Below are 127,353 nucleotides of genomic sequence, written 5' to 3'. Positions count from 1 at the left end.
GTGTGTGTGTGTGTGTGTGTGTCCACCCATGCATCAATCTTAGGGTTTGGACTCAGGGCCTTGGCACTGTCTCTGAGTTTTTTTGCTCAAGGCTGGTACTCTACCACTTGAAGCCATGGCTTCACTTCCAGCTTGGGGATAAGAATCTCATGGACTCCTGGGCATGCCTATAATCCTAGCTACTCAGGAGGCTAAGATCTGAGGATTGTGGTTTGAAGCTAGCTGGGTTAGAAACTGTGAGACGCTTGATCTCCAATTAATCACCAGAACTGGAAGTGGAGCTGTGGCTCAAAGTGGTAGAGTGCCACCCTTGAGCAAAAATGCTTGAACCCTGCCATGGGTTCATGTTCCATAATTAAAACCCTAACCCTTTACCCCCACCCCACTCCCCAAAAAAATCTCATGGACTTTCCTGCCTGGGATAGCTTTCAAGCTGCAGTCCTCCTGAGTAGCTAGGATTATAGGCATGAGCTACCAGCACCCAGCTATATATTTATTTATTGGTTTTTGTTGTTGTTGTTATTGTTTTGGGCAGCCCTGGGCTTGAACATAGGGTCTGAGCATTGTTCCTGAGCTTCTTTGGCTCAAGACTAACACTCTACCACTTGTGTAACAGCTCTGCTTTCAATGTTTTTTTTTTTTTTTTTGTTGTTGGTTGTGGGGCTTGAACTCAGGGCCTGGACACTGTCTCTGAGGTTTTTCGCTCAAGGCTACCATTCTACCACTTCTAGTTTTCTGGTGTTTAATTGGAAATGAGTCTCACAGCTTGGCACCGGTGGCTCATGCCTGTAATCCTAGCTACTCAAGAGGCTGAGATCTGAGAATCGTGGTTCAAAGTCAGCCCAGGCAGAAAAATCTATGAGACTCTTACTTCCCATTAACCACCAGAAAACTGGAAATAGTGCTGTGGCTCAAGTGGTAGAGCACTAGTCTTGAGCTGAAGAGCTCAGGGATAGCACCCAGGCCCAGAGTTCAAGCCCTATGACCAACAACAACAACAAAAAGTCTCACAGACTTTTCTGCCTGGGCTGCTTTTGAATCTCTATCCTCAGATCTCAGCCTCCTGAGTGGTGAGGATTATAGGCATGAGCCACCAGCACCAGGCAACAATTATTTTTTTTTTGAATTTTTTTTTTTGGGGTGGTCTGGTCGTGGGGCCTGAACTCTGGCCTGGGCGCTGTCCCTCAGCTCTTCAGCTCAAGGCTAGCGCTCTACCACTTGTGAGCCCATTGCCACTTCTGGCTTTTTTTTTTTCCCTGCTTATGTGGTGCTGAGGAATCGAACTCAGGGCCTCATACATGCAAGGCAAGCACTCTACCACTGAGCTACCTTCCCAGCCTGACAATTTATTTTTAATAGAATAAAATTTGTGCATCTCTGTAAATACATCCAAAATTATAAAGGGCGTAACAATATTTGGGAAACCGGAATGGGGTGAGGGATAAATAAGGGACATTTTAGGCTTATATGTTCAGAATGAATTCTGAACAGTTGTGTGGGGGAGGGGGTGCGCGTGCATGCACATTGGTGGAGGTATATCTGGTTATTCACATGCACTCATTTTCAGTGTGAATTTGTAATGACTACATTTTCTTTTGCTTACTTTCCTTTGTAACAGGCAGCCTTGGGAATTAGCACTCTGCTGATGTACGTTCCAACTCCTTTGGCTGCCACTCATCAGTCAGGCTCCCTGGCTTTGCTTAGTGGTGCCCTTTGGCTCATGAACGAACTCAGAAGAGTCCCGAAATAATTCTCAGAAGATCAGCTTCCCAAGACTGAAACTGCTTCAAGACACTTAAGAGAGCTCAAGTACTTGGCCTTTTCTACGATGGCCTTGGCATGCCAAGTGGTTTCCAAATTGGTCAACTTATTTAGAACTCTTTGCCTGTTTTGGTCACTGGATCAAGAATGTTATTAAGTATGGTTACACTGAAGGTTCCTTTCTAAATTTTTCATGTTGACAATCAGGTTTCATGTGTAAAAAGAAATGTTTGGTATTTGCTGCTGCTTAATAGGCTGTGCTTTGGTGTTTTTAATATTAGTAAGATCTTGGCTATATGTATGACTTCTGTGTCCTTGTGTTCCTAAGTACTGTCCACTGATTAGCTGTGGACAATGACAGACTAGAGAGCAGTTGCCCCAGCTAAGGAGCCAAACCAGCCTACTGGCTTACTAGCCGACTGAGTGCTGGCCTCTTGCTAACTTCTAGCATCCTCAGATCTAGATTTTTAAAAATCTAGATTAACTGTTGGCAACTCAGTTTTTTTCATGTTCGGCACACTTAGCATGTACAGTAGGCATATATGATCTGAGGTTTCCCATTAGCCATTTTTAAGCTAGATGGTATCATTTCCCTTTCCACTCCAATATAGTGTGCCCTCTATTATACCATTTTCAGATGTTCTTAGCAACACAAAGGTAGCTACTTTTCTTTGATTTTCCAGAAATTCCAGACCCTGGTAGGTAGGTTGAAGCCTAGAAGCAGGTTCCAATTTGTCTCATACTAGGATCTTTTTTTTTTTTAAATCATATTTTCTAGTTCAGCACTAGTAGCCACTGTAATCCTAGCTACTTAGGAGACTGAGCTTTGAGGATCACAGTTCAGTCTGAAACCGTCTTTAGCAGACAAATCTCCAATTAACCAGCAAAATGTTAAAAGTGGAGGTATGGCTGAAGTGGTAGAACGCTAGCCTTGAGAGAAAAAAACCAAGGGAGATTTCAAGGCCTGCATTAAAGTTCCATTACCAGCACAGGGGAAAACAAAACCTAGAGGCCCCACACCAATGAAATCCCAAACTCTGGGAGCAGTGGTATGCTAGTTTGGCTAGTTTTTACATTCCCCACGTGATTCCAGTGGGCATATAATTTCTGGCCAAGCTTATTCTCATTCCTTTCAAACTTCTTCACACCCTCCCTATCTCATTTAATATGCTATGTGATCTTGTTTGTATGACAACAGGATATTATCTCCTTTAGCTAGTAGAATTCTTCAAAGGAAAGGAATTGCAGTCATCTGACAGGTTCCAACACTGTCATCTCCAGATTCTCATATGTAGTCAATCCTTAGCTAAAAACAGACAGCAGAGGGCAGTATAAGCTAACCACAAACAGTTTACCCAGAAAATAGCAACTCATGAGTAAGTTCACATTTCAGATGTTTTACTTCATTTTTATTTATTACAGCTGATTAATGTTTGATCATACATCTCATATTTAGCTATATAACTGCATTATGCTTCCCATGAGTCCCTGGTGAATAGCAACCACCTTATTTTTGTATTTGTGTTTTCTCAGTGTAACCAGACACATACTAACTACTGAATGGAGTGGATGAACTAATGGAAAATGGAAGATTATTCAATAATGTCCCAAAGGCCTCTTTTAAAAGTCATCACAGTTCTAAAGGATTAACTGAATTGCCTTTGAATTTTCAAGTTCTCTCAATTCTGTGAAGTTTTTAAACTTGAAGGAAATTAAAACACAATTATATCAGTCCACTTAGACATTTTTGTCTTTACCCCACACTGACTTTCGCTGTTCACTGTCAGAGATAAAGATTAAAAACTGCCTGAAGTGATAGTAGTTGCCAACACTAACCATTTTTGGCTAACCAGGTTACTTGCAGATCTCCTTTCTGGTCCTGGAGTGAATGGTGGATAGTTTGTGGCCATGTCTCTGCATAAGGGCTACTGCATCACCTCTCTAACATACTTTGCACGTTTTCCTCAATATTGACTCGGTGTTTATCAGTGAGAATTTTGAGTATTCTACAAAATTGTTCTTATTTAATGTGAAGCATCTGAAAAACAGTCTTCACAGCCACCCAGAGCGATGCAACAGTCAGACTTTGGCTTTTTAAGTATAGAGTATCTATTGTTGTGGGTTATAATAAAAAGTTGCCTTTCAGTGTACTCTGAGCAAGGTAGAAACATGATGTATACCTTGGAGCTTCTGCTAGTAGGGAAATGTGAAATGAGAATTTCAAGCACAGCATAATAAATAGAGGGTTTGTCTGGGATCTATGGTAGCAAAGAAAGACTTTTATGAGCCTAATAAGGGGCATATCCTTCACCACCAGTGGGACGAAACTCTGGCAGGTGCTCCACAGGAGCAGTTGCTTGGGAAAATACCATGATACCTTACTTGGATTATGCAAGTTTGGATTTAGAATGTTCCCAGAAGGTCAAAGTGTTAAAACCTTGGTCCTGAGGATGACACTACTGGGAAGTGCTAGGACCTTTACAGGGTACGTTTTTGCAGGAGATCTATACGTCATTGGAGTCTGCCCCTAAAGGGAATTGTGGGACTCTAGATACGCCCTCTCTTATTCAGCTTCTTGGTCATGAGGCAAACAGTTTAAATCTATTACACATTCCTACCACAATAAAGCAAAAGGGGGCACTGGATCATGGAATCCACAGAAGTAAGTTAAACTTTTGCTCTTAATTGTCTCAAGTCCTTAGAGTGCTGGAAAGCTGACTGATGGAAGTGGAGAGGAGTGGTAAGGGGGTGGGGAGGGCAGCTGCCCTACTTTTGACGGGTAGCTCAGGAACAGACTTGTCATCAGACTTGACTGACATCATGCATGCATGGCTATAAACATCCTATGATTCAGAAGAGTTTTCAACTTTGGTCTTTGTAAAAATGGTGAAGAAATAATTTTATTACATTAAAAATGAAAACCATTACACTACCAGTGATTGCTCAGTCTTATAGATAAAAATACTTCCTTATTGCTCAGATTTTCAAGAAATAAAACAAAAAGTCAACTGCTGTATTTTTCATTCTCTCTCCCTCTAATTATGGAACTGGCAGAGTAGGCAATAATAAAATACTTGGGCATAACAAAAATGTTAACATATAGTCTATTAGGTTACTTCAAAAAAAGAAAGACATAGCAAAGTCAAATGAAGCTTTAACAAGCCACCTGCCAAAACAACCACAAGGATCACCACACACTCAAACACAGTGCTACAACAGTTCAACGTAGATCAGATACAAGTCAGAACAGAGAAAACCGGGGACAAGCACAAGAAACACAGATCAGGGGCTGGGAAGGTGGCTCGGTGGTAGAGCGCTTACCTTGCATGCATGAGGCCCTGGGTTCAATTCCCCAGTACCACATAAGCAAAAAGAAAAAAGCCGGAAGTGGCGCTGTGGCTCAAGAGGTAGAGCACTAGCCTTGAGCTGAAGAGCTGAGGGACAGTGCTCAGGCCCAGAGTTCAGGCCCCACAACCAGACCCCCCCCTTAAAAAAAAAAAAGGAAACACAGAACATTACCCAACAGTATTTGATTTCAGATATATTTACTGTTTGTAAAAATGCTTGATATTGTCAATCAAAGGAGCTAAGATGTTGTTTTCAGTCCTTATTTTTTTAACAGTATTTTTTTTTAATAGAACACCAACAAAATCCTCACAAGCTTGACATAAGTGTACTGTTCCAATGGCAAGATCTGAGGCTAGTCTAATCCAAGAGGCCAGTTTGGGAGAATCGGAAATAGCCATTACTAGTAACTTAATTTCTTAATCCCAATGGAAGTGAAGTCACACCACTGCAAAAAGGGAAATTAGATACTAGTTTTGAACTATTAAAAAAAAAAGTAAAGACAGCAAAAATCCCAGCACTGTTTCTATAAGAAATCTGGAAACTGCCCAAGAATTACAACCAAGTTCTTCAATGAGGTAGTTAGTCCTTTTTAACCTTCATTTCAGCTGTAACCTTTGTTTAGACTGTAATTCACCATATTAATGGCTTGGAGGCTGTCATTAAGAAAATTGTACAAAATTTAGAGACATCCAAAATTTTAAAGTATTGGAAGGAAAACAAAACTTAAAATGGTTACAGTGTATTTCTAAGTGTGAACAACACAACTACAAATGAGGATCAGAAGCTATTTCAATTACTGGGCACAATTGGTTGCAGTCAGCTGTACTAAAAAGAACGGATTCTACAGAAATAACACTTGTGGAAAGATTGTGTTAAGGAACATACCATTGTAGCTGTCAAATCAGTTGGGAGAGTATATGTGCATTACAGAGAAACCTAGAGTCTAGGAGGCCATTCATTGTGATCTGCACAAATTACAACTACTCTGGACTTCAACTTAGAAAACCAAGGAGAGTTGACCAGAAGACCTCTAAAATCCTAGCTTTAAAAAAAAGTTTCAGCCAGGTGCTGGTGGCTCATGCCTGTAATCCTAGCTACTCAAGAGTCTAAGATCTAAGGATCACAGTTCAAAGCCAGCCCAGGCAGGAAAGTCCATGAGACTCTATCTCCAATAAACTACTCAGGAAAAGCCAGAAGTGGCTCTGTGGCCCAAGTAGTAGAGCACTAGTCTTGAGTACAAAGAGGCTCAGTGCCCAGACCTTGAGTTCAAACCCCAGGACTAAAAAAAATTTTAAAGCCTCATCCTGAATTGTCATGGATGCCTCTGCCATAGTAAGATACTACAAGATTTACAAATTGCCAAGCAGATGCTAATATATGTTCTTGAACTTTCCAGCTTCCAGACCCTGAACTAAATCAATCTCTATCCTTCATAAATTAAAGTTAAAATAAACTCTCTCATATTCTCAAGTTTATTTATAGTGATGGCTCTTTTAAACTCCATTCCCATCTAACTTGGGTCAGGGGCTAAGGGTAAAATAGGATGCTCTTTAAAGTAGCATTGGTCTTGGAAGCCAAAGGCTAATATTCTCTTCTTGAATCCACATGACTTTTTTTTTTTATTTAACCTTGTCCCCTCTGGCAGTCCCTTATCTTGTGCAGAAGACAACTGACCCACCTGGATAGCAAAGCTTACAAAGTCAAGACTAGAGTGGAAGCTGACTAGCCACTGAGAACAGTGCTCCCTCCCTTAAATCATGCCACCCACTTGCCTTTTACCTAAGAAAACACAAAACTATGACACTGGGCGTGGGAGGAAAGCATCTGTTTGGATAATACCAGTGAGAAGTATGTTATTTTATTTCAAAAATGTAAATATAGATGTGACAGTAAATGTTAATGCCTAAAAAGCCTGGCTTAGTGAGTGCATGGCAGGCTTCCAGTCTACAGCACTTCAATAATCACCACCCAAGGCCTTGAAGTTAAAGGAAGGTTGGAGAGGAGAGAATACTTTAGATTGCATTGTTGAATAAATACAACATTGGCAGAAAGTGATTAAAATTTCTCAGACCAAGGAAATCCAGTTCAAGGAGATAGGGAACAGAAAGCAAGATGGTATAATTTGGATTAGAGTTAACTGCAACTTAAGTGAATGTAATACCATCTAAGTGGGTATTATACATATTTTCATTATGTTCTAGAGACAAGAATTCTGGGGGAAAATGATGGTTTGTACCATTACAAGACAAAGCATCACTATGATAAACCACTGATTCCATTTTTGACATTTGTGACCCATCTTAGTAATAACAAGTACTAAAGAGTGCAGGTTCATTATTGCTATTATCCAAAGTGGTTGGTAAGATTGAAAGGAAGCAGTGGAATATCAATTTTATGATACTATAATTATCTTCCAGAGGAAGCACAGCATGCAGAATACAAACAAATCTTTAGAAGCTAAAAGAAGATAAAAGGTATGACAAGATTGATTTCTGCTCCTATAAGCAAGAGGAAATAATACATGCATGCAGACATGCATGTACAGGCATGTGTGCATATATATGTCCACATACATATATGTGTGTAATTGGCCTTCAATAAAGAGTAAATGGATTGCTTCTGTTGCTAGCTAATGAGACCTCATTTAGTATCTGCTCATTGGAAGCAATAGAAGAAGCCTAGGGACCTATATCAAAAGCAAATACTGGGGCTTGGAAGGTAGCTCAGTGATAGAGTGCTTACCTTATATACATGAGGCCCTGGGTTTGATTTCTCAGCATCACATAAACAGAAAAAGCCAGAAGTGGCACTGTGGCTCAAGTGGTAGGGCGCTAGCCTTGAGCTGAAGAGCTGAGGGACAAGTGCCCAGGCCCAGTTAAGGTACCACAACCAACACACACACACAAGAAAAAGCAAATACTCAGTTCTTCTGAAGGTTAAAATAATTTTTCTTTCTTTTCAAACTATGTAACTTCAGGAAGTCTTACAGTAAGAAAAAGAAGCCTAGATTCCAAATATTAAAATAATGAACAGGATATAACACAAAAACTCAGGCTAATTAAAATAAATTCAGAAATACAATTTATATTGAAAAATAATACGTGTATGCATCCTGAGATTCTGAGCTAATCAAAGAACATAGTATTATTGATCTGAAAGAGTGTAATGCTTAAATAATATTCATAAAATTCTTAACTGTCTAGTCATAGTGAATGCTTAACAAATGGTAGCTATTACTACAAGGATGAAGACTAGCCTTATTAATAACAGCCTTACCGACAGACTAGTCACTGCCTTCCTGCTTCAATTTCATTTTGAACATATAAATACTATCTCTGTTAGATCATTGACTAGATATCTTGAGAGAACCAAAGATGGTATTTGGAAATCAAGGTAAAGTGAAAAGAAAGTACCTGAGTAGGCAATGGCTAGAAAAGAAAACATTCTGACATTATTTATAAGCAGCATCCATAAGGCAAGGGCTCACTTACAGAACATAAAAATAATAAGGAAAGAAAGTGAAAGCAAACCAGGTGAGCGTGGCTCACACCTGTAAACCTAGCTAATGAGAAAGCAGAGATCTGGAGGATTGTAGTTCTAAGTCAGTCTGGGCAGACAAAACTCTGACTCCATCTCCAATAAGCTAGCAAAATTCTGGACTAGAGGTGTATCTCAAGTGGTAGAGCACCATCAATGAGCAAGCAAGCTGAGCAAGCAAGACAAATGAGAGCACAAGACCCTGAGTTCAAGCCATGGTACCAGCACACACACATGTGTGTGAGCTCACACACACACACACACACACACACACACACACACACACACACACACACAGAATTGGGAAATCTTAAAATTTAAAGGAAATTGCTATGACAATAGCCCTAATGAAATAGTAAAAGATCTCTCAAAAAAAAAAACAACAAAAAACTGCAGGGCTGGGAAGGTGGCTCAGTGGTAGAGTGCTTGTCTTGCATGCATGAGGCCCTGGGTTTGATTTCTCAGTACCACATAAGCAAAAAGAAAAAAGCCAGAAGTGGCACTGTGGTTCAAGTGGTAGAGCGCTAGCCTTGAGCTGAAGAGCTGAGGGATAGTGCCCAGGCTGAGTTCAGGCCCCACGACCGGACCCAAAAAATAAAAAAATAAAACAAAAAAAAACCTGCAAGGGTCTTTACTAGATCCATTCCTACCTAATTTGAAAATAATTCCAAGTGGGGCAGTATGGTGCACACCTATAATCCCAGCACTAGGAAGGCTGAGACAAAAGGATTCCAGGCCAGCCTGCACCACAATAGTGAGAAACTGTCCAAAAAATGAGAAAGAAGTAGGGATGGGTGGGCAGAATAATTCAAGATTTATTACCCTTTTGTCAAGAATCAATATATTTAAAGAAAAAGAATCAGGGCTGGGAATGTGGCTCAGTGGTAGAGTGCTTGCCCAGTAGGCATAAAGCCCTGGGTTTGATTCCTCAGTACCCACATAAACAGAAAAGGCTGGAAGTGGCTGAATGCTAGTCTTGAGCAAAAGAAGCTCAGGGACAGTGCCCGGGCCCTGAGTTCAAGCTTCAGAACTGGGAAAAAAAGAAAAAAGAAAAGAATTAATATACTTAATTTTAATTCCAGTTTATCCATAGGAGGGTCTTAATTTATTTTTCTCTGATACAGCAATCAGTTCCATTGTGTTCCTAGTGTGGAATTTATTTTTGCAGAGTCCTACTTTTACCCTTTCACAGACTTTTTTTCTCTATTCATCTAATCCTAGTAATCAAAACACTTTTGACAAAAAGAAAGTGACTTCAATTCTATGAGCATTTTTGTGTGCACACACAGAATTGAGCATTTCTCACACACAGAAGAAAAACAGTAAAAGAAGACACCATGGACAAGGGGAAGTTGGTGAAAAAGTAAAATTCTCATACAATTGAAAGGCTCACTGTAGAGAAGCAAAGCTCCTGAAGGGCAGTGGATGAAGGTGTAATTATGGCTTTTTCTCTCTTCTCGTCAATGGAATTGCTGTTCATCAAGATCAGTTTCTTAACAGTGGTTCTGAAAGTTATCAAATGACTTCTTAGCAGATTTCCCTATTTATTCCAATGTTTAGACTTTGCTCTCTTTCTGATATTCCAAAAGTCAGAAGTTTGAGAAAATTTCTATTTCCAAAAAAATCATATTAATAAATAAGGAGCTTTTTTATTTGCCTTTGCTCATTTCTTTCTTTCCTTAACAACCCAAATATATCCTTTCTAAAACAACATACTGACCCCAGCAGTGAAATGAAGGAACTCTCCTTGAATCTTCCTGTAGATTAAAAACATGCATAGGGGTCAGTGACCTGAAATCTAGACAAGCTCACATCCCGAATCTCTGTCACAGTTTTCTCATTCTACAAGCACAATTAAGGCTCAATGAAGCAACATTAATACCCACAAAGCATGTGAGGCACATAGACGTGGAAAAATCTGTCTTCTGGTTAGACCAGGTATCAGATAAAATATTGTCAAATTGCCAATAAACCATCTATTTAGAAGAGTCCCTAATCTTTTAAGTCACACACTAACATCAGCAACATTGCCAGGGATCTTGGCTTACACTCACAATGGCTTGTCAAGTAAGCAAGGAAGTTATATCGTTTTGGTTGCGTGGAAATTCATATCTGGTCCACCAAACTGCAAAGATCTTGGATCCCTATTAAAGGTTGTGGATCTCCACATAAATGATATCTCTGTTACAGAGAAAGAAGAGGCTGCTGAACTTGCTAGGATGTCTCTGGCTGTGTATCAGATGCTCCAAGTTTGGTTTCAGGTAAGCTTCCAGTTTGCCCAATGCCAACATCATGCTTCGGCAAGGGGAAAATTGCGGAATCCCACAAACACACCAGATGAGATACGCATAAGAAGTATGCTTCAACTGGACTGCGGTGCCCCAATCTCTCACCATTCAGTTCCTCACAGACTAAATTACAACTTCTCTCTGAGAAGAGGTCCTTGTTGCTCTAAAGGAATTAACCATGGAAATTAAACTAGGAATTTCAAAGCCAAAGCAGCATCTGAGGCCAGTCCAAAAATAAGCAGCAACTCTGGAGTACTGGAGTTTCTCCAATCCTGGTCCAACCTCATGGCCCCACCTGTACCCCAATCATTGGCACCACCTCTTCAATCCACAGCAAGTCTAATGGAGCTGAGGCACGAGTTTGTCGGTGGTGAATTCGGCGGATTCGCAGAAGGTATAGGATGATGGCCAGTAGCACCACCAAGATACAGGCAAAGAAGAGATAGTGGTTGTAGACAAAGGAGAGACGCAGCCAGCTGCCATGGGCTTGTCGGACACCTTCCTGCCGAAGATCCCTGGGAAGAAGGGGGTTTGGAAAGAATGGTGAGTTTCAGAGAGAAACATTTACTCTGATCTTTAGGAGCTCATCTAGTTCCTCCATGAAGACATTCTAACACACCAGCTATGCAGCTGAAGAATGCCTCCATCCCTAAGGATGATGGGCAATTCTTCCCTTTCTCTCCCTGACCCACAGGGGGAGCCTTGCATGCTCAGACACTCCAGAATCTAGCAACAAAATCAAAAGGCTTTTGGAACTAAAGCCAACAAAACAAAACCCAGGAAGACTAATCATTCCCTCACATAAACTTTAAAATGCAGGATGGTCCTTGAATTCAACCAAGAAATCAGAACAGATATTTTTGTTAAGTTGGTATATTTCCTCAATTGTATTACAACCTAGAAAGGGATAAGGATATGATCCAGGGGCCTGGCTAGAACACATGTCACTCATAAGTTATCCAGACACTAGATCCATTATCTTCTTTTATTTTGTTTAAGCTGCAGTGTTTTTCACATATGCAAATCTCCACACTTCATATAAAATACGTATTTCTGGCTTCTCTGGACGAATGAGAATTTTGGAATGTTGGGACAGCACTTGTGCCCTATATTGGCACTCACTCTCAGGTACCCCTCAACCCCACAACAGCCCTCTTCTCACTTCTTTTACCTGCCAGATTTCTGACAGCCATGAGTTTAGAGGAATAGGCAGCAATGACTAAGAAGTTGTCTGAATTTATCTGTATGAATCTAGGGAATGAAGATCTAAAAATTGTCTCATGTATCTTATAGCACATCAAACAAGGTATCAGGCAACAATAACGGATGATAAAATGATGGAAGTGCTCTCCACACCAAAAATATCTCTTTTGTCTTTTGTTCTAATTCTGGACCACCAAAAACCATCTCACATCAATAGCAGTTTCTGGAGTGACTCTACCCATTAGAAAAGCTTAATTTATCCAGAGAGCCTACATATCCATCCTCTCTAGTCAAATATATTTTCCAGAGTAAATGAAGGATATTTTAGTTCATCAGTCAGCATCTTAGAAGTGTGTAGTATGAGCCCAATCCTAAAGATTGACTAGTGATAGGCGAACAAATAAAGCTGACTTTATGAAATGGTAAAGCTGATGAACAGACCCCAAACCGTAATTGTCAACCTTCTGGTTTATCATGCCTCATTCAAGTAATGTTTCACATGGAAATAATAATGGGAGTCTGTTTGCTTTGGGGGGCGTGTAAAGGTGTTACTTCAAAAATGTTTGGGGGCATCCTCTGAGCTCAAGGTACCAGCTTAGTCTCACTTTACCTGAGTGGTAAGAAACGAGTTTTATACAGAATGGCTCCCAGTGTCCACTGAACCTCTCGGTCGTATACCAGCTGGGCTGTGCGCAGGTTTGGGTAGTCGTAGGGAAAGTGGAATCCTTCATGTAGCACTTGGTACATCCAAGCTGACTTGAAACACTGATATCTGTATTGTGACAAATTCATTTTTTAAAAAATAAGCAAAAAAAATTCTAGTGCATTCCTTTGCAGTAAGCCACAGATTCACACTGGATGTCAAAAGACCTGTCTCATGCCACTTCACCTCCCTCACCTCTAGATGGAGCCAAACTTGAGCCTACTTTATCTTAACAAAAATAAAGACTATCTTTTAGCAATAATGATATTGTGACTATGGTGGGGGGGGGGGGTTCTTTTCTTTTTTCCTTCCCTCCCTCCCTTTTTTTTCCCCAATAGTACCTGTCTTTAGAGAATACCCTGAGAGTATGTATCTACAACTGTAACTACATGATATCTGGGATATAATTCAACATAACCCAGTTGTGTGTGTGGTGGGCAATTAAGTGCCCAGCATTTAACACCTGTTAGTAAAGAAGCTAGGTGATAGGTACACAAGAGTTCATTATACTATTCTATCTTTTGCATATGCTCAAAATAGGAAAATTGATTGCTTACTGGCAAAGAAAGTAGTGGAAGTTTGGAAATAGATATATTTTACTCTTCTATTTTTCTGCATGCTAGATATGTTTGAAAATGTAAAAAAGAACATCATTTTTTTAAACATGAAATCACTTGGAAAGAACTTTCTTAAGTAACCACTGGTTTGCCTTGGCTTCACTAAAATTGGCTCACTGTTTGGTCCTGATTCCTTGGAAGCTCAAAATCTGAATAATCAAATTCTCCTTCAACATAAAATCTAGTCTGCACTACTGCTCCAACATTTTCCAGTAGAATTTGCTATCCACATATTATGGTCATGTAGGATAGCAAGGGAAATTACTTACTTCAGTCGATGCTCATCTGCATGTGAAGAAAAGAGTCCATTTTTGAATCTCTGAGTTAGAACTGACCAAGCCATGCCACAGTAATCCTGGAACAACAAGAGGGCAGTGCAACATAAAACTCTAACTTTCCTACAGTCACAAAATAGATTTCATGCCACTTGTGGGCTACTAGGTGACCAAGGAAATAGAAATGACACATTCAGGGCTAGGAAGGTGGCTCAGTGGTAGAGTGCTTGCCTTGCATGCATGAGGTCCTGGGTTCGATTCCTTAGCACCACATAAGCAAAAAAAGAAAAAAGCCAGAAGTGGCGCTGTGGCTCAAGTGGTAGAGCGCTAGCCTTGAGCTGAAGAGCTGAGGGACAGCACCCAGGCCCACAGTTCAGGCCCCACGACTGGACCCCCCCCCCAGAAATGACACATTTATTCAGTAAACACTGTCCCATATACCTCTTTATTTTTTATTTATTATGCTGGTCTTGGACTTAAACTCAGGACCTGAGCACTATCTCTGAGCTTTTGTGCTCAATGCTAGCCCACTACCACTTTGAGCCACAGCACCATTTCTGGCCTTCCAGTAGTTAATTGGAGATAAGAATTCTCATGAACTTTCCTGCCCAGGCTACCTTTGAACTGTGATCTTCAGATCTCAACCTCCTCAGTAGCTAAGATTACATGCTTGAACCATGGATACCCTTATCCAAAATTACAACCCTTCCCATATTAAATACTGCCTTTTCCTGCTTTATTTTTCCATTGAGCACTTATGTTATTGTACTCATTGTGTATACATATGTGTTGTGTTTATTGCCTATAACAAAAGTTGACTAACAGACTCTAAAGGCAAGGAGATACAGAAAGGTGGCTAAATTTTTACCTGTTGAAGTAACTAAACATGTTAACTATGTGTTAAGTCCAATATAAAGTGAATTTTTACTCCTCCATTTTAAATTTTAAAAATATTTCTATCACAACTGTTTTCTATAACATGTTTCTAATATTCTGGCCTCTTAATACCTAAGAGAAGGAAAATGAACTTGCCCACCTACATGCCATCTCCAAGAACACATTACATCTAAAACATCCAGCAAAGAAAAAAAAAAACCAAGATGACACTTTTGAGCCATAAACATTAAACAAGACTACTAGAAAGTCAAAGGCAAAACCACTTGCCATCACTAATTTACACCTGGGTGATATAACAACCCATGGAAGTCTAATTTAATTATAAGGCAGTCTGGCAAATCAGGTTCCTTAACTTGTCTAAATCTGCTTTCTTGTCTGTAAAATGTTGGCTCATAGAGCCCTTGCAAAGAATTGAGTGAGATCATGCGTGCAAAGCCTTCTGCCCAGTGCCTAGCACAAAGCTAGGCATCTAAGAAGTAGCTGCTGCCAGCATGCGTCATCTTTGTATTAATGAGTTACCTGAGCAGCCTTAGCAAATGTTGGCCCGTGGTAGCGGCCTCCAATGCGCAGCACATCCTCTGTGCAGTAAAAGAACTCAGAGAAGCCATAGAACTCGCTATTATTAAAGTCAATTGGTGACTGATAAATGCCATTCAATGAGGCCTGGCTGGTGTTGGAGCGAGCCAGCAGGGGGCTCAGCATGGCCCCACAAGTGGTCCAGTCTCCCTTTCCTCGGACATGCAGGACCTGGCTGTTCCTCTCTACCACATCTGTGAGTCCCACAGGCAGACAGGGATCCAGAAATGGATTGTCGGGACTCAGGCCTGTCTTCTGGCCCAGCAATCTGTCACAAAACAAACAAAACATGAGACAATGAACTGAACCTCATCTAGTAACTCTAATGCTCTGCACAGATATCTTGTTTCTATTTTTCATGGCAACTCTAGAAACAGTGATATCATATGCACATTTAACTTAAACAAATCATATTTGGAAAGAAAAGGACTGGGGCATAGTTCAACTTGGTAGAATACCTGACTAGCAAGTGCAAAGTTTTGAGCTCAGACCCCCAAAAGAAAAAAGAGAAGAATACAAAGGCATTGGTGATAACTATGTGCATCAAAATGAACTCCAAGAAATGGAAACGAGGATTTTACTTCATTGCTGTTTTTGTTTTCTTTTCTTTTTGTCTTGTTTGTTCATTTGTCTTTGGGAAGGTAAGGAGGGCACAGAAATGGAGGGACAAAAGGTGAACAAACGCAGCAATGGTATTCACTAGAAACTTTTGGGTGGGGATAAGAGGGAAAAACTGGGAGATAGTGAGAGAATGTCCAAAAAGAAATGTACTTTTTACCTGACTTATGTAACTATAACCCTTCTGTACCTTGCCTTTTTAATAATAATAAAATTTTTTAAAGAAAAAAAGAAGAGAACTATGTCAATGATCTATTGTACTTAACCCTATAGTCAACACCTCTAGCATAGCAGTAATGCCAGGCTTTGAATGAACAGTGCCTGTTACAATACATGGAGCACCTGCTCTAGGGAGTTATGACCTTGGAGGCTCTGAGTGGGCAGGAGACAGAGAGAAACTGATTCCCTCCATGGCCATCACACAGTTCTGGTTCTTCAGTCTACACTTGTCAAGTACTCATAGTCTCATTACTAAAGAGATTAATCTGCAGATCTGGTTAAGAACGGAAATTAAATGGAGAACAAATAAATCTGTAACAGTAGTTGATTATTTGTAAGTTCTGAAACAGATGTGAAAGACTGGGCTTCCTAGAATGAAGATACACCTGTAAGCAGAGAAAATAATAAGATAGCAACTTAACAGAATTCTTTGGGACAACTAGAATCTGAATGTTTTAAAGCATGTCATGAACTACAAGGAAAATTCAGAAAATCCTTTTAAGAGAGAACCACGCCTGGAAATAAGGGTTTCTCTAGTCAATTGGCAGCTACACAAGCGTTACCGTTTACCCCTCAATCTCCTGAAGTAGGCGAATTAGACACTTAGCCAGAAAATACCAGTGCATGAGAAGATGATGCAGGCTGGCATGAAGCCTGGAGGCAACACAAAATATCAAGCAGAAAAAGAACAGTAGAACAACAAAAGAAGAAAATAGAAAAGGAAGCACAGTGGCTAGGGAGAAAGCAACAAACTAAATCGCCTGTGAAACTCATATCAAATGCCCTTCAGCCATCATAGTCTGGCAGAAGCAATGTGAGCACCACAGCTCAAGCCACAGTTGTATGGACTTAGCAGGACTTTGAGAACATAAATACACTGCTTGACATAGTCATCCATCTTCTAAAACACCAGGATTTTCCCAAAGCACCTGGAACTGTTAGTGATAGAGACTTAAAAAAATTAAAGAGAGTAATGGGGAAGTATTTTCTTCAATATGCTTTCAATGTAGGACAACTGATAATTAAGGAGAAAATATTACAAAGGGGGTTCACCAAAATACCAGCTAAATGTATGAGTATAGATAATATTATGGTAGAACAGGATGCTAGGCTTTCCTTCAATACACATAGCAACAATTTTATTGTTTTCTGGTTTTTGTTTTTTTTGTTTTTGTCGGTCATGGGACCTGAATTCTAGGCCTGGGTGCTGTCCCTCAGCTCTTCAGCTCAAGGCTAGCACTCTACCATTTGAGCAAAGCACCACTTCCAGCTTTTTCTGCTTATGTGGTACTGAGGAATTGAACCCAGGGCCTCATGCATGCAAGGCAAGCACTCTACCACTGAGACACCTTCCCAGCCCAAGTAACAATTTTAAATACTCAAACAAAAACATTCACAACTATATATGATGGCCTAACCACTTCATCTGGTACTCAAATAAAGAATCTGTGCTCTGAGCAACCCTGGAGGAAAAACTGGCTATTCTGGACCTGATGAGAGATCTTTTAAAAGCTTTTGTTGTTTGTAGTTTCTTTTAACAATACTGCAGTTTTGAACTATTCAGGGCCTCATGCTTGCTAGGCAAGTCTCTACTCACTTATTTTTGAATAGAATCTCACAATTTTACCTGGGACTGGCTTTATACCATGATCCTCCTATCTACTTATGCATCTAGCATATCTTAGGTGACCACCATACCCAGCTTGTTACTTAAGATGAGATGGGGGTCTCTTCATCATTTTGCCCAGGCTGGCCTCAAATTATGATCATAGTGATCTCCACCCCAGAGTACCTGGGATTACAATTGCACATCACCATGCCTAGCCCATCAAAGGTAAATTACAGATTTACAGATACTCTCCACTTTTTTTGGAGGTAGGGGGGGAAACTGGAGACTGACCCCAAGGTCTTGAGCATGATAAGCAAGTGCTCTTGATTTCTGAGAGCAATACTATGTTTTGAACTCAATGTTTCAGGCTTTCTGCATAAGTGCTTTACAATTGAACACACCTCCAGCTCTGTATTGTTTTAACATAACTCATGTCTAAGATGACTTACTCTGCTACAAATCATCAGACATGTTTTGAGCCCTATTGTCAAGAAGAACTGCTAGGTGTGGCATTATACTGCATATTTTAAATCAGATATGATTTATGCCGTGTCTGGGTGGAGGACCCACAAGAGATCACAATAAGCTGCTACATGTTTTACAAGTCCTAATAATGAAGAGCAGGATACACTCCTGCCCAGTCACATCTTGACAGAAGGTCTCTAAGAAGGAGATGCTAGCCCACTGGCATGAAGGTTGTCAGAAACAAAGTGAAAGAAAGGAGGGCTGGGAAGGTGGCTTAGTGGTAGAGTGCTTGCCTTGCATGCATGAGGCCCTGGGTTCAATTCCTCAGCACCACATAAGCAGAAAAAGCCAGAAGTAGCACTGTGGCCCAAGTGGTAGAGCACTAGACTTGAGCTGAAGAGTTGAGGGACAGCGCCCAGATCTGAGTTCAGGCCTCACAACCGACCAAAAGAAAAAGTGAAAGAAAGGACTTATCTGACTTCATACCTGCAGTATGATGGCATTCAATTTTAGAAACTTAGATCCCATGTTAAATATACCTGTTTTTGTGTAGAGTTTCATTCAACATGAGGTCTTCATAGCGCTGCCGGGCAAAGTTGCCACCAAAACCCAAAAAGGTTGTGACATAAACCCTGTAAACATGTTCAGTGTGCTGCACATCACAGCCCAGGTTGAACTCAGCTAGCAAGATCTTGGCAGCTTCTTCCTGTTGTGTAATGTCAAGGCAAAAAAGGAATTTAAAAAAAAAAGCTGTAAGTGAAGCTGTGACTCTGTTGATAAGAGTGCTAGCCTGGGACAATGCCCAGGCCCTAAGTTCAAGCTCTAGGACAGGCAAGAAAAAAAACTACAAGATTAAAGAAATTTTAGTTTTCACTTATGTCTACAAAGCTATGGCATTCTAACACACCCTCATTTCCCGACTCTTCTTTAAAATATTTAGGAGTTTCCTTTTATCTTCATAGCTTTACTTTACAAGGCATATAATAAGACTGAACCAAAAGTACAAATAAGAGGCCAAGTTGGAGACCAAACACCAAATTAGGAGCTCAACCATTATCTATAGTTATAGGAGGTAGAATTATTACAGTTGATGTCATTTTCTGGCATGTACTTCTCTATATTTTCCAGTTCTCTACAATGGGAATGTGTTATTTTCATAATTATAGGAAAAATTCCCTTAATAAAAAAGCAATTTGAAGCATTATTATGAGATGTATTCTATGGTCTTTTCTCAAACTATTCAAATTCCAAAACTATTTTAAAGGTTTCAATATTCATTATGACAGGTTTGGGCAGTGGGAAAGTTTAAGTTGTTTGGTTGCTTATTCCTGTTTATCCTCATACCCATTCCCATTTGTGCACTGTGCAGCTTTGGTCTATATTTACTGAAAAATTATTGTTTGTTTGATTTTTTTAGCTATTCATTTTTTTTTTTAAGTAGTTGTGTGGCTTGAACTCAGGGCCTGGATGCTGTCCCTGAGCTCTTTTTTGCTCAAGACTAGTGTTCTACCACTTTGAGTGACATTTCTACTTCCAGTTTTGGATTGGTTAATTGGAAATAAGTCTCATAGAGACTTTTTCTGCCCAGTTGGCTTCTAACCACAATCCTTAGATCTTAGCCTCCTTTGAGAAGCTAGGATAACAGGAGTGAGCCACCAGCACCTGGCTACTATTTATTTCTAATTTGTAAAACTGTAATTGTACATAGCACCATTATTCTTAGGCATCTACCCAAGAGATCTGAAAATGTATGTATCTATACAAAAATTTGTTCATCTCGGGCTGGGAAGGTGGCTCAGTGGTAGAGTGCTTGCCATGCATGCATGAGGTCCTGGGTTCGATTCCTCAGCACCACATAAGCAAAAAGCCAGAAGTGGCACTGTGGCTCCAGTAGTAGAGTGTTAGCCTTGAGCTGAAGAGCTGAGGGACAGTGCCCAGGCCCAGAGTTCAGGCCCCACAACCAGACAAAAAAAAAAAATTTGTTCATCTCAGTATTATCCATAATAGCCAAAAAATGGAAGCTGCTTAATTGTCTATCAACTGACGAATGTACAGGAGAAACATAGCATGGTCATAAACTGGAATGCAATTTAGCCATCAAGAGCAATAAAGTATTGATATATGCTCACCATAAACAAATCTTGGAATTATTTTGCTAAATAAGAGGCAGACATAAATGGCCACATTGTATGATTTCATTGATAAGAAAGACTTAGTGTAGGCATATCCATGGAGGTAAAACATAGACTCATGGTCAGGGATGGAGCTGGTAATAACTGCTAAGGAATATGGACTTTTGTTGAGGGGCGAAAATGTTCTGGAATTCAGAAGTGATGGTTATACAACTGTGAATGGCACAAAAATATCTTAGGTATTCCAGAATTTAGAATGCTTTTTTAAATATCAAGAATTCCTTTCCTCTTTTACTAAGCATTAAAATGCATCTTTGTGTGTGTGTGTGTGTGTGTGTGTGTGTGTGTGTTTGTGTGTGTGTGTGTGTATTAGTACTGACTTGAACTTAGGCCTTTTGCTCTCTGCTTTTTTGCTTAAGCTGGCACTATTCCACTTGAGCCATATTTACACTTCCTGCTTTTTGCTGTTTAATTGGTGATAACAGTTTCATAAATTTGTCTGTCAAGGTCGGCATCAATCCTCAGATTTTTGTCTAGTAATTAGCAAGGATTATGGGCATGAGTCACCAGTGGCCAGCTCCTTCTATCATCTTAAGCCCAGTAAACGTCCCACCTTGCATAAAAGGTAGACATTTTGGTGGGCAGGGTAGGAATTGTTCTGGTTAGACAGACTTTTGAATGTTGCAAATGGAGGGAGTGGGGTCATTTGGTAAAGCCCAGGAATGCTAATAAGCATAATGAAATAAACAGCCACACACAATAAAGAATTATTTGGCTCCTGGCCAAGCATGATGACCCCATGCCTACAATCCAAGGTAATTGTAGAGGTTAAGAGTATGGCAATTGATGGCCAACAGAGGCAAAACATTAGCAAGACCTCACCTTGACCCACAGGTCAGGAGTGGTGGTTCACATCAATAATCCCAACTATATGGGAGGCTGTGTGGTTAGAAGCCAGTCTGGATAAATAGTTAGGAGGCTCTACCCAAAAAATAGCTGAAGCAAAAGGGGGCATAAGTGGTAGAGTATCTGTAAACAAAAAAACAAAATTATCAAGCCTCAAATACCAGTGGTGGTAAGGTTGAAAAGTTCTGGTTTGGCTCAAATTATAGCTCCATTATGGACTGACTGCCTGAGGTCATGGGCTATGTCCATTGGCAGATTACAAGCTTTGAGAGACAATAAAACTAAGAGGTCTTATTTCTTGTAATACTAGATATTCAAATACCTCTTTTCTCTCCACAATGATACTTTTTTTTTTTTTTTGGTCAGTCATGGGGCTTGAACTCTGGGCTTAGGCGCTATCCCTCAGCTCTTCAGCTCAAGGCGAGTGCTTACCGCTTGAGCCACAGCGCCACTTCCAGTTTTCTAGTAGTTTATTGGTGATAAGAGTCTCACAGACTTTCCTGCCAGGGCTGGCTTTGAACCATGATCCTTAGCTCTCAGCCTCCTGGGTAGCTAGGATTACATGCGTGAGCCAATGGCACCTGGCTTACTTCTTTCTTGAAATACATTTTTCATGTTTTAATAGGTAAAGAGATTAGAAGCCCAGGGAAGGAAGATTGCAGGAAAAGGCAATACCATTTGCTAAACAGTAAGTATGTATCAAATAGTGTGCTCCAGGATTTACAGTATTAAATTTACTCTCCAGGCACCCCAAGGAGATACATAGTATTGACTGTGACTGCTAAAATGTATCAAATACTTGGTATGAACTGGCAAGTGGGTAAGTGGGTGCTCTAGACTCCATGGTATTATTTCATTCTTCAATGTTACGAGGTAAATATTACTACGCCTTTTTTTACACTATATAACACTGAAGCTCAGAAAGAAAACATATTCAAGATAATCTACCCTAGCAAATACCTGAACAAATATTTGGACGCTGCCAGATTTGTCTAATGTAATTTTTTAATGAATTTTTTCCCTCAAATTTTAAACTGAATTTTTGTAAATGGCAAAATACCTGTTTTGGAGGCAGGAGAGAGGCAGAGGTGGGAACTTCATAAGCAATCTGGAGAGAGGCTCCTCCCATATCCAGGATCCCTACTGTCCTTCTTCGTCCTGCTGCTGATTCCTGAGAAGTCTCAACATCTGATTCTGAAATGATAAGGGAACAAGAAGACTCTAGGAATGAAAAACCAAAATTAACTCCAACAAAACCCCAAAATCTACAGTATTGCCTTAAAAATCAGAAAACAAGTGGAGTGCTAGTGGCCCACAGCTATAATCCTAGCTACTCAAGAGGCTGAGATCTGAGGAATGTCTTTCAAAGCCAGCGTGGGCAGGAAAGTCTGAGACTTAGGTACCAGTGTCAGGTGTGGCTCAGTGGTAGAGTGCTAGCCTTGAGCAAAAAAGCTCAGAGACAGTGCCAAGGCCCTGAATTCAAGCTCTAGTCCACCAAAACAACAACAACAATAAATTTCAAGTGATTTAAACATGATATGTCAATATATACATAGTGGGAAATATTCAAAGACAAAAATAGCCAATACTTTAAATTCTAATAGCCGGTAGAGCGCTCACCTTGAGCTGAAGAGCTGAGGGACAGTGCCCAAGCCCAGAGTTCCAGCCCCATGACTGCCAAAAAAAAAATCCTTTAAATTCTAATAGTCATATTGTTAATATCATTGGTATTATTCTCAAATTATTTAAAGTAGTATGTCAATACATTTAGGAACAAAGGTTGAGCATAAAAGAGGATACAAAATACACAAACATTTTATGTAAAATAAACTTACCTTTATCATCTTAAATATGAGATACAAATATCACTATAAACTCAGTTTTTTTTTCTCTTCCTTAAAAAAAAGTACATATTTCCTAGCTTTGTTCATTGAAAAACTTAGAAGCAATGCTAACAAGGAGGCAAAGAACACCGCTGGCATCTAAGCCAAGATGTTTTCCATGAAAAGAAAATAGGTTTCCTTTTTAAAATGGCCAGTGCTAGGCTTAGGGTAGAAAGTATGTGAGATGAGATGGAACACCTTGGTATGTCACCAGCAAGAGAACTACAAGAATGCTATAATTGTATCAAAGGGTACAGGAGCAGACTGGAAGGTATTCTTTTTTTTTTTTTCTTTTTGTCATGGGGCTTGAACTCAGAGCCTGGGCACTGTCCCTGAACTTTTTTGTTCAAAGCTAGCATTCTACCACTTTGAGCCACAGCTCTTCTTCTTTTTTTTTTTTTTTTTTTTTTGCTGGTTAACTGGAAATAAGTCTCATGGACTTTCCTGCTCAGGCTGGCATTGAACTGTGATCCTCAGAAGCTAGGATTATGGGTGTGAGTCACCAGCCCCTGACTTAGAGGTATTCTTAAAGACAATGAGACCTAGGAGTATGGCTCAGTAGCAGAGTGTTTGCCTAACATGTGAGAAGCCCAGGGTTCAATTTCCAATACAGAAGGGAGGAAAGAAGGAAGGAAGAGAGGGAGGGAGGGAGAGAGGGAGGGAAGAATATGACTAGCTTTTTGTGCTAATCCTGGTGCTTGAATTCAGGGTCTGGGCACTGTCCTTGAGCTTTTTTTTTTAACCCGAGGCTAGCATCCTACCACTTGAGCCACACTCTACTTCTGGCTTTCTGGTGGTTAAGAGATAAGAATCTCAGGGACTCTTACCTGCCCAGGTTGACTTTGAACTTCAATCCTCAGATCTTAGCCTAAGTAGCTAGGAATAAAGGTATAAGCCATTTTGTTATGTTTTTAAATAGCACTGTGGATTTTTGTTTTGAAATTCTGGGAATGCTGGCACACTTCTGCAATCCAGTAATGTCCAGGCTGTGGCAGGGAATTTCAAGTTCTAAGGCCAACATGGGCTACATTGTGAAACAAGAAAGGAAGGAAAGAAAGAAGATGGGAGGGAAGAAAAAAGAAAAATAGAAGGAAAAAGGAAGGAAGGTAAGTAGGTAGGTCTGACTAACACAATTGGGGGATAGCAGGGAAATGTGTAGTGCAGATTTTTAAAAAAGGCAAATGTTAATAATTGTTGAATCTGGGTAATGAATCCATACAGTTCATTTTACTATTTACTTTTATAAATGTGTGGAACTTTCCATATTAAAAAAAACATTAAAAACAAAATGCTAAAAGAAATAACAAATTGGAACCGGAAATGAAGAAATATAAGTTTTAAAAAAGAAAAAAATAAAAGCATCCTCAAACTAGCACTTAAACTACTGCTAGATCCTGACTTAAACCTTCAATCTTTAAGGAATTACAACAGTGTTACTCACCATCTTCATGGTCAAATCTTCCCAAAACAAAGTTGATTCCAATCCATGCATAAACCCCTAAGGAAAGAGTAAGAAAAGGTCTCTCTTAATTATTGACTGCTGTATCATATTTACATCTTTCTCCCAGGTCAATTTTTTTCTCTTTTCTCCTAGGAAAAAAAAAAGAAATTACAGTATTCTATACTCTCAGGGTTTGGATTTTAAACTGTGTTGGGCTGAAAAATGTGGCTTTGTGGTACAGTGTTTGCCTAGCATGACTGTGGCTCAAGTGGTAGAGTGCTAGCTTTGAGCAAAAGAAGCTTAGAGACAGTACCCAGGCTCTGAGTTCAAGCCCCAGGACTGGCAAAGAAAAAAAAAATAATAAGTTTCTTTCATTCCTTCCTTTCTTTCTTGCTTTCTTTTTTTCCTTCTTCCTTCCTTCTTTTCTTCGTTCCTTTCTTCCTTCCTTCCTTTCTCTTTCTTTCTTGCTTTCTTTCTTTGCAATAAACTAGGTCCTGGTGCACTGAGCTGTATCCTCAACCCCTTAAATATTTTAATCTTGTGATTCCCTCCTCACACTCTAAAAATTATTTCCATTTTCCAAATTTCCTGCAATGAATAGAAACTAACTATAAAAATAAATATTAAAAAATGTGTTCAGGGCTGGGCATGTAGAACATAGCAGAAGCTTGCCTAGCGGGCACAGGGCCATGTGTTCAATTACTGGCAATACAAAAGAAAGAAAAAAAAATAAAAAGAGTTAATCTCGGCGTTCTCAGAGGTACAATGAAAACTCTAGATGGAATACAGAGACCAGCTCTTTGAGAATTCTGGAAATGAAAGAAAGATAGTGGGCATACTTAGAAAGAGACCAGAATTTCAAATACCTCCAAGCCTTTAAGTGAGAACCCTATTTTTCCTCTTGCTTGGCCTGTACTCAAAAGCTGTTTGAAACATGACCACATGCATTAGGTGTGGACAAAGAAAACTTTTTTTTTTTTTTTTGTCACTCGTGGAGCTTGCGTGCTGGGCTTGCATGCTGCCCCTGTGCTCTTCAGCTCAAGGTGAGTGCTCTACCAGTTGAGCCACAGTGCCACTTCTGGTTTTCTAGTGGTTTATTGGAGATAAGAGCCTCACAAACTTTCCTGCCAGGGCTGGCTTTGAACCGTGATCCTCAGATCTCAGCCTCCTGAGTAGCTAGGATTACAGGCACAAGCCACCAGCACCTGGCTAAGAAAACTTTTAAGACCTTTCCTTTTGGCTTAAGGAGTTAAAAAAAGGAGACTTCAAAGAGAAAGGATTGAAAACCCCTCTCTGACCCTTTACTGTGTTCTCTCCTACTCAGGCAGTCCTATGGCAGGCCAGAGGGGTAGCCTGGTCAGGTACCTAAACCTCTAAAGGATGCTAATTCTTCCCTCTGCTCACAGAAGCTATAGCCTCAAGTGTGGAGAGCCAACTCATGCTGCCTGCTTTCTTCTTTCTGTCATCCTGCCTCTTGGCCCTGGATACAGAAGCAACCACAGGAAGCACTTGGTAGAATGAGAAGAAATACAACTTGAAGAAGAAAACGGAGCTGGCCACTGGTAGCTTATATCTTAATCCTAGCTGCTCACAAGGCTGAAATCTGGAGGACCTCAGTTTGAGGCCAGCAGAAAAGCTCACTAGACTTTATCTCCAAAATAGCCAAAAAAGGGCCAGAAGCATAGTTCAGGAGTGCCAGACTAGAAAACACAATACCCTCAATACCACCAAAACAAAAAAACAAAACAAAAAAAAAAAAAAGAAGAAAAAGAAGAAGAAGAGGAGGAGGAGGAGGAATACAGAATTTTAGGACTGAAATTTAAAGAGATAAATCTTTTCCTTTTGATAGACTACAAGTAGAAGACATATACAATCTCTCCCTTCTAAAGAAATGGAGAAATTCATCATAATGGCCACAGCTGAGCCACAAGGGAACACATATTCAACTCCACGCCAAAGCATAAACCCAACAGTGCCAATATTTAGGGAAGCATCAAAGCTTCATAGGAATTACAATAAAGTGAGAGCCCAGGACATGACAAAGTCCTAATCATTACCTGAAATTAGTTTCCCTTAGTTTAATAATTTGCTTCACACTTGAATTTGGTAAATCTGATCCAATTCCTAGAACTTTTTAAGTTTATAAAAGTACAATTAGCTAACCAAAAATCTATTTGAAATTGTCATTAAATACTAATATATTCTAACTATGGTGTGTAGTATAGTTAAAAATCCTAAAGCAGCAGTCTTTTTGACTGATTTGACAGTTACCAATACAAAATATACAAAGAAAGTGTAAAGCAGGATCAAGAAAATTCCCTGGAGAAAAACCAAAAATTACACACACACACACACACACACACACACACACACACTCCATTAATGAAACACACACACACACACACTCCATTAATGAAACACACACACACACTCCATTAATGAAACACACACACACACACACACACACACTCCAACACTCCATTAATGAAGCTAGGCTGTGCTGGCTCAAAGGTGATCCAGCTCCCCCTCTCCAGGCCCAGTACCTTCCTGCTTCCCAGAGATCACTTCAGCCTGAGACTGTGAAAAGAGGAAGTCAAACTCCAGTGGTAAATCTTTCACTAGATCAGCCAAGATAGCCAACTGCTTCCTGAAAAAAAAAAATCCAAAAGTAAATCATTAATTATTTTCTCACCAAGTATTTTTTTTAATTTTATTTTATTTGTGAACATGCTGTACAGAGGAGTTACAATTACATGGGCAGGATAATGCGTACATTTCTTACCAAGCATTGCAGCCTCCTCCTTTGTTTACCCTTCACATCCCTTCCCTGTACTTCTCATTGTTGCAACAGGTCCACCTGTATCCTTAAACAACTGGTTTTTCCCCATCTCCTCCACAAGTTATACTGACATCAAATATAGTGAAAGCAGGGGTTATACTGTGGGGGAGGGACATACAAAGCAACAAAGAGATAATCTTATAAATGCGTTAGAAACACATGCATGAAAGAAAAAAACATTAAAATACACATCTAACGGTTCATTTTCCTGACATCACATTATCTGACCTTTTCCGCTTGACTCATACATATACTAGATATTACAAATAAGGGAAACCATGGGACCTATGTTTCTTTGGGCCTGGCTTACTTCACTTAATATAATTTTTTTTAGCCTGTAGTCCGAGCTACTCAGGAGGCTGAGGCAATAAGTCTGTTTAAACATATGTAACACAGGGAGAGAGACCCCCATCTCATAAAGTAAAAGATGAAGAAACAGTTCTCTTTTCAAAAATTGCCTCACTTCAAATCGTTTAAATAGGGATACAGGTGGACCCATTGCAACAATGAGATGTACAAGTCGTTATGTCGAAAACGAATTTTACAACTTTGGTGGGGGGGGGAGGGCAAGGAGGATTGGGTTGGGGGGCCGGGGGAGGATGAGAAGGGATGGGAAGGGGAAACAAAGGAGGAGGCTACAGTGCTTGATAAGAAATGTACTCATTATCTTGTCCATGCAATTGTATCTGTACAGTATTTTCACAATAAAAAAAATTGCCTCACTTGTCTTTCTTCTTATTCTTATTGTATCCTTGTTCATCTATCTCATCTACTTGTCCAGCTCTGCTACTGTTTGGTGAATCTCCTCTGCTTTCAAAGGTTTAAACTGCCTTCAAAGTATAGTCTCCAATTTAAAGAGTAATATGGTAATAGTAGTATACTTTCCCCTTATACAAACTTAAAATCTGAGATGGTTCCATGCCTCTCAGAGGGTATGAATAAACTATAGGAAATTACAGCACAGATTAGTAATCTACAAAACACATGTAACTGCCTTAATTCTAATTACTGCAAAAGAAAGATGTAAGCTGAAGAACACACCCTCAGATTTTTCATAGTGCACAAACATTGCTTTATATGGGCTGGGGAAGTGGCTCAGTGGTAGAGTGCTTGCCTTGCATGCATAAGGCCCTGGGTTCAATTCCTCAGTACCACATAAGCAGAAAAAGCCGGAAGTGGTAATGTGGCTCAAGTGGTAGAGCGCTAGCCTTGAGCTGAGGAGCTGAGGGACAGTGTTCAGGCCCTACGACTGACAAAAAAATAAAATAAAATAAATAGAAAAAGAAAAACATAAAAAAACCACAATGCCTTGCATCACAAGGCATAGTTCTCTTAGTTCCATAAGCTTTTATGCAATCCTTTACATAAGCTAACAATTAACTTCTTAATCTCTGTATTTCAAGGTGTTTCTTTTTCCTTAATAAAAATCTTATCATGAAAAAAACCCACCTCAGATCAGGTTCAAAATCCAAAGTGTATCACAACATTTCCAATTCAGAGATGACATGTAAAATGTAATATCTGAGGTGGTTTTTCTCTTAATGTCTTAAGTATGTCAACAGTATTATCAAAGAAAAACCAAAACAAAGCTGCGCGTTATTAGTATGAATCTAGGCAAAATGGTGGTTGAAAATGTGCTGGTGATGGTAGCTCGTGCCTATTGTAATCCCAGCACTTTGGGGAAGCTAAGGCAAAATTGTGAGATCTAGGCCAGTCTAACTTCATAATAAGACCTTGATTCTAAATGAATGCATTAATTAGTTTAGCTAGTCAAATAAGAAATCAAACAAGAAATAAATTTCCTTCTTTTCTTCCTCCCATCCAGGTACCAGTGGCTCATGTCTGTAATCCGACCTACTCAGAAGCTTGAGATCTGAGGATCATAATTTGAAGCCAGCCTGGGCATTTAAGTCTTTGAAACTCTTATTTCCAATTAACCAGAAAAAAAGCCAAAAGTGGCAGTGTGGCTCAAGTGATAGAATACTAGTTTTGAGTGAAAAAGCTAAGGGACAGTGCTCAGGTCCTGAGAGAGCCATTTTCTTGTATTTTTTAAATTATTCATTATAAAAATATTCTATAGAAGCCAGTCACTAGTGACACATGCTAATAATCCTAGCTACTGAGAAGGCTGAGATGTGAAGATTATAGTTTGAGGCAGGAAAGCCCAAAAGTCTGTCTCCAACTAACCAGCAAAAAAGCTGGACTACAGGCATGGCTCAAGTGGTAGAGTGCCAGCCATGTGTGAGCAAGAACAAGAGGGTTCAAGTCTTGGTATTGGAAAAAAAAATAAGCTACTGACTCAGACAGTGGTGACTATGACTTAGTAAAGTATATTGTTAGCACATATAAGTAGAGAGTTATACTTGAGGTAATAATTTCCCAATATGTCATGTATAGTGTCTAGAAGAGTTCACTGTTACACAGACTAAAGTCTTATAAAAAGTTCATAGAAAACAAGAGCATGTGTTATCTCCTGATAAGGTGTACTTCTAAGCTACCTGTAGGGGAGACCTTGTTTACTCTAATGATGACAGGGAAGAATGGTCACCAACCTTCATTACTGTTCACAATGTAAATTACCAATACCACTTTTCTAAAGAGCAATAATCCAGGATTGCTCCAAAAATTTAAATGTGCTTATTGATCTTTGACCTGGCTATTACACTTTCAGAAATTATTCCAAGGAATGAAGAGAGGAATACGACAAAATTTTTTATTATAATATTGGAAAACCAGAAATAATATAAAAGAAATGAGGTCAATTTATACCTACATGTATGAGTTAAAAAGATGTTCAATATACTTTGTTGAATTCTACGAGGTTACAAAAATAGTATGTGTAATATGATTACATCATGTAAAAACAAAACAAAACTTCATGTACTTCATATTGAATTTTTAAAATTCAATGAGATTTATTCTTAAAATTTTTCATGACAAAATATTGGTAACTACTGAAGTTAATATAAAAAATTGGGAGGGTGAAATATTATTCTGTGAATATCTTTGTAATTTTTCAAGGGTGTTTCTATTACAAAATTAAAGAGTAGGAAAATCCTATTTGGCTGTTGGCAGAGAAAACAGACTAAGTTCTAATAAATTCAAAATACAATCTGGGTGACTCAACCACATATTAAATATTATTCACAAATGCTAACAAGGTAGTAAATCATTAATCATACAAAACAGGCGCTTGCAATGATAGTCACACTTACATCAACAACTAACTTGTCCTGAGAGGCAGCAATAATCTCATAAAACCCAGAATAGGGGTATGCGTTATTGAGAGATGATCAGAAGACAAGTAAAAAGTATGACACATTTCTTTAAAAATTCTCAATAAGATAAAAATTAGTATTCAGAGCTTCCACACTGACAGCTAACATCCTAGACAAATGGAGTGGAGTTATGCAGTGGATTTTGTTTTGGTGGAAACTTCTTTGACAGCAACAATGCTGGGTCATGCTGGGCCATGCCAGATGAGGCAATAGTCTCTCTTGCTCCAGACACATAAAGGTAACCAAATCACCAATCAGATGCCTCTAGATAACCCTGCGAGTGACTCTGCCTCTCTGGCCTCTGGATCATCTTTTTCCTGGCCCTCCTCTTGGAAGACTTGGGGCCATTCAGACACTTTGAAATGACATCTCCATCTTGTGTCAACTATTCTCTTCCCAGACTTTCTAAAAAAAAATTTTTTTTTTTACAGTGTGAATACTATTTACGTCAGAAACAAAAATTCTAAATTGTATGTGCAGTATTATGGTAACTTTGTGGAGATCAGATACAGATTATACAGAGAGAAGAAAGTGAAACAAAATGAAACAGTTTTGACTGAGGAATAGGAATGTAAAATTTGATCTAGTTTACCTTTAAGGTTTCCTTAAGTGGGCTGGGAAGGTGGCTCAGTGGTAGAGTGCTTGCCTTGCATGCTCAAGGCCCTGGGTTCGATTCCTCAGCACCACATAAGCAAGAAGAAAAAAGCCGGAAGTTGCGCTGTGGCTCAAGTGGTAGAGCACTAGCCTTGAGCTGAAGAGCTTAGGGACAGTGCTCAAGCCCAGAGTTCAGGCCCCATGACCGGACCAAAAAAAAAAAAAAAAAAAAGATTTCCTTAAGTGATGTAGTGAGGTTGAAATCATACTACTTAAGGTTTGGTTTTAAAAATAAGTAAAAACAAATTGAGATTTTGTAAAGGACCCAGATGTATGAGGAAATAAGCAAGGACCTCATGGTGACAAGTGGCTGCATAAATAATCTGCTTTTCAACCGTAAGATACTAGCTGTGAGTTTAAACAGGAAGAAAGACTGGTGGGTGTCATAGATCACAAAACAAAAAAGAAAAAAACTATTTAAATGAAAGAAAAGAAGTCTACTGAAAGCAGCACTGTTGAATGGTATCTCGTCTGACATGAAGTCTTATATATATGAACGGGATTTTTGTTACTGTTTTTTAAAGAGGCCAAATATAGATATGAAAATTTGTGGAAAAGGGAACTATTATTTACCAAAGGAAAATATTTAAGGTAATAAAAAGTACTCAATGCCTATGAGACTGTGATTGTTCTTGGAAGCAGGATTCTAAAATTAATGTTGTCAATGATTTCATTAATTTAACATCAAAAGCACAGACAAGAGCTGGGATGTAGCTCAGTGGCAAAGTACTTGCCTAGCAGGTGCAACATCCTGGGTTTGGTCCCAAGTACCAAAAAAGAAAAGACAAAAAAACACAGTTAAGAAAACAAACAAACAGCACTGAACTAAAAAGTGGGACAATATCACACTGCAAAGCTTCTGAACAACAAAAAAATGATCAACAGAGCAAAAAGACAAGTCAAAGAATAAATGAAAACAACAAACCACATTTCCAATTAGAGGTTAATCTTCAAAACCTAAAAGAAACTTACAACTCTATAGCAGTAGTAATAGTAGTAATAATAATAATCGATTTAAAAATAGGTTAAAGATTTGATCAGCTGGGCACTGGTGGCTCATGCCTGTAATCCTGCTCAGGAGACTGAGATCTCAGGTTCAAAGCTAGCCCAGACAAGAAAGCCCATGAGACTTTTATCTCCAATTAACCCCAGAAAAGAGGAAGTGTCCCTGTGGCTCAAAGTAGTAGAGCACTAGCCTTGAGCAAAAGAGCTGACTCAGGGACAGTGCCCAGGCCCTTAATTCAAGCCCTATGACCCAGGGGGGTAAAATCACAAAAAAACAAAGTTCAGAGAGTTCACTCCTACCCTATGTCCATAGCAAGTATGGTGGGATCAAGGAACTGTCAAATCACAAAGCAGGATTCTGACCTAAATATAACCTTCTCCTCTTTCTTCTGCTCTTCTAAAGCAGGAACAATGATCGGGAGACAAGATGTTAGACTGAATTGCTGAGGTCAAATGGAAAAGACTTGATTGACTGGGGCTGATGGTGATGAAGACAGATTTGTGTAGCTATAAGAGGAAGGACTCACTAGTTATCACTGGGAATCAGGTAGGGTCATAGAGGACATTGTAAAAGGCAGCATTGCTACCTGAGCTCTCCTGCTACCCATCAGCAGTTACCCAGTTCATTGGGTGATCCTCCTACTGCTCTCTAAAAGTCAATGCTTTGTGATTCAACCCTTCAGATATTGGGGACCAATATCTGTCTGATATTGGGGACCAATATCTGTCTGCAAATATCCCCCAATATCTGCAGCAAATAATAGGAAGATGTAAGTGACTGATGAGACAGTAAGTGGGTATAGAGGTGGGTGTGCACTATCTCTGAGCAGGAAGCCCTTAGGTACCCTGTGAATTCTCCATGGCATACCACATCTACCTCCAGAGAAGGAAGCCACAAAAGATGAAGCACAGAACAGGCCCTTCAACCCTATGGCATTCACATCCAACATCGTACCTCTCAGGTAGAAGCCTCATGCCTGCTGTGCAGAGGATGTAAAGCGGGGTCTCCTTGTGCTTCTTCACAGGCACGTGAGCAGCAGCAAAGCTCAGCAGAGGACGAAGGTAATCGCTGGCATGTTCTGGGGTGTCTGCCATTGCAGAGATTCCTTAAGTGAAATACGACACTTGAGAAGCAGATCACGTAAGATGTAAAAAACTAACATCTTATAATGTTCTTATTAAAATCCTAAACATTTATTTGTTTGCTTATTTATTGGTTCAAGATGAGTGGGTGACAAGGAATGAGATATTCCTCCCACTACTCAGACTCCTGCAAAGTCTCTCTCATGCCTATAGTAGGTAAGAAGAGATTAATTACAAGAAGTATTCTGATAAGTACCTGGTTTGATTTTTTTAACCACAGGTTGGCTGTTGCGGTCTCTCATTTGTTTGATGTCCAGCAGGTCGTGAGGGTTCCCATTATGTTTTGGCCAGAAATATACAAAAATCCGGGAGCCACTGCTCCCACAGTCTACCACAAGTCCATAATTGAGATTTGGGTCTTCAGTGTCAGTGGCTTCAAGATCTCCTACCCGAGCCAAATACCTAAGCCAGGTACAAAGAGAAATCAGCCAGGTCTATGAAGGGTATCAGCACATAGTTGGTTTGCTCATGAGTCTTCACCAGATGCCCATATGAGCCAAGGACAAAGAACAGCAAGTCCCTCCAGAAGAAGGAAACAGTGTTGGCCATATGTACTGAAGTGTAGGAAGCAACAGTTGGTTGGCTGACCTATGAGCCACTAATATTAAATACCTAAAAGACTCTCCACATCTGAGGCAGTTCTGAAACTGGCGAGGCTAACATTAAAAGGCTTATAGGCCTAAATTAATTACTGGATTTTGTTGTGATAAGCCACTAGTTTTTTTTTGTTGTTGTTGTTGTTTTTTGGTTGTTTGTGGGGCTTGAACTCTGGCCTTGGGTGCTGTCCCTCAGCTCTTCAGCTCAAGGTCAGTGCTCTACTGCTTGAGCCACAGCGCCACTTCCGGTTTTCTATTGGTTTATTGGAGATAAGAGTTTCACAGACTTTCCTGCAGGGGCTGGCTTTGAACTGTGATCCTCAGATCTCAGCCTCCTAAGTAGCTAGGATTACAGGCATGAGCCACCGACACCCGGCTAAGCCACAATATTTTTTATTGATTTTTATTACCCACACTAGATAACTGCAAAAAATTTATTTTCTACTTATGTATCCTTTTTGTATATAAGCATAAAGAATACCATAGGACAATGATCACTTAACATGGGTATCTGAGTGGTGATTTTTTTTAACTGCATTTTCCTTTTTGTTTTTTGCTTTGTACTTATACTGCCAGAATTGCATTTATTTAAAAAAAAATGTAGGGCTGGGAAGGTGGTTCAGTGGTAGAGCGCTTGCCTTGCATGCATGAGGCCCTGGGTTCGATTCCTCAGCACTACATTAGCAAAAAGAAAAAAGCGGGAAGTGGTGCTGGGGCTCAAGTGGTAGAGTGCTAGCCTTGAGCTGAAGAGCTGAGGGACAGCGCCCAGGCCCAGAGTTCAGGCCCCACAACCGGACCCACCCCCCAAAAAAAATGTATTCATGAGATAAGATAATGTAAAACACAATATAGTTAATATTACAATCTGTGTGTGCTTCTCCAAAGTTCATAGGTTAAAACTTAATCCCTCATGTGGGAATATTAAGAGGGGAGGACTTTAGGAGGTGATTATAAGTCACAGATTTTTTTTTTTTTTTTTTTTGGTCGTGGGGCCTGAATTCTGGGTCTGGGCGCCATCCCTGAGCTCTTCAGCTCAAGGTTAGCGTTCTACCACTTGAGCCACAGCGCCACTTCCGGTTTTCTATTGGTTTATTGGAGATAAGAGTTTCACAGACTTTCCTGCAGGGGCTGGCTTTGAACTGTGATCCTCAGATCTCAGCCTCCTAAGTAGCTAGGATTACAGGCATGAGCCTTGGCCTGAATTCTGGGTCTGGGCGCCATCCCTGAGCTCTTCAGCTCAAGGTTAGCGTTCTACCACTTGAGCCACAGCGCCACTTCCGGCTTTTTCTGCTTATGTGGTGCTGAGGAATTGAGCCCAGGCCTCAGGCATGCAAGGCAAGCATTCTTACCACTGAGCCACCTTCCCAGCCCCGAAGCCACAGATTTTTTTAAAGGTAACTCAAGCCAAAGTAGTGCTCTTCTTTCCCATTACAGAAGAGTTCTTAACTTCACATACTTCACAGATTGTTCTCTGGCCACCATCTGCTCTGCTTCTCTTGGACAAGGTTCTAGATCTCATTGGCAACTTACCTTTTCCTAAATTTTACTTCCAGTGCAAAACTGTTGCTTTCTCCTTCCACAAGCAAGATGAGGAGAAAAAATAGAACATTCTGATTTTGAAACTACAGAGGGAAAACCCACACATGGGCTTCTAACATCCTAGATCATATCACCTGAGAAGTGATAGACAAAATTCCGCCAATAGCTGAAAGTAAATTCAGGTTCAAAATTTTTTTCCAGTAGAAAATAATTAAATTAAATTATATATATATATGAAAAATTAACTAGTTTCATACATATTAAGACACAAGAGCAAGTGCAAGAGAGATCCTCATTTCAAATTAAGTAGTGCCTTGTTTACTGAGACCACAGAAGAATAGGGAAGAATGAATGCAATGGTCCTATGAACACCTTTTCCTGATCAAAGGTTTCCAAACTTGTTCTGTGAAGACAAAAGCATGACACACTCTGAGGAACACCACAAAATACCAACAAAGATATCATGTGAATCAGGAACAATTTACATAGGAATATGACTGTGATATATATTACAACATAAGCACTGTTAAACTAAGATGACCAGTAATTCTGTTAATTTCCAGCTATGTGTTTTACAATTCTAGCATCAGTTAGTGCTCAACCACACTGAAGCACTACCTGTGCCTACAAAAATAACACATTATGGAAGGAAAACTATAAATGGAGGCAATGCTGTCCCTTATCTTCAGGGTATACTTTCAGGGCAGAGATGGGAACCAATGAACAGAAAAATCAAATGATATACTATGAATAACATTTAATTAGTCAGTCAATGTACCAGGAAATCTTAGATATTTTATTCTTAATTCAAATGACAAATAAAAGGCAGACTTTTTTAACTTTAGACATAAAGAAAATTAGATTACCAAACATTAAGAATCCTGTCCAAGATCATCTAGCTGGCAAATGACTATAGCTGATTAACCCTAAAATCAAGCCTCTTTCCCATACAGATCTCCCCATGAAAACATAACTGAGCCTTATAGCAACATTATCAACCCAGGCTGCAAATTAAAATCCTGTCCAGAAGAGATACTATAATTTACATTTGCTGACAGTTCCCAAGTGACTTTGATACACAAAAGCTAAACATCTATTATTTATGGTCATTAATTAGCATAAAATACTAAAGACCATGTAATAAACATTTTAACAAACACATAGAACTGTCTGCCATTATAGAAATTATCTGTAGAAATGTTATTCTCTTTTTTTTGGGGGGGAGGGGGGTCCGGTCATGAGGCCTGAACTCTGGGCCTGGGCTCTGTCCCTCAGCTCTTCAGCTCAAGGCTAGCACTCTACCAATTAAGCCACAGCACCACTTCTGGCTTTCTTTCTTTTTGCTTATGTGGTGCTAAGGAATCGAACCCAGGGCCTCATGCATGCAAGGCAAGCACTCCACCACTGACCCACTTTCCCAGCCCCATTATTCTCTTTTTTAATAAATGTTCTTTCTCTAACATCACTGTCAAACTGCCAGATATTATTGATCATTGTTATCAGGGTTCCTGGATCTATTAACACACCCTACCCACCACCAACCATCTAATTTATTATCTAGTATGTGGTGAAATGAGAGAACCATGCTAATTAAAATAGAAAACAAGTTTTATAGGAGAACCCATCTTATCAGCAAAGTACATGTACTTTTAGGGCATGAACTCAGTGGTATCAAATTTGGTTACTCATGGGTCTTTTCTGATTAATATCTGATTCCTTGTTCCTGATTCTTAACTAAGTACAGTTCTTGATTCTTTGTTGCTGAGCCTACACACTTGTATATAAACTGTTATCTCGCTAGGAAATAATTATCCAAGTCTGCCTTTCTGGTTATGTACTTTATGAGTTCAGGAGCCACGTTTCATTCATCTTTGTACCCCAGGGCCTAACACAATGTCATGTGCACAGCAAGCTGTCAGTGAATATTAGCCTCCTAAATGACTCATGGGAGCTGCCACGAGTAAAGTTAATGACTTATGGTAATTTGTGGCAATATGGACATAAGCTTTCATGAAATAATAATGAGCCCTAAGGTCTGACTGCTTAGCCAGAGCTTTACAAAGTGTTAGGGCTTTGGTAATATCATTGTAGTGGCACAGTCTGGGTGTTCCTCATCCCTACGGCTAACTTGATTCAATTCAATTTACTAACAAATACTTATTGGATCTGGTCATCTGGGATACAGTGGCAGATAAGAGCTATCAGCGAGTTCTGCCTCCCCCATATTGAAAGAATGATCTTACTCTGACTCTTTGGCTTCCAGCTAAGTTCAGGCCACTAAGTTCAGGCCACTTGCTTTATTTTCTGTATTTTCTTCCGATTCATTCTCCACAATGCCATAAAAGTAAGTTTTCTTTTAAAAAGTGAGTTAGGGGCGGGAAGTTGGCTCAGTGGTAGAGCGCTTGCCTTGCATGCCTGAGGCCCTGGGTTCGATTCCTCAGCACTACAAAAGCAAAAAGAAAAAAGCCGGAAGTGGCACTGTGGCTCAAGTGATAGAGTGCTAGCCTTGAGCTGAAGAGCTAAGGGACAGCGCTCAGGCCCAGAGTTCAGGCCCCACGACTGGATACCGCCCCCCCAAAAAAAAAAGTGAGTTAGATCATATCACTCTTTAAAATCTTTCATGGCCTTCTGTTTGCAGTTAGGGTGATATTCAAATCCTATAAAATGACTTAACAGGCCCAGCCTGAACTACTCCTTAAGCCATATAGCTCACTACTCACTCTCTAATAGCCTATGCTAGTGGTATTGACCTACATGGAGTTCCTTTATCAGACTTTACCATCTTCTAGCTGGAAAGCTCAGATCTTTTTTTTTTTTTAAATTCGAACAGCACTGAAGAAACTCAACTTATGAATTTGGTCTGACTGCTATAGTCACCCAAACTGTCTTTCCTCTTCTAGAAAGGAAGATACAAAAACACAAATGAACAGAGCTAGTAACAAAGAAAAGGTTGGAAACTCAAGTTTCTTGAAAAAAGGTACCAAAGTCTCTGTGTCCTGGTACACACTAGCACTTGCACATTGTGGATCCTCAATAACTTCTTGTTTCATTAATGACAAAAATGAATAGGAAAGCTAGGCGCTGGTGGCTCACACCTATAATCCTAGCTACTCAGGAGGCTGAGATCTGAGGATTGTGGTTCAAAGCCAGCCAGGGCAGGAAACTCCATGAGACTCTTATCTCCAATTAACCACCAGCAGACATCTCAGAAAGAATACAAACCAATGTACACTGAAACTTCATCTTAAAGTAACGGGGGGAAATCAACCCATATAGTTTTATATCAAATGAAAAATTCTGGGGGCAGGAGGAGGCTGGGAAGGGATGGGAAGGGGAAACAGAGGAGGCTACAATGCTTGATAAGAAATGTACTCATTATCTTGCCCATGTAATTGTAACCCCTCTGTACAGTATTTTCACAATAAAAAATTTTTTGAAAAGAAAAATTCTTTCAAAGGAAAGCAAAATAAGGACTTTCTCAGTCATACAAAAATTAAATATAAAAGTGGAGTCATGGCTCAAGTGGTAGAGTGACAGGTTTTTTTTTTTTTTTCTTGCTTTTTTTTGCTGGTCCTGGGCCTTTAACTAAGGGCCTGAGTGCTGTCCTTGAGCTTCTTTTGCTCAAGGCTAGTTCTCTACCACTTGAGCCACAGCACCACTTATTGAAGATAAGAGTCTCATGGGCTTTCTGCCTGTGCTGGCTTCAAACCACAATCTTCAGATCTCGAAACAGGAAAGGAAAAAACAGAAAAAAAGAACAAAACAGAAAAGTCCACAAGACTCTTCTTATCTCCAAAAAGCTGAAAATAGAGCTGTGGCTCACGTGGTAGAGGGCTAGCTTTGAGTGAAAAAGCTAAGAGACAGCACTCAGGCCCTGAGTTCAGGCACAAAAAGAAAACTTACATAGTAACCCAGCATGGTGGTACATACCTGTAATCCTAGCACAAGGATGTGGAGGCAGGAAGATCACATTTACTATATAGCCTGTACAAAGTGAGATCTTGCCTCAAAAACAGGTAATTCAACTTTTAAAGAAAGAAAGCTGAAGTAGCTATTTTAAGACAAGATTAGTAGATTTCAGAGCAAAGTATATCATCATGAACCAAAGAAATTTTTTAACAGATCAGCATGTACAACAGCTGGGTGGTAGTGGCTTTCAGAAGGCTGAGATCTGAGGATCAGAGTTTGAAGCCAGCCCAGGTAATTAACCAGGAAAAAGCCTAAGTGAAGGTGGTTTGGCCCAACTGGTTGAGTGCCAGCCTTGAGCAAAAAAACTAAGCAAAAGCTCCAGACTATGAATTCAAGCCCCCACCCATACCAGCACACACACACAGAAAAAAAAAAGTACAACAATTTTAAACATTTAAGCATCCAATAAGTCTCAGCCCACCAAGTAAGAAAATAGAAAGATTCCTTTCATGGTTAAAATGCAGTATCAACATTCCTGAACTAAAATTAAACACAGTCAAAATGGGGCTTAGGATATTAAGCAATAAGTAACATGGAATTTTGATAATAAGAGTATAATATCTCCCTAAAGGGCCAAAGGTTGTACTGCATCCAAAACCTTATCAAAATGTTTATGACATCAGTGCCTTGCTGATCAAAGTGATCTAAAGCTGACTCACCTTTCATATTGTCTATCTCTTGGTAATGAGGCTCCCCAATGTCGTAAGTCCATGATCAGCATAAGTAAAAGGAGACAGGATATGAAGAAGAGTACCAGGAATGCCACCCGCTGACGGAGAAATGGGCTCACTGTGGGCACAGTGAAGTACCAGGAAGGTGGGCAGAGGTAGGAAAAACTGATCCTAAAATGAGACAAATAGTTAAGTGCTTACAAACAATTCAATGCTTAGATTTTTTCTTTTGGTGGCGGTAGGGCTTGTACTCAGAGCCTGGGCTCTGTCCCTGAGTTCTTTTGCTCAGGGCTAGCACTCTACCACATTGAGCCACGGCTCCACTTCCAGTTTTCTGGTGTTTAATTGGAGATAAGAATCTCATGGACTTTCCTGCGGAGGCTGGCTTTACACTGTGATCCTCAGATCTCAGCCTCCTGAGCAGTTAGTATTACAGTCATGAGCCACCAGCTCCTAGCATTAAAAGCATTTCTTAAAGTGGATAACAGACTCCCTAATAAAGTCAAAGCTTTATGCTAACCTAAGTCTAAACATTCTTTTAGTCCTGAATTTTAGAAAAGGACCTACACAGTCCATGCAAATCAGAAAAACCTTATCTTCTCTTTTTCCAAACTTTGGATTCTAAGTATAATTCAAAGAATTAATCTCCTAATAATGAAAAGATTACCAGAGTCCTGAAGTGACTTGGCAATACTGGAGAATCAGATCAACCACAACATTCACAAGGAATGCTAGGGTTGGGAAGGTGGCTCAGTGGTAGAGCGCTTGCCTTGCATGCCTGAGGCCCTGGGTTCAATTCCTCTGCACCACATGAGCAAAAAGAAAAAAGCCGGAAGTGGCGCTGTGGCTCAAGTGGTAGAGCGCTAGCCTTGAGCTGAAGAGCTGAGGAACAGTGCCCAGGCCCAGAGTTCAGGCCCCACAACCGGACCCCCCAAAAAAAAAGTTTCACAAGAAATGCTATCAAGACCCAGGACAGTCAGAAGTTATTGCACTGGTTTTTAAGTGTTCTCATAGGTTATGTATGCACATAACTTTAAAATCAGTTTAAAAGGATAGATCGTGAAAAGTGGACCTTTTATCCTAACACTTTCTATCTCTCAGAGTCAGCTACTGGTAACCAGTTTCTATGTATTTTTCCAGAGATATTCTGTGGACACACAGGTATAATTACAAAACAATACATATGGTAAATTTCCTCTGTGCTTTACCAAGGTAGTAGGTTACTACTGCTCTTCATCTTTCCTAAACTTCACTCTATTTTAAAATGGTCCCATGTTGGGACATGTAGTTTCCACATCAATCCTTTAAAAAAAAACACCCTTCACTCTATTTTAAAATGGTCCCATGTTAGGACATGAAGTTTCCACATCAATCCTTTAAAAAAAAAAAAACCCTTCAGAATCTTGGTGCTGATGGCTCATGCCTGTAATCCTCGCTAGTCAGGAAGAGATCTGAGAATGGCAGTCAGAAGCCAGCCCCAGCTTGAAAGACTGTGAGACTCCTATCTCCAATAAACCACCAAAAAGTGGTAGAGCACTGGCCTTGAGCACAAAAGTTTAGGGACAGCACCTAAGCTCTGAGTTAAAGCCTCAAGACAGGAACCAAAAATAAATCTTCAGAGTATTATAATGTATGGATAAGTGTATTCACTTGTGAAGCTAGCTCACTTTTTCCAGTGATCCAAAACATCCTAAATCTATCTGCATTTTAATTTGTTTGTTGGTCGTAGGGCTTGAACTCAGGGCCTGAATGCTGTTCCTGAGTGAGCTCTTTCGCTAGAGCTCTATCACTTTGAGCCAAAGCTCCACTTGTGATTTTCTGATGGTTAAATGGAGATGAGACTCTCACAGACTTTCTTACCCACGCTGGCTTTGAACCACGATCCTCAGACCTCAACCAGCTGAGTAGCTAAGATTACAAGCATGAGCCACCAGAGCATGGCTTATCTGCTTTTTTAAAAGGTGGGGAGGGAGCCTCTTTGTTAAAATCCATCAGGGGACACCTCGCTTCATTAGGATTAGAACTTTCAAAGAGCATTTTTACAAGGCATCGCTTTGCAGATCTAAACCAGCAGACTTCCTCTACAACCTCATGGTTATGGACTGGAAACTATTACATCTACCATCAAATAAAATGAATAAAATATGCCTTTGGCCTTCTTTGCATATACCTGACCAGGATGCAAAGTCCAGGTGCAGTCCCAGGGCAAGCCCCACCAGTCAGAACTTGCAGATGGGGGCATGGGACAACCTGGCTACCACCCTTCCCAGAGTCCCCTGCTAGAGAGAAAGTATGCAGCCTTACCTAGCCATGGGTTCCCCTCAGTGGTCTCAACGTCTGTCACCTTCTTTTCCTTCTGCCCTGAGAAGGTGGCCTCCTTGTCCCAGGCATCTCCCAAGGCTGCAACCTGGAAAGAGTTGGCTGGGTGTCAGGCTTCTCGCTGGCCCACGAGACAGTACCTCCGGCCAGAATTCCAAGTCGTCCTCGCCCTGGCCTGGCTCTCGTTCCTCAGGCCCCGCGGACCCCAGCCGGCATCCTGGAAGCAGGGCGTTCTCGCGGGCCAGCTCGGCCCTGAAGGACCTGTCCGATGACAGGGATGGAGCGTCCTCGTTTCCTCTCCCTGTCCCTCCCTGTCCCGAAGCTCCTCCGCGCTCCCACTCACGGGATCCAGCGGCCTGCCGGTCCCTCTGCACCGTTCCAGCTCTGCCACCACGGCTCAAGCACCGCAGCCTCCAGACCAGCCGGAAGGAGGGCCCGCGCCGCCGGCGGCGCCACGTCCCCAAGGAAACCGCACCGAACCAATGACTGCCAGGGGACCCGCTAGAGAAGCCCGCCCCTCACGCAACCAGAGCCACGGGCGAATCCACGGCGTCGGCAGCACGTCCGTTCGCCAGAGTAGCCAATCCTCGATAAAGGAAAACCACTAATGCCCGCCCCGAGACTTCGAGCCGCGTCCAATAGGAAAAGTATCGGCCGAGGCTCCGCCTAGAGGGGTGGGTGGTGGGCACACAGGTGAGCTGCGCTGGACCGACATCTCGGCACCAGCTGCTTTCAGTGGCTCTGGTTGTCTCTGCTTCTGCTCCCAGAACCTGGCCCCAGCCGCTCCAGTGGGTGAGTCCGCTACACTGCAGCGTATTCGTTGCAGAAGTGCACCCCCAACCCACAACTAACATATGATGTTCTTAGTCTTCTTTGCTTTCACCAGCCCCATCTTTCATTTGCAGGAAGGGACAGCATAAAGCCTAAACCTTTTCGAACGTGTTACGTCTGTCATCTACCGGCTCAAGGGTAACTTCCCTCACTTCTCTTACTCCAGCGGGATACCCTTGTGTGAATTGCTTGTTCTGTCCCTCCACTTGCTAGACCGATGCCCACTCCTCTTCCCTTTTAACTCAAGGGTCATCTTCCTCCAAAAGCCTTACCTCGCCCCCACCTCCTTTATACATGCTGTCTGTTGCATCTACCACTTTGAATTGCAATTATATTGTCTGTCTGCCCTAGTAACCAGAGTATTCTTGAAGGCAAGACTATCTGCCTCTTATCTCTGTTCCCAGAGCAAGCCCACCCTCAGGGACATCAAAACAATTAATATGTGATAAATGAATGAGTGTGGTGAAAAAACAAAGACCACCTAAATGAGATCAAAGAGGCTTCCTCCCCCTCCCCCCCACAAAAAAGCTGGCTATAACCAGGAAATCAGTCACTGTCACTGGGTTTGGCAGAAGCTCAAAGACTGTCAGTGGAGTGAGGAAGCTTAATAGTAAAAAGGGGAGTGGGTTCATGTACACTCTGACTTGAGTGTATTGGGGAAAGTAAAGGTTGGCTAACTAAAAACATATTAGACAGATTTAAGAGAACATATTCTATCTCAGCTTGGTCCTGAGTTGGAGAAAGAGGGGCAAAAATATCCACATTGACCATAACTGACTGGGTCCTGATCATTCTGCACTGTTTGCCACAGAAGTTGTGGGTCAGACTTCTAATTGACATATAATCTGGCTATTGTCTAGTTTGTACATTCAATATGACTATTGTTTTCTCCTTCTACCACTCCCTTAACCTGGTGGTCTCAACCCATCCTTTCTTCTTCAATTCTCATTTCTCCTCTATCTCCAGTCCTCACACATACCTCACCTGAGCTCAGAAACCACACTGAACAAAACAGACCATGCATCAAGGTTGATAATAAACACAAAATTATATTGACATCAAGTATTAACATCAGAGCTCAGTTCAGTACCTAAACCAAAATAGACAAAGAGCTCAAAAAAACTTTTGATTTCTCTCATATCTATAGACTGTGCGTGCGTGTGTGTGTGTGTGTGTGTGTGTGTGTGTGTGTAATGAATGTGATTGTGGGATTTTTTTGTGGGGATGAGCAGAAGAGAGGAAAGGAAAAGAGAATTATGAGAGGTCAATAATATCAAAATACATTGTATCTGTTATGAAGATGGCCTATTAAACACAAAAGTGTTTAAGAAATAGCAATAGAAGGGGCTAAACTGATCAAATACAATATATGCATGCATGAAAGTACCAGCATAAAAACCCTTTATAACATTAATATACACTAGTAAAAATGTTTTGGATTTTTAAAATTTTATTGAAATTGCCATTGTGACTACTAAGTCTATCTATCTACATCTCTCTCTATATTTTTTTCAAATTCCAGTGTTCCATAAAATGGATGCTTTAAAGGTAAATATAATCCCTGTCTAATTTAAAGCAATATTTAATTCATAGGATTTAAGAACTACATTAGCTTACACTGAAACATCCTCCACAATTAAGATAATGTGAATAACTGCTGTCATAAAAGAAAAGAGGGGCTGGGAAGGTGGCTAAGTGGTAGAGTGCTTGCCTTGCATGCATGAGGCCCTGCGTTCAGTTCCTCAGCACCACATAAAAAGAAAAAGCCAGATATGGCACTTTGGCTCAATTGATAGAGTGCTAGCTTGGAACTAAAGAACTCAGGAACAGTGCCCAGGCTCCACTCCTAAGATTTTATTACTTTTCCTTTTTGCAAAATATTGATGTAAGGTCCGCTCCTGGATGGCTAGCAGACTCCACCCTCCTCACAGCAAAGTCTCCACCCATTACCTGCGTTACCTAGGCAACTGGGACACCTGGAAGAGGTCACATCTGCATCCGCTGAGGTCACATCTGAATTTGATGTGGCCACACTTTTCCCCGCCCATACCCTACATAAGGCCTAGCCCAGGCCCAGATGCTCTCTTGCTCTTGCTCTTCTTTTCTGCTCTCTCTCTGCTCTCTTGCTCTTCTTTTCTGCTCTCTCTCTCTCTGCTCTCTTGCTCTTCTTTTCTAGCTCTCTCTGCTCTAGCTCTTTCCTCTCTCTTTCCTCTCTTTCCCAGCCACGTGGAGTGCCAACCTTGCCTGGTCCCAGCAGGTCTACTGAATAAACCTACGCCTTATCTGAATACCACGTGAGTACTACTGTTCTTACCCCTCTCTCTGCTCTTTTCTAGCTCTTTCCTCTCTCTTTCCTCTCTTTCCCAGCTCTCTCTCATTCCCAGGCTTTTCCCAGCCACGTGGAGTGCCAACCTTGCCTGGTCCCATCAGGTCTACTGAATAAACCTACCCCTTACCTGAATACCACGTGCATGCTGCTGCTGTTCTTACTCGGTTACCTCTTTTAAAAAACCTAACAATTGACAGTTTAGTTTGGACAATAGGATTATCATGTAATGAGTCCATATGCCATCAGGCATTTCTTAAGTGTGAGTCTCTCTAAAACTCTGTAATGCTTATTAGGATGATTATTATTGTATGATTAAAAGCTCACATGGCTGAGTTCTGGGATTTCCACAAAACAGACCAAATAAAAAATGGCTGAGATGATTTCTATTTGTTGTAATTCAGCACTCTGAAACAAATTATAGAAACCCATATTTCCAAACAGGCATAACTTCTCTTTAAAGCTTTTCTACAATTACACTGGTAATTTTGTCAAGATGCTATTGCTGCCCATCATAAGCAAAGTCAGTCAAACCTGTCCTGTGTCAGTCTTCTTAGCTTCATTTACCAGTTCTTTCCTCCATACTTGATCATGCTCTCAGCTCTATAAAGGAGTTTATGTAGCCTTCACTCTAGCGAGTTTGTTCATCATGTATCCTTATAGCACCTCACTGTTTAAAACCAAACTTTTATCTCCCTTCTTTCACCCAAACTTCCTCCATCCATATTCCCATCTTTAACAAAATTCCCTATGACTCACCCAAGCAGGAACCTGTGAGTCATTCTTCTTTCTGTTTTCTCCATTTCCCTCCAACTGGTCATTAAGTGTTCTTAATTCAAATGCCTAAAATCTTTTCTAATGCCGCTTGACAAGGATTGTAGCTAATGGCTGTGCCTCTAGACACAGCTCCTCCTGAGTTCCCAATCTCCAATATGAGAGTATTATAAGATTTAATCATGGTACTTCTACACTTAAATTCCTTCAATCATTCCTTATCCCAACAGGATATCATCTAAATTCCAAAACACGGTGTGGTAGATTTTGCTGACTGGTCCCAAAACTAATACTCTCTCTTCTGCCTTGTTGAGTAACTACATCCCAATGCCTGGCTATGTTTGAAAAGTGCTAGGCTCCTATCCAGCCCTAAGGATTAAAAAGTCTAGCCTGTATGGCTGAACACTTCAGCTCCACTTACTGGTTTACTGTCTCCCTACATCTAGAATAACAACCCATCTTAGCAACAATTTGCTCTAGCATGAAAAAGTAATATTTATACATATGAGAACATTTTTATTTATCAGGTCGTGGGGCCTGAACTTTGGGCCTGGGTGCTGTCCCTCAGCTCTTCAGCTCAAGGCTAGTGTTCTACCACTTGAGCCACAGTGCCACTTCTGGCTTTTTCTGCTTATGTGATGCTGAGGAATTGAACCCAGGGCCTCATGCATGCAAGGTAAGCCCTCTACCACTGAGCCACTTTCCCAGCCCCAAGACAATTTTTTAAAAATTATTTACTGGGTGTGGTAGCATGTGCCTGTAATCCCTTTACTTGGGAGATTGAGGCAGAAGGATTACAAGTTTGAAGCTAGCCTACACTGTTTTTGTGTGTGTGTGTGTGTGTGTGTGTGTGTGTGGTTAAATTTAAAACTGATAGCCAAGACCTAATAAAACATAAAAACTAATATGAAGTTAGTAAGAAAAGATATGATATGGATTTGATAAAGATTTCTTAGATTCTACAGCAAAAGCAAGATCTACCAAAGAAAACTCTAAAAAATAAAGATCTACCCTTCAAAATACAGTACTGGGGAAAATGAAAAGCCACACAGAGGTAAAAAAAAAAATCTTTGTAAGGGGCTGGGAAAGTAGATGAGTGGTAGAGTGCTTGCCTCACATGCATGAGGCCCTGGGTTCTATTCCTCAGCACCACATAAACAGAAAAAGCCGGAGGTGGCGCTGTGACTCAAGTGGCGCACTAGCCTTGAGCTGAAGAGCTGAGGGACAGCACCTAGGCCCAAAGTTCAAGCCCCATGATAGACAAAAAAAAAAAAAAAATCTTTGTAAACTACAATCTGATAAGGGATTTGAATATGAAAATGAATTCTCAAAACAAAAGGGGGAAGCTGAGCACCAGCGGCTCACATCTATAATCTTAGCTATTCAGAAAGCTGAGACCTGAGGATCATGGTTTGAAGGCAGCTTAGGCCAAAAAGTCTATGAGACTCATATTTCCAATAAACTACTCAGAAAAAGCTGGAAATGGCACTGTGGCTCAAGTGGTAGAGGACTATGCTTGAGCATAGAGAAGCTTGGGGCCCTGAGTTCCAGCCCCAGGACTGACAAAAAAAAAAAGTGTGTGTATGTCAGGGTGGGGTGGAAAGGAATAAGTGAACAAAAAATTGGTACTTCATCAAAAAAAGATGATGGCAAATGAGCACAGATGTTCAGTTTCAACCTCATTTGTCATTAGGGAAATGCAAATTAAAACTACAATGAGATACTATATATCCACTAGAGTGGCTATTAAACAAACATGCAATAATTTGCCAAGAACAGGGTGGTACCATGTAATGAGGATCTTTAAGCTGCTCTCTGGAAAGACCCACATGAAGAGGAACAGATGATACCTGCCAATAGCCAGCCACAATTTGTCCCAGCCTAGCAAGATTTCAGATTCTGTAGCCCCAGCCAACTGTAACAGGTTCCTCACCCACAGAAGTAATAACAAATGTTTATTGTTTTAAGCTGCTGATTTCATGGTAATTTGTCATGAAACAATAGATAACTAATATACTACCACACAGGCTTAAAATAAATAAGCTATACTTTGGCTGGCACATAGGAAGCTCTTCACAGTAGCAGTTATTGTTATGCAATGCACACCTGTCTGTTTTTCACCAGAGAGTACGAGTTTCTGAAAAAGGAGAAATGCAGCTCATTTATTTCCTTTCGAGCACTTGCAGCCTCTCCTTACATTTCTCAGCCCCCTCAGAGCAAAGCTGTGCTGGGATTGATTCCTGCATGGACTTGAGCTTCATGAACAAGCTCTCCAAGCTATGCCCTTGCCTACAAAGGTAATTTTTAGCATTTTGTCACTGTGACTTAAAGAATAATTCCCTCTTCATCAAATATTTGCTTAGCACTTTTGTATAGTCGATGAAAAAAAATTTGGGGGGGGGGGAGTCCGGTTGTGGGGCCTAAAGTCTGGGCCTGGGCGCTGTCCCTCAGGTCTTCAGCTCAAGGCTAGCACTCTACCACTTGGGCCACAGCGACACTTCCGGCTTTTTTTCATTTTGCTTATGTGGTGCTGAGGAATCAAACCCAGGGCCTCAGGCATGCAAGGCAAGCGCTCTACCACTGAGCCATCTTCCCAGCCCCAGTCGATGAAAATTCTAGGCTTTTGTTTTATATTTTTTGAGACAGGATCACTCTATTAGTCCATGCCAGCCTGAAAGATGAATTTTCAGCCTCAGCCTTTCCTGTGCTGAGATTATAGACCTGGGCCTCCATGCATGGAATGTCTGGCCTTCCATATATTACTTTGCAATAAGTAGAATTATAAAGGTAAGTTAGTTTAAGGAGAGGGAGGAAAGAGTCGACTGGTAAAAGAAGGCAACAAATAAACACCATGCATTTTGGCACACCCAATTTCATAAAGGAAACATTAAACATAAAAGCTCAAGTAGAGAACAAGGGTGATATTGTACAAAATGAAATGTACTCACTACCTGACTTACATAATTGTAATCCCTCTGTACATCACCTTTATAATAACAATAGAAACAAAGAAAAACTCAGGTGGTGGGGCTGGGAAGATGGCTCAGTGGTAGAGCGCTTGCCTTGCATGCCTGAGACCCTGGGTTCGATTCCTCAGCACCACATAAGCAAAAAGAAAAAAGCTGGAAGTGGCGCTATGGCTCAAGTGATAGAGTGCTAGCCTTGAGCTGAAGAGCTGAAGGACAGCGCCCAGGCCCAGAGTTCAGGCCCTACGACCGGATCCCCCTGCCAAAAAAAAAAAAAAGAAAAGCTCAGGTGGTCAGAGCAACAATAGCGGTGGGTGACTTTAATATCCCATTCCCACTGATAGGTCAGACAAAAAAAAATCAACAAGGATACATCAGAATTGACACAAGATAAAGGGACTTAACAGCCACAGAATACATTATTTTCTCATCAGCCCACAGAGCTCCCTCCCAAACACATATTTTAGGATATAAAGCAACTCTCAACAAACACAAGAAAACTGAAAGAGCTTCCTATATTTTACCAGAGTGTAATGGTATGAAAATAGAAATCAATAACAAGAGAAACCACAGAAAATATCCTAATACATGAGGACTGAGCAATTCACTTTTGAATGCTTAAGTCAATCATTGAAGAAATGAGAGGAAAAATTTTAAATTCCTAGAAACAAAACAGACAGAAGTTCTCAACAAAATACAAACAAAATTCAACAACATGGTAAAAAGATCATCCAACCTTGATCAACTTGGTTTCATCCTAAGGATACAAGAATGATTCCATACATGCAAATCAAAACCCTAATACTGGGGTGGAGGAGAGGGGGAGCAGTACTAGGAAGAGGAGGGAGGGTGAATGAGAATGAGGATGAATATGGTTAAAGTAGTTTATTTGCTAAATGAAATGTGTTGAAATTGTTTTAAGAAGCAGGAGTGGGATAAGAGAGATAGATGAGTGAAGTTGATTGGGATACATTGTATACACGTGTGGAAATGTCACAGTGAAATGCTTGTACCACTAACATGCTAATGAAATAGTTGATAATATCATAATGTGGTACATAAACAAGATAAAGGGGAAAATTACATGAGCACAACATGCTGGTGGCTTATACCTGTAATCCTAGCTACTCAGGAGGCTAAGATCTGAGAGTCCCAGTTTAAAGCCACTCCAGGCAAACAAATCCGAGACTCATCTCCAGTTAACCAGGAAAATAAATTAAATGGAGGTGTGGCTAAGTGGTAGAGTTCCAGGTTTATTGTGGGTTTTTTGTTGTTTGGTTGGTTGTAGGGCTTGAACTCAGAGCCTGGGCACTGTCCCTGAGCTCTTTAGCTCAAGGCTTGCACTCTAACCACTTTAAGCTACAGCACCACTTCCGGTTTTCTGGTGTTAATTGAAGATAAAAATCTCATGGCCTTCCCTGCTAGGGCTGGCTTTGAACCGTGATCCTCAGATCTCAGCCTCCTGAGTAGCTAATATTACAGGCGTGAGCCACCAGCGCCCAACTGTGTTTGAAAATATTAATGAAACCTGTTGAAAAGTTGTTCCAAAAAGGATAATGTTCCTCCCTGGATATGGGAGACTGAGTGGGGATGGGTTTGATTGGAATATACTGTATGCATATATGGAAATATCACAAAAAATCCCTTTGTACAAATAAATGCTAATAAAGATTGAAAAAAATAAAAGAGAAGGCAATGAGGAAGTGAGCACTGGAAAATGCAGAAGTCCAGGTAAAAGAGTCAAGAATAAGCCTTTAACAAAAATGCAGTAACAAAATGGGAATAGGAGTTTGGGGAGAACAGGAATTTGGTAGAATATTTGCTAACATATACATGTCCTAGGTTTGCTCTTCAGCACTAAGAAACAAAATAACACCCCCAATCCTCAAATTCCTCCCCTCCCATCCCCCCTACACACAAAGGAAATGGACCTGAAGAACAGCCAGGAAAGACACAGATAATAGGGGATTCAAGATTTATGGTTTGAGGCCAAATATGCTACCATCATAAGGTTTTGGTTAATGATGTTGTTTTACTATTAATTTTCCTATCTCCCTAACCCTGTTGTTGTTTTGATAATGAGTCCACATTTATGAAGGAGCAGTATCACAAAACATTAAAAATACAACCAACCCAAATCTCCTCCTTGCTGATAGATTCTTTGTATGTCAAGGACAATAGACCATTACATTCTTTGATAACACTCCAGGAAATCAGTTTAATTATAGTCATTTTACTTAAGGGTATATCTAATCTTAATGATAAAAAGTTCATACAATGATTAAGGTCATATATGACGTGGGCCTGGAGTTCATGGATATTGTTAAGGAAAAAGGAGAGTTATTTTAAGATAGTGCCAAATTTGGTACTATAGCAACAAGATGACACCCTATACACAAGCAAAGGACAGTGACTAGATCAGGGATGCTAGGGGTGAGGCACTGTCCACTGACTTCTGTAATGGTAGACAAACATTTCCAAATGAAATAATTACAATAATAGTCATCATTTATTGAGTTTTATGAGTAGGTCTGAAAACATATTAAGCATTGAACATTTTCCCCCCTTGGAAGTACTAGAATTCAAGCTTAACACCTCCAGCATTACTTGTCCTGATTTTTTTTTTGGGGGGGGGGATAGGGGATAGTACTGGTATCTTGAATTCAGGGCCTGCACACTGTCCCTAAGACAACAAAAAGGCCCTAGCCCGGGCACACACACAGACACACACACACAGACACACACACACACAGACACACACACAGAGAGCACTGAATCTTTAGGAATGTTTCACTTTAGGGGCTGGGAAGGTGGCTCAGTGGTAGAGCACTTGCCTTGCATGCTCGAGGCCCTGGGTTCGATTCCTCAGCACCACATAAGAAAAAAAAAGCCGGAAGTGGCGCTGTGGCTCAAGTGGTAGAGCACTAGTCTTGAGCTGAAGAGCTGAGGGACAGTGCCCAGGCCCAGAGATCAGGCCCCACGACTGGACCCCCCCCCAAAAAAAGGAATGTTTCACTTTAACAGCTAGGGAAGTAGGAGATAAAAAATGTAGAACAAAATTGTGGTTCCTGAAAGATCGTATCACTAAATAAATGTGTAGACCGGGTGCGGGTGTCTCATAATCCTAGCTACTCAGAGGCTGAGATCTAAGGATCATGATTCCAGCCTGGGCAGGAAAAGTTCGTGAGACTCTTATCTCCACTTACCCCCTGCCCCACCCCCCCAAAGTTAACTGTAGAACTCAAGGAGCAAAAAATAAAAAAATCGCAGGTATGGATCGTTCCTGGAGCAACTGATTAGTAAATAAATGAGTATGCTAAGAGGACTGGGTTGTTTTTTCTGAGTTCTCTTTATTTCTCAAGGGAAAAGAGCTAGAGCAGAGAGACGCTTGAAAACTCGCTGTTAGAAGTTCCTAGCCTGAGGTTAATGGACCTCTACGGAGTCACCTTCAAGAACTCTGAAACTCAGAAGTTATGTGCAAAATTGTGTGTATGCGTGTATAAGGAGAATGGGGATGGTCTGCAGTTTTATTATTTTCCAAAAGGTCACAATCCAAAGTCCTTAACCACCTGATAGAGAGTACAGATAGAGGAAGAAAGAAGAAGAGGAAGGAAGGAGGTGGGAAGGGAGAGAGCCCTGAAAAAGGCGAAATCTCCACATCTAAGGAGACGCTATACACGGATGTTAAAGTTTACTGTTGCATCATCTCATTAAAACGGTTATTAAAAGCAGAACAGGAAACTGGACTGGGCAAGCCTGTGGAAACAAGCTCCGGCGAGGAAGCGGGGCAGGCGGGGTGGAAAGGATGCCTGGGGTCCTCAGCAGAGTCGGTCCTTGTTGAGTCGCTGCCGTGGCCTCGTTGCCAGGCCCGCCAGTACCGTTCCACCACTACTGATCGCAATGACATGGGCCTGTCCCAAAAGGCGATCATCCCAGGCGAGGACAAGATGCTAGTTTTTCACTCTGGATAAGCTGTACCTCCGAGCTTCCCCATCGTCACCACACACGTTCGGCTGCAACGGCGATGCTGTCGGGATCCACCTCTCCACCTGTCGCCACCTCTGAATCATCCCTTCCCCATTTCAGCATCTGCACTCCTGATGGGCGCCGAGCCCAGCAGAATTCATGGGTTCAACCATTGCGGGGCTCATCAGGCAACTTAAGGAGCGAAGCCCACTGCCGGGCTCGGGGGCCTGAGGCTTATCGGACCCCAGACCCGGCCGCACTCAACTCGGAGGCTGCGGTCCTCACGGAGGTAGAACTCCGCCCGCCAGTTGCAACAGCTTCCCAGACTCGCGGTGCCAGGGAGTCCTGTGCCCGGACGGCCCCGCCCCCGCCCCCGAGATCCCGCGGGAACACCGCGCTCGCGACCCGGGCCGCGCGTCCCGGAGCTGCGCGCCCGGGCACCGGGGGCTTGCACTGGAGCACGAGCTGTAACGGCACTCGAAGCGGTTTGATCTCGGAGGCCCGGCACCGCCCCCCTCCCAGGCGACCCACGCCGTAGGACTCAAAGCCCCACAGGCACCACGCTGGGGCCCAAGAGCCGGTCCCCGTGGTGCCCTGGCGCTTCTTTCCGTAGCCAATCAGAGACCGGTGTGGTACGGGCCAATGGTCACCGCCAAAGTATCTGGAGCGGTTCAGCCTATCCAAGTTAAGCCTGAAGTTTCTCCCGCCCCTGGAAAGTCAAAGGCGGGCTTAGCTTCCAAGTCCGCCAATCGATGGCCAATAAACAAGAAGCTCCCAAGATCAAAGGGGAAAGGGTGGGATCTAGGCGGCAGCAGCGCCTCCGAGCGGAAGAATGACAGGCGAGTTCGCGAATACCGCGGACATATTTCCTCTACCAGAGGAAAGGGGTGGGGCTAAGGCGGCGTCTGCACCAATGGCTGGCTTTGGGGGGCGTGTTCGCGGGGCCAAGCGGGAGCCAGAGGCCCCGGGCTCTCTGGGTTGCGCCTGAGGCGGACGCAACGGGGTTGGGGGGCGGCGGCGGTAGTGGCGGCGGCGGCGGCGGCGGCGGCGCGGCTGGGCGCCGTGGCTGGCCCGGGTGGATGGAATTGGAGGGGCGGAGTGCAGGCGGCGTGGCGGGGGGGCCGGCAGCTGGACCCGGGCGGAGCCCCGGGGAGTCGGCGCTGCTGGACGGGTGGCTGCAGCGGGGCGTGGGCCGGGGGGCCGGCGGCGGGGAAGCCGGGGCCTGCAGGCCCCCGGTACGACAAGATTCGGATTCTGGCCCGGACTATGAAGCGCTGCCGGCTGGAGCCACTGTCACCACGCACATGGTGGCAGGCGCCGTGGCCGGGATCCTGGAGCATTGCGTGATGTACCCGATCGACTGCGTCAAGGTGAGAACCTGCACCCGGCTCCGAACCCTATCTGGGGCTGACCTGACCTGGAGTCCTGTCTAGAGACAGGATCCCGGCTGAGAGCCGGAGCCGCCGGGTTCCTTCCTGGCTCCTACACGATTTGAACCGAAACTCCGTGCAAGCAAGGTACTGGCAGGGAGATGATCCCAGTCAGGAATCAGGACCTATTTCTTCTAACCGTCATTGAGATCTGAATCCGGACTCAGTATCAAAAATCTATTACCAAGAAAGCCTCGGAACCCGCAGGAATAGGGTAGGATGGGGGATTCACGAAGTACGGGTTAAGTGCTAAATTTTGGCGATGCCATCTGGCCTGAATCAGACTGTGAAGTGCATCCTATGGCTTGAGATGTTCGTCCGGTAGGTGCTTTTGGCAAGATACTTCCTGTGTCTTCTCTTAAAAATGACAGGGCAGGAACTGGGATCTCCCAGTTAGATAAAGATCATATTAAATCTTAATCCATGGATGATTGGAAGCCATTGAGCAGTCAGAAGTCAAGAGTATCAACTGGGAGTAATATGGGAAAGGTCATGTTCAGGAAAAGGTTTCAGTTTCTCTGTGAAACAAGCTGGATATTCCACTTTATTTCCTGAACATGAAAATCGAGCTTGAGATTAAGACTAAATGTTCTGGAGCACATTAGTGCACACACACACAATAGGAATGGAACTGACAGTATGTTTTCTGAGGGCACATGAAATTGTGAGATTTTTTTTTTCAGAGGGATAGAGGAACTTGTCTAGAAGGGAAGTGTGACAGAAAGTAGATGTGTGAAGAAAGTAGAACGCAATCAGCAGGATGACATGATTACTGAGAAAGTAAAACTTGATTGCGTCTACAACCAAGCAAGATGACTAATGGATACAGAAGTCAAGTCCTTCTGAAGAAAGCTAGGTGAAGATGAAAATAAATTGTTGGGTTAAAAACAATAGTTCTTTTCCATTAGTAAAGATATCAGCCACTCTAAAGGTGAGGTATAAATTGAGAGGGAAATAAACTCAAAAGGACTGGTATAAGACTATAATAAGGATTGGTGATTACTCATTATCAAATGATAATCCTGGTAGTTCTTCCTTGTGTGTGTGTTCTTAAATTAGGAAGATGTTATATTGAAAAGGATTATCAACTTGGGCATTGCAAAGTAGAGCCCCTCTGCTTGCCCCTGTCTCTAGCACTGTTTCACAATTTCATTAGTAAGGTGGATGAGGGAATGGGAAAAGTTCTTAGGAAGCTTTGTGAATGAGACACTTGACAGGAGAGTTTTATAACATTACAAAGTAACTCCTAACAAGGGCTATATGTACAGAAAATGTAATTAAGTGCTTTTAATTGAGGTGAACATTAGAAGAATTTGGATCTTAGAGTCCTTGTAACTGATGAAAGTGCTTGCTCTGTCTTCCCTGAAACAGTTCCCTTAAAAGAAATAATCGATGAAATGCATGTGAGAGAACTGTTAAATGTAAAATGAATGAATGTAAATAAAAAAAAAGATTTTGACACTTACATAATAGATTTTAGGTTGAATGACTGAGATAATGCTGTATATCCAAAAGTTCATATGGTCTAGCTGCAGAGTGACCTCACTCTACTTCCACTGTGAGTAGAATTTAGGGTTTAAGGGGCTATGTTTCAGGAAGAGCATCTGAAGGATTGACCAAATGGAAAACAGATCCAAGAAAGCAATGAAAATTACTTAACAGCTTGGAAAATACAGTAGGGTAAAGTGACTGGCTTAGAAATGTTACTACAACTTAACAGTTTAACTGTTGTACTGTTACATAATGGGAGGCTGCCCTCTTACTCCATTTATTTGCATTAAAAAAATGACAGGGCAGTTGCTGTAAGCACTTTATAATTCTCCTGTTAGAAATGCCTTCTAGCAAATCCTTAGAGAAAATCTTTGTCCTGTGACAAATACTAGTCAAATGGCAAATCTGATGCGAGATTCCAATGCTTGAGGATCCCAACTGAAGTCAGAGATAACATTTGGAAAGCCTAGAGACTGACTACTCCATAGGCCTGTGCGACCATTTAGGACGCACTTGTGAAAGAGGAGTTCTGGAAATTCCTCCTTTCGGTTTTTGTTTTTTTGTTTTTTTGCATAACCATGGCATTACTGGAATAAGTCACTTTTAGCCTTCCTATTCATTTTTTTTTAATGAGTCATACATTACAGTCCTGCCTGTGAACCCTATATTAAAGAAGTAATTGTTTGACTTGCAGGAAAAATGCTCAGGAGTCTTTGAAAATAACAAAGGGAATATTAGAAGAATCATTTCTAGTTACTAATGCTGAGATTTAAATAATGACAAGGGAGGATAGTATCAGTGTGCTTTAAATATTTTTGTGCGGTCATGAATATAAAACTCAAATCCTTTTCTTTAGATAGGGATTCCCCATCCACTCCTCCCCTGGCGGCTGTTCTTCCTTTACACAAATGCATGGCAGAGAGGAAAAGCAGCCCAGCTAGACCCTAAGACTGGACTAGAAGCAAGTATCGGTGTTAGAGCCTAAAGGGCAACCATGGTGTTTGCACAAGAAAGCTGACGTTGCCTTTTGGCATGCAGGCCTATGTATTCCCAGACACTTATCAGGGTCAAGTTGCCTTAAAATATCCTTGGGAGGGACCATGGGACGTCAATACAGCCTCAGTAGGCCATGGCTATCCAGTTATTTCCATGGTCATAATAGGAGGTTTGGGAACCCAGATAAATCTCAGTTTCCTTTTCTAGGCCTTAGAAACAAGCATCAGACTTTTATCTGTAGGGACAGGCTCTGTGACCCAAAGCAACCGGAACCCTTTACATAGTCAGCTGGCTAAGTACCCATCTGTACAAAGTGCTGTTTGTGATTCTGTGGTGGTGGCACAAGTATTGAGGGAAAAAACAGGAACAGGAGTCTCTAAACTCCCTCATGTAAATGGTTCTCTGTACACATTCACCAGTAAAAGGCAATGGAAGCCTTGGCTTATTTGATCTTGCATCTAATAATGATTGTTAAATATTCAGGTGCCAGTTCTTATGTGCAAGTTCTTTCAAAAGTTTCAATCCCTGAAACAGTTTCAGAAGGTAGATACCTTTCTGGTCATTTTATAGATGAAGACAGGAGGCTTGGACAGGAGTTAGGTAACTTGTCTGAAATCAGAGTTTTAAGTGCAGAGTCATGACTTGAATCTAGTCTGTGCGACTCACGAGCCATATAGCCTCCCCAAAGCAGATTTCAAGAGCCAAGCAAGGCCAAGAATTTCACAGTAAAGTTTGCTGGTGGATGTATGACCTTTAGATTAACAACTAGACATGTAATATAAGTCGTTAAGATCTACAGAGAAACTTTAGAAAAACAATGCAGAATTAAACCTGATTTATTCCTGGAATATGACCAATTAGTTGCATAAGCCTATTTGTGAACTGATTTAGATATGAGACAATGCTGCCATGATCTGTAAATTCTTGGACACGAACAAATGTATCTTTGAATCATTTTAATATAATAAAAAGCCTTGCCTATAATTGCCCACTTATGAATTATCCATGGTTTTTGCATGCCTTATTTGTTTAACGTCCCCCAGCAGCACTATGAACCAGCCATTCTTAGCTTCATTTTTAAAGCTTAACAGAGGTATAAGTGACACAACCCAAAACAACACATCTAGCAAAGCTGGCACTCCAACTCAGGCATTTTAACTTAAATGTGACTTGCCTTTTACCAAACCACTGACCTCATTTGTTTGATTTCTCTTCAAAGCCAATGTGTTTTGTTCATACTGAAGCTTTCATAATTTCTTAGAGTTTTCATCTTCCGGTAAAAGGTACATTTATTGGCCCACACATTTGGGCATCTATATTCACTTTTATATTTGGCACGGCTTATGCCTGGCTCCTCTCTGTAAGGGTGCATTTTTATTGAGTTGGAATTGCTGAATTAGATATAGATGTGTGTGCAAAATGTCCAGACTTACCCACAGTCCAGTTTTCTCTCGGAGGTGTAGCATTCCTGGATGCAGAGACTGGCCTTTCAGGACTGATTACCAAATACATGCCTTTGACTCCAGCAGAGCAAGGGGCCTTCTGAACATCCATCCTGCACAAGATCAGTTTCTAACACATTTTTGGAAACACATTTTTTTTTTGTCGGTCGTGGGGCTTGAACTCTGGGCCTGGGCGCTGTCCCTCAGCTCTTCAGCTCAAGGTGAGTGCTCTACCACTTGAGCTACAGGGCCACTTCCGGTTTTCTGGTGGTTTATTGGAGATAGGAGTCTCACGGTCTCTTCTTCCCCGTGCTGGCTTTGAACCGCGATCCTCAGATCTCAGCCTCCTGAGTAGCTAGGATTACAGGTGTGAGCCACCAGCGCCCGGCTGGAAACACATTGTTAAGTAATATGTATTTGTGATAGAATGTCCAATAATTTATATGCTAAGCATGCAGTTTTGATTCCTAGCAGACAGAAGAAAGTAACTAAAGAATAATGTGGATTGCTTGAGGGTAACCTAGGATTTGTTAATCTGGTTAATTTTTTTTTTCTCATGCTCTTAAAAAAAATGCTCTTGGATTCTACTTGGCCAACTTGAATCAGAGGGTTCAAGTTTTTAAATCCAAACTAAATCCAACGATTAGAAATGAATTAGGCGTTTAAACTGTGATTATCAGTCGCCCCCTATTGGGCTCACCGGTGGCTGCACTTTTTTTTTTTTTTTTCCCTGAACTGCTGCAGAGATGGCTATATGACAAAAGATTCATTCAGCAAACAAACCTTAAATGCCTTCTGTGTGCCAGGCATTAGATAATGATTTTTTTTTGGTGCCAGTCCTGCTTGAACTTAGGACTGAGTGATATCCCTGAGCTGTTTGCTCAAGTCTAATTTCTACTACTAGAGCTGTGGCTCCATTTCTGGCTTTTTCATAGTTTAATGGAGATAAGAGTCTCACAGACTTCCCAGCTATGGCTGGCTTGAGATCTCAGATATCAGCCTCCTGAGTAGCCAGTATTACAGGTGTGAGCTACCAGCGCCTGACTTTGATTTTAAATTGTTAGTTTCCAAACTACTTTTGATTTTGACATAGAAGAGACATGCTCAGGTAAGTTCTGATTTGAGGAAGCGTTTGAAGTGAAAGCCCCCAAAACTCAATAAAACTTTGTCCATGAACACGATACAAGTGTCTACCATGTACTTTATTTTTTCCCTAATCTTTAACTCTTCAAGAGATTCCAAAAATTGTGTTTCACAGAGACTGATTTTATTTGCTGATGCCAATGTTGAGATCCAGTGAATTTAAGATCTCTGAAAAGCCTCTCAGTCAGGAAATTACATCAGCATTAAGAGTGCTAATTATGTCAAGATTCCAACTTACAGATCAGACTGCTAATGCCAAATAGTTTGAAAGAAAGCTGAATAGTTTGAAGATAGCTCAAAAGATGAGCTACCTTCTCATTAGTCAGTGTAATGTGTGGTTGGGAAGCAGGGCCAGGAGCAGTGTTTAGAAATAAAGCACCAAGGACATTGTAGGCAGTAAATGCTCACATTTTAAATCTATCTGCAAAACTCTTAGCTTAAGTTTTTAATTTAATTTTTTATTATTATAAAGGTGATATGCAAACGGGGTTACAGTTAAATGAGTCAGATAAACAGTATTTGTGTGTGTGTGTGTGTTGGTTATGGGGCTTGAACTCAGGGCTTGGGCGCTGACCCTGAGCTCTTTTGCTCAAGGCTAGTGTACATTTCTTTTTGGACAATGTAACTCCTTTCCTTGCTCTCTCCCAGTTTTTCCCTCCCATCCCCACCTACAAGTTGTATAGTTCATTTTTAGCATAGTCTCAATGAGTACCACTGCTGTTAGTCTGAGTTTATTAAAGTAGAAAAGCATCTTGTGAATCACAGACTTGATTGGGGCAATGGATAATTTTGAACTTTCAGAATATTCACAAGTGGCAGTGTTCTCAGAGGGAATAGTAAAGAAAGTCCAAGATTAGAACCAAGAATTGATGGCTGGACACTGGTGGCTCAGACCTGTAATCCTAGCTACTCAGGAGGTTAAGATCTGTGGATTGCAGTTCAAAGCCAGCCAAAGCAGGAAAGTCCAACACACACACACACACACACACGAAGTGGAGCTTTGGTTCAAGTTATAGAGCACTAGGCCTTAAGCAGAAGAAGCTCAGAGTTAGTGGCCAGGACCAGGACCAGCACAAAAAAAACAAAGAACCCCAAGATTTGGAAAGGTAGGCCATAGATTTGGGATGAAGGAAAGCTAGATGCCAGGTGTTATTTCCACAGATGAGTGTGGTTGCGTGTTTTCCCAGTGTCCACAGCTTGAGTGCTGAGGTGGATAAGAAATTGTCAGCACTGACCTTGTACTTCTCCTTGCTGTAATTTCAGACCCGGATGCAGAGTCTACAGCCTGACCCCGCTGCCCGCTATCGCAATGTGTTGGAGGCCCTCTGGAGGATTATAAGAACCGAGGGCCTATGGAGGCCCATGCGGGGGCTGAATGTTACAGCAACAGGCGCAGGGCCTGCCCACGCCCTCTATTTTGCCTGCTACGAAAAGTTAAAAAAGACATTGAGTGATGTAATCCACCCAGGGGGCAATAGCCATATTGCCAATGGTATTAAGCCTTCCTGTGCTGGTTCCCCCACTTTCCCAACTCTTTGGCCTTTGCTGCTGTCAGTGCTTCCCAGTCTCAGCATGGTTTGGCGCTGCAGCTTTGGGCTGGGGTAGGCCAGATTATAGGCGAGGGACTTCCAAACCTGATGTTCTCAGACAACGGGCCGCTTCAACCCCACCCCTCTTTTGGGGCACCTCAACAAAGGGGCACAGTATCCTCCCTTACCTTCCAGCTTGACTTTTTCCTCTCATCTCCCTGGCATCAACTTCAAATGCCTGGTAATGCGGAGGGAAGGACCGGATGGACAAGTGTTAGGATTTGGAGTGGGTTTGGCAGAATGGGGGCAGTAGGACGGAAGGCAGGTTCTGTGGTGGAAATCTGAACCACCAGGTTCTCCCGAATTGGAGGCCATTGCTGCCATCCTCTGTCAGCAGTGTGCCAACTTTCTATGGGGCTGAAGCTGCATTGTTAGAACCATCTGTGCTACTAAAATCTGGGCCGTTCTCTGCCTCTTTGGGGCCTTCCCATCAGATGCAGAATACATGTACAGTGAAGGCCTTACTGAATTGGTGGGAACAAGTATCTCCCTTTCTTGGAGCAGGAATTTAGTAGCAGTTGGGTTCCCTTCCTTTGGACCGGCTTTTAACATTTCCCTTTCCTCACTGGGGCTTACTGTGGCATCACAGCCACTCCCCTTTACTCAGGACCTTCAGGAAGTGCTCACCCACCTGGCCTTACATGTGGCAGTTATTTTCTCATTTGCAGGTGCAGCTGGGTGTGTGGCCACATTACTTCATGATGCAGCCATGAATCCAGCGGAAGGTAATGATTCCTTACCCTACCTTCTTGGCAGTGGCATCTGCATGTCTGGGCTATTTAATTTCTGGCTTGCAGGGTGGGGAGAAAAAGCCAGAGCTTATCAGTCAGTGGAAATCCTCCTGTGTTATTTTATTTTACCAGTAGAGGGTGCTCCCTTCTTATTTTCAGCACTTGGGGGAGAACTCCTTGTTTAGGACCCATTCATTCTTCTGGATATGATTCATCTTAGTTTCTTCTCTAAAAAAAGATAGTCCTAATGGCCTGTTTCTGGGCCTTCCTAGAAGATTTGATCTCCTAAAAGTTTGTCAGATGATTTCATTTTTCTTCAAAGAAAATGGATTTTTTTTTTCTGGTCGTGGGGCTTGAACTCAGCCTGGATGCTGTCACCTCAAGGCTAGTGCTCTGCCACTTGAGCCACAGCACCACTTCCGGTTTTCTGGTAGTTTATTGGAGATAAGAGTCTCAGGGGACTTTCTTTCCCAGGCTTTGAACCATGATCCTCCAATCTCAGCCCCCAAGTAGCTAGGATTACAGGAATGAGCCACCGTTGCCCAGCAGAAGATGGATTTTGACTGTTAAAAAGTATTCTCTTACTAGAATGGAGATCATTGAGATAAAACTAAATGATCACATTGTAGAGTTCAATCCTTGCATTGCTGCCTGGGTGTTGACTTTTCACTTGAAGAAATAATTCTCTGAGAATGAAATTTCCACTGTGAGAATGAAGGGCTGGTCTAGTTGTCACGTTCCTTAGGTCTGGACAGTTCTGTGGGGCAGAAAGAGCCCAAGAAAAGCTGGAGATCCCCAGAACTCACAAGTTCCACTTGAAGGAGTATGAGACATTTGGAAACTGAAGCCAAACCCTTTGATTAAGAATCTTGTATTTGTTTTGGGAGAATCACCATCCTCGTAGTTGAAGTTAGATGTTCCTCCTTGTACCTGAGGACTGGGATTGTTAGGGCTCTGTGTTATTACATTCACTGCCACTCAGTCATCTGTTGTTGGGAGTTGGGAAAGGGTAAGGCAGTTATAACAGATAGGTATTCATTTCAAGGAAATCCCCCCTGAGTCATAGGTGTTCACTAGCTAATTTTAATGAAATCCTGTTGGGAGTTGGGGCTATTATTATTATTACTCTTTTTTGCCTACCCATTCCCCTGAAGAAAGGGAAACATGACCTTCCCAAAGTAATAGGCAGCTCATTCATACTTTTTTTTCTCTCTCCATTCCATTGGCTGATCTGCTGATTGGGACCCTGAATCTGGACACTCTTGGTTACCGGCTGGTTGCCGTCACCATTTCTCTCCATGTTGGTAACACTCCCAAGTGATCAAGCAAAGGATGCAGATGTACAACTCACCATACCACCGAGTGACAGACTGTGTACGGGCAGTGTGGCAAAATGAAGGGGCCGGGGCCTTTTACCGCAGCTACACAACGCAGCTAACCATGAATGTTCCCTTCCAAGCCATTCACTTCATGACCTATGAATTCCTGCAGGAGCACTTTAACCCTCAGAGACGGTACAACCCCAGCTCCCACGTTCTCTCCGGAGCCTGTGCAGGAGCTGTAGCTGCTGCTGCCACAACCCCACTGGACGTTTGCAAAACACTGCTCAACACCCAGGAATCCCTGGCTTTGAACTCAAACATTACAGGACATATTACAGGCATGGCTACTGCCTTCAGGACGGTCTATCAAGTAGGCGGGGTGACTGCCTACTTCCGAGGGGTACAGGCTAGAGTAATTTACCAGATCCCCTCCACAGCCATTGCATGGTCTGTGTATGAGTTCTTCAAATATGTAATCACTAAACGGCAAGAAGAGTGGAGGGCAGGCAAGTGAACGAGTGCTGAATGAAGCCAGGGCCAGACAGCACACCTGTGACCTGCCCCCACGAGCCACGCTCTGTCTCCTGGCATGCTTCAGCCTTGAGTGGAATTGGAAGGAAGGTAGAGAGCTCTCCCTAGGCTCTTGGTATGTTGGCTAACACGAGTTCCTGCCAACCTCCGTTGCTGCCACCGCCTTTCCTTCCAGGCCCTGAGCAAGGGCAGCAGAGCACACCACGGCACCTCTGACAACCTCTCCATTCTGGGCCTGATGACCTGCTCTAGACTGTTATAGAGGAATAAGCAGCACATTTCCCTGGTTCCTAATAAAAGGCCTTTAAATTAAATGACTCTGTGGGGCTTGTCTTGCCACTGGGGAAGTGATGGACTATTGGGCTGTTCGTGACTTAGCTTAAAGCAGAAATCAGAAGACTAAATGGAAGGTTTATTGAGTGTGTCTAGTTTGGTTTTCTGCTGACCTTTCATGATGACTTAAGTCTAGGGCTCTGTTCCCGATGACAGTAGTAGGCTTCAAGGATTCTCCCCAACACCTGGCGTACTGGACCTTTGCCAGTGGTACCTCTGCCAGTGGATCCCACTGGCACCATTTCCTCCAGCAGTGGCAAATAGAGATGAGTAGGCGTTTCTGCTCTAATTCTCGGTTCTGCCTGTGAAGTGACAGTTTACACGTGATACTGTGTTTTCTAACATAGTTCCAGAATTACTCAGTGTTTGCCATAAGTCCTGAAGATAGTGTGATAAGTAACATTTGACTTGATTAAGGTTTTGAGCATATGTGATCGTATCTGGCTGTCAGAAAACAGTGAAACTAGCAGCATGAGTTCCATGTCTGCTTCACAGGCAAGAAAGCTCAGAGAAGCCAGACTTAGCAGAGGCCTCATAGTAACTGGAAAGCCCAGATCTTTGACCCCAGAAGTAAATCTAACTGCCTTGCTGCAGATGAGAGGTGAGCTGAGGGCACATTCCCCAATAAGCTGTTCCCAAAGAAGCTCCCTGGGGCTGTGTCTGGAGACTTTCGGGGATGGTGCTCTCACTGTGTTAGGGGAAGAGGAGACATTGTCTTTCTTTTTTGAATATCACCAGTTATCTGGTACACAGAATAGACATCTACCACCCTGCCAGACACTGGTGGCTGACACCTGTAATCCTAGTTACTCAGGAGGCTGAGATCTGGGGATCACTGTTCAACGCCAGCTGGGCAGGAAAGTCCACAAGACTTACCTCCAATTAACCACCAGAAGACTGGAAGTGGGGCTGTGTCTCAAAGTGGTAGAGCACTAGCCTGGAGCAAAAGAGCTCAGGGACAATGTCTAGGCCCTGAGTTCAAACCCTACAACCAATAAGACAACAACAAAAAACCTACCTCCTACCCCCCCCCAAAAAAAAACCCCATCCATCATCCTTGATGTATCATCTGTCATCTGCTCTCAGAAACTAAATATCAGATACTAGGACTAGAGATACAATGAGAAACTATATCTAGAAGATAAGCTAACTGGAAGAAGAGGAGAAGGGTGACTATCTAGTCAAAGACTTGGACTAAGGAGGAAAAGAAGTGCTTTGTACACCCAAGTGTCTTGGGTATACAAGTGGTTTGGTAGGACTGAAATCATGTAGGCCAGGGGAGCCGTTGGACAGCAGAGTGGGGGCCGAGGCTTAAAGTTTTCAGAGTTTGTCCTGAAGGCAACATAGAAGCATTACAGGATTTTAAGCAGCCGGTGCAGGCTGTGTGATCAGATTTATCACTTAAACAGATCACTTAGGCTCTTTGGAGAAAGGATTAGAGAAGCAAGACCAGACAGGCCAGTTAGAAGGCTGTTGCAGTAATCCAGGCAACTGCATGGTGGTCTGGACCAGAACAGGCAAGGAAACTGTAGCCATGTTATAGTTGGAGGAGCCAAAAGTATTTGGTTACAGTATAAATCTTAGCCTCCTCCCCCCTGACAGTCCTTCAACTATCTATGGCGAATTATGTCTGAATGCACTCAAAAACAACTGTCAAATAACAGCAGGAGTGTCTGTTCTCTGCCTTACTTAAGAAGCTATGCAGCCCCTCTAAGTTAGCAGTGGAGAAGAGAGATGTTGGTTGTATCCAATGGTGGTTACTGGAGTCAGGATAACCTATGGATAACTAGAGAAGTATTTTCCAATGCCTAGTGTGTATATATGTGTCTGTATACATGCCCCTAGTATTGAGGCTTGAACTCAGGACCTAGGTGCTATCCCTTAACACTTTTGCTCAAGATTAGCATTCTACCACTTGAGCCACAGCTCCACTTCTGCTTTTTGGTTACTTAATTGGAGCTAAGAGCCTCACAGTCTTTTCTGCCTGGACTGGCTTCAAACTGCAATTCTCAGATATCAGCTTCTCAGTAGCTAGAATTATTGGCATGAGCCACCAGCACCTGGCACTCCCTTGCTGCTTTTATTCCTTGAAACAAAGGCCAAATGTCTCATTGTAGCTAAGAGGATTTTACATAATTTGGCCCCGGCCTATCTTTCCAACCCTACCTGCCACCTTAGACCCAAACACACTATTGCATTAAAATCCAAAAAGTGCCTTCCACTCCTTCCTTCATTAATTTAGGAAATACAGTGGGGCATCACCATCTAAACTCAGGAACTTCACACGGTGGGCATTTAGATTAGATGTTCAGTCTTGGGTCATTGCCTGCTACTTAGATGGATGAATGGAAGGCAAGCTCCATGGAACCTGCACATAGAAATCCATGCTTTGTCAGAGCCCCCAGAAGCCCAGCCTTGGCACCATGACACACACTTAAAAGACAGGAGAAGATTTCTCCATAAATTCAGGCACTTCGGTCTCTCTACCATTTCTGCCTCTAATGGCACCTTCATCTGCCTGCTGGGGTAATCCCAGCAGACGAATCCCCTTCTCTTCTGTGATAGGCCTTCAAAAACCATTGCGATGACGTCATGTTATCCAGAGAGGGTCAGAGCAGGGGAGTTTCCACTTGACAGCTCATAGGAAGCTTTGGTTGGCTCCCGAGCAGGGAGGGGACTTGATCGAAACCATGTATGAGTGTAGCATAGAATAACCTGAAAACAGGGCCTAGGAGCTCTTACCATCTAGATGGCGATGAGCCTGAGAAGCATTACTCCATAAAAAAGCACTAGAGGAGGACCAAGTGCTCACCATCCCTATAGGTTTTCTTGTACTTACGGGACTGTGCCTGTTTGCTTAGATTAGGCCCCAAATTGTCCCTTTTCAGCATCACTTTATGTAGCCTGGTACTTATAGCTATGTGCTGAATGGTGGTGGCCAGATACAGACTTGTCTGGAAAGAGGTGATGCTGCTATGGAGATGAGCTGTTTCACTCTATGAGTGGATGGGGCCATTAGGAGATGCTAGACACACACACACACACACACACTCCAAATCAAGTAGGCTGCTGCTCTACCACTTAAGCGTTTGCTCTACTTTCAGCTTTTTGGTGGTTAAAGTCTCAGGGGTTTTCTGACTGAGCTGGCTTCAAATCTTGATCCTCAGATCTCTGCCTCCTGAGTAGCTAGAAATATAAGCATGCTGGCGGGAATCTATGTACACATCCTGTTCTTCATTAAACTTCCACTCATTGGCTTTAGGCTCCATTGGTTGATTTTTTTCTAAATTAGTTATTAATATAATTGTTGCACAGTGATAGTGTTGTAGTCCACAGTCCTATAATTATTAGTTAATATTCTACTACAAGGAAGTGCTCTCTCTTTGCTTCATGATTTACCTATTGAAATGAGTACATCCTCCTACTTTCTTCATTTTGTCAAAGATGGAATCTTATTGTGTAGCACAGGCTGGCCTTAAACTCAATCTCCTGCCTCTGCCCCACCCCCCAAATGCTGGGGTTACAGGTGTGCTCCACCACACTCAACTAGATTCCTATTTTATTGTATGAAGAAGGGCTGAGGAGAGAAAGAAGGGATGAGGATGGCTGTCTGGCAGTGATGGATCTAGGAATAGACAGAGACCTGGAGAAGATGGCTCAAGCTGAGGGCAGAGAGGGCGGATGCTAGGGTTGCACCCACATTAGAAGCATTCGGGAAAAATGATGTGATGGGAGATGTCTGAGGAAGAGACCGTGTGCATGGTCCAGCTGGGAGCTGCCAAAAGCAAGGAAGATGGCAGAGGACCACTGAGGTCCCTGGATGGGAGAAATTTGCTAGGCTAGATGAGGTGGCACAAAGATCATGTGTCAAGACAGATAAAAGAGGGACAAATTTGTATTTTATATTACTCTTGCTGTTTAAAGTCACATTGTTTTCAAAGAACTGCAATATTTAAGACTGCTGTATTTGAGCACCAATTGTGTGGCCACTGCAGATATAAGCCATGGGCCATCACTTGAGATCACTCCTGTTAAATGTTCTCAATCAAATGGGAGCCTCATGAGACTCTGTGAGTTAGAGGTAGCAGGAATTGTCATCCCTGTTATAGATAAGAAAGTAAATGTGAAGAGAGATAAGGCACTTGACCATAGCCACAATAGCCCAGGCTGCAAGCCGGTGGTTTGGATCCTAGACTAAAGTCTCCACACCTGACCTCCACTCTGAGTTCATGTGTATACTGCTACCCTAGATCCCTAGGTTTTGTTTGACAGCATGTGGGGTTAAACTCAGAACTTTTCATTTGTTAGGCAAATGCTTACTTCAGCCATGCCCCAGCCATGTTTGTTTCAATTATTTTTCAGATAGGGTCTTTTGCTTGAGACCACAATCCTCTTACTTCCTTCTGAAGTAGCTCGGATTACAGAACTGAATCACCACAGTTATAAACTTCAAGGTTTTTGTATAACACCTTATTGGCCTAGATCAGTTGCTCGCTCTAACTAAACACTGGCTTCATATCAGTGATTTATGCCCCCTCCCCAAAAAAAGCCCCACAACTTTGGGTCACTCAGCTTAGTTAGTCTGGTCTGTCTGGAAAAAGTGCTTGAGGAATGAATGATTCTCTGTCAATCACTCCCATCCCATTTTTCAGAAGATAGAAACATTTCCTTTCCCCAACTAGCCAACTCAGAATAGGGCTTCCATTGCCAGAAAGCAGAAGGGGCATTGGTCCCTCGTTGTGTTGTTGAGTTGTGCCAGAAACAGAGTGAGGGCCAGCTTCCAAGGTCACCTGATGGCTACATGCTGGAGGCAGGTCTAGGGAAAGCAAAGCAATTACTGGTGGTCACTTAGAGTCACCAGCAAGTTCAGAGGAGGCTCCTGGAGAGGTGCCTTCCTGATCCTTGGCCCCCATAGACTCCCTCCCAGCCACTTGGGATCTGCTCCCTCTTCAGCCAACTCTGGCCATCAGGACCCTGTGTGGCCAGGCTAGCCCCAAGTTCTGTTGAAACTATCTTCCCTTTCTCCTGAAAACCTCCCTTTATCAGGACTCCAAGTTGCCTCTTTCTACTTTTATAATCTACATAATTACATGGCCCAAAAGGTGGTTCTTACTGGTCTCGCCTTCAGAATAAGTGATCTGAACAGTGTGTTTTGCATCTGGCTATATTAGTCCCTGTTTTATTCCCTACCCAGCTCACCTTGCATTAGGACTAGTTTCCACAAAGAAGTGCCAAGGCTGGGGCTGGTGAGTTCAAGGCCCACACACAGCTGAAGAGGCCTGGTGCTCAGGAGCTGGAAGACAGCCAAAGATAGAGTGGAAATCCAACGCTGCTTCTTTGCTTCAGGGGAAGATCAGGCACCATATCTGTTCATGTCAAGTTAATGGCTTGACACTGCTTCCATCTGAGAACAAGGCATTAAATCAGCTTGTGAGCAAGGAGTTAGGTTAGGGATTTAGCTTGTCTCATAGGTATTCCAAGAGAAACAGCTCCATCTACCCCGAGGGCAGTTTCCCGGATGCACTTGCATCCTGGTCTTGCCTCAGCAGCTGTTCTCAGCATGAAATACTTCACAGACCACTTTCTTACTTTATAGATTTCATCCCACCAAATGCATTGGTACTTACTATGTGCCAAATGTCTGGAGTATAGGTAGCAACCATAGGTAAACTATACTTTGCACATGCTATGTGTTGGGTCCTGTTCATCTTCATGATAATCCTCGGAGTTAGTTCTGAAAATATTTCATTTTAAAATGAAGAGACAAAGACTTCGAAAGGTTAAAAAAATGTACCTGAATTCATTCAGCAAGTGCATGAGAGAATCAGGATCCTAACCCAGTATTCCAAAGGCTGTATGGCTCACCCCTGCCCACAGGACCCCTTCGATGTGAGAAGCAGTCCTGCCTACAGAAGCCCATGACCCAGAAAGAAGCTAACTGTAAACAAGCTATGAGCCTGATCCAAGCTTCCTGAGAGGCAGAGATAGGAGAATCAAATCTAATGCTAACTAGTTGAAAGCATATTAGAAACACTAAGAGCATGGAGAGCTGCCACATGTGTATCTTTTTTGATTAAAAAAAATGAGGCTGGGAATATGGCTCAGTGGTAGAGTGCTTGCCTAGCATACATGAAGCCCTGGGTTCGATTCCTCAGTACCACATACACAGAAAAAGCCAGAAGTGGTGCTGTAGCTCAAGTGGTAGAGCACCAGCCTTGAGCAAAAGAAGCTCAGGGACAGTGCCCAGGCCCTGAGTTCAAGCTCCAGGACTGGCAAAAAAATAAAAATTAATTAATTTAATTTAATAAAAATGATACACTAAGGGCCTTGGTTCCAGTGACAGAATGCCTACTTGGCAAACACCAAGTCCTAACTAGGATACATAGAACATAGAGTAAATATAATCAGTATATGAAAGGCATAAAGGAAAATCTGCCCTTGTACTGTTCCTATCATTATGGAAATCCCCTTCTGTCTCATATCCGAAGTACAAGTGCAAATACACATTGCATCCACACATACCTACAGGTGACAAGACTGGAATACACAGATTGATCCAGGGCTTCTGAGAATTTTTTTTTTATTTCTGTGGTTCTAGGGACAGAATGCACAGTGTTGTATATATTTGGCAAGTGAGCATCACCCCAAGTCTAATTTTTTTTTATTGTGAAAATACTGTACAGAGGAGTTACAATTACATAGGCAAGATAATGAGTACATTTCTTATCAAGCATTGTTGCCTCCTCCTTTGTTTCCCCTTCCTATCCCTTCCCATCTTCCCCCAACCCCGGCCCCCTTTGTCTACCCCCCCCCCACCGTCAAAGTTGTAAAGTTCGTTTTTCAACATAACGACTTGTACATCTCGTTGTTGCAGTGGGTCCACCTGTATCCCTATTTAAACCATTTGTTTTTTCCCTTCCCCTTCACAAATTATACCAACATCAAAAACAGTGAAAGCAGGGGTTATATCATGGGGGAGGAACATAAAAAGCAACAAAGAAATCATCTTATAAATACGTTAGAAACAATTACATGAAAGAAAAAACATTTAAATACTTATCTTAGGGTTCATTTTACCTAACATCAACTTATCTGGCCGTTTCCTAATTTTTTTTTAGCACGAATGTTATTAGAATAGTGACCTCCATTTAAAATGCTCTGGATAAATGAGATGTTTTAGAAATTTACCATGAATCACTCCTCAGCTCCTTAGTTGAAGAAATATGTAGTTATTGCAACATGGCCTGGCAGGAGAAAGGAGATCTGAGCTTTTCCTGAATCTGGGACTCCGTTTTGTCATAGTGATCATGTGTGGCTTAAAGATTGGATGAGATCATCATAGAGAAGGGCATAGAAACAGGGAATCTACCAAGAGCACCCATAGATTGCAGGTATTGTTCATTTAAAGCACTCACAGATCAAAGACACTGTTCAACTCTATCTGCATACAAGTTCAGCCAGAAAGACATTCCGCAGCATCAATTCCCAAATCTGTTCACCAAGTTCTGACCACCTAGGCAAAGGCTACCAAGAGAGTCTGCTGGTTCCAGACATGCTACTATCCCATCCCCTTTGCCTCCAGCACCTTCTAGTGAGTCATTCCATCTAAAATGGCACCTCATGAGGCTTACTATGGCTGCAACCATACTAAATCTGACTTAGAAGGGCAGGGTACATGGGCCAAGTATAACATACAGTGTTTCTATCTGCAAACTGGTCTGGGGTGGGGAAGGAAAGGGGTCTTTTCCTCCTGGCATTCTGGGAACACTGGATTCAATTGCAGCCTAGCCATCTCAGCAGACCACACAGAGCCAATAAATGTCATCTCCCTAGACTTTAACAAGGTTTTCAATGGGTTCCCACTTAAGTAGTCCTTGAGAAACTTGGAAAATCTGCCTGAATGTGAGTTTTATTAAGTAGGATGTTAGAGAAATTGCTGGTGCCTTTTAGCAGCCCCCAAAATCATTCTTGGCATTAATTGGCTTTGCTCTAGGTGGTCTACGAGCTTTTCTAATCTTCACCCTCCCTCAATCCCTTTCTTAATCTCCATGACTCTTTAAAATCATACACCATCTTTCACCAGGCCTATGTGCAGCTGTGAGCAGGATTGTAAACAAGAGATTGCCCTCGTCGAGGTCAGGAGACCTCAAACAGAAAGGTCACAAAAGCTAAGGTTACTTTATAGTCTAACCTAAATGCCTTACACGTTAAAATGATTCTTTTGAATAAAACTTATTTTGAAAATAAACATTCCCTTCTATGATCAGTTCATTTGGACATCATAGCAAAAGTATGGCCTGGGCAGAGGGGAAAAATAGCAAAGACAGATACAAAAAGCAGAAATTTCACAAGGTTCACTCTAGGAAAAGGGGGGTGGCTACAGCATTCAAGACATGAAGTGGCTGAGCATGAAGAATTGCCAGGCAGGGTTCCTGTCGCTTTCGTAGACAAGCAGCCTGTAAACTCACAGCTTCTATTTTCAAGAGGCAGGAAAAAGAGCAGAGAAAATGATAGCTCAAGATACTTACTATCAGTGCTCACTTCAGCAGCACATATACTAAAATTGGAATGATAGAGAGAAGATTAGCATGGCCCCTGTACAAGGATGACATGCAACTTTGTGAAGCATTCCATATATATATAATATATATTTACAGTCAGTTTACAGTGTTTCTCCTAAATGTGGAACCTTGTGCCGAGAGATTCTTGGTCCATTCCTACATGGACTCTGGGGCTTCAAACATGCTAGGAAAGTGCTCTACCACTGAGCTGTATCTCCAGCCTCATTTTCATTTCTAAATTATCTTCTTCATTTTCTAAACTACATCATAGATAGCTGAACACCAGTGGCACATACCTGTAATCCTTGCTACTCAGGAGGCTAAGTTCTGAGAACTGAAGTTTGAAGACACAGCCCAAGCAGGAAAGCCCATGAGACTCTTACCTCCAATTAACCACCAAAAAGACAAATGTGGAGTGGTGGCTTAAGTGGTAGAGTGCTAGTCTTGAGTGAAAAACCTAAGGTATAGCACCCAGGCCCTGAGTTTAAGCCACAGTACTGGCACCAAACCAAAACCAAAGCCAAACACAGTGCATTCTTACAAAGCCAAACAACTTCATCATGAACAGAATGAAAACTAAAATTTCTTCGTGGCATTCCAAGAGAACACACAGCAACCAGGGGATAGCTCTGTGGTAGAATGAATGCATGCTTAGCAGGCATGAGGCTCTGGATTTGATTCCTGTGTGGGGGTGGGGGGTGGGAGATATGCAGATAATTAAAGCATATTGGAATGAGGGAACAGATGACACTGTACAAATGGAAATGTACTATTACCTGACTCATGTAAATGTAACCCCTCTGTACATCACCTCTATAGTAACTTTTTAAAAAGTACATGTTTAAAAAAATTAAAAATGAAAGGAAAAGCATATTGGAGAAAAGTTTTTGAAAAGAAAAAAGAAATAAAATCTAGTTTCTCCAATGTAATGAAATGACACAAGAGTAATTTAGACTATGACTTGCCTTTTTTATACTTGGGCTGTTTGCTGCACAATCATCTACCAGATGTATGTTGAATTCCATTTTCCTCCCGTTCTATCATGGACATTTTCCACACCATCTGCCTGATCTTTGTAATGCTTGGAGTTAATGGCCAGGAAACAGTTAACTGTTAGCTGCAGTTGACTTTACCATCCCTCTCCTTGCTGGCTACTTGTTTCTAATATCTGCAGCTATAAAGCGTGTTGTGATTAAGATCTGCTTGCATTTTTCCCCCTTCTCTGGCTTGGATTATTTCTCTAGCATTCCCAGAAGTGGAATTACTGGGTCAAAGGGTGTGACCATTCTTATGGCTCTCCACCCATAGCGCCAAATTCCTTTCTAAAACCATGCAACCCATTTTTCGCTATTTGGAAGCTTTCAGTTTGCTGTGTGAATGAGAAGCTCTTGGGGTTAGGAGGGAGGGGGCAATTTTGTTGAAGGGTTCCTAGCTGAAATCACTGCACTTTAATCTTGCTGTCTCATACAGCCTCTCTCAAAGTCTGTTGACAGTGTTTGCCCATTTGATGACTGGCTGGAAGATTTATATTGGTCTCCCTGTCTCTAGGCTTTCGATCTGTTTTGCACATTTGGGCTAGATTAACTCTTTGGAAACATGGCTTGCCTCCTGTCATTGCCCCACTCAGATACTTGTAATGGTTTTCTTTCCTCCAGGATCAAGTCCAAACTCCCCTCTTAGGCCTCGGAGACCTCCATTACAGGCCCCACCCTCTCAAGCTGATCTCCTGCTAACCTCCGCAGGAACCTTCTCCTACTTCCCCTCTTAGTCCCCAAATTATGTTCCATCTGCTTCCTCTTTTGCTTATGGTTCACTCACCTGGAATGCTGCCCCTTCCTTTCTCCCTAATCCAAGCCCTCCACTTTCAGGGTGGCTTAGCTTGCTGCCCCCACCCCCACCCAAGTCAGTGTGAGAATTCTAGGCACAGGGAAGCGTGAGAAGACCTAGAAAACTAGGAGCACAAATAAAGGGCAAACAAAAGAAGAAGAGCAAAAGGGAGGCCATACATGGCACTGGGGACAGGAGACCGGGGACACAAGTGCCCCCCATGAAAGTTGTGAATGGATTAACAACAGAGATGAAAATCAGGCCAGGGGCTTGGTGCTACTGATGACATTTGAGCCTAAAGAGCGATATGTGAAAGAGCAGGATTCTGAGCTAATAAGACAATAATGACAATAAGAATTACAATATATTAGTCATGCTTTGCTCCACTTTGAGAAACTAAGATGAAATGAGAGGATGCTAGTCAGCCCATAGTTAACGCCTGGCACTCCTAATGCTCAGTAGATGTTAGGAGGAAGGAGGAAGTTCTTCCTTGACCCATATGACTTCTCAGCCTCTTCCATCAGAGGCCACAATCCTCACACCAAAGACTCCCCATATTGCTCTAGTTTCTCACTTCAATCTTCAGCTGTCTATATGATGAATCAGGATGGGGGAACCACCCTTAGATTGTTCCCCAGAGTTACCAGAGCTGGCAGGAAGGTGCTTATGGATAGTACTTGGCTTATAACCTTGGGACCCCATGTCTTTTTTGATTGGTTGCTTCATTCAATCATTCATTTGACGAATCTTCACTGGCTGAGGGGGAAGGGAGCCATGGACTGACTTGGCATCGATGGAACAGCGGGAAATAGAACTGACCTGTCCTTGCCCCCTCAGCAGCGCTCACTTCTTGAGAACTAGAATTTCCCAGTGGTTTCCACTGGCTTCCCCACCCCTCTGTAATACCCAGCCCTGCTCATTCCTCCAGATAATACAGGATGCAAAGAGCTCAAGCTCTTAATCTTGGAGGCAGGGGTACCAGACATTGGCCATTGCTGGGAACTACTCACTCCTCAGTGTAGTCTTTGAGGTAAATATGGCCTTCAAAGGCACTAAGAGTACTAATGGTGTAAAACTAGAGCTGTCTGGCTGGACACTAGTGGCTCATTTCTGTAGTCCTAGCTTCACAGGAGGCTAAGATTTGAAGATCATGGTTCAAAGCCAGCCTGGGTAGGAAAGACCATGATACTCTTATCTTCAATTAACCACTCCCCCAAAAAGCCAGAAGTGAGTGTGGCCCAGGTGGCAGAGTACCAGCCTTGAGGGGAAAGATAAAGTTAAAACTATACCTGTCTTATCTGAGACCCTTTAACTCCAGTAGCCACCCTCCCCAATTCCATGACCACAGTATATGTTTTTTTAAACTTACTCTCTGCCTAAATCTGTCTATAACTCATATCCATCTACATCATTTTACCAGTAGTAACTATTGGTTACATTCCCAACTTTGTGTGTGTGTGTGTGTGTGTGTGTGTGTGTATGCTGGCCCTGTGGTTTGAATTCAGGGCCTAGGCGCTGTCCTTGAACTTTTTGCTCAAGGCTAGGACTCTACCACTCAAGCCACAACTCTACTTCTGGCTTTTGTGGTGTTCCAGTGAAGATAAGAGTCTCACAGACTTTCCTGCCTGGGCTGGCTTCGAACCACAATCATCAGGTCTCAGCCTCTTGAGCTAATCCTCCTGTACCCAGCCCAACTGTACTTTTATATTCTCTTCTACTTGAATTTCCATGTGTGTTTCCATAATCACAGACCCTTGCCAAACGTGAGATAAAAGGGGCCACAGTGGCCGGCTGGGTGGGCGGCAGACTCTGTTTGCCATTGGGAACCCTGAGCACTGAGAAGATAGGCCAACTTCCAGCATTCCCCCAGAGGACACGAGGGTCCTCCAGTAACTCACTTAATGGGAAAGCTTCTGAGGAATGTCCCAGAAGCCAAGCTTGATGAAATTCATTAGCTACAAAAGCTGGGTAAAGGAAAGACACATTAGCAATGACAGCCCCTCAGAATAATTCCTCCTCTTCCTCCCTGCACTGTCAATTTAAGGCGGAGAGGCTTATGCTGACCCTATTATGCACTAAGCACTGAATTAAGAACCAGGGCAAATGATAATATGCCCTGTGCAGCTGCTTCTAGTATCAAAAAAACCAATATGGTCAACAAGAAGAGATAAGGATGAGGCCTTCAGGGACTCTTAGTTGGGGAAAATACCTCACAAGTATTTTGGAAACAAAAATTAGGAAAGAAAGGGAGGAGAAGGAGAGGGAGAGGGAGAAGGAAGAGGAAGAGAAGGAGGAGGAACGCAGAAGAGAGTGCAAGTTTTCACATGAATTTAAGGCAAACCTGCTCTGCTTCCTGCCTAATGCTGGTGGTCTTCAGATGAGATGAAGGCAGGGCTTGGCAAAAAGGAGGCTCTAAAGGGTAGCCAGAGAAACCCGAGGCTCAAATTCTACATTTCGAAGGGTGGTACCTGACCAGGGAGAGAGAGAGAGAGAGAGAGAGAGAGAGAGAGAGAGAGAGAGAGCATGTGTATTTCATCCCCAAACAAATTGATAGTCCATGCAGAGAGGAAGGGACCTGGTTAAAGCTTCAGAGGGAATAGAATATTTACATAAGGAGCAGACAGAGAGCAAAGGAGAGGCTCGGACTCCTCTGTCCCAGGATCTTCTCTTGTACCCGTGAACCTGCCTGCTTTTTCCCCCACCCTATGATGTCCTCTCATGCCCAGTGTCATCCTAGGCTTTCATTGATCCAAGAAAAAAGCCAGTGTCCTACAGCTGAGGGGTGATGTTGACAAGTGAGTCAGACCTAGGCTCAAGTTCCAATGCTGCTACTTGCCGGCTGAGTCTCAGTCACTCATCTGTAAAGTGGAGGTGTTGATACACTCATGAGCTTGGTGTGAGGATGGGACGCGATGATGGAGTGTTCAACATGACTCCAGGCTGGTCTTCTTCCCAGCCACCTGCCTGCCATTGCTGTCTGGTACAGCAGTGCTGCCTTGCCTCTCCTTGTCCATCTTGTCCATATTAGGGTATAAATAGCAATAGACTAAGGAATTGAAAGATCTGGGTTGGGTTCCTCCTCCGCCTCTATATAAAAATGTGGCCATGGACAAGTCACTTAACCTCTCTGAGCTCCAGGTCCCCCACTTGCCAAAGAGAAATTATACCTACTTGAAGTGAGATAATGTAGGGAAAGTGCTCTTAGGTTAAAGCACCTTGCCAGAGTCAGGTGATATCTTGCTGTTCTATTCCCCTTCTCCCCTCCATCCTTAGCCCTCCACCTCACCAAGCCCAAACTGGTTGGGAGGGATGCTGGACAGAGAGTTGAGAGCTCTGTCCCAGCATCATCATCATCATCATCATCATCCTCCCAGAACTTCCGTTTCCTCACATGTAAATTGGTGTCCAATGGGACTATGTTTCAGGGTTTAAGCTTCCATGTGGCCATCATTGAAGGGGTCAGGAGTTGATTTACTGACAGGAATACAGTTGGGCTTTAGGCCATCAGGGCATCTGAGCTCCGAAGCAATCACATTCTATTAATACTGTGAGGATCACATGCTTCCCCATTATGTGGCAGCCGGAGGGTGTCTCCAAACTTGGTGTAGGGTAATTAGTCTCTTTGACCCTTAGCGGGGGAAATGTCTCCAGTTGGGGGGGAAATGAAGTTGTCAAACACAGTCCTTAAGAAAAGGGAGATTTATGGGGGATCACATACAAAAGCGCAGGAATTAAACAAACAAACAGGGAAAGAGCACTTAAGAGCTCAGACCAAACAATATATGCAGCACGCTATGTTCAGGCAGGTCAATCAGTGGTCCGAGGTCTCCCCAGGCACCACCCAGGCAAAGCCGCCCAGACAATTGTTCATCTTCCAAGAAGCCCTTCCCAGAAGCCACAGGGTGGCAGGAAGGCGACGCCAATGACTTCACGGAGGGGAAGAAACAGCAACACGCAGGATGACACTTTGGTGGCTAGCCTGGCTTTTGCGTTTGTGTAGCCCAAGATGTGAGCCCCATCATCTCTCCTAACCCTCCTCGTGGCACCTAGGCTAGACTGCCTGACTATCTAAGTCACCCTGCTCTCCATGGGTTCCCTCCAGCTCTGCTCCCCAACTTAGTTCTCTGTCAGACAGGGTCCCAATAAAATACAGATTAGCCAGGCACCAGTGGCTCACACCTGTAATCTTAGCTATTCAAGAGGCTGAGGTCTGAGGATTGTGGTTCAAAGCCAGCCCCGGCAGGAAAGTTTGTGAGTTTTTTATCTCCAATAAACTACCAGAAACCTGGAAGTGGCGTTATAGCTCAAGTGGTAGAGTGCTAGCCTTGTGCTGAAGAGCTGAGGGACCAAATCCAGGCCCAGAGTTCAAGTCCCATGACCGACAAAACAAAACAAAACAACAACAACAAAAAACAGATTATCAGCCGGGTTCTGGGGCTCACATCTGTACTCCTAGCTATTTGGAAGGCTGAGATCTAAGGATTGTAGTTTGAAGCCAGCCTGGGCAGGAATGACCTCTTACCTCCCCTAAACTGGAAGTGGAGCTGTGGCTCAAGGGGTAGAGCGCTCACCTTGGGCAAAAGGTCAGAAACAGTACCCAGGCCCTAGTTCAAGCCATAGGACTGGCGCATACACACAAACACAAAATGATTGTCTAGTGAAATTTCAAGTGTCAGCTAAATCACAAATACCTTTTAAAAACAGAAGTATATCTCATATCATACTTGGAATAGCCTCATATTAAAAGAAAACTACCTATGGTTTAGCTCACATCTCACTCCATTACTTTCCCTTTCTGAACGATGTGTATTTCTTGCTTATCATCTGGGTTTTGAGTAAGTACGCAGCAAGGCAGGTAGACATTATCATCCTAATATAAAACATTTCAAGCATGTTCCCCTTGTGGCTTTAACCATTTCCTCCAGAGACAAAGCTCTTCTGGGTATGGAAACTAAATAGCATTTCCAGGCCTACAAAGCCCGGTCCTAGAGACTCACCAGGCACCAACCATCTGACTTAGAGCCACCGCTGTAGGCTGCCACAGGGTGGATGCCTGAAGTGCTGATCCTCTCAGCAGCCCTGTACTTTCCCATGGAGGATTGCCTTTTCTTGAACAAAATTGGGATTGTCTAATGGTAATATTACACAAACTAATATCTGCGCCTGTTGCATCCATAGTCCTCTAGGTATTTTCGTGTGTGTTTGTGTGTGTGTGTGTGTGTGTGTGCATGCTCATATCTTTTTTTTTTTTTTCCCTTGCTAGACGTGGGGCTTGAATTCAAGGCCTGGGCTTTGTCCCAAAGCTTATTTGCTCAAGACTAGTTTTGGGGTTTTTTGGTGGTTAATTGGAAATAAAAATGTCATGGACTTCCCTGCCCAAGCTGGCTTTAGACTTTGATCTTCAGATTTCGGCCTCCTGAGTAGCTGGGATTACAGGCATGAACTACTAGTACCTGGCAATATATGTTTTGTTTTGTTTTTTTAAACAAACATGTTTTATGTGCTGTTCTTGTTTCCTCACTTAGCATAGGAATAAATAGCTGTTCATCAGTTTTAAAAAGTGCATGGAATTTGGCATGATTTATTTAAGTTGGTTAAAGAGTGTTGACTACTCTTCCTTTTAACTCCTCTATATTTTGAAATATTTCAAACTCTAAAGGAATATTTCCTAAGTACAAAAAAAAGATTGTATTTTTTTTCATTGTGATACTGGGTATTGAGCTCAGGACCTTGTGAATGCAATTGCCCTACTTTTGAGGTACTAGCCCAGTTCTTGAGTTTGAGTTTCATAATGTAGCCCAGTATGGCTTGGAACTTAGTAGTTATCCCAGAAACAGGCCTTGGACCTTTATTTTATTTTTTATTTTTTGGCTATGAAGCTTGATCTCAGGGCCTGGGAACTGTTCCTGAGCCCTTTTGCTCAAGGCAAGCACTTGAGCACTTGAGCCACAGCCCCACTTCCAGTTTTCTGGTGGTTAATTGGAGATAAGAGTCTCACAGACTTTCCTGCTGGGGCTGGCTTTGAACCACAGTTCTCAGATCTCAGCCTCTTGAGTAGCTAGGATTATGGGCAAGAGCCATCAACACCCCGTTTGGCCTTGAACTTTCAATCCTCCTGCTTCAGCCTCCCAAGTGGTGGAATTATACATATTAATAGCCATGTTTGGCTCGTAAATGATTTTGTAAAATTGATATTGACCCTGGGTTCAATCTCCAGGTGTTTAAAAAATAAGAAGAAGAATATTAAAAAAGTTAATGAAATAACATTGTTAAAAGTACATCCAATATTTTCATTTTTGTTATGTTCCAGTTCTTTTCTCAAGTCACATGTATATAAATGATTTTATGTCATATATACAGTACTGAGATTTGAACTCAGAGCCTTGTGCTTGCTAGGCAGGCACCAAACCACTGGAAATACAACCCAGATTTTTTTTTCCAGTTCTTATCCACATACAAAAACTAAAAACTTATCCTAAGGTATTTTTTTAACCTAGTTGCAGTCATGCTAAAAGACTCCTTTGTCACATTGGATCTAGAACATTTATCTACGCTTGTAGAGATTTCTGTTAATGGCTGTAGAAAGAGGTGGAAGACATGGGGGCAGAGAAGGTTTTGGGCTATTCCATTGGGCCATTCTAGGACACAGCTCCAGGACCGACCCCTTAGCAATATGGTAAAGCCCCAAAATCCCTTGTCAGAATACATAAACAATAAAATATGTAGAACCAGAAAACAATTAAATTATAAAAAAAGAATGATCAAAATAAAAGCATGTAATATAGCAATAATATCTGTACTTCTTTGCTTAGCAACACAGTCTATTAGTGAGTCTAATTTATATCATAATTTCAGAGTAGTGACAAACAAATATTTCATGATATCTACAACCAAGTGATGTGATTTGGAAACACTGGTGATTTTCTATTAGTAATGAGCCTCAGGTTCACTCACATAACTGCAGTACTCAGCATTTCTGGTAATTGATAAAGAAAAACCCACTATATTACATCTGAAGTTAGCAATGTCATTTTTTGTTTTTTGTTTTTAACTATCCAACATAGACTTGCTGGATTTTACGAGAGTCAGGAAGTTCTAGGTTAATTAAATCCTGCTGTGGATAACTTCTAGATAAATCAACTTGGGAAAAGTAAATGAAAAGAATTATTTCCAAATTATACCTCCTCCTCCTTCTCCTCCTCCTCTTTTTCCTATTCCTCTTATCCATCACCAGCCTCTCCCTCAGCTCCCATAATTATGGGATCATCCAGAATTAATTTGGGGCTTTCTTCCATCCTTACCTGCCTGGCCCCCACCTCCATTCCCTTGTCATTCTTCCTCTGCATCTTCACACAAAGGAACAGACTTGCCACCCCCGGTGCACCACGTTCCATATTTGCACAAGACTTAACACACCTGCCTCCTTCCTGCTAGCAGGCTAACAAGTCCAGTCAGTTCTGCACCAAGGAAGCTGGGTAATCCAGCTACTGATCAGAGGCTGCCTAATCCAAATAGATGTTTTTCATCACCAAAGGTATTTTCCAGGACTCTGCAAATCCAGAGGCTCAGTCTCCTTCCTTCACACAAGCATCAGCACTGGGTCCATTTCTGAAATCACTGGCACTCACCAGGCTCTGCCTCTTGGTCCAGGTTTCAGAAGTCATCTGAGATCACCTTCTCTCTTCCTTCCAGCAACAATAAGGAACGTGTTGCATTTGCACCATGGCACCTTCTGTTTCTCAGAAGTCATATTCCTACACAAAAATATTGTCATCGTAGTGCCAAGATGCAGACTTTACAGCTCTACCTTCCTAACCCAACAGTGATCCTGAGATCCCAGGACTTGACTGTTATATGCTTTCTATTCTACACAGAAGTCCCAGAATATGCTAAAACCTGAAAATCCCATGTTCTCCTCTCATGTAATTTGGACACTTGTAGTATTTAAAATTGACTACAGTGCAGCTCAGTGACAGAGCTCATGCATACATGCCCAAGGGCTTGAGTTTAATTCCCAGCACCTAAATAAATTAATTAAATATTTAAAACACTGTGGTTCAAATCAAATCAATGGAAATCCAACTCCTTGTTTGATTTTCAGACAAAACTCTAGGGTGATGATGTTGTCTCAGTTTTCCCAGGACCATCTCAGTTTGAAAATTGAAAATCCTGGGCTGGGAAGGTGGCCCAGTGGTAGAGTGCTTTCCTTGCATGCATGAGGCCCTGGGTTCGATTCCTCAGCACCACATAAGCAAAAAGAAAAAAGCTGAAGTGGCGCTGTGGCTCAAGTGATAGAGTGCTAGCCTTGAGCTGAAGAGCTGAGGGACAGCACCCAGGCCCAGAGTTCAGACCCCACGACCGGACCCCCCAAAAAAAATTTAAAAAAAAAAAGAAAATTGAAAATCCTGTCTTCCACAAACTCCTCAGTTCCAGGAAATCTTCAGTCCTAGGCAAAAGCTCAGTCTCAGGGAAGCCAGGGTGGTTGGGTATATCACATGTCATTGGAAACTTTGAGTTTACTTCACTGACACTGGAGAGGATCTGGCAACGTAGCTCAAACTCCCTTTGAACTCATGATCCTCCTGACTCAGCCTCCCAAGTGCTGGTATTACAGGTGTAAACCACCATGTCTAGCAAAACAATTCAAATAATAACAATAATCCTCTATAGGGTCAAAGCTGGAGCACAGCAAAGGATGTATTCCTTTATACCTGTGCTGCCCTGCAGACATAAACAAATCAAACTCCCTTCCCTCCTTCCTTCCTTCCCTCCCTCCCTCTCTTCTGCCTTCCTTCCTTCCTTCTTTCCCTTCCTTCCTTCCTTCCTCTTTGCTATCTTGCTTCATGTCTTCGTTTCCTTGTTTCTTTCTTTCATTTTTCATTACCTCCCTTCCTCCCTCCTTGCCTCCCTCCCTTTCTTTTCTCCCTCTCCCTCCCTCTCCCTCTCCCTCTCCCTCCATCCCTCCCTCCCTCCCTCCCTCTCCCTCTCCCTCTCTCTCTCTCTCTCTCTCTCTCTCTCCCCCCTCTCTGTCTCTCTCATTTTTTCCTAGCCATGGGTGAGAAAGGCAGGGACATCTCACTAGGTTATTCAGGCTAGACTTGAACTTGAGATTCTTCTGCCTCAGGCTCCCCAGTAGCTCCTGCTATTTACAACTGGCTGCAAGGAACAATTTCTATGGAGAAATACATTTGACTGTATCAAGTTAGTCTTCATTGGTTGTGAGCAATAGAAATCAACTCTCTCTCTAACTGAGAAATGTCTTAGAAAAACACCGAGTACTTCACAGAATCCAAGAGACCTGGCTTTGCAATGAACAAGGACCAGGATCCATCCCACCAAATGGGATCTAAGTAGCAGGAACTGGTAATCCTTTTAGGACCAAGACAAGCAAACTTTCTCTTAAAACTAAGAGAATAAATACCTCAGGTTTTGTTGGGCAGTGAGTATCTATCATAACTACTGAGTTTTGTCATTTGGGCATAAGCACACCAATAAACAATATATAAACAGATAACTATGGCTATTTTCCTATAAGACTTTGTTGATAAAAAAAACAACAGCCAAATTTGATCTTTGGCTGTAGTGTATATTCTTGTTTTAGGAAATATCCTTTGGAATGGATCTGCTCTATTATTGGTTATTTATTCATTTATTTTTTTAAATTTAATTTTATTTTATTTGTGAACATACTGTACAGAGGGGTTACAATTACATGGGCAAGATAATGCGTACATTTCTTACCAAGCATTGCAGCCTCCTCCTTTGTTTACCCTTCACATCCCTTCCCAGCCTCCCCCCTCCCCCTCATTTATTTATTTTTCTTACAGGTTTCAGAGCCCAGGCTTACCTGGAACTTTGTATCTGCCTCAACTTCGTGATGACTGAGATTATAGGCATGTACCACCATGCCTATGTTGATCAAAGGAATAAACTATATTATTTTTTCCCCAGTTCTCGGCTTGAACTCAGGGCCTGGACACTGTCCCTGAGCTACTTTTGCTCAAGGTTAGCACTCTACCACTATAGCCACAGCTCCACTCCTGGCTCTTTCTGTTTATGTGGTACTGAGGAATCGAACCTATAGCTTCATGCATGCTAGGCAAGCACTCTACTACTAAGAAACGTTCCCAGCTCCCAGGCCTGTTTTCAAATCTCCTATCACTTGGCTCAAGATTCATCTTTGAATGAGAGAGTGCACATGATGGGCAGAAAGAAAGAATGTGGGTCACTCAAGTATTCATTAGCCAGGAAAGGGTGGGTCCCCTTGCCTGGCTAGACTTAATACAACCTATAGTTTGCTTTCCAAGGCTGGGAGGGGAGAGGGCTGTCAGTGAAGCTAAAACAGGGCCTGCTCACATTATCTTCTTACTTTCTTTGGCTGTGTGTTGGTGTCTGCCTACCACCTGCTGCCCTCTAGGGAACAAGCCCCTGGCGTCCAGATAGCACAAGCAACAGGATCCAATGTTTCCCCAAATGAACTTTTACTCAATGAGCTTTTCTCAAGGCTGGTCAGTGACTAGGACCAGAACCACAAAGAATGTTCATTGAAGCCAAAGGAGTGACTCAACCCCATAATCTTAGATCTTCCCGGGGCACAGATCAGGAGGACTACAGTTTGAGTTCTTTGCAGGCCAAAAAAAAAAGTTCACAAGATCCACATCTCAACCACTAAAAAGCAGTATGCAATGGTTCTCATCTGTCGGACCAGTTACACAGGAAACGTACATAGGTGGATCGAGGTCCCAGATAGCCCGAGCACAAACATGAGACCCTGTTTGGAAAATAACGAAAGCTAACAGGACTAAGGACATGGCTCAAGAGATAGAGCACCTCCTTAGCAAATGCAAGATCCCAAGTTCAAACCCCAGTACTGCAATACATGAATAAACACATAAATAGATATTCATCCTTACGGCTAGCTACGCTCACCTGTCTCTCCATGACACGCTGCCCTCGGAGTTGTACAAGGAGGCCCTAGCGAAACAGCTAGCTTGTGATGACAGGTTTGTCCCTCGGCAGAGATGGGATAAAAACTTGGCTTTCTGATCCAATCCAGGCCTCTTTCAGTTGCATGATTAAATTTAAGTCTAAGCCCAAGGCTTGATTTCTCTGATACAGACCCTTCTCCCCTCACCCCTGCAGCCAGTCCTTGTGGAATCCCAGCTGTTCTGCCCCCTAAGCCATGGCAGAGGTAGGAGCGGAGAGTCACATGAGGCCCTACCTGCTGGGTGACATGTCCTCTGTCAGTGTGTCACAGAGCTTAGGGAAGGGGGCGTGAATGAGGAAGACCAGTGCTCTGGGGTCTTTTTGAATACTACAAGCCCAGTATACCCACTCTGCAATATCCTGGAATTCCTCTGCCTTCCCATTTTGTGGAGCTCTCTATGACCTCTGCCTGCACTTCTCCCCCCAACACATACACAGCCCCCTCGTGAGGATGGGGCTCTTTGATCTTGGCTTAGGTAGGAACCCAAGGAAATCCTAGATTAGGATCTCAGCCAGCCCCAACGAGGGGCGCTGGACTAGAATGGATTTTTTTTCTGATGAAAAAAAAAGAAACATACATTTTGTGAAGTTTCTGTAAAAGTTGAGTTTCTTGCCAGGTGCCAGTGGCTCACACCTGTGATCCTAACTACTCAGAGGCTGAGATCCGAGGATTGCAGTTCAAAGCCAGCCCAGGCAAGAAAGTCCATGAGACTCTTATCTCCAATTAATGAGCAAAAAGTCAGAAGTGGAGCTGTGGCTCAAGTGGTAGAGCACTAGCCTTGAGCACAAAAGCTCAGGGACAGTGCCCATGCCCTGAGTTCAAGACCCAGGACTGGTACATACACACACACACACACACACACACACACAGTTGAGTTTATCAGTTTAGGGACTGATAAGAAAGGTCTAATAGAAGAAAAACACAGACCTCATGTCACTGTACATGACAACATGAAACCACATCACCGGCTTGTCACAAGACTCAGACTGTCCAGAATGAGAGGTTTTTGGTGATAAACTTAGAAAGGTCCAGGCAAAAGTGAATGAGTCATCACAACAGTGAATTAGATAATAATAATCATAGAAACAACAATATTAAATTGCTATATATCAGGAGCAATTATAAACACTTTGTAATCATTTAATTCTCAGTTGACTGAATGACAGAAGGTCACTATTTCTGTTTTATGAACAAAGAAGATGAGAGTCAGGAAGGCAAGTAACTTCCCCAGGGTCACACAGCTAAGTGTGTGTAGAGTTGGGACTGAAATCCAGGCCTGCCAATTTTAAAATATATGTTCTTTACTACCATGATTATTTTCCCTTTAAGTTTGTGTGAAAGTAATCACATAGCCTGGCAGGGGTTGAACTGAATGGCTCTGGACCATATTTATGAGCAGTGGCCAGAGTGGAAATAGTCTTAGAAAATTCTTTCCCACGGGTTGGGAAGGTGGCTCAGTGGTAGAGTGCTTGCCTTGCATGCATGAGGCCTTGGGTTCGATTCCTCAGCACCACATAAGCAAAAAGAAAAAAAAGCCGGAAGTGGCGCTGTGGCTCAAGTGGTAGAGTGCTAGCCTTGAGCTGAAAAGCTGAGGGACAGCACCCAGGCCCAGAGTTCAGGCCCCACGACTGGACCAAAAAAAAAGAAAAGAAAAGAAAAGAAAATTCTTTCCCAAGCTGGGTACTGGTGGCTCATGCCTGTAATCCCAGTGACTTAGGAGGCTGAGATCTGAGGACCCCAGTTCAAAGCCAACCTGGGTAAGAAAGCCCATGAGACTCATCTCCAATTAACCACCAGAAAACTGGAAGTGGTGCTGTGGCTCAAAGTGGTAGAGCATTAGCCTTGAGAGACAGTGCCAGGCTCTGAGTTCAAGTCCCATGACTGACCAAAAAAAATTTTATTCTTTATATATCATGCATAATCATTCTTCCAAGTATACACTATCTGTATCGGTAAAGAATAATGATAATGTCATATGTGTGTGTATAATATAAAGATTATATATGTGTATGTGTACATATATATATATATATATATATATATATACCTATGTATATAGGGACCCTTTGTGTTCATTTTGCTCTGGATTCCATAAATGATTTTTTTGTTTATTGCCAGTCCTGGGGCTTGAACTCAGGACTTGGATGCTGTCCCTGAGCGTCTCTGTACTGAAGGCTAACACTCTACCACTTGATCCGAAGTACCATTTCTGGTTTTTCTGAATAGTTTATTGGAGATAAGACTTTCCTGCCCAGGCTGGCTTTGAACCGCCATCTTCAGATCCCAACCTCCTGAGTAGCTGGGATTATAGGCATGATCCACCTGCACCCACTGGGCTCTATAAATTATTTAGCCAGCCCTAGAGAGAATCTTGGTTTAAAAGTGGTGTCTAAGATGCTTGTGTGAAATCCAAATGTATTTTCATTTTGTTGTGGCTACAAATGATCAGTTGAAAAAATAAATATCCATTGCAGTGCAAACAAGCAAAATCATCAGTATTTGCCCAATTAGTGAAAGCTACACAGTTGGTGGCAGGCAGGTTGACTGACAAACACAGAGGAACATCTCCTTGCCTGAGCCAACACAGCTATGACCAGCTCTTACAAGCTAGATGACTAAGAGAAAACCACTTGCAATACAAATCACACGTGGTTTCTGCCTGCCAAGCAGACTAAACAAAAGCAGAGTTTCATTCAAACAGAAATGCATGAGAGGTTTTTTTTTTTGAGTCTAAATCATCCTTTACATTTGGGAAGTTTCAGCAAGAATGCCTATCTGCAAATAAATAGTTATTCATAATACCTTATTCTAGGACTAAAATAAATGCTAGAGACACAGTGACAAAGCAGAGACAACATTCAAAGAATAATGCAGTAAGAAAGTCATCAATGGAATGCTTTTCTGGTGCCTCAGTCCCTTGACTGTACTGTGGATAAAAATACTACTTGCTTCATAAAACCATGCCATGGATTAAATGGGATCATGGATGTGAGCGTGCCTTGCAAATTGCTAGTTATTAAGTATTGCCACCCTTTTTATTACACAGAGATACGATTTGGGGTGGATGTTTATGTTCTTAATGCTGAGGTTGTTTTGAGCGAGAGGGGATGGCTATATAGAATTCTCGCAGGACAAGCTAAAAATGTCAGCAACATGAAGAAGAGGAGTGGTGAGCTTTCCAAGCCTGAAACACAAAATCTGAAAAGTGCCATGCTACAAGCCTCATCCTCAATGCTCAGTTGGCAAAGTTTCACATACATACTCCAGCCCCTTGAGGGAAAAGGTTTTTATTTTTGAGGAATGGTCTTAAACACCAACTTCTGTCGTCTTACCCACTAAAATGTGGGTATGAGAGAGAGAATGACAGAATGTGTTTTCCATTCTTGATACCTAAGCAAGGGGGGAAAAAGCACCAAGGAGAGTTGCCTATATCAGCCTTGGTCAATATTTTGAAAATAGCAACATTTAGGTATGAAGTCTACAAAGGAAAAAGAAAAGTTTGGCTGAGTAAGTGTGGCAAGGTTCTACAGCACAGAAAGCAAACTTAATGCCAGTTAAGACAAGGGAGAGGAGTTCCTGTAAGAGGGGAAAAATGAGTCTGTGACCTTGCTTTCCTCTTTCTGAAAGCTCTGCCTCAGCTTAAGGTTGTCTCCTGCCACACCATCTTTGGATGGGAAAAATGCCATGATAGGAAATGATACAAATGCCACCCAGCTTTCCAGTGGTGAAAGTTTGCCCCCTAGTGGCTATTCCTTGCAACAGGCTATTTCTTGTGCTAACCTGGATGCGGCTGCATTTCGCCACTGCTTGCATATTGTAGCCACGTTCCCCTGCACAGGTATCATTTATTTATTTATCATTTTATTTATTTATCATATCATTTATTTATCACCTGTCAGGTGTCATTTATTATTGTTGAAGGAACATCCTCAGAGAGATTAACTAGCTTTTCCAAGGCCCTGGACCCTGTTCTCAAATCACAGCTCTTCTTAACATATAAAATATATTGGGAAAGAAACAGTGAGGCTGTTGGAAATAAAAATCTGCCTCTCCTTACTTGCAATGTGAGAACACTCACTTCTATCTGGCTTATTAACAAGCCACCTCTTTTCCTCTTTTTTTTTAACCTACCTACTGTATTAATATGTCAATGCCAGTGGGATACCATTAGGCAAATGTATGATCAAGTGCTAGCTGATCACCTCTGTGCTATATATAAAAAAAATCTTTCATCAAGGCACCAACCTCCCGGAAGCACAGTTTAAGTGAGCACATATTAATCACAGTGTAAATTACACACATCTGAGAGCAGACTGCGTCTTTCCAGAGCCCCGATACTTCTGCAATAAGGAACTTATTTTCAGTAGGAGCCAAACATCTAGATTTCAAGTCCATTAACATAGAATGCCTCCTAAATAATCCAGTCATCCTTTAAGTCCAACTTCTCCCCAAAGCCCTTTGAGGTCACCTAGGGACTATGATTCATTTTATGGTCCATAAGGAAACTGAGGTTTGAGAGATTAAGTTACTTACCCAAAGCCACAGAGCCATAAGGATGTTTGGCAGAAAGTGAAGCAAAGAGAGAAGAAACAAGGATTTTTTTTCTCTTAATGTGCTCTCTTATTTTTGCAAGGAGTGAAAAGTAAGCCAGTACAGCCACCAGGCCTGCCCTAGTAGTAGCTGGAATCTGTTATATCTTTCTTCATCCCACTGCATCTCATTTGGCTCCATGTGGGCATTAAATCCACACCTCGAACCAACTGCAGAGAGATGCACTATCTTCCTGTGGTCAACTAAGGACCTCTTGGGCTGTTCATGCTGCTCCATCCAACCCACCTCCATCTAGAATTACCACTTGCTGAGGGCTAGGGTTTCAGCACTTAGCTCTGAAAGGCTTCTCCTTCTAGCCTTTTAGAGCCAGGAGGCTCATCACTCACCACTTACCAGTTGGCCAATGTATCTTGGCCTTGCTTTGTTTCTGTCAGGGCAGAAATCAAGCAAAGGGTGAGCAGGGCTGGAGGATGAATGACAGGGGAATTCAGAGAGCCAGCATTCCCAGGGGGTCAGGGCTTGAGGGCCCTGGGGGGCAGTCTCTGCAAGGGACACTGAGCATCTGATATAAGGGTCTGCATGCACTATTTTCATCTGAGATTATTGAAAGCCTACTAAGTGTAAGGCACTATGTATGTGTGTGCACATGTGTGTGTGCACACGTGCATGCTGGTCATGGGGCTTGAAGTCAGGGCCTGGACACTGTCCCTGAGCTTCTTTTGCTCAATGCTAGCTCTCTGACACTTGAGCCTCTGTGCCACTTCTAGTTTTTCTTCTAAGTAGTTTATTGGAGATAAGAGTCTCATGGACTTTCCTGCCTAGACTGGCTTTGAAATGTGATCTTCAGATCTCAGCTTCCTGAGTAATTGTGATTATAGGTGTGAGCCACCAGCAGCTGGTCCAGATCTCATTCTTAATACCTGGGAAGCTACTAAGGGCTTTTAATCTGGCAACTTGTCCTGACTAACATCTTTAGGAAAGCTCTTTGGTGGTTTCATTAAGAATGACTCACAGAAACTGGGCACAGTGGCTCATGGCTGTAATCCTATCTACTCAAGAGGCTAAGATCCAGGAAGATCTGTTTAAGGCTAGCTTAGGCCCTCTAAGAAGTTCACAAGACATCTTCTCAACCAATAACTGTATATGGTGGCACACACACAGGTCACTTCAGCTTTGTGGAAGGCTCAGATTAGGAAGATGACAGTTATAGGCCACTTCCAGCAAAAACAAACAAACCAACCAATTCCAGACACTCCATGTCAATAGAAGAACCCAGGTTGCTAGCATGTAACTGTCATCCCAGCTATGGTGGGAGTCATAAAATAGGAGGATTGCAGTCCAGGCACATTCCTGGGCATAAAGTTAGACCTATCCCAAAATAAAGAGGACTGGCGGTATGGCTCAATAGTGGACTGCCTGCCTACCAAGTGTGAAGCCCTAAGGTCAAACTCCAGTACTGAAAAAAAAATGGCTTAGAAGAACCTAAGAATGGAAGAAGTCACATTTTGTGCTGAATCGTGTTCTCCATCTCCAATCCCCAACTCCTGTGTTGAAGCTGCTATGTCTAGAAGCTCAAAACATGGCTGCATTTGGAGATTCCAGGGAGGCCATTCTGGTGGTGCCAATTCCACATGACGGATATCCTCACAAGAAGAGATTGGGACACAGACACACACGGGAAGATCTTCATGAGGACCCACCCAGGGAGAAGACCTTCATCTCCAGCCAAGGGGAGAGGCCTCTGAGGAGACCCACAGGGGGTCGCTCCCTGATCACAGACTTCTTGACCAGTTGGTGAAAAATTATACATCTGTGGCTTAAATCACCAATTTTGTGACACTTGGTGACAGCTGCCACTCACACAAGAGGCATGTCCAGATGGGAGGGCCAGCATGGTCCTGATGCTGCTGGAGGGAAGGAAGGAGGAAGAAGTATCCAGAGAGCACCTCAGGCATACTCCATAGGACTAGGTGGTGGACTAGATAGGGGGTGAGAAAGACCAAAGAGTCCAGCACGATTCCCCAAACTTCTGCCCCCTGACATTGGGTAATACCAGTGGCCAGTGTCTTTTTTACTCAGTGTCAGCTGGGGTAACTTGGATTAGTCCTTCAATGAATTAACTTGAACAATCCAGCATCTGTGTTTTGTTTTGTTTTGTTTTTTACATGGATAGGTATTTAGCTAAATAGAGCTTGGCTATAGTGCTTGTCCATAGAAAATGCTTCAGAAACACGTTTCCAACTGAACAAAAAGTGACAAGTACCATTTATCAAAAAAGAAAAAAAGTGCTCTGGGAATTCAAGCCTTAATAAACTCAAAGCCAGTCTGTAAAGCTGCCTGCTAATGGCAGATCTCCAACTGGGAAGAGAAATCACATGGCTTATTGCAGGAGAAGGTACTTAAGGGGGTGTTGGGGGGGGAGGGGCAGGCTGCAAAAAGGGGTGCAGAAGGCTGCAGTAGAGGGCCAGCTGTTTGCAGTAAGCCTGAAAGGCTAGCAGACCCTCTCCTGTGTGGAAACCCCAGACCCGATCTTCCATTAGAGTGACGTATGTTGTGCAAGAGTAGGGTTGACATATAATCTATAGACTTTGGGGTTGAATCTGATTTTGTCCACCTAGTAAATGAGTGAAGGTTAAATGACCTGTCTTCTCTCTGGAGGTCATAAATTGCACTTAAGTGATGACAAGGTCTTACTCATCTGTTCCAGTTCTTATAGCGGCTACAAGGTATGATCTGTCCTGTGTTACACATTTGTTGCCCTGAACAATTAGGTTCCACTCAGTGGTTTGCCTTCTTGGGTGTGTATCTTTGTGAAATGAGGTAGCTTCTCTGGAGCCCCATTTCTGTCTAGAGGATGGGGTGAAGAGAGAGACCAGAAACAGAGCCAAAAGGCCTGGATTGGAGACTGTACCTCAAATGTCCTACCATCCTAACTTCCCTGGCCATTGATGTGAGGCTTTCCTTTGGTATACTTCAGATGACAGCCTCCTTAACAACTTTCATTCATTCCTTTGCATTGTAAAAACCATATAAGCTATGCATGTAAAACACACACATACACTCACATTCTCCTGTGTACTTCATCTCTAAATTAGTTACTGTGCCCAACACAATGAAAATGCCAAGTAAATCGTTCATATCCTTTATGATCAGGATGGGAAAAGGCTGTATTTGTTTGAAGTTAGTTGAATTCACAGATCTAGAGCTCAGAGATGAAGAGTTAACTGTACTGGAATAACATCTGCTGAAAAGACCATGCTTCCATATCTTAAAACACATGTTTGTCTTAGGAGGGATCTGAATAATTTTAACTTTCCTGAGCTAAGATAAACTTCAGAATAAGTGATAGGGAATTTAGATTTTATAAAAAGAAAACATGCTGGGTGCTGGTGGCTCATGCTTGTAATCCTAACTACTCTGAATCCTAACTACTCAGGAGGCCGAGATCTGAGGATCATGGTTCAAAACCAGCCCAGGCAGGAAAGTCTATAAGACTCTTATCTCCAATTAACCACCAGAAAAATGGAAGTGGGCCATGGCTCAAGTGGTAGAGCACTTGCCTTGAGCAGAAGAGCACAGGCACAGCGCCCAGGCCCAGAGTTCAAGGCCCACAACTGACAAAAACAACAAAACATACACCATCAAATAATCTTTGGTCAGACTGATGATAAAATAAAATACTTTATGAGAATGATGACTGGCTCAAGTTTTTTAAAACTATAAATGGGGTACATAAAGCTATTGAATACTCTATTCCATCTCTTATATGTCAGTGGATAAAAGAAGTGAGGGATTAAAGGGAGAAGTGGGGAGAGGGAGAGAGCAAGACAGAATGGCAAGTGTTCATTCTGTCTTTTAAGAGGTTTTAAGTGGAATGTAGATATGTGGAGAGCATGTCAGTGAGAAAGAGAAAGGGAGAAAGAGGAAGGGAGAGGGGGAGATAGAGAGAAAGGGAGAGGAAAAGCTGAAGATGAGGGAGAGAAGTAGAAGTAGAGAGATGAACCCTGGAGAAGATAGAAGAACAAGAGAATGAATGCATACCCCTGAACTCCCCAGAATGCAGTCTGTCCATTGAGTTGTTTGTTCTCAGCTGTTCTTAAGGACTTTCCCCTAAGACAGTGGTTGCTTATTATCCTATAAAAGTAGCCAAAAAATTCCATTTAGCACCATGTTATTCAGGGAGTAGAAAGGAAGAGATGCATGTGACACCAAAACTACCACGTTTGATGGGGTGAGTGGTTCACTGAACAAGAATAACCAGCCCAAGAGACATCCATATCTATCTAGCCAGTGACTAGCAAAAATTCTATCCACTTGGTGGAAATGATAGCATTTTCTAATCCACCCAAAGGTGTAAGTGGTCCTGTGTGGGGTGTGAGATGCCACCGTAGTGCTTGGCTTCCTTATTGGAAGGAAGATTCTGAAAGAGGGCTCATCTATCCGAGGCTCTGCTGCCCAAGGGCTTGTGAACCCTCACCCTTTCTATGTTTGCTCTCTAGCTTGATGCTCACACCTGATAGTCAGGTGACAGCGATTCCCATTCTGACTTCAGGTGAACTCAGAGACCCAGGCTTTATCAAGGTATAGAAAAGTAAGCTTCAAAACTTAGTAAAATGCCAGCCATTGGTGCGTGCCCATGAAAACAAGACACAGGAGACAAAGAATTGTCTGCTATGTAGACAGATGTTCAGATGTTCTCGTTGACTCCTTGAAAAAAAAGAATTTGGGGGTGTGGCCAAATTCTTCTTTGATCACTGTAAGGCATGGGTGGGTCCTCCTCAAAGGACCGGCAGGAGGGAGTACCCAGAGAACTTAGGATTCTTCTTATGGTGCAGTCCAGGTGAGCCCTGGAGACTCATGATCCTCTGAAACCAGGATGTGTAGGCTCGTGGGTCCCTGGCCAACACCAGAGGGTGCTGATGGGTCCTCAGACACCTGTGCAGGAAGAATTGTGCATCCTCTTGTGACCACTAGAAGGCGCAGGCAGGTATCCACAACCCAGCACTCGGGAGATAGGCGCTAAAAGGAAGGGGCCATTCTTAGCCTAGAAGTGTCACCAAGAGCAGCTATTGTGGAGGAAAGGGGCTGAAGTGATCAAGGAAGAGTAGTCTGGAGGAGAGAAACGGATCAGCTCAATCTCCAGCTGTGTGACCTTGGTAAAGTGAAGCTACTATGATTTGGGGGTTGTAGAGTTATGGGCCTTCTAGAATATCTGGTGTATTGCCTAGAAGTTCAAGCATTTGGAGACTGGTTTGTTATTATTTTTTTTCTAAATCACGTTATGTTTCTGGACCCAGGGAAATCCTGAAAGTATATCTGAGCCCACAAAAAAAGCCCCTAAGAAGATTCGGGGTGGTAACTTCTTTGTGGGATCTGTGGTCCTCCAGAGCACCACAGATTATAAAAGGTTGCATGTCCACCCCTGGGGGGGGGAGCTCCTGCTTACATTCCCACCAGTACCATCTACAACATTAATCACAAACTGAGGGCATGCAGAGCTGGGGGAGGGAGGGAAGGTGAGGCAGGGAACTTTCCAGAGAATAATTTGGGCAAGGGATAGACAAAGTGACAGAATTTTTTTTTAAGGAGGAGGGGTAGAGAAATATAGTTGGGAAAACTATATTGAGAAGAAAGGGACCACAAAGGGGCCAGGGGACGTGGAGACAGATATTCTCTTTCAGAAGGGGGATTGGGAGCTGGGTGTGGTAGCTTTCACCTATAATCCTAACTACTCAGTAGGCTGAGATCTGAGGATGACTGTTCAAAGCCAGCCCAGGCAGGAAAGTCCATGAGACTCCAATTAACTACCAGGAAACTGGAAGTGGCTCTGTGGCTCAAAGTGGTAGAGTGCTTGCCTTGAACAAAAGAGCTCAGGGACAGTGCCCAGGCCCTGAGTTCAAGTCCCATGACTGGCCAAATTAAAAAAGGGTGGGATTGGAGCTAGGTGGCACATGCCTGTAACCTTAGGTACTCAGGAGGCTGAGGTCTGAGGACTGTGGTTCAAAGCCCAGGCAATAAAGTCTGTGAGACTCATATCTCTAAACCACCACGAGCTATAGTTCATGTGGGAGAGTGCTAGTCTTGAGCAAAAATGCTCAGGGACAGTGCCTAGGCCCAGAGCGTAAGCCCCAGGACCAGCACACATACATGCCACCACCTACAACAACCATAACAACAACAATAATAATAAGGAGTTGGTTTGATCCTTCCATGCTCTGACAGTTTTTCATTCCAAAGGAAGTCAGGAAGAGAATCCCAATGCCAAAGGAATCAGAAATGCAGGACAGCATGGAGTCCTCTGGAAACCACTTCTTCCGAGGTTCCTTCTCTTATCAGCAATCCAAGAGTCTGCTGGGCACTGCCCTGAGGTTCTGAAGTTCTGGAGGATTGAGATGGAATTTAAGCCTCCGAGAAGAGGTGGACTTTTGTGGATAGCTGAATCTATAGGTAGGGAATAAAGGTCACATACTTTGAAGGTTATCTAATCTAAGAATACATTTCCTCTTGAACCCCCTCAGTGAGAAGATAAGTGACCAGAAACTAGGAGACACACCCAAGCTAAGTGTGAATGTACACTAGCCACGGAGGGGGGGACACACCCAAGCTAAGTGTGAATGTACACTAGCCACGGAGGGGGGGGCAGGAACTCTGCATTTTATCATTGAGATGGAGAACCAATCCGCGTGTTCTCTGAACAACAACTCATTCTCCAAACTCATCCTTATCATCTTTCCATTCTTGGGAGAATTTTCTCGGTGTATGAGAAAATGTGTGCAAAAAATGATTGCATCTTGAGTATCATTTTGAATATAACTGATCATCATTCATACTTATGACTTGCAACCCTAAGCTTACAAAACAAATGCTGGGTTATTCGTATTTCAAAGGAATCCTTCACTTTACAAAATAATTCACTTTTAAGTAACAAACTCCAATGAGGAACTTTAAAACAAACTCAAGTTTTCCTCTCTATTCCCCCCCTCCCAGGCAAAAAGCTCTGTGCACACAACTTTCCAAGAATTTGTACATCTTACCAAGTGAATTCCACAGTATTATAATACAACCAACATTTCTTTTGCTGACTTGCCAACACACAAATGGCCAATGATCATTCTCAATTCATCCCAAGGGATGCTTTCAAGTATCAAATTTCATCTAGAATTTTAAGACCTGTACCAATCCGGGCTGTTGACTCAGAGAACAGAGGGAGAAAATGTCAGAATGATTCTCAATGGCCTTGCTAAACAATACTACTAGATTACTGCTACTGTTTACTAGCTATGGGTCTTGAGGGGAGTAACTTAACTTGTCTGAGACTCTGTTTCTTCATCTGTAAACAAGAAATATGCATGATCATTCTGAGAATAGGTGAGAGTGTCTACAAAGTAATCACACACACACACACACACACACACACACACACACACACAGAGAGAGAGAGAGAGAGAGTCTGACATATAGTAGAAAATCCCTTTACTCCCTCCCTGATTTGGCTGATTTTACTCTATAACATGTCAATGAGATAACATGCCCAAGGATTGTAATGTTGGTTTATAAACAGCAGAGCCAAGCCACAAAATGAACCAGAATACTCAGGACAAGACCCCACTACTCTGCTCTGGCTTACCAGAAAATATTACATTTCCTCTGCTGAGATATTTTGATCAAAAATGACAAAGGAAGAGGGGTGCTGACTTTAGGAAGGTTCATAGTGAAAAAGAACTGTGGAGGATGGATAATCTTCCCTGATCTCCCAATGATGCCAGGGACCCCGCTCTGCTGATAGGGTGAGCCTGGCTGCATGGGTGGGGTGGTGCAAAGGGTAAGTCTTAGGCGTGTATAATGTCTTAGTTTCTCAAGAACCCCTCCCAGCTGTCATCATCATCATCATCAACAACAACAACAACATTGTTAGTATGATTATTTTATAACCTAACATAAAAGCCAACAAAAACCCTCTTTTAACTCCATGCTCACCAAAGTAACTCAAATAAAACAGAATTGATATCAGGATACTAAGTATTGGGGATATGTGGTGTTACTGCTGGTAAGAATATAAACTGATACAACCAGAAAAGTGCTTGGTAGCTGGGCAAGGTGGCAGATGTTTATAATTCTGGCATTTGGGAAGTTGAGGCAGAAAGATCTTGAGTTTAAAGCCAGCCTGGATTACACAGTGAAATTCTGTCTCAAAAGAAGAGAGAAGAAAAGAAATAAAGGAGGGAGAAGGAGAAGGAACAAGAAAAAGAAAGAAAAAGGAAAGAAGCTGGGTGCTGGTGGCTCACACCCCTAATCCTCCCTAGTCAGGAAGCTAAGATCTGAGGACCACAGTTCAAAGCTAGCTGGAGCAGAAAAGTCTGTGAGACTTTTGTCTCCAGTAAACTACCTAAAAGCCAGAAGTGGAGCTGGGACTCAAATGGTATTGTACTAGCTTTGCACAAAAGAAGCTCAGGGACAGACAGCATCCAGTTCCTGCATTCAAGCCCCAGGACCAACACACCAACACACACAGAGAGACAGAGAGAGAGAGAGAGAGAAAGAGAGAGAGAGAGAGAGAAAGAGTGAGAGAGAGAGAGAAGAAAGAAAGCAAATTGGTAGATAGACTCTACTAAGGCTGAGATTCACACTACAACATAGGTATTTGCACACCTGGCTATATATCAAATAAAAGTATGAGTTACAGCCACCAAAAGATGGATCAGAATTGTGCTATTCAGTACAGTAACCCTACCTAATGTGGCTATTTCATTCATTGGTATTTTTGGTTTGTTTTTACTTATTTACTTCAGATTTAATCTGAAGGCCTTGCACTTGCTGATACTCTACCACTTTAACCACACCTCTAGTCCCATGTGTGGCTATTTTAAAAGGCACAAGAAAGAGAAACCAGAATATAAACATGCCCGTTTTAAATTTAAGTCCCCCAAATTAAAATTCTAGAAAACAAAAATCTTCAGTTACACCCATCACATTTCTAGTGCTCAAAAGCTACACCTGTGTGGTTACTGTCCTGAACAGCACTAAGAACATTTTCACCATGCTAGAAAGTTCTGTTGGGTATGGTAGAAAGTTCCTAACCTCCCTCTTCACAACAGTCCAACCTCGAAATGTATCCAAACGCCTATCAACAGCAGAATGGATAAATGAATTGTGGTGTGGTCACACAATGAAAGGAAAGAAAAGGAACTGTCTGCCACTTACGCAGTAAAATGGAGAAAACTCAGGAACGAAAGAAGCTAGGGGCACGTAAGAATGGCTATTGGTAATACTTCTCAAATGGATACAGCATCTACAGGGTTACAAGCCAGGCGGCAAGCTTGTGCAACTGGTAACATTGTTTCTTCCTCTGTATAAGTTACTTTTCGGGATGTAGCTTGTTTTTTATTCTGTGTGGATCTTCAGTTTTCGAAATGCCACCTTCAGGAATGGTTAGTTATTAAGCTCGTCCCCGCAGTCTAGATTGGGGAGCGAGGAGGAGGAAGCGTCTTTCTAACATCTCAAGTGTGGTTTGGGATCAGTGCTCCGTGGCCCACACGCCTCCACCGGGAGTGGCTCCAGCACACCTCAAACCGCACCCCGGACGTCCTACCTCCGCGCTGCGGCCGGCTGCTGCTGTTCTCGCTTACTTCGGCGGCGCTTGGGGCTGCGACGATCAAGGCTGCCGGCTCTTCCAGTTGGGGTGCTCACGGGGTTCTGTGTTGGCCAGGCTTTCCCAGGGGTTCCCTGCTCTTCCAGCTCTGGCTGCCTGAACTAGGGCCCCGCCTGGGAGCCTGCAGCCCCCGCACCTGCGCCACCCGTGTGGCACCGAGGATCTGCCCCCTCGGTTCAACTAAGCTGAATTCTGTTCAGTCCGTCTCCAGGCCGTCTCCTGGAGTTCCTGAAGTTGGGTGTAGGGCAGGCCCCCCCCCCGAAGTCCCCCTGGGGCCCTGATCGCTGAAGCTAAGGAGCCGGGGAGGTAGAGGTGGAGGCCTAGAAGCACCCCGCCTTCCGCACGCGCGTTCTCCCGGGAAGCGCCCGCCCACCCTGCTCCACCCAGGCGGAGGCGAGCGGCCCGGCTCACTCAGCGGCGGGGCCTGCGGGCCCTGCAGAAGCCGTTTCCCTTCCCGATCCTTTTCTCTTGGGCTGGAGGGGAACCCGTAAGCGGCTCCACCTGGGGTCGAATTCCCCAGGAGCAAACTGGGCTGCCTCTGTCCCGGGGCTCACCAGCAACGGGCCTGGAATGCGCGCCCGCGGTTTGGGGGCTCCGAATTCTCGGGACCTGATTCTCAGCATTCACCCTACCTAGCACAAAGTCTGATGGGTGCCCCACCAGTACCAAACCTGCGCTAAGCTACTTGTACATAGACGTCTCATGTGGTTTTTCCAAGCCGAGTGAATTACATAAAGGTTTGTATGCTTTGTTTTAGTTGTTGTTGTTAATCTAAGAGAGAGCTGGGGAGGCGGTAGAGTGCTTGCTTCACACGCGCAAGGCCTTGAGTTCAAACCACCACCAACAGAAAAAAAAATGCTAAGAGAAATACGCTGTAAGCACACTGAAACTGGGATTCAGAGCGTTCCTTACTTACTCAAGGTCCATACTGCTGGTGGCAGCGACACTGTGATTAGATGGATCCAAGACCATCTTCCTAATTCCCAAGATCAGGCTCTGTGGGGAGGGAGGAAGCACCCCAATGCGATCTGCTGGACCCAATTGGGCCTCTCCCACCGGAAGTGCCCACCCGCCTCCTGAGGTCCCTGGGACACAGTCACTGGAAAGCAACAATGGTTATCTACAGATTCAGAGACACAAGGAGGGTCTCGCCTGAGGTGATCTTTGAAATCACAGATGCCATTCTTCTTTCTGCCTTGAGGCTCAGAAAGCAGAGTCCCAGGGACAACTTGGACTTGGCCTTGGATCAGTTTCAGGGGCTGTTAGACTTGTCTGAATTTTATTTTTATTATTGCTTCTTGTGGTTTTCCACAGTTTGAGCCCAGGAGGAAGAGAGAGAGAGAGAGAGAGAGAGAGAGAGAGAGAGAGAGAGAGAGAGAGCTCAGGGAAGGGGGAGCTGGGTTGATCAGACATTTTCACCTGATGTCCCTGGCTTCAGAACCCCAGTAATGACCAGAACGGTCGGAAATCCCTCACGAAGTGACGAGGGCTATTTATATTTGAGTGTGCAGGCCCCAGGGTAGGGTAAGGAACAGGGAGGCTGGTCCAGCCTAGTTTTAAGTGTCTTAAGACACGCAAACCAGGAGGAAGCCGGTCCATAGGACCAGCTGTATTTCCTCTATGAGAGTTACATTCCAGAACTGGAGAGGATGCAGAATGAAGGGCCAGGAGGAAGCTGGGCAGGGACGGTGAGGGTCTGGGGCTGGGAGCACAGAGAGGCCATGGCCCAGCAGGATGCAGGACTGGACTGGAGAAGTAGCTTCTTATTTAGGAAACCCTCAGGGGAGAGAGAGTGACTGCTCTCAGAGAAATCCAGCCTTGGAATTAAGCTCACCTGTCATTCTCAGCTGCTCACAAATGTAGAGGAAATGCCTTCTAGACCCCTTTTTCCTTATCTACCAGTCCTAATTCCCAAACTTTGTATTTCAGTACCAGTCTTCACTAAGTTCTCACTCAGCCTCCTTGCTTAGATTTTGAGCTCTAAGGCCCTGACGCTGGGGTTAGATGGGTTGCTGAGCCAAGAATCCCCCCTTTACATCTCCCTCAAAGCTACAGCTTGACACTACCAGGGTCATCTGCTCCAGGGAAGGAGCCGTGAAAGAACCTGGCAGGCAGGCATGCGCTGCAGAGCTGGTAACCCCAGAAGATCTAATTTCCAAAGACAAAAGATGCCAGACTGGCTCTCCAAGACCTTTTGTGGAGGGGAGAGACACAAATAAATCTTTGCACCATACCATGTGATGACATTGGAAAGTACCTAAGACTCTGGTGGCACAAATAAGGGGGTGATTAACTCCGTTTAAGGGGTTTCAGAAAGACACTTGGCCTTAAAGGAGGCGCAGGAGCTCCAAAGAAAGATGAAGAAGGGCATCCCAGACCAGGGGGGACCATAGCACAGGCCAGGGCCTCACTGCTGTGACCTCTACTCTTTCCCCTTAGGGTACCCCAACTCCCAGCATTGGGTTCCAGCTCCTCTTTTGAATTCATCTACTATTTTCCCCCCACATTTATTTGGTTGTTGTCACATAAACTCACACCCATACACCTGAAAATACTTAGGTTTTACAAACACACACACTCCACTTTCCAGCATCCAAAAGATATAGTTAAGTTGATGGATGGGTGGATGGGTGGGTGAACGAAGGAATGAGTCCCACAGCTGGTAAGTATGAGAACCAGTCTAATCAACTTCTATAAATAACTTATAGGTTGGTGGGAGGTGTGAGAGAAGGGAAAATTGAAACCGATCAGTTAGTTGAGGAAGCCCCAGTCTGATACCCTAACTCAGGCCCAGCTCCAGGGGCTTCTAAAGCCAGAGAGAAGAGAGGAGGGGGGACCTCCCTGCCCCAGCACCCCTTCTCCAGCCCCCCACTAGGCCCTTTTAGATGCGGCCAAGCGCTTCCTGGGCGGTCAGAAGGTTTCCGAGGGCCGCCCAACCTCCCTCCCTCCTTTTCTTCCTCCCTCCTTTCCCTCCTCCTTTCTCTTCCAACTCCTCGCGTCTCTCCAGCTCCCCAGTGGGGCGGCCCCGAGGCAGCCCACCAGCCCCCACCCCCCTCTTGCAAGGGCGAAATTGCTAAACTTGTAGCAATAATGACCCTGCATTCAGGCCTCCGACTCCCGCCGAACGCCTGTGCGCCCGGGCCAGCCCGGCCTAATCAGTGCGCCCCTCCCTGCTGCCCGCCCAGCCCCCGGCCGCCGGGCCGCCCCTTCCCCCCAGTGCACAAAAAAAAATGGGGAACAAAACCCCCGCGCATTTCTCTGTCCCTCTGTTGAGCAGGCTGCTGCACAAAGCCCCCGCTCGGAGAAGCAATGGGGAGCTCGGGAGAGACGTCAATCCGACGCGCTGGGGTTTTTGTTCGCGCAGGGGACCTCGCCTTCCTACCACACCTTTTGTTCGAGACTCCAATAAAAAGCCATTCTTTCCGCACCTTCCCGGCCCGGAGCCGCCTTTCAGCGAGGCCCGGCCCCACAATGGCCCAGCGCTCTGAGGCCTCCCCATTCACCCGCCTTGGCACGCTCACAATCGGCCGTGTGGCAGCCCAGGCCTCGCACAGGCATTCTCCGCTAGTGACAAGGAGCTGCATTAAGCCGCGGCCGCCGGGGGAGAAGGGAGGGCGGCCGAGGGGGAGAGCTAGACCGCGACGGGGCGCAGCGCAGCGCCCCCCGGGCGCGCTGGGAGCCCGGGTAGAGGCCGGGGAAGGAGCGGCCTTCGCGTAGCCTGCTGCTAGGCTGAGTTGAAGGCAAAGTTTTCCCCTTCCTTGGCATCCCTGGAGGTCGGGCAGAGTCTAACCCTTGACCTAGACAGGTCCAGACAGCTACTCCAAGCAATCCGAGTAAAATTCGGGATGGGGAGGGGATTACAAAGTCTGGGACCTTCTGAATCTCCAGCGTGTCTTTCCCACTACAGTAAAGAGAAGTTAATGTACAAAGCTGGGAAGAGATCAGACCTGTAGTCTGTGGTCTGGCTTAGGAGGGGACCAGGCTGTGATTCTCCGCCGCCCACCCCTCCAGGGAAGATTTTATTTTTTAATTAAGGCTCCTCTTTCCTCCTCTTCCCGTTCCAATTTTAAGGGAGCTCCTCCACCCATTGGGACTGAACAAAGTCTGCAGCCTGCCAACAGTTTGGAAATATTGCACCTTGTTTATTGATTCCTGTAGTGTATGGCAGCGGGTGTGTACACGGCGTGTGAATATAGTTATAGAGAGAGATAATATGTGCTGAATACAGAATAGGAAACAGGAAGGCGACCTGGGAACACCTCCGGTGGTCCACCAGGTCCTGGATTTGCTCAGCCCCCCTCCCCCCAATCTTCTCCTCAACTTTCGATCTCCCGGGGCTGTTTTTCCTGGAAGAGTCCTGAGTCTGTTGCGGACAATCCAGGGAGATCTAGGCCGCGTCTCCGCTGCTCAGGGGGAGCGGTGGGAAAACGAAAATCAACTGTGTGATGGCGCTTCGGGCCAGCAAAGGCAGGACAGGACCGAGAGAACCCGGGAATTCTCAAACCACGTCCCCCATTCTTTTGCTTTGCTTTCTTTCTTCCTTTCCTTTTCATTCTTTTTTTATTCTTTTTTGGTCCTAGTTCCCCGCCAACTTTTCGCGGAGAGAGAGAAGCCCTTGCCGCTCTAAGAGAACCAGCGGCGGTAGGAGTCCCAGACTCCCGCACTCCCCGGAGGGGCCAGCACCGGGGGGCTGGAGGGGAGGGCATCGTCCGGCCTGACATTTGGCCTAGATTTCTGTCTCAGACAGTCTTGGCGATCGGACTCGAACTTCCTCCTCTCCCCAATGCTGAGTCTTTTTCCCCAGGCCTCAAGTGAGCTGCGATCCGGACAGACGGAGCTCTGGAGAGCAAGACATGCGCATTTTATTTACTTGTCGTTTTGTTGTTGTTGCTGCTTTTAACCGAGGGGACCTGGCTCTTGGATCTGGCCTTTTTCATGCTTCATTCCCCACGGCGCCAAGCAGCGAGGGGGGAGGTGCCCGCCGCGTAACCAGCGAAGTCTCTACCAGGCCCGAATGCCCTGCAAGGTGCCCTGAGCACACGCGGCCCCGGCTGCCGCAGCCTGGTGCAGGGGCTGGGCGCCGCCGCCGCCGCCGCCGCCGAAGCCTCCCAGGTTGCTCACGTTCACAAAGGGACCGCCGCCGGTCGCGCTGCAGGCGGGTTGCATGGCGGTGGCCGGCGTGGCCGCCGCCGCCACCACCACCGCCGCCGGTCGGGTACGCACAGCCGTAACTGCCGCTATAGGCCGCGGCGGCGGCGGCAGCGGCGGCGGCGGCGGCGGCAGCGGCGGCCGAGTTCCCATAGCCGTAGGCGGGGAAGCTGTTGTACGAATAGGCGCCCGCACCCACACTGTAGGGCGCGCCGTAGGCCTGCGCGCTGGGCGTGACGCACGGTTTGCCGTCCCGCACCAGCACGGGGACGGCCACGCGGCGCGGCGGCGGCGGCGGGGCGTGCGCGCCCAGCTCCAGAGACTTGTCCTGCCGTTGTCTCTTGCACTTGTACCTGCGATTCTGGAACCAGATTTTCACCTGCGTGGACGTGAGCTTCAAGCTGCTGGCGAGGTGCTCCCGCTCGGGCGCCGACAGGTACCGCTGCTGCTTGAACCTGCGTTCCAACTCGAAGACCTGAGCTTGCGAGAAGAGGACCCGCGGCTTCCGGCGGCTGCGCGGCTTGGGTCTCTCGCTCTCCTCCGTCGTCGCCTTCCCGTCTCCTGCCGCTTCTAGATTCTTCTTCAGCTGGCAGCTTTCTGCAGGAGAAGCAAAACAACCAGGGGGTCATTAGCTGTTCTCAGCCTTACCATGCTCCCCACATACACACCTGCCCTTGATTTTCGTGCGGTAGGAAATGTCTGAACTTTTTGCAAACTTCGTGATTCCTGGTCCCTTAGGATCCTGCAATAGACAGCCCCTATACTCAAAGAACGACCCCAGTGGGGCGGAGGCACTTGGGGAGGGGAGTAGTTAGTATGCATTTATTAAACTATGAGCATCTTAGAGAGAAGAGATTACCCTGTATTAAACCTGTGGCTCGACGGCCTAATGACTATTTTCAGGATGAAAGCTTGCGACTCCATAACAACTACAGTATTTGCAACTCGTTTGCCTTTCACTCTACACGGATAACTGAAGGTGTTGGCTTGGGGCAGGGAAGGGAGAGGGGAAGAGAAGGTGATATACATAGATTGCTTGAAATTTTTCTGTTGGGAAATGTCTGAATGCAACGGGATCCGAGCCTGCCGACTGTTTTGGTTTTTGCTTATTAAAGACTGCTTGTAAATAAGTGTGTGATGTCTGCGTTACAGCAGAGAGAGAGAGAGAGAGAGAGAGAGAGAGAGAGAGAGAGAGAATGAGTTTGGTTTTAGACAGCCTCGTGTGGATTTTAGGCCTGAGGAGCATGCCAGGCCTCGGCCCCGTTAAACCTCCTCTTGGGGAAAGCGATTTCTTGATTTGGTCCCCTTAGAAACACTACTTCAGGGACTTTAATCGGTTATCTGATCTCCCTACCGAGTTTACCTCCAGTCCGCTGGGATCTGTGTTAAGTTCAGAGCCTTCTCTATTTGGCCTACAGCCTGAAGCACAAAGCAAAAACGTCTAGGAATGATTTTAAACAGGCCAGTGCTTAGAAGTGTGAAAGCTAAGGTCACCAAGAACCGATGGTGTTCCCACGCCCTTTTGGATCATCCTCTTCCCTCTGCAGGGTGGGGTGGGGACAGACACCGCTGAACCCCACTCAGAGAACTAAGGGGTCCACTCAGCTGGTCTCTACCGAAGTTCCTGAGCCACCGCGGGGCTAGAGACAGCACAAGCTGTTCACACTGCCTTTTTGGAGAAGAGGAGGTGTCTGTTCTGGCTTCAGATAACTCATCTCATGTTAAAAAAAGAAATCGGAAAGCTGGCCAGGCTCCTGCTCCCTATTTTTTCTGGAAGGGGAGCACTTTGTTTGGAGGGGGGTAGAGCCAAAACACTGAGAGATGTTGGGGCTCTGTGGCTGAGTTCCATCCGGTTTCCACAACAGGGCAGCGATAACCACTTTATCCTGCCTCGGAGTGTGTGTGTGGGGCTGTATCATCCTCCCTGCTTTTTTGGGGGGGTGAGTACTTGTCAGGGTCACCTCGTCCTCCTTCCTCCACCCCAACTCCCTGGCAGGTACCTGCGCTTTGGAGCTGTGTGCTGGAGCTGTCGTTGGCTGGGGGCGGAGGCATGTCACTAGTCAAAGGTTAAAGGGGCGGGTAGCCTTTCTGGCAAGGTTTGTGTTTGCGGGCGTTGAGCCATTGCTCCAGGTGTGCGGGTGCGTTTCCGTTCCCCCTCTACTCACTTTGGCTCCGGTCCCTCACGACCTCCTCTTCGTGTTCCTTAGGCCCGCTGCATGTGTCTCGCAGGACCGTGTGGACATAGCTCTGGGGACAGAGACCCGAATCCCCGTGGCCGTCGGCTGCGGCTAGTGAGTTCAAATAAGACAGTTTCTCGCTCTCCTCCTCCTCGTCCTCCTCCCCTCCATCGGAAAACTGTGTCCCCTCCGCGGCGGCCAACATACAAGGCGCCGAGTGGAAGTGGTGTTCCAGGTCCGTCTGCAAATGAGCGCCGTGGAAGTGCTGCTGTTGCTCCAGATTCAAAATGTCTTTGACTGAGAAAGGGGTGGAGGTGACCGGGCTTGGTAACATCATCAGGGCCACTTGATTGTCCAGTCCAAATACTTAATAAATCCCGGCGGGGGCGGGGAGGCAGCCGATGGCTCCAGCTTCCCTTCCGGACTCCGCCGCCGCCGTGCTGCAGAGTCCGGCTTTTGACAGACGCGATCTTGCTCCAGTCTAAATCGCCTCCATTGGCCCGGACCTGGGGGTCTGGGTTTTGTTACAGCCACTGCAAGGACTGGGGCCGGGGCTGCGAAGCCTCTGTCCCAGGGCCTTGCGTCATGTCTGGGGGCGGGGCAGGCACCCTGGCCTCGCTCCTCATTGGTTCTGGCTCCTGTGGGCCACGCCCCACGTGTCCACCCTGTAGGATGTTGCGGGTGCTACCAGAAATAGACAAGGACTGAGGGTCGGTTCCCGAAGTCCAAGTCACTGCGGAAGAGGCTGGCGCCGACCCCGGGTGTACGAACTTACGGATTTCTTGCTCGATCTGACCCAGTTCTGGAAGGCTCCACTGTCCATGAAATCAGTGCTCGGGATGGATGTCACAAGAGTGTTAGAGTATTATTTTTTTCTCCCCACCTGCTGTGAGTGGGCAGGAAAACCTCCGTGGCTGATGATAAACGCGAATAGCTGGATTCCCAAGGAGACGAAGTGTTTTTATCCACGTGTGAACGACGTGTCACTTTCTGTCTCGTTGCCTTTACTCCAGCTGTTTTCTCCACCCGGATGCCTCTCCTGCCCGGTTTCCACGAATTGGAAAGCTGTTCTCCGAGGCTCTACACAAATACCACCTTCTTCAAGGAAGTGCTCCCTGAGCCCATCGCCTGGCCGGAAGTCTTCTTTCCCGCCTCTGAACGTGGCAACTCCTTTGCCTCTTAGTTCTATAGCTTTAATCTACCTGTGGGTAGTCTGGTTAGGTTGTGAGTCCCTCGAGGGCAGTTTGCATTTGCCCTTGTAGCCTTCAAAGCGGCTGAGCAGAGCAGGTATGTGAAAGACAAGGTGATGAAGTGTCTCCCTCCCCCCCTACCTCCTGTGTTGAAAATGGGGCTTGAATTTAGGGCCTCATGCTCTTATCTAGCCTTTTCCCCATTCAAGGCTGGCATCCTGCCACACCTCTGCTTCCAGCTTTTTGCTAGTTAATTAGAGATAAGAGTCCCTCGAATTTGTCTGCCTGGCTCTCACCCAAGACCCTCAGATCTCAGCCTTCTGAGTACTATACAATTACAGGTGTGAGCCATTGCACCAATGCCCAAGATGATAGAGTTCTCACTCTGCTTTGGTGTTCTTACTATGCTCTTGACTTTGAATTCTGGCCTAAACAAGAGTTTATTCTTGGACATTTCTCAATTTTCTCACTTGTAGAAAGGAGCTAGAAATGCCCGCTACGGGGTTATCACTTGGGTTAAATAAAGTCAAACAAACCAGGAACTTCGGATCTTAAGCATGTGAAGTGTTCAGTACATGTCAACTACTGCTCAGAGGTTGCCTGTATTGGTGGTGGGCTTGTTGGTGATGTGGCCAGACCACTATATACCCTGCAAGGCTTCACAGGGTTTGGAGAACAAGATCTTTTCTCAGAAGGAAGGTGACCCGGCTCTGACTACCTCTCTTCTGCCTATTGAAATCAGGAGCCTGAGTCCAGGCCTCAACTCCAGAGACACACCCAAATTCTCTACTCCTTCTGCCCTCATGAGACCTTGGTTGCTTTCTGGTGGGATCTATGAGATCCTCCAGAGATTCTGGGACCATGTTCTTCCCTCACCGTTGGCATTCACCCTGTGGGTTGAAGAGTACTACTGAGGCCCCCATAAAGACGTGTGGGCAGCACTGGCCTTGAAAAAAATAAGTTCCCACCCAGCCCTGACATCTTCACCAAGCTGCCCCAAGGTTGGTTTGTTTTGTTTTGAGTTAATTTCAATTTTTTTTGGCAGTCAGGATGGCAGAGTTGGGAAAGATCTGATTAGCTAAAAGGGGGAAGTTAGAAGGTGCAGAGGAGAGGGGTAGTCTGAATATGTGTATGTAGGAGGGGTGGGGGTGGGGTGGAATTTGAATGGAAAACTTAACATGCAGGACTCCACAACTTCGAGACAGCTAGGCAAAGGCCCAGCAGAGAAAGAACAGCCTGTTGGGAGGGGAGAGAGGCGGGGCTCTACCAGAGAGAGGAGAGAGAGAGAGAGAGAGAGAGAGAGAGAGAGAGAGAGAGAGAGGAAATGTTGTGGGGAAGACAGAGCCTGGGGCAGCTTGGGATGCCTGGATGCCTGGGGCCCTCCATACCCAAGAGCAAGGGTCCCAGGGCGGTGGGATAGATGGTCTGTGGGCAGGGCCTGGCTCCTTCCAGCTGTCAGCCAGAGGGGCTGCCCAAGTCCTTTCAGCTTTAAAGTTGAACGCTGCAGACGCCCCAAGCAGAGACAGTTCCCTCTTACCCAGGCCCCCGGGAAGGACTGCGTCAGTTTTGCAGCGGGATCCCAGCACAGGTTCAAGCATCCAGAAAGAAGTGGGGGTGAGTGCATGTCACTGAAGGGTGGGGGGCCTTGGGTGTGTGTATCACAGGTGGTGGGAGATCCTACCAGAAGGAAGCTGTGTCCCCACCCCCAGGGCATAGCATCTTGGGGGAACCATTTCTGCAACTCCGCAGGTGATCTCAAGATGTGTAAAAGATCCCTTTTACCAAAGGGATCTTGCGCTCCCCATTTCCAATAGATGTCTGAGTCTGTACTGGCTACATGCCTTGCCTCTCGGTGATGCCTTTGTCTCCCAGGCCCTATCTCAACCGAATTCTACAAACCCGAGTCTTAGAACCCAGACTGGGACACTGCGTGGCTCCAGTGCCCCAACCTCACATCATGCCCCCACACCCAGGGCCGCCACCAGAGCCTACCAGGTCTATCCTTTCTGTCTCCTCACCACCCACGGGCCCACAAATCACACTGCCACCGCCACTGTCCCGCCACTGTCCGCCCCATGCCTCCCAGTTCAATGCACTTCAGGTAGCAGGCTGGAGGGTTGGGGAGACCTAGCAAAGAAAGGCTCCCAGCTGGGTGGCGTTTATTGCCCATCCCGCTTTTCTCTCCCCATCCCTTGCCCCAGGCAGAGCTGACCCAGCTCCTGAGAAGTTGACAACCACTATTGTATCCTGTGAAGGAATCATCTTTGTTTTATGCCCAGAGCAGGGTGTGGGGTCAATTCCAGCTGCCAAATGGGACGTTCAGACTCCTTCTAGTTGGTCCCCCTCTTGAGTTGTGGGTCTTTCCTGTGTGGAGCCCATCCTATCCAGTCCCGCCTGCCCCAGCAGCCTGAATTCCTGGTCACTAGGGGCTGTGGCTATCTGTGTGCATGCGTGGTCCAGGAGGCAAACTCAACCACCGCAGCCCAAACTCAACCACCGCAGCCCCTTCTCCTAGGTCACTTATCAGACTGTAGAATCTAGTTCCTACAAGTATTCGGTTACTACTGGGTTAAGGAGCATTTGCATTCTCTTGTCTGAAAAGATCTTTGAAATCTTGAAACTGTGCTCCATTCCTAAGTTTTCCGTTCCAGGCAGTTTAGCTAGTTACTGTCAGATAAAGTAAATAATGGTTGCATCCGTGGAAACGTTTGATTTTATTTTAATCGAATGTATTTGCCTTACTGCACTTCGTTCATGTTGTACCTTTACACAAGCCCCTCCCATCGGGTATTTGATTAAAGATCAGGTTAAATGATGGCAAATTCCACAAAGGGAAGGGGGAGGTGCTATATAAATGCACTATGAATAAATAAAATTATATCATCGTAAAAAAAAGCTGCCGGTTAACCATCTCAGTAAATATATTCTCAGTTAAAATATGATCATATTTTGAAAACTGTAATGTGTTCCCGTGTTATTCTTTACAAGACATTGTTTTATTCATGTACATTTAAATACAGGCAAATAATCAGTAGTTTTAGTTATGTGTGCCACTGCTTATCTTGTTGCTTAAAAAGCCATTTAATTATGTAACCAAAACCATGAAAAGCATGATTTCAATGTGGCACCAAGCAGAGGAGTGATTTTCCTATTAAAAGTATAAAACTTATCCTAAAATGAACTCAACAAAGCCAAAATGATATTGCATTTCAGGGGAAAAAATTCACCTTTTACAGGTGTCCTATAAATTCTATTCTCAGTGACTTCATCCAAAACAGAGAGAGAGAGAGAGAGAGAGAGAGAGAGAGAGAGAGAGAAAGTGAATGAAAACAAGAGCAAAAAACTGGCCTCTTTAGTGGTAGTGTGAAATGGAGTTTTGTTAATTTGTTGGTGGTAGTTGGGTGGATTTGGTTCTTTGTGTAAAAAGATGTTAGAAAGCTATCTGAGATTTCAGAGCAATCCAGAAGCAATAACATTTTGCTTGTGAGCAAGGTGAGTATATGTTCTATTTTTAAAGAAATGCCAACTGGCCTGGTCAGTTGTTGAAGGCATTAAGCTGATCTAATTTTTTTTCTTGATCGCATCTATTTCTGTGTTGATGTAATTTTTTAAGGGACTTTAAAGTTCTATCTCATTTTTGCATACATGCTTGAATTCCCCCCCCCACTAGATTTTGTTTGCAATTGTATTTTCTAAATAACACCATTTCTCTTCCCTGGTCAGAAATCAGTTGGGCTACAGCAAATCGTGTGGTTCTTGTAAATGACGGGCTTTTGCTGAGAAAGTGAGTTTCGATTTCTCAGCAAGAGGACTCCACAGAACTCTCTATGTGTGTTCGTCTTCCTTCAAATCAAAATCAAAATAAAAATGTCAGTTAAAACTATTTCACCAAAACCAGTTTCATGATGGTTAAAAAAAAACAACAACACACACATACACACAAAACAACGAAACCAGAAGAAGCATCTTCGTTGAATGAAAAATCAATAGTTTTTCAAACAAAAAATGCCTAAAAAAATGAAGGATGTCTATACACGAGCACTTATTTGTACTGATGTGTGTGCTATTGAGGAGTGCAGTGAGCAGTGTTAACTTGGGGATTACTTTGGAATTCTGAATGCATTCCGTGACTTTTTTTTTAAGTGTGTTTAACTTCCTGTAGCAAAAAAAAAAAAATTAACGTCTGAAAATATACTGCTGCTCTGGACGAATTGATTCACTTAAACCAGAACGTTTGCCTGCTCTGTGCGGTTCGGAGCAGAAAAAGAAAAAGATTCTTGACCCTTTTTAGTGTTCCCTTTTCCAGCTCTCAACTGAAAAATCCGCTCCAGGAGCCTAGGCAGTCTGAGAAGTCGAAATCTCTCCGCAGATCTCCCAGGGGTCATGTTGGGAAGAACACTTTCAAACTACTTTTGGAAAGGAAGTTTTTCTGGAATTTGTGGTTTAATGCTTTATCTGTCTGACTCGGAGTCTAGCCTGGAAATCCGGGACTTCGGTTCGCAGTGCGATTCTCAGGACTAGAAGGGGATCTTCCACCCACCCGTCTGCCCGCCTAGCCACCGTGGCCTGTCTGCCAGCCTAGCCACCTTGGCCTGTAGCTCCTGAAGGTCCGGGGACATTCAACGCTTACCACGGCCAGGGTTAGCCCTGATTCTGCCCATGGGGCGCGCACGGATTTGGAGATGGGGTAGCCGGTGAGCGATCGGCGATCGGCTTTGTTCAGAATCGCTAGAGAGATCCGACCATGGGTAGCAGGGAGACAGACCGTCATCACCCGCGTGCGTTGAACCGAAGCGAATGGCGTGATTGTTCCCTGCAGCCAAACCCAGTCTGGTAACTGCGTGCGCGAGCGCGAGCGCGAGCGCGCGCGCGACACAGGATTTCTTATCCTTCCCTGCTGAGATTCTGGGGTAACGAGAAAGTTGGGAGGACTGCTGGTTCCTAGATCGTGTACTACTTACACACTTCATCCCAGCTGCTAGCATCTGGAGTGCAGGACTTTCTCCCCTTGGGCCTCTCTCCATCTGCCAGCCCTGAGTCTGAACTCTGGCTGAGGGGACCTGGCTGGTCCGCACAGGCTGAATCTTTGTCCTTGAACCTGCCTCTAGATTCTGGAACTAAGCCACCCCTGTCTGCCCAGGACCTCCCTGAACTCCGGTCAACCTGGGGAAAGGACCTTCTTACCTCTCCTGATTCTCGCCGAATTCAGAAATCCCGCAATGCTTCCAGTCCAGGACCCCCGAACTCCCACGGCCTTTTTCTTGGCAGCCCTCCTCCTCCAAGCAGAGACGGGTCTTTTTTTCCCCAGGAGGCCCCTTCCTCCTTGACAGAGCCCATCTCTCACTCTGCCACTCCTTCCCTTCCTTACTCCCCCCTTTCCTCCTCTCCCTCCCCTCCCCCACGCCCTTTCTCCATCACCTGCTCTGCATCTACCCAGTTTTCTTTTTCCTTAGGTTTTTATTCTTTCCACCTGTTGGTTCCCGATTTTCTTTCTCCCTCCTTCACTTTGATGCTCTCCAGTGGGGTTTTTTTTTGTTTAGTTTTTGAATTTTGGTCCCTTTGGGTCTGATAACAGGAAATCCACACTTGCATCTGCAGGGTGGCGTGGGTCGATCAGACTAGGTGAGCAAAGCCCCACTCACGAGCCCTCTCCCCTCATCCCGCCCCTGTTCAGGGGCTGCTCAGGAATATGCCCCAAGCATCCCTGCATAAGTAAAAGACATGGCTCCCATAGACTCCTCCAATTCTAGCCCCACCCACTAGCAGTCCCACAGGGGCCCCTGGTGTTAGGCGGCTCCAGGTGGCAGGTTTGGCTTTCCTCCTCTTGGAAATCCCCTCCAGGCAGATCCTGAGGAGTCTCTGTTTCCTTCCATTGTGGCTAGCAGGGGTTGAGCTGGGGTGAAGTGAAACTTTTGCTCCAGGCATCCCTTAAGAGCAGTTAGTGCCCCCCCCACCCGGCCAGGAACCCCCTCTTCCCCTACATGCAGGTGAGAACAGGCCGGCCTTCCCTTCTGTCCTTCAGCTCTACATTATTACTGTTGGTTGTTGTTGGTGGTGGTTGTGGGGCTTGATCTCTGGGCCTGGGCGCTATCCCTCAGCTCTTCAGCTCAAGGCAAGCACTCTACAGCTTGAGCCACAGCACCACTTCCAGTTTTCTAGTGGTTTATTGGAGATAAGAGTCTTTCCTGCCCCGACTGGCTTTGGACTTTCCTGCCTGGACTGGCTTTGAACCGTGAAGCTCAGATCTCAGCTTCCTGAGTAGCTAGGATTACAGGTGTGAGCCACCAGCACCCGGCTTTTGTTTTTGTTTTTTTAATTAGTGTATATTATACAAGAGGATTTCATCATGATAGTTCAATACATGCATATAATGGACTTGATTCAATTCACCTCCTCTAATACTCTACAGCCCTGTTTTAGAATAGGGGTCATTTAGTTTTGAAATAGTCTTAGCTGGAAGGTATTTCCAAGACTGCCTGGAAGGTGGGGAGCAGAGGACAGTGGGGTCCCCAGCTTCTCACTGGAAGAGGGAAGAGAGAGAACTGAGCACTCTGTAGCTGTTCAGGTCCAACCATAACCATCCTGCTGGTATGGACCCCAGAGGACCACCAGCCTTTTGAGAGGAAACAGGATTTCAGATCTTCTCTCCTGTGAGTTGGGTGTACAACCAACCACCCTCTTCTCCATCCCTTTTCCTTTTATTTGCAGTCACGTCCGTAAGATTGGTAGCAGTTACAGCACTCTGAGAAATGCAGATTTTCAGTGTTTCAATGTACTTGTCTTTCTCCTTGAATAAAAACAAAGAAAAGTATTTTCCTGTGTGAACACAGTGTGTGTGTGCGCGCGCGTGCATGTGTATAGCATGGGGACAAAGGCACGCAGGAGTCTTCCTAAGTGTAGATTGTACACTGATGCTTTGCTCTTTTTGAGCGCAAGGCTAATACAGGAAGGCTGGATCAACATTCCTTGCAAACCTCCTTCTCTCCCCCCCAAATAATGTGAATTACTGGTAGTGACATATGATTTGGATAGAAGTGTTTATATGACTCAAGATGGAAACTAGCTTCCATGACAATCAGATGCTCTACTTCTCCAAGACAATTTATGGGATCCTTACAATTAGTCTTATTCAAAGTGGTCCCTGAGGACCTAAGCTGTAGTCTGAGAAGGCAGAGAACAAAGGATAGATTTTATTACTGGAGTTGTAATGACTGTGTGTGTTCTTGAAAGTAATAAAATCACATTGAAATATTCTATACCACAGGCCACAACCCAGCATGAACAGTATAGAGAGTGGCCTGATGTATGAATGTTTGTGTCTAGCCCCTCCTACTGAAAGTACATGTACATGGTTTTGTGTGTGTGTGTGTGTGTGTTTATGTGTGAGAATGTTTTACTCTACTCACAACTGGTAAGCACATAAACACATGTGTGAATGGATGTATACAGCCCTGGGTAAAGGCTGGCATCTGCAAGGAGGTTTCCCAAAGAAAGGATCTAGGGGAAAATGGGCTTTATCTAAGCCATGGCACACCTCATGACTCTATCCTGGGCCATCCATGGCTGCTGAGCTCCAGGTTTGTAGTGGAATCGGGCCAAGTTTATTGTCTTGTGACCTTGATCCAATTCTTCAACCTCCCCAAGCAGCAGTTTCCTCACCTATAAAAATAAGATAGTAGTGTGGACTTTACAAGACTATAGTAAGGATGAACAGAATCATGGAAGGATGGAGCTTGCAGAACTTGACAGAGAAACTCTAGGATAAGTTTTTTTGTTTTGTTTTGTTTTTTGTCGGTTGTGGGGCTTGAACTCTGGGCCTGGGCACTGTCCCTCAGCTCTTCAGCTCAAGGTGAGCGCTCTACCACTTGAGCTACAACGCCACTTCTGGTTTTCTGGTGGTTTTATTGGAGATAGGAGTCTCACGGTCTCTCCTGCCTGGGCTGGCTTTGAACCGCGATCCTCAGATCTCAGCCTCCTGAGTAGCTAGGATTACAGGCGTGAGCCACCAGCGCCCGGCTCTAGGATAAGTTTTTCTGGTGGTTTCTGGGCATGGGTGTCAGGGATGATTGTTGGGCACAGGTAGGGAAGCACTGAGCCTCTCCTTTGCTGAGCAGAGAGCAAGGTCTCCAGGTTTTCTGTTTTCTAACATGTGGAGGAAAACATCAATGATCAATTATGTTGTGTGCTTCTCTTAATTATTAGGAAATACTTGCTGTTGTTGGAAATACCAAACCAACAGCCTGCTCTTGGTCTCCCCCACCCCTGTCACTCCTCCTCAGCCCCACAAACAAATCCCAAGCTGGAATGGAGCTTCCTGCTCCCACAAATGCATCATTTTCAGCATCTGTAAACAAATCCCCAAAGTGTCTCAAGTCATTGTTATCATGTTTAGATAAAGATCTGGCCAATTAGTGTTCTCCCCAGAATGCAAATAAATCAGCTGCCCTGGACCTACCCTGGAGGGACTTCTCTCTCTCTTCTCTTTCTCTTCTCTCTCTCTCCTTCTCTCTGTCTCTCTTCCTCTCTCTCTCTCCCCACCCTCTCTCTCCCTCTTTCCCCCTCCCCCACTCTCTGTGCACTACTCCTTTTCTCCTTTCCCCTCTGGCTTTGGCAAGAACATCTGGATGTGGTCTTGGAATCACATGATTTTCAATTTCTCCACTAGATCCTAGACTAGCTGTTTGAATTTAAGTAGTCTCTTACTTTCTCTGAGCCATCACCATAAAGGAGTTAATGATTTCTATCTCTCAAGATCAGTAGTAAGGAGCAATAATGGTAGAAATAGTGTACAGCCAACAACAAAAAGTATCAGTGCCACTATCAGTGATTGTATAGATAACTCTAGCTACCGTTGGGGGCTATCCTGTAGGCACCATATGCTGAGTGATTCAGAGTGTCTCCTTGCCATTCTCCACATAAACCAACTCTTGGGCAAGCCACCTCCATGAGGGAATTAAATGGCTCCTGAGTATGAAGATCTTAGGAAAAGCACCAGGCTGCTGTCAACTCTTGAAAAATGGCTACCATTGTTAAATCTTCTTCCTTCCTTCCTGCCTTCCTTCCTGCCTTCCTTCCTTCCATCCTCCCACCTTCCCTCCATCCCTCCTTTCTTTCTTTCTTTTCTTTTTTGCAATAGCTCCTCTTTGGCCTTATAAATATAACCAGGTCATGGAAGAGTAAACTGAGGGTGGAGCCAATATCTCAAGGTTGTCAAAGTCCCTTGTTGTGCACACTTAGCTTCCTCTTTGCTCAACTCTTCCAGCTCTGGGTACCCAGGAACACGACCAGACTGTGCCCCTCTCTAGGACTGGCTGTCCAGGTACCATTATCTCTGCTTCTGTGAATTCCTGCTGGGTGCTTCACCCCTGGGCCAAATTCCATTTCCTCAAATCCTCCAGCCTGAAGAATGCCTAGTGACAGGATTGTGTGTGGGGGTTTGTGGGAATCCCACAGCAGTGGGTCGAGGCGCCTAAGGTCCCCTCCCACCCATTAACCCCACTCTCCCATCCCCAGTTTCCTGTTTCTTTTTACCTGTGCTCTTCTTTGTCTAACTTGGGGCTGGCAAACCTCTGCCAGAGGGCTCTGCCCCCTGAGTCTCCAACAGTCAGAATAGTATGAACCATGATAATAATAAGTAATGATAAATGAATAATAAACTTACAAGTGAACAAAGAGTTCTACAACTTGGTCAGTCTTTTCTCTACCTTTTACATTGCTACCACATAAGTATCACTACCTCCCTTTTTTGTTTTGTTTTGTTTTGGTGCAGATCCTGGGGCTTGAACTCAAGACCTAGGAATCATTCCTGAGTTTTTTTTTTTATACAAGGCTAGTACTCCACCACTTGAGCCACAGTTCCACTTCTGGCTTTTGGGTGGTTAGTTGAAGATCGGAGTCTCATGGACTTTTCTGCCTGGGCTGGCTTGAACCTTAATCCTTAGATCTCATCCTCCTGAATTGCTAGGATTACAGGCTTGAGCTCTCTGCACCACCTGGGCTTGGAATTCTTCTTCCTTCTTTCTTCTTCATGTGCTGTTACTTTGATCCCACAATTTAGAACCATTGGAATTTCGGGTGGCAGAAATTAAATCACTTGGTCCAGATCACGGAGTAAGGCAAGGGGTTGGTATAAACTTCCAGCAGATCTATCCAGAAGTCGGCTGGAGAGAGCGGGACTCCTGGTACCAAGACTCCATAGCCGCCCCTGGGCCCTGGAAGGCCTTTGGTCCTGCGCCGCCGAGGGAGAGAGAGGCTCTGCAGGCTCATACTCTGCATTGGTGAAGGGTCACTGCGCCCTGCAGACACTGGAACCTTCGCTCTAGGAAGTTTTGTCTGCAGGCATGGAATAGGCACTCCCCACCCCCACCCCAGCTTCTGCCTAAATTTCTCAGACTATTCCGTTTATGCCCTCCGGAGAACTTTCTAGTAGAAACCAAACCACCCCGGCTGCCGGGGAGGCAGGGTGGCGTCAGACTCCAGACCTAGGGAACCTGGATGTTGGAATCTGCGCTAGTGCGGGAACCTTGGGTGTGCCGCATCCGCTTCCTGGAGCAGAGTTATGGGTTCAAATCCTGTCTCCACTCGCCCGCTTGGAGATTCCTTAACCCCTCTGACCCCCGCTTTTCTGATTTGCAGAACTAGCAACACTGAAAGTACTTACTTCCTAGGTTGCCTAAGGACAAGTACTTAGCTTAGTGCCTGGCACAATAAACGCTCAATAAATGTTAGTTTATTGTTATTAACCCTGGACAAGTGGAGGCTGACTTTTTCCGTTTTGGGTGTGAGTTCTGGACCCCTATTGCCCACGGAGGCTGCTGATGGGACCGGGTGGTGCCCGTGGGCGGAAATTATCTCTTTTCTTTTTTAAAGAGTGGGTTTGGTCTGGGTTGTGCTGTGTTCAGGGCGTGCTCGGATGGTTAGTTAACATGAGCTGCCGTGTGTTGTGTGCGTCTGTCCCCAGCTGCATATGCCTTGTGACCTCTGAGTGACGCACGTGGGGCGTGTGTGTGTGTGTGTGTGTGTGTGTGTGTGTGTGTAGTACCCTCACCTGGCTTTAGATTTCGGCTGGGACAAGAGCCTCTAGTTCACCTGATGGCTGCGCGGGGTCCACGCTGTGTACACAGAGCGGAGCCGGGCTGGAGTCCCCTTCACCCGGCCTCCATCTCATCGAACAATTTGCGCTATTAATGGTTATTTTATTTATATCATTAGAATTGTCCCCCCGGGGTCTGTTTACACCAGCGTCTGCCCGTCCTGGCCGCAGTGTTTGGACAGGGGATTACGCTAATGGATGGCGAGCTGGGGAGAGAGAAGGAGGCGCGGCTGGAAACGGGGTGGGCCGAGGGGAGGGGGGCACAGGCCTCCGGGGGGGGGGGCCGACCTCTGACCCTAGAGGGGAAGGAAACGTGTCTGCCGCGATAGGAAACGCGCTGGGGGCTGGAGGTGGCGGCTGGGGGTGGGAGGCCCTACGCTCTCTCCATCTCCAAACTCGAGTCTGTCCCGCTCTGGTGCACACATGTCAACAAGTAAACAAGACCTGAGCTACCACGGTGGCGGCCACTTTGATTCTCTCTGATTAGTGGCAGGTCCGGCTTAGTAGCTTCGGCCTCAAAATCCGGATTATGGCGGAACCCCAGGCGCCTGGCAGCCTGCAAGGTTAAAGCTGCCTTCAAAGAACGGCTGCCCTGATTGCTCTCAGCTAGCTCCCCAAACTAGGGAGGCCTTACGTGTAGCACTGGGTCTCGGGTACACACTTGCACACTCGGTGCTCCATCCTGGAGCAAAATGCCATCTGTGCATCCACTGGACTCCGTGGAAAGTTTGTCTGGTGGGTAATGGGAGGGGGGTGGTTGGTGATTGCTCCCCTCAGCCAGGGTTGGTAGCCTTCAGTTGGCAAAGGACTTGGCTTGGAATTCTTGGGTTTTGAGCCAAGCGTATTTGCTAGAGTGCTAAGAACATTTGCATAGCTTTTACTTCAGCATTTACTATGTCCAAGGTGCACAGTACACCACGTGATTGTATTTGCCCCAATAATCCTAAATCCTAGGCACTGGAGGTGGCCGTAACTTGGGTAATATCGCAGCTTGTTAGGAAGTAGAACCCTAAACCATGAACTCTGCCTGCAGAGGTAGCGAGGCCCGCCTCAAGGTTTCTGGGTTCAAAGTGCTGGTTTTGGGTTCTGACAGTAATGCAGGGCTCCTCCCTGCCAAAGAATACAAGTGGGCACGTGAATTCCTGTGCCAACAATTCCAGGGGCGTCAGGGAAGCCTTCGGGTGCTTGCATGGTCCTCCCATGCATCCCTTTATCGTTAAAGGTTATATAAATATTTGTATTGGATTTGCTCTGTTAATTCTGAACACAGACTAGGAAGGTAGTACGTTGTATATATCCATTTTGCTCCTACAGATCGGAGCTCAGGGAGATAAAGTCATTTGCTAGAGATAACAGAACTAGTGAAGTAGAAGTGGATGTACAGGGCTCTGGATTCCAGAATCTTCCTGGGTACCACTTGTCCAGAGTTCCCAGATCCCCTTTCCTTCCCTCTTGGCTCCTTCTTTCCCGTGGCTGGATTGGGGAGGAGCCCTGCAGAGGATCTGGGTGTTTCTTGCTGGTGGGGCTGGCAGGGAGGTAGTACTGGGGTGGGGTCGGGGGCACAGCGCCAGGCCCAGTTGCCCTGTGCTCTGTAAACCTCACGCTCCGGCAAACCGTTTATCTAAAGACAACTTCTGTTTCTCCTTCGCTGTCTGGAGTTGCCCTGCAGCCAGCAATGAAAAATGCGCCTTTTCCCGAGACTCTGGCGCTGGTGATTTATGTGGGAACCGTCCTTGCGGGCGAGGCCTGGGCTGCTCAAGCCTGGCCCTGGGGGGCAGGGTGGGGGGGGAGAGGGGAGGACGGAGGCTGGCTGGGAAGAGAACCTGGTGCCCCCCCCCCGCCCTTCCAACGCCCCTTTCCACCTCCTCGCCCCAGAACATTTTTACAGCCGCTCCCCCAGGAAGCTGAGCGCTTTATCGGTCAAGTAAACACCATTATCCCAGGTCCATTAACACCGAGATTTCAGGGTTGTAAATAGACCGCGCGGGAGAGAAGAGCAGTCCCACCAACTCCCTCGTAAACCGGGCGAAGCTTCGCGAAGATTTATAGCCGCTGATTGGCCCCCCAACCTTCTAAGAAATCCCTGTCTTAGCCGCAGCTAGAGGAGGGGCATTGCCCCTCCATCCAGAAATCCCGCCCGGGTGTTGGGGTGTTCGGATCGCCAGGGTGGGGAGTCCGCCGGATCGGCTGGCCCAGTCATCAATTTTCTCTAAGCCACAAGCCCAGGAATGCTGATTCCTTTCCGGCTGTGGACACACAGATAAACTCTTAGCTGGGAGCAGCGGGTGTTGATGCCCAACTGCCCACCGCCCCTCCCCCCCCCTGCCCCTGGCCCTGGCCCAGGGTGCCCTGGTTCCAGGCTCCTTCCCCACATGTAAGCTGCGAAGGGTTTTCAACAGCTACTTACTTGACGAGTAACCGTGGGCCCTGCCCAAAGCGCCTTGTGACCTGGGCGGGCGTTGAGCCAGTTTAGATGGCCTTGCTTCTGCTTCTCTTTCCAAAAGGATATGCCCACCCTGTTTACTCTGGGGCCAGCCTTAAACAAAAAAAATCTTAAACCAAGGAGGACGGTCCTGCACACGGCTAGTTCATCTCTGTTTTCTATTTCTGTTGAGCCTTGAGCCACTGATTCCAGGAAGTGTCTACTCCTTTACAGTGTGATTTTCGTAACCCCTCCGGTGAATACATCACAGAGTAGATTTTTGAGCTAGGAAGGGTGGCTCGGTTTGAGTGGGAAAACGAGGTATTGATAGGGTTTCCAGGCCAAGGGAAGCGGCAGGAAAAGCCAGCCTCTCCTAATCATGGGTAAGGTGTCTTTCAGGACACTGGGAGATGGCTTTCTTTAGCCCCCAGACCTCAGCATTTCTTGGGAAGGAAGGGGGAAGACAGAGAGATAGAGAGAAGAGATCGATCGAGAAAACAGGGAGAAGAAAGGTGTCAGAAATCATTTTTTGGTTCTTTAGTATAATTGGCTCTGTTTGGAACAGGGGACTTTTAAACTCTCTCTCTCTCTCCCTCTCTCTCCCTACCCCTTTCTCTCCCTCTCTCCCTCCCTTCCCTCTCCCCCTTTCTCTCCTAACTGTAATACATAGGACTATAAAGGAAGCCAATAATGTTCAATTTCAAAAACTTTAATATATACATAATATTTACTGAACAACTAAATAACGGAATCTAATGGTACACAAGCATAATTTTAAAGCAGTAATGAGTATAAATGTAATTTAAAGGTATCTGTAGCAGGAATAATGTGCAAGGTCAGTATCAGTGATTTCTACTGGAGACCAAGTTGCTGGTTCACAAATAGTCCTGAGTTCATTGATCACATTCCAAATAGACTCAAAATTATTTTCACATGAAGTTTGAGAATTGCTGCACCTAAATGTCATCAGTTAACAGCCTCAGCTTATTTGGGGGGCTGCCTGGATGATGAAAGGAAGGAGGAGCACCCCCCAAGCCAAGTGGTAAGGTTGGAAGGCATAAGCTTTTTTCCTGGACACTGCATAGAGACGGTACATATTCATATGTACGGTGTGGGCACAGCGGCTAGGACATGCAAGACTCCCTGGGAAGGAAGCTGCCAAGGGATGGCAGCTTTTTAAAAACTATTTTGATTGGTATACATTATGTGTTCAAGAGAGGGTTATGGTGATATTTCCTATATGCATACAATGTACTTCACCAACCTCATTCCTCCTATTGCTCTCTTGTAGCCTCCCATTTCTTAAAAAAGTTGTTTCATTGTTTTATTTTCACATATGCAAACAATTTCCACCATATTCACCATCATTCATCCTCCTCCTCCTCCACAGATACCTTCCCCTCCCCAACCAGAGCCCGCTTTACTCCCATTCTGATTTTAAAAGTACATATTAACTGAATCAAGGGTTTTCACCTTGATATCTCCCACGTTCTATCCCCCCCCCTCCTTCTTCTTCCTGGTTAATTAGAGATAAGAATCTTTGCTCATTCAGGCTTCAAACCATGATCCTCAGATCTCAGCCTCCTAAGCAGCTAGGATTACATGTGTGAGTCACTGGCACCTAGCTGGCATCCTATTCTTGATGCTATTTTTACACATTAGAAGGGAAACTTGTCAAAGACGACTTTGTTAGTGGTAGAAGTAGCCTGCTATACCAAGTGCTATTTTAATTCCTCATCCTTGTTGACATCAAGGTCAGAATTGAACTATATGGCCCATGGCAAGCCACATTTCTATGTTAACTTCTCCCTCCACTCTAAGTATTCTCTTCTTTTGCTTTCCTGTGGTCTTCCCAAGTTGGTACCTTTGTAACATCCATCCATCCATCCATCCATCCATCCATCCATCCACAAAGTGAGTGCTTGCCATGGAGATTATGCCATAGATATGAATGGACAATAAAGAAATGAGTAAGCTGGGTACCTGTGGCTCACTCCTGTAATCTTATCTATTCCGGAGATCTGAGGATCATGGTTTGAAGCCGGCTTGGGGAGGAAAGTCCATAAGACTCTTATCTCCAGTTAACCACCAGAAAAAACAGAAGTGGTGCTGTGGCTCAAAGTGGTAGAGCTCTAGCTTTGAGCAATGAGAGATCAAGAACAGTGCCTAGGCCCTGAGTTCAAACCCCACAACTGAGAAAAAAAATGAGCAAAAAAATATCACTACCCTTTAGAATTTTCAGATACCCTTTCTCTCTCTACCTTCCCTCCCCTCCCCTTTCTCTCTTCCCATGCTCTCCCTATGTTCCTTGGTAATCTTGATATCCATCAGACATATTTTGACAAAGTCTGGAACTAATGTTTGTGTAATTGCCAGTGGGCAAACAAGTGTTATTAGAAGCCAGGAAGAGCTTTAGCATATTAATTGAGGACCTGTCTTTCCTATTGTAATAATTAGACCATGAACTTTGATGAGCATGATTACAGTGTTAAAGTGCCAAAATGGAGCTTGTTCCAAATGTTAAGAAACATGCAAGATATACCCAACATGCAATTGCTAGTCCTAGATTAAGCAAGAGATTATAATTGACAGCCCAGAGTAAACATAGCTCTAATAAATTTTCACCTGGCAGGAGCTTCAACTCTAGCAGTGCTGTTTGCTTTGCATCCTCCCACACATGTCTTCAACAGGGTCTTGGATCACACTCTTAGACACAGCAGGTGGGTCTGTTCATAGACATCACAGTTTAGTAAGAATATGAGAAAAGCTGAGCATGTAGTACATGACTATCATTCCTGCACTTGGGAGACTTGAGGCATGAGGATTATGAGGGAGATTAAACCTGGGCTACATAGTCTCAAACTCCAGCCTCCAAACCAACCAACCAAAACAACATGGAAGAGTAGAACAGAAATGGAGCATAGACTCTGAAGAGCTGGGTCCGATTCAGCTCCTATCCCCTAAGAACTTTATGTCTTAACCAGATGACTCTTTTGGGGCTTCTCTGTGGGAAAGTGAGTCTAGCAATGCTTATTCCATACACTTGTTGGATCAAGTGAGATAATACATGATAAAGGTGCCTTGTAAATGTAAGTCATTATACAATGTAAGTAGTTATTATATGCTTTTGCTGCCAGAGATCCCTCCATTCTAAGCCTTCCAGAGACTATTTCTTTGCCATTTGTTTAACATATTTAACGTCCCAAGCTTCAGTTTCACCATCTGTAAAATGGGACAAATAACACTGATCTCTCTGGATCACTAAAATTAAGAAGAGACAGCCATGTATGAGAATATTCACCACATTGAAAAGCAATCAGCGGTTGCTCCTAGATTGTCAGTGTTGGGACCAAAATGACTGTGTTCTATTTATTTTTGTATCCTCAGAACATAGCAGACTGTTGCATGAAGTAGGCTTTTAATTTTGGGTGAGTGAAAGATCAAAGAAGCACTGTATAAGTGTCTGTAAGTAAGCTATGCTTACTCAACATCCTGATTGGCCAAGAAGAGTACTCCTGGACACTTATTCTTTCCCTTGAAGGAAAACAGAGCCATGATGGGACCCAGCAAAGGACTCCAGCACGTGGATCTAGAAGAAGAAAGGAGTTTCAAAAGTACCATTTCTTTGTCAAGCAGCCCACAGATGTCTATTGAGCATGTTTAGTTAGGCATTATTCAGCAAGGCAGACAAGATTTCTGTCACCCCTAGAGCTTCCCTCTTCCTTCTTTCCTTCCTTCCCTCTCTCTTCCTTCTTTCCTTCCTCTCCATTCTCTCTTCCTCTTTCTTTTCCTTCATTCCTTCTCTCCCTACCTCTTTTTCCCTTCTTTCCTTCTGCATGACTTGAAGATCTGGAGGTCTAATACTCAAGGAACTTACTATAGTCACTGGGGTGTCTCTGGAGCATTGTTCAAGGGCACATAAAGAACTGGTAAATTAAGTACACAATAATCACATATACTATTCAGTAAGGACAAAATCTGTACGTAAGAAAAGTGAGAGAATGAGCCAGTGAGGAGGAAGAAAAGGAAGAGGAGGAGGAAACAAGGAAAGAGGAAGAGGAGGAGGGAAAGGGAGAAGAGAAATGAGAGAGAAGGGAGAAATACTTTGTATGGTGTCTTCCTCAGAAAAAAAGAGACTTTCAATAACCAAACAGTTAAGATCAGAGAAGGGAGCTAAAAGGTGACATTTTTCTAGTGAAGTGCATTTACTCTTTGCTACACATCCAGCAGCGGTAGACATAACATATGACACTCAAGGCACAAGCCAGTGCCATTAACTTCTACCCTGTCTTCTCCTGCTGCTGTCTCCTGCTGCAGACAAGCTGTCTTCCACTGTGCAGGAGGAAATTAGCTCCCTGTTAATGGCACTGTAATCTTTGTTACATTTTCAGGTTTCTGTCTCTTGGATGAGCCCCAGGCTAAGCTGCAGAATAGATGAAGCTTATCTTGAGGGCTACCTTTGTCTTTACCACCAAACAGACTCCTGTGTGCTTAAAAGTGTACACAGAACTGCTTAGGGATAGAGTTCTGTGTTTTGTTTTGTTTTTAAAGGTACCTATGGTGAAGACTGGAATACTCTAAAATGACAGTGTGTTTTAGGTGATCACATTGTGAATTTCTTGTTTCTCTTTTAAGTAGTATCTATTGTTGTTATTGTTGTTGTTGTTTAATCAAGAAAACGTCTATTCACAACTGCTGGTTATCTGCTGGAGAATTAGCATTGCAATATGGAACTGAGAGTAGGAGCTCAAAAACAGTTTTATGTATATTTTTATCTTTGAGGAGGCAGCTTCTCAGAAGTAAAGAATATAAACTAATTCCTCTCTATACAACCTAATTGATCCTAGGCAAGTGCCTTTGTTTCTTTAGTTGGAAAATGGGAAAACTAAATAGCTTTTACCTCATAGTGTCACCATGAGAAGTAAATTACAGACACATTCAAACTTTTTGAGCTGGAGTTTGGCACATAATAGTCCCCCCCCATATATATTGCCACTCAAATATTCCTTAATCCTAACTTCAGAACAAATATCAAATCAGAAAAAAATAGCAGGAATATCAATTTCTGAATGTAACAATTTAGGTGAGAGCCCCATACAAATAGACAAATAGACAAACTACTTGTCAAATAGACACTCTATTACTATTACAAACAGACAATAGCATATAGAAGCTCAGAATTTAAAAGGCAGTATCTCAAATTTATTTACTTATTACTATGGAGCACTTGGAATTTTCTAGGCTCTCTAGAGACAAGATTGTGTCCTGGAGAACTTTCAGTATGGAAAAGAACTGAACAGAAATAGCTCTAAAAAGAGGCCAAATAAATAGCTAGCACTCTAGCTAGTTGGAGAAGAGGATTTCTTTGGGAAAGATTCATGGAAAAG

General features: G+C 44.0%; 4 protein-coding genes across 4 annotated transcripts in view; 2 read left to right on the top strand and 2 right to left on the bottom strand.

Annotated features, from left to right (window-relative positions):
• Positions 1–2,012, top strand: part of LOC105986633 (cytochrome c oxidase assembly protein COX15 homolog) — a 19,906-nt gene extending 17,894 nt beyond the window's left edge. Inside the window, exon 9 of the mRNA XM_013017641.1 lies at positions 1,619–2,012. Within this exon, the coding sequence (XP_012873095.1) occupies positions 1,619–1,750 (132 nt within the window). The 3' untranslated portion in view covers positions 1,751–2,012. The remainder of the gene's footprint in view (positions 1–1,618) is intronic.
• A 7,710-nt stretch (positions 2,013–9,722) lies between these two features.
• On the bottom strand, positions 9,723–42,979 carry Entpd7 (ectonucleoside triphosphate diphosphohydrolase 7). Its single transcript, XM_013017632.1, has 13 exons — positions 42,835–42,979; positions 42,477–42,579; positions 40,161–40,343; positions 33,594–33,799; positions 33,210–33,360; positions 27,022–27,125; positions 24,479–24,535; positions 22,215–22,348; positions 18,656–18,822; positions 15,149–15,473; positions 13,727–13,812; positions 12,748–12,909; positions 9,723–11,449 (listed from the first exon to the last, which is right to left on the bottom strand). Exons 2-13 carry the CDS (start codon positions 42,482–42,484, stop codon positions 11,218–11,220), a joined length of 1,815 nt encoding a protein of 604 aa, XP_012873086.1. The 5' UTR covers positions 42,485–42,579; positions 42,835–42,979; the 3' UTR covers positions 9,723–11,217.
• Positions 42,980–54,301: 11,322 nt separating this feature from the next.
• Slc25a28 (solute carrier family 25 (mitochondrial iron transporter), member 28) lies at positions 54,302–64,345 on the top strand. The gene is made up of 4 exons (XM_013017863.1): positions 54,302–54,724; positions 61,120–61,348; positions 62,114–62,170; positions 63,495–64,345. Exons 1-4 carry the CDS (start codon positions 54,434–54,436, stop codon positions 64,010–64,012), a joined length of 1,095 nt encoding a protein of 364 aa, XP_012873317.1. The 5' UTR covers positions 54,302–54,433; the 3' UTR covers positions 64,013–64,345.
• Positions 64,346–104,080: 39,735 nt separating this feature from the next.
• On the bottom strand, positions 104,081–107,806 carry Nkx2-3 (NK2 homeobox 3). The gene is given in 3 exon segments (XM_013017669.1): positions 104,081–105,113; positions 105,115–105,682; positions 107,251–107,806. Coding segments are annotated over 3 exon segments (1,092 nt in total). The 5' UTR covers positions 107,600–107,806; the 3' UTR covers positions 104,081–104,938.
• Positions 107,807–127,353: the final 19,547 nt, after the last annotated feature.

The sequence above is a fragment of the Dipodomys ordii genome, unplaced genomic scaffold (assembly GCF_000151885.1).
Source record: "Dipodomys ordii isolate 6190 unplaced genomic scaffold, Dord_2.0 Scaffold36, whole genome shotgun sequence".
Lineage (NCBI taxonomy): Eukaryota > Metazoa > Chordata > Mammalia > Rodentia > Heteromyidae > Dipodomys > Dipodomys ordii.
Note: the sequence above shows the minus strand (reverse complement) of the source record. Positions and strands in the feature narration are given on the sequence as shown.

Coding starts and splice junctions, on each gene's coding strand:
- Entpd7 (XM_013017632.1), bottom strand. Junction 24,536..27,021: donor GATCTCTGGGAAGCAGGAAG/GTACTGGGCCTG, acceptor CTCTTTCCTTAG/GGGTTTATGCATGGATTGGA. Junction 12,910..13,726: donor GCAGATGAGCATCGACTGAA/GTAAGTAATTTC, acceptor GTCACAATACAG/ATATCAGTGTTTCAAGTCAG.
- Slc25a28 (XM_013017863.1), top strand. CDS start 54,434: ATGGAATTGGAGGGGCGGAGTGCAGGCGGCGTGGCGGGGGGGCCGGCA. Junction 61,349..62,113: donor CAATAGCCATATTGCCAATG/GTATTAAGCCTT, acceptor TCTCATTTGCAG/GTGCAGCTGGGTGTGTGGCC. Junction 62,171..63,494: donor AGCCATGAATCCAGCGGAAG/GTAATGATTCCT, acceptor AACACTCCCAAG/TGATCAAGCAAAGGATGCAG.